The 144,179-nt window shown below is 44.3% G+C and overlaps 4 protein-coding genes across 7 annotated transcripts in view; 1 reads left to right on the top strand and 3 right to left on the bottom strand.

The window, feature by feature from the left end:
• LOC110539212 (toll-like receptor 13) overlaps positions 1-4,769 on the bottom strand; it is a 5,522-nt gene extending 753 nt beyond the window's left edge. Inside the window, exons 1-4 of the mRNA XM_021626146.3 lie at positions 2,514-4,769; positions 1,837-2,067; positions 1,247-1,605; positions 951-1,140 (exon numbers count right to left, since the gene is read on the bottom strand). Coding sequence (XP_021481821.3) covers positions 951-1,140; positions 1,247-1,605; positions 1,837-2,067; positions 2,514-2,650 — 917 coding nt within the window. The 5' untranslated portion in view covers positions 2,651-4,769. The remainder of the gene's footprint in view (positions 1-950; positions 1,141-1,246; positions 1,606-1,836; positions 2,068-2,513) is intronic.
• Positions 2,822-4,723, bottom strand: LOC110539182 (uncharacterized). The gene has a single exon (XM_021626143.3). It carries the CDS (start codon positions 4,721-4,723, stop codon positions 2,822-2,824), a length of 1,902 nt encoding a protein of 633 aa, XP_021481818.3.
• Positions 4,770-29,486: 24,717 nt separating the features above from the next.
• LOC110539162 (nucleotide-binding oligomerization domain-containing protein 1) lies at positions 29,487-37,386 on the top strand. Of its 4 annotated transcripts, XR_005036025.2 has the most exons (13): positions 29,487-30,329; positions 30,463-30,690; positions 31,084-31,258; positions 31,452-33,273; positions 33,450-33,533; positions 33,651-33,734; positions 33,822-33,905; positions 33,982-34,065; positions 35,257-35,337; positions 36,018-36,101; positions 36,217-36,300; positions 36,450-36,533; positions 36,725-37,386. XR_005036025.2 is itself a non-coding variant. In XM_021626126.3 (12 exons), exons 2-12 carry the CDS (start codon positions 30,484-30,486, stop codon positions 36,795-36,797), a joined length of 2,865 nt encoding a protein of 954 aa, XP_021481801.3. In that variant the 5' UTR covers positions 29,487-30,329; positions 30,463-30,483; the 3' UTR covers positions 36,798-37,386. The 4 variants fall into 4 exon arrangements, 2 of the variants coding, with proteins under 2 accessions (XP_021481801.3, XP_036799531.2); XR_016485370.1 differs by lacking the exon at positions 33,651-33,734; XM_021626126.3 differs by lacking the exon at positions 35,257-35,337.
• A 3,808-nt stretch (positions 37,387-41,194) lies between these two features.
• Positions 41,195-142,111, bottom strand: LOC110539173 (E3 ubiquitin-protein ligase znrf2). The gene is made up of 5 exons (XM_021626136.3): positions 141,009-142,111; positions 71,896-71,991; positions 46,705-46,810; positions 45,068-45,150; positions 41,195-44,813 (listed from the first exon to the last, which is right to left on the bottom strand). Exons 1-4 carry the CDS (start codon positions 141,418-141,420, stop codon positions 45,093-45,095), a joined length of 672 nt encoding a protein of 223 aa, XP_021481811.3. The 5' UTR covers positions 141,421-142,111; the 3' UTR covers positions 41,195-44,813; positions 45,068-45,092.
• Between the last annotated feature and the right edge of the window lie 2,068 nt (positions 142,112-144,179).

Raw genomic sequence — 144,179 nt, 5'->3', positions numbered from 1 at the left:
AGGCATTACACAACACTTGAAATACAGCATACACTAAAGTCATAATGAAGATACTGTATATAAGTAAAATATAATTTAGAAGACAAGCCTTTCAAGTCAAATTCCTCAACACCTGAGGTCACAAAAAAATATACCGTGCATTTGGAAAGTATTCAGAGCACTTCATTATTCCCACATTTCGCTACGTTACAGCATGATACCGCCACCACCATGCTTCACTGTAGTGATGGTGCCAGGTTTCCTCTAGAAATTACGCTTGGCATTCAGGCCAAAGAGGTCAATATTGGTTTCAGCAGACCAGATAATCTTGTTTCTCATTGTCTGAGAGTCCTTTTGGTGCCCTATGGCAAAGTCCAAGCTGGCTGTCATGTGCCTTTTATTGAGGAGTGGCTTCCGTCTGGCCACTCTACCATAAAGGACTGATTGGTGGAGTGCTGCAGAGATGGTTGTCCTTCTGGAAGGTTCTCCCATCTCCACAGAGGAACTCTGGAGCTCTGTCACCTCTCTGACCAAGGCCCCGATTGCTCAGTTTGGCCAGGCGGCTAGCTCTGGGAAGAGTCTTGGTGGTTCCCAACTTCTTCCATTTTAGAATGATGGAGGCCGCTGTTATTAGGGAGCTTCAATGCTGCAGAATTTGTTGGTACCCTTCCGCAGATCTGTGCTCAATTTTGAGTCTCTTAGCAAAGGGTCTGAATACTTATGTAAATAAGGTATTTCTGTAGTTTTTTAGCTATATACATTTGCAAAAATGTCTAAAAACCTGTTTTCGCTTTATGGGGTATTGTGCGTAAATTGATATTTAATACATTTTAGAATAAGGCTGTAACGTAACAAAATGTGGAGTGGTCTGATTGCTTTCTGAATGCACTATGTTTTTGCAAGGATGTTTCCTAGTTCAATAAATGATAGAATGTGGTTCACAGAACCCCCTCTCCACATGCTGTACGTACCTGGTCTTGACCAGCCTGGCCAGGCGGTGGTGGGCAGACAGCTGGCGAGGAGGGATGTCCTCCAGGAAGACCAAGATAAGGATGTCCCTTTGCTCCACCAGCAGACGGAGGGTGGCCAGCCGCAGCTCCAGGGAGCACCAGTTACTGCGCAGGTAGTTACGACTCACCACACACACGGTGTAGCGGCTGCCTGGAACCAGACCAATAAGAAGGATCAATAGATGGTGATGCCATTGGCTTGGTATTTTTAACCGGTGAGTCTGTATATAGTAATTCTAGTAGTCCAGGATGCCTACCGTAGAGGCTGTCTGTGATGTTGTCCACAATGTCCTTCCCCAACTGGAAGTCCCTGCTGTGCAGACATAGACGCAGGAAGGGAGGCCCCCTCTGCTCCAGGCCCGGAAGCAGCTGCTCCACCACCCAGCGCTCGTCTCTCCCACTGTACGACACAAAGGCATCATAGCAGTAGCGCCCCCTGAGGTTGGGCCTCCGTACAGCCTCTTCCAGCCAGCAGCGGATGATGTGGCAGAAGGCCAGTAGGTATTCCCGAGCCAGCTGATGGAGCATGACCACCAGCATGAAGAGGAGCAGGCCCAGCGAGGTGCAGAGGAACAGGACAAAGCCCACGTCCAGGGAACAGTTGGCTGCTGAGTACCTGAGATGGACGGTGCAATGACGGAAACAAAGTCATCCACTGACGCTTAGATGACTCATATTATGGACACTATCAATAGAGAAAGCATTCGAAACAGGTCGTGGCTGCACATCCAGGCCTAGATGGCAAGTTCAAATGCTAAACGGCCATGGTGGTGTTCTATGTGTGTGTTGCCTCTATGGTTGTACAATAAATGGATGCTCTTCATTATCAGTATATCTTTCTTCTTACCTGGCAAAGTTCTGGATTCCATTCTCGTTTTTACATGTCACGTCTGCTTCCCCAGGGTGATAAAATACGACCTGGACATGTGGCTGTCTTTCAGCCCAGGCGAGCAGCCAGGTGTTGTCACAGCTGCAGTCCAAGCGAAAATTGTAGAGTAACAGGTACCTCAGGTTGGTCAGCGGCTCTGTGAAGCTCTCCATCACACTGAACTCCTCTGGGATGTGGACTGACATCTGTCTGAGGAGAAGGCAGAAAACAGTTCACTCTAAGGGCCCAAATGGAGGCTAGCTTGTAGATGCTGCTAGCCAATCAAACACAGAATAATTTGTAGTTGTAGCTTGTAGTGCCATAGTCTTGTCTAGTGGTGGCAAATCCAGACCACACATGGTCCCTTGTGGCATCCCACTGGGCAAAAACTGGTTGAATCGAAGTTGTATCCAATGTTGGAAAACTGATTGGATTTGCAAAAAGTCATCAACGTGAGGGCATTTCCTATTTTCACCCAACTATTAACTTCAATCCAATGACATGGTGACATATGTTGTTGACTTCATGTTCAATTCACGGTTAGTTGACAACAACGAAATGTAATTCAAAACGAGACGTTGAACTGACATCTGTGCTCAGTGGGATGGGTTCAAACCCCGCCTGCCTTCATATGGGTGGGTGTTTCTATTATCTACCTGAGGGAATGCAGGTCTCTGCTCATCTCCTCCTCCAGACTGAGGATCCTGCAGGTGACCAGGTTCAGGGTCTCCAGCTTGGTGAGGTTGTGGAACATAGTGGCCAGCCCTGGCTGCCGGTAGAGTTCCACTCCCATTAGCGTCAGATACCTACAGTTGGATTATAATCAGTTACCTTGTAAATGCACTTTTGAAATAATCTGTCATACTTCTTTTTATTCTTTAGACCACTACTGCTCTTAAACCCCATTCATACTTTTAAAAAAGCAGGCAGGCCAGACTTGGATGGTTTGCATACAGTACAGCTTTTAATCTAATTTATAGTATACTTTTGAAACTATACAGCTGTTTGTCCTCACTCTACCGTTAAGTAAATGGATAAATAGATACCTCATCTCCACAAGTGTGTTCAGGTCAGTCATGTCCACAAATTCAGCTGACAGCACAGAATTGAAGCCAAAGTACTGTAGGGAGGTGAAGTATCTTGCGGCAAAATGAGACCCACACAGGAGACGTTCTGTTATGGCTGTGAGGCTGACGACAGACTGGAAAAACGGTCTCCAGCAGTCCTGGAAGAATACAGTTGTGGCACTGAGCTGAAGGGAAATCCCTGGTTTTGGGGTGCTGTTGCTGCCGATGATGATGTTGAGGGTGTACCACATGGAAGAAATGTTCATGTGCATTAACCCTTGAGGGAACACACCAAATATGTGTGTCAGATTCACATTCACGCTACTCTCCAACTCACTAGGCAAAGGTTGAAAGTCCCCTAAACATATGTGCTTCAGCAAAGTGAGGTGGATGAAGGCAAATGCTTCAATCGTTTCTAGTGGGTTTTGTTCCAGAATTAGGGTTTCCAAGACATGCAAGCCAAAGAAACTGTTCTCTGTTATCTGAGAGATCTTGTTATTCCGTAGGTCTAAGAACCTCAATTTAGCTAGTTCCTTAAATGTAAAGTCTGCAACAGTGGTAATCTGATTTCCTGACAAAATCAGCTGTTTCAGATTCTTCAAGCAACCAAACTGCTCTGAGGTGATGTTTGTGATTTGAAAGCTTAACAGGCGCAGTTTTTTCAGCCACAGAACAGGACCCTTTTGAATGTCACAAAGCATACTGATTTCAACTTCTCTCGAGTGCATAAGGAAAACACCCAAATCAACGAGATTCTTCAAATCATGGATCAAACTCAAGTTAATTGCATCATGATCATGTTCATAATAATTTAAATTAATCTTCTTTATCCCCTGGCAGTTTCTCACAGCAGATGTGGTGTTCCAGAATTGATCATTTCTTACATTAATTTCTGTGATTGAGAGTTTGAATACGGTTTCACAAACTGACTCAAAGGAAATGCATTTGTTGTAAAAATCAAATGCCTGCAGTCTTTTGATGCCAGACTGCAGAAGCTGTGTCTGTGGCTCATCAACCATAGGCACAGAGAGCTCTGTGATGTTTTCAAAGCATTTGAATGCACCTTTATCTAAGTGATGAGCGTTAGGGAATGAAAATCGCACCTCTTGAAGACGATAGAAATGAGGAAGCTCAAGAACAGCTCCTTTGGTGTCAGAGCAGTTTGGGGGTCTCAAAGTGACTATCTCCTCTGACTTAAATGTCAGGCTTGTTATTGACTGTGACATATTAACTATCCTGCATAGCAAATCAGATAGCTCCTGTGCACAACATCTGTTGACTGTGAGTTTCTTCAATAGGGGGATCCCTCCAAATACGTCCAGTGCCATCACAGAAAGCATGCAATCGTCAATGGAAAGTTCCTCCAGATTAGTCAGGTCCCTGAAAGTGTTGGATAGAAGCGATGCATTGTTACACTGTATCATCCCCTTACAGTTCAGAGAGAGTGTCTTTACACTGGACAGTCCCTTGAAGGTGCCATGGAGAATCGTGGGTAGAAAGCCCTCTAGGTGAAGTCTCTCAAGAGCATAGAACCGAGAGAGAGCGCCAGATTGCATTACGTATCCACTCCTGATCTCGAGACAGAGGGTCTGGTAGTTTGATGGAACAACAGAGAGGTTGACTTTGAGGTCATATATATCCCAGCAACTGGCAGTGAAGCCGATCATGCTTGGGCAGTTAGCGTGAATGTACATCCAGTAATTCACTTTCTCATAGAGGATACATTTGTTACTCAGCCAACCCCAGGAACCAAAGATCCAAAATACAAATAGTCCCAACTGAACACAGACCAGGCTCATCTTTCTTGTGAAGTACCTCAGAGACACTGGTCAGTTGGAATGACTTGATGCTTGTGCTGCAGTTTGAGTATATATACCTATCTGTGCAATCTTTTTTTGGTCTGTTTTCTTACTGGCTTTGACAGAAAGAGAAAGGCTGCTGTACACAGATAAGGTTGTTGTTGCTCACCTCTTTCTAACTTCCCTTCCCACAAAATATATATAAGAGAACTGGTGGAGTGCATGGTTTGTATCTTTAAAATTAGATGATCAAATATAGCACTGATTGCAGAAGAAACATGTAATGCATACACAAAATATATTTCACAAATGACCTAAAACAAATATTGTATCGGTGGAATATAACTTTAGAATCCTTTTGGAAGTGAAACGTGTAGTATTGGTAAATATTGTAGTTATTGAACATGAACCTAATCTCCTAATCTTACTTCTTAACTTTAGTCTTAAAGCTACAATTCTACAACACTGAATGCTTCTATTGAGAAAGGATTCACAGGGGGCTGTTGCTACGGATGTAAATATTAGCCCAACAACAGTGCAAAAAAGTCTGGTTTCAACAGTGGTGGAAAAAGTACCCAATTGCCATACTTGAGTAAAAGTAAATATACCTTAATAGAAAATGACTCAAATAAAAGTGGAACGAGTGTTTCAAACACATCAAACACGTGTTTGACTACTTTCTGTTTCGTTTATGGCAGTAATCTGCTGAAGGTAAAACTGCAGTTGAATAATCCATTCTCAGTTTTTGTTACAACGGGCAGTTTGAAGGTAGGTTTCAGTGCGTATGTTTTGTTGTGAAGATGTTGAGAAGTTGGCACCAAGCATAGTAGGTTGGCATCGGAGTTTTCATTTGCCATAATACGTGTGCAAGCTATTAATTATGCTGTTAGCAATGCTTTAACAAATAATTGTGATTGGGCTACGTACATGTGATTTATGAAGTCTTTGTGCTTTGTAATATTCTACTTGACAGGATCATGTGATTTAAATTTGGATACTGGAAGAAAGAGTTCAACAACACCAACTCTTGGCATGGAATTTGTTGCTACTATATAAGAGTCCAAGGGATATGTGGTCTGGAAGATGGACAAGGACAACCTCATCAGTTTAGACAAGTGGGTGGCTCATTTACAGTGTTATAGGCCTATCACTATGGGGTGCGGTTTGTGAAGTTGAACAGCCATGAATAGGAATTGTTGCAAAAATGAAGTTCTAGGACCTATAGTGGGATATTCCAAATGTACATATTTGTCCTGAAGGCTGGAATAAGCCTGATAAGCCTAAGACCCTGGTTATCCTAGTTCTCTTCCCTCAAGCAGGTCCTAGTAAAATTCTGCTTCCAGTGGAAAGAGTGATACAACTGATTGAACGTACAGTATGTCGGTATGTCAAACTATAGTTTTGGCAAGTTGGTTAGGACATCTACTTTCTGCATGACACAAGTAATTTTTCCAACAATTGTTTACAGACTGATTATTTTACTTATAATTCACTGTATCACTATTCCAATGGGTAAGAAGTGTACATACACTAAGTTGACTGTGCCTTTAAACAGATTGGAAAATTCCAGAAAATGATGTCATGGCTTTAGAAGCTTCTGATAGGCTAATTGACATAATTTGAGTCAAATGGAGGTGTACCAGTGGATGTATTTCAAGGCCTACCTCCAAACGCAGTGCCTCTTTGCTTGACATCATGGGAAAATCTAAAGAAATCAGCCAAGACCTCAGAAAAACAATTGTAGACCTCCACAAGTCTGGTTCATCCTTGGGAGCAATTTCCAAACGCCTGAAGGTACCACGTTCATCTGTACAAACAATAGTACGCAAGTATAAACACCATGGGACCACACAGCTGTCATACTGCTCAGGAAGGAGAAGCATTCTGTCTCCTAGAGATGAACGAACATTGGTGCAAAAATGGACAATGACCCCAAGCATACTTTCAAAGCTGTGACAAAATGGCTTAAGGACAAGAAAGTCAAGGTATTGGAGTGGCCATCACAAAGTCCTGACCTCAATTCTCATAGAATATTTGTGGGCAGAACTGAAAAAGCGTGTGCGAGCAAGGAGGCCTACGAACCTGACTCAGTTACACTAGCGCTGTCAGGAGGAATGGGCCAAAATTCACCCAATTTATTGTGGGAAGCTTGTGGAGGCTGCCTGACAAGTTTGACCCAAGTTAAACAATTTAAAGGCAATACACTCAATTAGTATTTGGTAGCATGTAAACTGCTGACCCACTGGGAGTGTGATGAAAGAAATAAAAGCTGAAATAAATCATTCTCTCTAGCTTTATTCTGACATTTCACATTCTTAAAATAAAGTGGTGTCAGGAATTAAAATTAAAATGTCAGGAATTGTGAAAAACTTAGTTTAAATGTATTTGGCTATGTAAACGTCTGACTTCAACTGTATATAACATTCTGGATTGTTTTACAGACTGTAGAGAATGGCATGAATTTGTAACTTCAATCAACAATCAATCTAACTGCCCTTAACTGTGTGTTCTCCAGGCAGGAAGGAGTGGGAATAGGATTCTACAGTCCACTAGATGTACCATTAACACAGACGAGGGAGAGGTCCTCTGTCGACCCTACCAGATGAACAACTTCACAGTTCACCAGACCTCACCTCCATACAAACAGGTACGCTATATGTCTGTCTTTTGCAATAAAGCATCTTAATCATACACAAATAAGGATAGTTTTGATAGCTAGTTTGAAGGATGCCTCCATTGGCCATATCCAAATGCATGAACAATGACTACAGGTGTAAAAAGTGTTATTTAACAGCAACATGTCAAAACCCAATACAGAAGTACAGACTTATGCAAATACTCATGGGTCTTGTGTCATTAACAAAAAACAACGTACTTTGTCCTACAGGTTGTTTTTGTCTTGGAGCAAAACAAAACTGGCTTACCTCTGGATTATATTAAGAAGCTGGAGGCAGTGGAAACCAACGGCTACAGCGGTCCGTCCATTTTAGATGACATCACCGCGTTGAAACCTGCTGAGAAAGGAAAAAGCTTGTAGATGGTACCAGAGGAAAGAAGATGAAAGAGAAATCACTTAATGTAACAACTTTAGAGGGAAGTTGACATAAGACTCCGTTGTCTATGTTCAGTTGTCCCTGTTGTACTCTTGTGCAACATAATCAGCATAAGTAAAAATGCATTAGAGTGAATTTTTAAAACGAAGTGGCACACTGGTTTCTATTCCCCAATGTTCTGTGAAAAATGTGAGCCTGTCATTTTATATGTGATACCAAATAAAGGAAAAATGAATGACAATGTCTGGCATAGCATTTTGTTTCACCAAAGTTTCTCTATTTTGCTTGGGAAGCGTGAGACAGTCACTCACACACACACACATACTTGATTGATTGGGTATTATGTCAGGGCCGGTTCCAGACATACAGTGCATTCAGAAAGTATTCAGACCCCTTGACTTTTCCCTAATTTTATTAAGTTACAATCTTATTCTGAAATTGATTAAATTGTTTTTTTCTCCCTCAATCTACACAACAGTACCCCATAATGACAAAGCAAAAAAGGGGTTAGAATTTTTTGCAAATGTAAAAAATAAAATGAAATGTCACATTTACATAAGTATTCAGACCATTTACTCAGTACTTGGTTGAAACACCTTTTGGTTCTTCCCATTTTTCTCTGCAGCTCTTCTCAAGCGGTCAGGTTGGATGGGGAGTGTCGCTGCACAGCTATTTGTCAGCTATGTTCAACCGGCTTCAAGTCTCGGCTCTGGCTGGGCCACTCAAGGACATTCAGAGACTTGACCCGAAGCCACCCCTGCGTTGTCTTGGCTGTGTGCTTAGGGTTGTTGTCTTGTTGGAAGGAGAACCTTAGCCCCAGTCTGAGGTCCTGAGCGCACTGGAACAGTTTTTCATTAAGAAACTCTGTACTTTGCTCAGTTCATCTTTCCTCAATCCTGACTAGTCTCTCTGGCGCTGAAAAACATCCCCACAGCATGATGCAGCACCATGCTTCACCATAGGGATGGTGCCAGGTTTCCTCCAGACATGACACTTGGCATTAAAGCCAAAAGTTCAATCTTTGTTTCATCAGAGCAGAGAATTTTGTTTCTGGTCTGAGAGTCTTTTAGATGCCTTTTGACAAACTCCAATGTGGGCTGTCATGTGCCTTTTACTGAGGAGTAGTTCTGTCTTGCCACTCTACCATAAAGGCCTGATTGGTGGAGTGCTGCAGAGATGGTTGTCCTTCTGGAAGGTTATCCCATCTCAACAGAGGAACTCTGGAGCTCTGTCAGAGTGACCAGAGGGTTCTTGGTAACCTCCCTGACCAAGGCTTTTCCCCGATTTCTCAGTTTGGCCAGGCTGGCAGCTCTAGGAAGAGTCTTGGTGGTTGCAATCATCTTCCATTTAAGAATGGGGGACACTGTTTTTTTTTTGGGGGGGGGGGGGGATCTTAATTGCTGCAGAATTTTGTCTCAGAGCTCTACGGACAATTCCTTCAACTTCATGGCTTGTTTTTTGCTCTGACATTGACTGTCAACTGTGGGACCTCATATAGACAGGTGTGTGCCTTTCCAAATTATGTCCAATCAATTTAATTTACCACAGGTGGAATCCAATCGAGTTGCAGAAATATCTCATGGATGTTCAATGGAAACAGAATGCACTCGAGCTCAATTTTGAGTCTCATAGCAAAGGGTCTGTATACTTTTGTAAAAACGTATTTCCTGTTCTTGGGCGTGACTTTCAGATCTCCTTTTATCTATACAAGAACATAGGAGCAAGCTGGTTTGCAACACAGAAGAACAGGAGATTATAATAGAACAGTTTCAAACGGTTTCACAAGGTTAGTCACACACTCAGTTATGTGGACACACACAAAAAACATTTCCCATTACTATTGGTACAGTAGTTAGTCTAGCCAGCCATCTAAACGTGCAGTATTCATGGATGAATATGCCCCAGCTCTGCAAGCATTATGTCAAAATACGTTTGTTTTTCATCATATATGGAGTTTTGCTTAGCAGCTATCTTCATTTACTCCCGTTAGGGCCGGTATGTACTTCCAAAAAAAGATCTAAATAAAAATGTACAATTAACCCCAAAGCTTCATATTTAGCCTTCAGAAAGTATTCACACCCCTTGACTTTTTCTACATTTTGTGTTACAGCCTGAATTAAAAATGATTACATTTAGATTTTTTGGGGGCCACTCGCCTAGCTACACACAATACCTGATGACAAAGTGGAATTATGTTCTATTTTTATGTTCTAGAATTATGTTCTATTTTTTACTCATTTATAAAAAATGTAAAGCTGAAATGTCTGGAGTGAATAGATATAGTGCATTCGGAAAGTATTCAAATCCCTTCCCCCACATTTTGTTACATTACAGCCTTATTCTAAAATGGTTAACAATGACATTTTTTCCTCATTAATCTACACACAATACCCCATAATGACAAAGTGAAAACAGGTTTATTACAGGCTCACCCTTATTACATTAAAAAACAGATACGTTATTTATGTATGTTTTCAGACCCTTTGCTATGAGACTCCAAATTGAGTTCTGGTGTATCCTGTTTCCAGTGATCATCCTTGAGATGTTTCTACAACTTGATTGGAGTCCACCTGGGGTAAATTCAATTGATTGGACATGATTTGGAATGAACTCAACTGTTTATATAAGGTCCCACAGTTGACAGTGCATGTCAGAGCAAAAACCAAGGCATGAAGTCGAATGAATTGTCCATAGAGTTCAGAGAAAAGATTGTATCGAGGCACAGATCTGGGGAAGGGTACCAAAAAATGTCTGCAGCATTGAAGATCTCCAAGAATTCTTTGGCATGAATGTCTGGAGGAAACCTGGCACCATCCATATGGTGAAGCATGGTGGTGGCAGTATCATGCTGTGGGGATGTTTTTCAGCGGCAGGGACTGGGAGACTAGCCAGGATTGAGGGAAAGACGAACGGAGCAAAGTACAGGGAGATCCTTGATGAAAACCTGCTCCAGAGCGCTCAGAACTGATGCGAAGGTTCACCTTCCAACAGGACAACGGCCCTAAGCACACAGCCAAGACAATGCAGGAGTGGCTTCAGGACAAGTCTCTGAATGTCATTGAGTGGCTCAGCCAGAGCCCGATCAAACATCTCTGGAGAGACATAAAAATAGCTGTGCAGCTACTCTTCCCATCCAACCTGACAGAACTTGAAAGGATGTGCAGACAATAATGGGAGAAACTCCCCAAATACAGGTGTGCCGAGTTTATAGCGTCATACCCAAGAAGACTCAAGGCTGTAATCGCTGCCAAAGGTGTTTCAACTAAGTACTAAGTAAAGGGTCTGAATGTAATATTTCACTTTTTAAAAATGTATACATTTTGTGGTAAACCGTGTGTTGTTGGGTTGAGCGTGCAGAAATTGACACGGAGACAGGGAGATTTTAGTCCGCAAAAACAACTTTACTATGACAGAAAACAAACATAGTAAAGAAAATCACTTAAGTTTGGCTCGGTCCTTCTTCTCTACTTTTGCTCGGTGTTGGTCTCTCCCTGTTCTCTCTCGCAATGTGCCACAGTGCTCCTTTTATTTGGCTTCCACGGCTGGTTGGCACTTTCCCTTAATTACCTCCACTTGGAGCTGTCAGTGTCGAGGTGCCCAGCTCCCGTATTTCCAGCAGAGGGAGCCAACGTCGCCTCACGTACCTCCCCTCTACCATCCCCCGGAGTAGATCTCCTGGGATACCACAAGTTGAAAAGACATCAAAAAATAAATTTTTGCTTTGTCATTATGGGGTATTGTGTGTAGATTGATGAGGGCATTTTTTTAATTAATCAATTTTAGAATAAGGCTGTAACGTAACAAAATGAGGGAAAAGTCAAGGGTCCTGAATACTTTACAAATGTACAAATGTAAATCCCTTTGTTAAGGCAAGCCTAAATAAGTTCAGGAGTAAAAATTTGGTCAACAAGTCACATAAATTGCATGGACTGACGCTATGTGCAATAATAGTGTTTAACATGATTTTTGAATGACAACCTCATCTTTATACCCCACATAGATAATTGTAAGGTCCCTCAGTCAAGCAGTGATTTTCGAACAGATTCAACCACAAAGACCAGGTAGGTTTTTCAATGCCTGGCAAAGAAGGGCACCTATTGGTAGATTGGTTTAAAAAAGCATACCTTGAGTATCCCTTTGAGCATGGTTACATTATGAATTACACTTTGGATAGTGTATCAATACACCCATTCACTACAAAGATACAGGCGTCCTTCCTAACTCAGTTGACGGAGAGGAAGGAAACTGCTCAGGGATTTCACCATGAGGCCAATGGTGACTTTAAAACAGTTGCAGAGTTTACTGGCTATGATAGGAGGAAATTGAGGATAGATCAACAATGTTGCAGTTACTCCACAATACTAACCTAAATGATAGTAAAAAGGAGGAAGCCTGTACAGAACAAAAAATATTTCAAAACACACATCATGTTTTGCAACAAGGCACTAAAGTGATACTGCAAAAAATGTGGCAAAGCCTTTAACTTTTTGTCCTGAATACAAAATGTTTGGTTAGGGCAAATACAATACATTACTGAGTACCACTTTCCATATTTTCAAGAATAGTGGTGGCTGCATCATGTTATGGGTGTGCTTGTAATCGTTAAGGACTGGGGATTTTTCAGGACACAAAAAGTAATGTAATTGAGCTAAGCACAGGCAAAATTCTAGAGGAAAAAGCTGGGTGAAGCAGGTTTCAGACACTGGGAGATGAATTCACATTTCAACAGGGCAATAACCTAAAACACAAGGTTAAATCTACACTGGAGTTGCTTAACAAGAAGACAGTGAATGTTCCTGAGTGGTTGAGTTACGGTTTTGACTTAAGTCTATTTGAAAATCTAGCTTGAAGAATTTTGAAAAGAGTAAATGTTGGACAATTCCGGTGTGGAATGATCTTAGAAACTTACCCAGAAAGACAACAGCTTAACCGATGCCAAAGGTTCTTCTACAAAAACTTGACTAGGGGGTGTGAATACTTATGTAAATTAAATATTTTATTTTCAATAAATTTGCAAAAAATGGAGAAAAAAAACACATCTTCACTTTGTCGTTATGGGGTATTGTGTGTATATGGGTGTATCCCGACTCAGGATATGACCCATATGCAGACACGCGAGGCGGATAGTACAGTTCTCAGATGATTTATTAGAAGCACAGGGCAGGCAAAGGGCAGGTCGAGGTCAGGCAGAGGTTCGTGATCAGGTCAAGGTCAGGCAGGTACAGGACGGCAGGCAGGCTCGGGGTCAGGGCAGGACAGAAAACAGAACTCTAGCAACAGGAAGGCGGGTAAGACCTGACAAGGCGAACTGGCAACAGACAAACAGAGAACACAGGTATAAATATAGGGGATAATGGGAAGATGGGCAACACCTGGAGGGGGGTGGAGACAAGCACAAAGACAGGTGAAACAGATCAGGGTGAGAAAAAAAAAGTTATCCATTTTGAATTCAGGCTGTAACACAACAAAATGTGAAATAATTCAAGGGGTATGAAGGCACCATACATCACATATTAATGCCACAGGTCGGAAGTCTACAACAGCTCAATACAATGGAGGTGCCGAAGAGGATTTCCTTTTCGGTTGCTTGTAAATATTTATTTAGATATTTTTAGGAAATACATACTGTCCGTAATTGTAGTAAAGGGAGATAGTTGCTCAGCGAAACTCCATATTTAGTGAGTAACAAAAGTATTTTGATATTATAAATGCTTGCAGACCTGGCGAATGGGAGTTTGAATCAGAGCTTCCTGGGAGTTAGGGAGGTCTCTAACGCACAGATATTGGGGCAGGCCGAATACCGACCGGAATGCAGAGCCTGTGCCAAGGCCTGAACTCCAGGGTGCCCACATTAATTTGGTTAATTCTCTCTCAGATATCATTAAGTCGTTATAAAATGTGTAGAATTGCAGGAAATGAGCTTTAAAAATTAATTTTAAAGGGGTCCACACAGAATATGCTGACTGTGCCAACAGTGTAGCGCAATGTAGCAATGTTGTTTTTCGTCACAAAAGGGGAGGCTCCTTGTAGTGAGCTTCGACATTCAACATACTTCCGTGCCACATAAAATTGTAATCATCCCTTCATGTCACGTTCGTCATAACAATGAGACCAAGGTGCAGTGTGAGATGAATACATTCGTCTTTTATTAAAACGAAGAACACTAAAACAAACTAACAAAAACTAACGTGACGCTATAAACACGAGTGCTGACATGCAACTACACATAGACAATAACCCACAAAACCAAAATGGAAAATGGCAACCTAAATAGGATCCCCAATCAGAGACAACGATAAACAGCTGCCTCTCATTGGGAACCAATTCAGGCCACCATAGACCTACATATACCTAGACATACTAAAACCCCATAGATATACAAAAAACCCTAGACAGGCCAAAAACACCTAGACAATACAAAAACTAAACCAACCACCCTTGTCACACCCTGACCTAACCAGAATAATAAAGAAAACAAAGATAACTAAGGTCAGGGCGTGACACTTCCGTAGCAATGGAGGTAGTGTTGTCTAGGCAATGAAGCTTGCTTGGTTCCTTGGTCTTATGCATAGGCTATTCATAGGCTATGCTTCAACATAGCCTATTTTGCATTGATAAGCAAATATATTCTCAGTGACTGTTCAAACAATAAACCTGTAACGATTCTCTTGTTGTGAAGTTGAGGCGGACCAAAACGCAGCGTGGTGGTTGTTCATTGTAATTTAATGAAGACACTATACATGAACAAACTAACGAAAACAAGAAACGTGAGAACTCAAAACAGCCTATCTGGTGAATACTACACAAAGACAGGAACAATCACCCACAAACACACAGTGAAACCCAGGCTACCTAAATATGGTTCCCAATCAGAGACAATGACGAACACCTGCCTCTGATTGAGAACCATATCAGGCCGAACATAGAACTAGACAAACTAGACATGAAACATAGAATGCCCACTCAGATCACACCCTGACCAACCACAACATAGAAATATACAAAGTAAACTATGGTCAGGGTGTGACAAAACCAAACAATATTGTAGCCTTATTTGAATTCCCCCCAAAATGTATTTTGATTAGAAATAATAACTACTGATTCCAGGCTACTGGTAAAAACTACTGATATGTGCTTTTTTCTCCCTAACCAAAACATGATGTTCTATTTTTAGGTGATATTGGAATGAACACACAAGCAGCATTTCAAACTGGGATAATGTTTTAGGTTACACTGGCAAACATAAGAACATTTGCAGGGCATATTTTGTCATTATAAATCAAATGATCTCACATGGAGATATGGGAAGCTAAAAAGGCTGGCAAGCTTTCTATGTTTTTAGCCAGGTTAAAGCCAGCTAGCCAGGCCGCCAGCTAACTACAACTGGCAATGGAAGGCAACTTTCTATGTTTTTAGCCAGGTTAAAGCCAGCTAGCCAGCTAACTACAACTGGCAATGGAAGGCAACTTTTTATGTTTTCACAAAATGAAAATACAAAAACAAAATACTTTTCTATTGCCCCCTTCTGAATGGGAGGGGAACCGGCGAGGATATCATTTTACCAAAAGGAGTTGACTACTCCAAAAATCCCACACCGCCCACGTGCACGCAAGCACGTAGGTCAATGGAGTGGAGCTTGTAGCAACCTTAAAACATACATTTCTCTCCACAGTGAGAGCGGGCCCCTAAAAATGTTTGCCGTCGGCTCGGGGTCCCCCAACCAAATCTCGCTTAGGGCCCGCCTTTTCCTCTCTTCAGAAAATTGTTTGAGACAGGAATAGATCACTTCTCTAACAGTCGAAGAGAAACATTTGGTTAATATCCCTTTGTACACTATTTTAAAAGTTGAATAACCAATAGGAGATTGTTTTAATGGAGAGCTGTGATTCTCAAGTTTTTCCACAGCTGTTTAGAAAGTGCCCATAAGAACAATGTTGTGTTTTCGGCATCATTAAAGTGAAGACTTATTTTATCAAATCAATTCTCTGTAATTATCAAATCAAATCAAATTTTATTTGTCACATACACATGGTTAGCAGATGTTAATGCGAGTGTAGCGAAATGCTTGTGCTTCTAGTTCCGACAATGCAGTAATAACCAACAAGTAATCTAACTAACAATTCCAAAACTACTGTCTTATACACAGTGTAAGGGGATAAAGAATATGTACATAAAGATATACCATTATTATTACGTGATTAAACTAATCATGTAAATGTAATTAACTAGGAAGTCGGGGCACCAAAGAAAATCTCAAGATTAGAAAGTTATACTTTTCCTAATATAACCTTTCAGATATTTTAATATCTGATCAATTAGTCTTCTAATTAATGAATTATTCTTTACCTCACGTTAGTCTCATTCCAAACGTCGTAAATTGTGGGTTATCTGCACGAACCCAGTCTTTGCTATGGATCATCCATACATCAATTGTCTTAATAATTTATTTACTAACTAACTAAATAATCACAGAAGTGTATAACAAACAAACAAACAGCAAGTATGGTTACAAGGAAATGATAGGGGATGTGCCCTAGTGGGCTAAACCGGTATGGCGGCTTGGTAGACAAAGGGACTGAGAAGGCCGCGAAAGACAAAAGACACTACACAGTTGATAATTATAATAATTGAAATGCTAATCCTTTGCACATGAATGCTCACTCATTCGTTTCGGCGGGTGTCGGTCTTCACATTCAATGGTACATAATTCCTAGCTGCAGACTAGTAATTTGTATCGAAGATTTGCTCTTATTCTGTAGGTATCAATAGTCTCAGAGTTTAACCACATGGTATGGTTAAGAATTCAACAACCATAACAACATTAGCTTATAGAGATTCGAGGTACACATGGTCTCTACTCAAACCTTAGCCCTCTCGGCAATCGAGGTACACTTGGTCTAAAGTGGGCTTCTCTAGGTGGGGGTTTTATTCGGAACAGCAGAAAGGCTGTCCCCTGACGCCAGATCAATGTCTGTGCTCATGGAGCGGGCCAATGACTTAGTTCAATTTAAAGGGAATTGGATTCTCTTTCATTAAACAGTTTAAAATCACATTACATAATTTCACAAATAGCTTCATCTTTACTCATTCATTTTATACAATAATTAGATGAAAATCTCATAACGGAGACTCTTCTATAAACAGAGTTATGGTAATGTGGCTGTATTGTCTCTCAATGAGGTCACAAACTTCAAACAAAATGGACCGGTCGTAGCTGGATTCTCCACCGACCGGTTACACATTCTCCAAAACATGGATATTGTTCAGTTTTCAAGTTCCTTTGTTCTACTGTGAACCTTTCTCTCTCCATACTGCATGAGGGAGAGAGTCTCCTCCAGGAATTTAAATCAAATCAAATTTTATTTGTCACATACACATGGTTAGCAGATGTTAATGCGAGTGTAGCGAAATGCTTGTGCTTCTAGTTCCGACAATGCAGTAATAACCAACAAGTAATCTAACTAACAATTCCAAAACTACTGTCTTGTACACAGTGTAAGGGGATAAAGAATATGTACATAAGGATATATGAATGAGTGATGGTACAGAGCAGCATAGGCAAGATACAGTAGATGGTATCGAGTACAGTATATACATATGAGATGAGTATGTAAACAAAGTGGCATAGTTACGACCTGATATAACAGAGCATGGGTGTAGGGGGAAGAGAGAGGTGGTGAGAGAGAGAGAGTTGGTGCTTGCTATATTCAAAGAGGGCCACGTCATGACAACAATGTTATCAACGCGTTTTTGAAAGTAGGATAAATGTCCCAGCCCATATTATACTGTATGTGATACTGTACATTACACATTCACATGTCTTTTATCCTTTTGTTGGATCCATATTTCTCTCCTAATTGATGATTCTCTGTAATTTGCTACAGGAGATAAATATGCACACAGGAGACAATTGTAAAATCTCCTCTCATTCATAATTTATCCAATTGAAACAAAACCACTCCGCTACTGAATTCCCCCTACACTCTTCCAGGAAAGGCTGAATTACAGCTGCATGCATATTATGGGTTCCAGTGCCGATAATCCAGAGTAGGAGCAAAGGTATAGGACGGCAGGCAGGCTCAGGGTCAGGGACAGGCACAGTAGTCAGGTAGACAGGAACAGGGTCGGGACAGGCAAGTGTCAAAAACCAGGAGGACGAGAAAAAGAGAGGTAAGCTTGCCAAACAAGACGAACTGGCACAGACAGACAGAAAAAACAGGTATAAATACCCAGGAGATAAGTGGGGAAGATGGGTGACACCTGGGGGGGTGGAGACAAGCACATGGACGGGTGAAACATATCAGTATGACCTGGCGTTCCACCTGGGCGGACACCTGGTTGACTGGGGTGACGGCGGCGAAAGTCGGCGATGAGGGCCGGGTCCAAATTATCTTTATCGGGAACCCAGCACCTCTCCTCCGGGCCATAACCCTCCCAGTCAACCAGGTACTGGAAACACCTGCCCCATCGTCGAACCCTCAGGAGGCGTTTAACCGTGTACGCGGCACTATAGTGGCGTGCCAGCACCTCAGGCTTGACCTTCTTAAATACCGGGCGGTGCTGTGGAAGCGAAGTAGCCCGGGCCTTACTGAACCCCTTCCGGAGGTCCTGGTACTCTGTGGAGCTGGCGGAGAGGTCCGGGGCAAATTCCAAGACCCCAGGAAGACTTCCCTGGGCAGGCAGAACTGACTTCAGGCAATGAGTGTGGCAGGAAGGTCTCCAGCCCATGATGGCACCAGTAGCCCAGTCAATGGAGGGATTGTGTCGCTGGAGCCAAGAGAATCGCAATAACACGGAACCTGCAGAGACTCAAACAGCAGGAATTGGATAGTCTCGCTGTGGTTCCCCGACACTCGTAGGTTGACAGGAGTGTTCTGGTGGGTGACCTGGCCTATAGAGCGCCCGTCCAGCGCTCTAACACCCATGGGAATGGAGAGGGGTTGACTGGGTATTCCCAGCTCGGACGCCAGGGTAACGTCCATGAGACTCACATTGGCCCCTGAGTCGATGAGTACCTGGAGAGACTTGGACTGGTCACCCCACAGCAGGGTGGAATGGAGAGGGTGGCGAGTAAGGGGAGAATAACAATTATATTTATGTAACTACAGACAATACCCCATAATGATAAAGCAAAAACAGGTTTTTAGAAAATGTACTCAGTACTTTGTTGAAACACCTTTGGCAGCGAACACAGCCTCGAGTCTTCTTGGGTATGACGTACCAAGCTTGGCACACCTGTATTTGGGGAGATTCTCCCATTCTACTCTGCAGATCCTTTCAAGCTCTGTCAGGTTGGATGGGGAGCGTCACTGCACAGCTATTTTCAGGTCTCTCCAGAGATATTAGATCGGGTTCAAGTCCGGGCTCTGGCTGGGCCACTCAAGGACATTCAGAGACTTGTCCCAAAGCCCCTCCTGCGTTGTCTTGGCTGTGTGCTTAGGTTCGTTGTCCTGTTGGATTGTGAACATTCGCCCCAGTCTGAGGTCCTGAGCGCTCTGGAGCAGGTTTTCATCAAGGATCTCTCTGTACTTTGCTCTGTTTATCTTTCCCTTGATCCTGAATAGTCTCAGAGTCCCTGCTGCTGAAAAACATCCCCACAGCATGATGCTGCCACTAACATGCTTCACTGTAGGGATGGTGCAAGGTTTCCTCCAGACATGACGCTTGGCATTTGGGCCAAAGAGTTCAATCTTGCTTTCATCAGACCAGAGAATCTTGTTTCCCATGGTCTGAGAGTCCTTTAGGTGCCTTTTGGCAAACTCCAAATGAGCTGTCATGTGCCTTTTTACTGGGGAGTGGCTTCTGTCTGGCCACTCCAACATAAAGGTTGTCCTTCTGGAAGGTTCTCTCATCTCCACAGAGGAAATCTGGAGCTCTGTCAATATGACCATCGGGTTCTTGGTCACCTCCCTGACCAAGGCCCTTCTACCCTGATTGCTCAGTTTGCCCAGGCAGCCAGGTCTAGGAAGAGTCATGGTGGTTCCAAACTTCTTCCATTTAAGAATGATGGAGGTTACTGGGTTCTTGGGGACCTTCAACGCTGCAGAAATGCTTTGGTACCCTTCCCCAGATCTTTGTCTCGACACAATCCTGTCTCGGAGCTCTACGGACAATTCCTTCAACACCATGGCTTGGTTTTTGCTCTGACATGCACTGACAACTGTAGGACCTTATATAGACAGGTGTGTGCCTTTCCAAATCATGTCCAGACAATTGAATTTACCACAGGTGGACTCCAATCAAGTTGTAGAAACATCTCACGGAATATCAGGATGCACCTGAGCTCAATTTCGAGTCTCATAGCAAAGGGTCTGAATACTTATGTAAATCACTTTGTCACCATGCAGTATTGTGTGTAGCTTGATGAGATGGAAAAGATATTTAAATGTTTTTGAATAAGGCTGTAATGTAACAAAATGTGGAAAAAGGGAAGGGGTCTAAATACTTTATGAATGCACTGTAGGCTAGGTGCATGTGCACTTGATAGGTGCAAGTTTCCACTAAATTCTCAGCTGCATCTGATTAAGTAATAAATGTAACAAGGTTGTAGTCTCTTGTGGACAGATGCGCTGGGCGACCAAGATTACAAAGGTTGGAGGCTCAATAAACTCGAATGACCTTACTGTGAATATGAACTCTTCAAAATCTACACTCAATAATACTGCTTATACTTGCCCCCCAACAGTGTACCATCTGGGTTAACTTGGTTACAAGTTGGTTGGTTACAAGTTTACAATAACAGCTTGGACATATGTCAGCCTCACTGACTAAGGTCTGCCATACGGGTTGCCATCCCAGATTCTAATCAAATAAATATTTTGTGAGAAAATAAACACACTAATACACCACAGACTACATATCTGTAATATCTGGGTAAGTACAAGGTTGTCACTAGTTCTGTCATGTATTGTCATGTTGTGTCCTGTTCCTGTTCTTTCTCTTCACCCTGTCTCCCTCTGCTGGTCGTATTAGGTTACCTTTTCTTCCCCTCTTTCCCCCAGCTGTTCCTTGTCTTCTCTAACTACCTCGTTCACCCCTTTTCCCACCTGTTCCCTTTTTCCCTCTGATTAGGTCCCTATATCTCTCTCTGTTTCTGCTTCTGTCTTTGTCGGATTCTCGTTTGTGTTACTCATGCCTGAACCAGACTATCGTCGTGTTTGCTGCAACCTTGTCCTGTCCTGTCGGAATCTGCCTGTTCAGCTAACCTTGTCCTGTCCTGTCGGAATCTGCCTGTCCATCTGAGCCTACGTGTGTTTCGTCATTAAAGAAACTCTGTTTTGTTAATTCGCTTTTGGGTCCTCATTCACGCACCTGACAGAAGAATCCGACCAAGAATGGACCCAGCGACTTCGGATCCTCTCCACTCAGCCGTCGAGATCCAGGGAGCGATGCTAGGCAGACACGAGCAGGAATTGTCTGCTGCTCGACATGCCGTTGAGACCCTGGCCACCCAAGTCTCCAACCTCACAGAACAGGTTCACCATCTCCGCCTCGATCCACCGGCCACTTCCAGGGCTTTCGAATCTCCGGAGCCCAGAATCAATAACCCGCCGTGTTACTCTGGGGAGCCCACTGAATGCCGCTCGTTCCTCACCCAGTGTGATATTGTGTTTTCTCTCCAGCCCAACACTTACTCCAGGAGCACTGCTCGTATCGCCTACGTCATATCTCTCCTTACTGGACGGGCTCGTGAGTGGGGCACGGCAATCTGGGAGGCAAGGGCTGAGTGTACTAACCAGTATCAGGACTTTAAGGAGGAGATGATACGGGTTTTTGATCGATCTGTTTTTGGGGAGGAGGCTTCCAGGGTCCTGTCTTCCCTATGTCAAGGTAATCGATCCATAACAGACTACTCTATTGAGTTTCGAACTCTTGCTGCCTCCAGTGACTGGAACGAGCCGGCATTGCTCGCTCGTTTTCTGGAGGGTCTCCGCGCAGAGGTAAAGGATGAGATTCTCTCCCGGGAGGTTCCTTCCAGCGTGGATTCCTTGATTGAACTCGCTATTCGCATTGAGCGACGGGTTGATCTTCGTCACCGAGCTCGTGGAAAGGAGCTTGCGTTCTCCGTTGCCCCCCTCTCCGCATCACTACCATCTTCCTCTGCCGGCTCGGGTGCTGAGCCTATGCAGCTGGGAGGTATCCGCATCTCGACTAAAGAGAGGGAACGGAGAATCACCAACCGCCTCTGTCTCTATTGCGGTTCCGCTGGTCATTTTGCCACTTCATGTCCAGTAAAAGCCAGAGCTCATCAGTAAGCGGAGGGCTACTGGTGAGCGCTACTACTCCTGTCTCTCCTTCAAGATCCTGCACTACCTTGTCGGTCCATCTACGCTGGACCGGTTCGTCAGCTTCCTGCAGTGCCTTGATAGACTCTGGGGCGGAGGGCTGTTTTATGGACGAGACCTGGGCTCGGGAACATGACATTCCTCTCAGACAGTTAAGGGAGCCCACGGCCTTGTTCGCCTTGGATGGTAGTCCTCTCCCCAGGATTCAGCGTGAGACGCTACCTTTAACCCTCACTGTCTCTGGTAATCATAGCGAAACCATTTATTTTTAAATTTTTCGTTCACCTTTTACACCTGTTGTTTTGGGCCATCCCTGGCTAGTTTGTCATAATCCTTCTATTAATTGGTCTAGTAATTCTATCCTCTCCTGGAACGTCTCTTGTCATGTGAAATGTTTAATGTCTGCTGTCCCTCCTGTTTCCTCTGTCTCTTCTTCACAGGAGGAGCCTGGTGATTTGACAGGGGTGCCGGAGGAATATCACGATCTGCGCACGGTGTTCAGTCGGTCCAGGGCCACCTCTCTTCCTCCACACCGGTCGTATGATTGTAGTATTGATCTCCTTCCGGGAACCACTCCCCCCCGGGGTAGACTATACTCTCTGTCGGCTCCCGAACGTAAGGCTCTCGAAGATTATTTGTCTGTAGCTCTTGCCGCCGGTACCATAGTCCCCTCCTCCTCTCCCGCCGGAGCGGGGTTTTTTTTTGTTAAGAAGAAGGACGGGTCCCTGCGCCCCTGCATAGATTATCGAGGGCTGAATGACATAACAGTGAAGAATCGTTATCCGCTTCCTCTTATGTCTTCAGCCTTCGAGATCCTGCAGGGAGCCAGGTTTTTCACTAAGTTGGACCTTCGTAACGCTTACCATCTCGTGCGCATCAGGGAGGGGGACGAGTGGAAGACGGCGTTTAACACTCCGTTAGGGCACTTTGAATACCGGGTTCTTCCTTTCGGCCTCGCTAACGCTCCAGCTGTCTTTCAGGCATTAGTCAATGATGTCCTGAGAGACATGCTGAACATCTTTGTTTTCGTTTACCTTGACGATATCCTGATTTTTTCACCGTCACTCCAGATTCATGTTCAGCACGTTCGACGTGTCCTCCAGCGCCTTTTAGAGAATTGTCTTTTTGTGAAGGCTGAGAAGTGCACTTTTCATGCCTCCTCCGTCACATTTCTCGGTTCTGTTATTTCCGCTGAAGGCATTAAGATGGATCCCGCTAAGGTCCAAGCTGTCATTGATTGGCCCGTCCCTAAGTCACGCGTCGAGCTGCAGCGCTTTCTCGGCTTCGCGAACTTCTATCGTCGTTTCATCCGTAATTTCGGTCAGGTGGCAGCTCCTCTCACAGCCCTTACTTCTGTCAAGACGTGCTTTAAGTGGTCCGTTTCCGCCCAGGGAGCTTTTGATCTCCTCAAGAATCGTTTTACATCCGCACCTATCCTTGTTACACCTGACGTCTCTAGACAGTTCGTTGTCGAGGTTGACGCGTCAGAGGTGGGCGTGGGAGCCATTCTTTCTCAGCGCTCCCTCTCTGACGACCAGGTCCATCCTTGCGCGTATTTTTCTCATCGCCTGTCGCCGTCGGAACGTAACTATGATGTGGGAAACCGCGAACTGCTCGCCATCCGCTTAGCCCTAGGCGAATGGCGACAGTGGTTGGAGGGGGCGACCGTTCCTTTTGTCGTTTGGACTGACCATAGGAACCTTGAGTACATCCGTTCTGCCAAACGACTTAATGCGCGTCAGGCGCGCTGGGCGCTGTTTTTCGCTCGTTTCGAGTTCGTGATTTCTTATCGTCCGGGCTCTAAGAACACCAAGCCTGATGCTTTATCTCGTCTCTTCAGTTCTTCAGTAGCCTCCACTGACCCTGAGGGGATTCTCCCTGAGGGGCGTGTTGTCGGGTTGACTGTCTGGGGAATTGAGAGGCAGGTAAAGCAAGCACTCACTCACACTCCGTCGCCGCGCGCTTGTCCTAGGAACCTTCTTTTCGTTCCCGTTCCTACTCGTCTGGCCGTTCTTCAGTGGGCTCACTCTGCCAAGTTAGCCGGCCACCCTGGCGTTCGGGGTACGCTTGCTTCCATTCGCCAGCGTTTTTGGTGGCCCACCCGGGAGCATGACACGCGTCGTTTCGTGGCTGCTTGTTCGGTCTGCGCGCAGACTAAGTCCGGTAACTCCCCTCCTGCCGGCCGTCTCAGGCCGCTTCCCATTCCCTCTCGACCGTGGTCTCACATCGCCTTAGATTTTGTCACCGGACTGCCTTCGTCAGCGGGGAAGACTGTTATTCTTACGGTTGTCGATAGGTTCTCTAAGGCGGCTCATTTTATTCCCCTTGCTAAGCTTCCTTCTGCTAAAGAGACGGCACAAATCATCATCGAGAATGTTTTCAGAATTCATGGCCTTCCGTCAGACGTCGTTTCGGACAGAGGTCCGCAATTCACGTCTCAATTTTGGAGGGAGTTTTGCCGTTTGATTGGGGCTTCCGTCAGTCTCTCTTCCGGCTTTCACCCCCAGTCTAACGGTCAAGCAGAACGGGCCAATCAGACTATTGGTCGCATCTTACGCAGTCTTTCTTTTCGCAACCCTGCGTCTCGGTCAGAACAGCTCCCCTGGGCAGAATACGCCCACAACTCGCTTCCTTCGTCTGCGACCGGGCTATCTCCTTTTCAGAGTAGCCTCGGGTACCAGCCTCCGCTGTTCTCATCTCAGTTCGCCGAGTCCAGCGTCCCCTCCGCTCAGGCTTTTGTCCAACGTTGCGAGCGCACCTGGAAGAGGGTCAGGTCTGCACTTTGCCGTTATAGGGCGCAGACTGTGAGAGCTGCTAATAAGCGTAGAACTAAGAGTCCTAGATATTGTCGCGGTCAGAGTGTTTGGCTCTCCACTCAGAACCTTCCCCTTAAGACAGCTTCTCGCAAGTTGACCCCGCGGTTCATTGGTCCGTTCCGTATTTCTCAGATCATTAATCCTGTCGCAGTGCGACTTCTTCTTCCGCGATATCTTCGTCGCGTCCACCCGGTCTTCCATGTCTCCTGTGTTAAGCCCGTTCTTCGCGCCCCCGCTCGTCTTCCCCCCCCCCCCCCCATCCTTGTCGAGGGCGCACCTATCTACAGGGTCCGTAAGATTTTGGACATGCGTCCTCAGGGCCGTGGTCACCAGTACCTAGTGGATTGGGAGGGGTACGGTCCTGAGGAGAGGAGTTGGGTTCCCTCTCGGGACGTGCTGGACCGTTCGCTGATCGATGATTTCCTCCGTTGCCGCCAGGTTTCCTCCTCGAGTGCGCCAGGAGGCGCTCGGTGAGTGGGGGGGTACTGTCATGTATTGTCATGTTGTGTCCTGTTCCTGTTCTTTCTCTTCACCCTGTCTCCCTCTGCTGGTCGTATTAGGTTACCTTTTCTTCCCCTCTTTCCCCCAGCTGTTCCTTGTCTTCTCTAACTACCTCGTTCACCCCTTTTCCCACCTGTTCCCTTTTTCCCTCTGATTAGGTCCCTATATCTCTCTCTGTTTCTGCTTCTGTCTTTGTCGGATTCTCGTTTGTGTTACTCATGCCTGAACCAGACTATCGTCGTGTTTGCTGCAACCTTGTCCTGTCCTGTCGGAATCTGCCTGTTCAGCTAACCTTGTCCTGTCCTGTCGGAATCTGCCTGTCCATCTGAGCCTACGTGTGTTTCGTCATTAAAGAAACTCTGTTTTGTTAATTCGCTTTTGGGTCCTCATTCACGCACCTGACAAGTTCTTTCACGGGATTTCTCTATTTAAAGTGAAGTGTAACTTTATAGTTACCTATGAGCAATTTCTATATAATGACTTATTACTCATTACCAAGTGAAAATACCTATGAACAAAAGATGAGCTTCTACTTTAGTGGACTTTATTGCAACATGTAAAATGACATTACAATAATAATAATTTTTATTGTTAGATTAATAATTTGATTAAACAAAGATATAGGCCTACTCAATAACATAAAAATAACTATTCTAGTGGTGACTCAAATCTGTAGCCTATAGTATGGTGAGTAGCCTAGACATCTAGCTAATTTAGCCTAGATAGCTAGCTGTGCGGTACTGGAATGCATGAAAAACATGTCTTTATAATAAAGCATTGCATGAATTAGCATAGCTTTTGCTACTGGCATAGAGCAGTAGAGTAGAGGTGATTGCAAAAGTTGCAAACATGGGGGGGAAAGTTTATAGCTCCGGGAAAATGTTGGCCTTTTATAATGGCATTTCATGCAATTCTGCTTCATTTTAGATGACTGAAGACTTGAGCAGATTTTTTTTTAACATCACAAATGATCGGAATGATAGCCTACTTTGACACTGACAAGCTGAGAATCTGAGATCAATAAAAACGACCCTGTTGAATCCATCAATAACCTAGGCGTGTGGAGACACCCATATTATACAATATGAGGAGGAAATTATAGTCCTAAAAAAGTTTTCCCGTTTCACTGACTCACCCAATGATGCACAGCTCACTCACCCGTGATTGCTGATGCCCTTGTGTAAAACAAAACTGCTGAAATACTGCGAAAGGCCTGTTTTGGCTGCATGTTCACTGACAGATTTGCCACACGTCCCCAACTGTAGGCGTGCCTTGTGATTTGGCTACACAGAATCCACAGCTAGGATATTTTTTCTAATCTATTGATCCTCTGTGTCTAAATTATAGGGCTACTCCTGATGAAGTCTTCTGAATTATTTAATTTCTCTCTGAACAGAGAGCAGCCATTCTATAACTTTGGCAAATGTATTTAAATTATCATGGGTGCTGTGGCACCCCCAGCACCCTTCCCGTGGCTATTATTCTGTAAGGAAATAAATTAAGTGCAATGCTGGAGAGATCAGAGTTGCAAGCTCATGTCTATCAGAGCAGAGAGAGGGAGAGAAAGTGAATGTCATTCTAGTTCTGTGAGAGATCCAGGCACACTTCTCTCTCTCTTACCACAGCAATGGCCACGCGTTCGTCTATAGGTGTTTGTATTTATTAGCTGCTGCCTGGGGTCCAGCAAAATATAGGCAGTTTCTACCATTTTAAAAACATTACAATATATTCACAGATTTCACGACACACTGTGTGCCCCCAGGCCCCTACTCCACCACTACCACATATCTACAGTACAAAATCCATGTGTACGTGTGTGCATTTTTCAGTTTTTGATTTGTTAAAAAAGTTTGAAATATCCAATAAATGTCATTCCACTTCATGATTGTGTCCCACTTGTTGTTGATTCTTCACAAAAAAATACAGTTTTATATCTTTATGTTTGAAGCCTGAAATGTGGCAAAAGGTTGCAAAGTTCAAGGGGGCCGAATACTTTCGCAAGGCACTGTACATAGACACACTGGCTTCACTCAAAGCCTTAACAGCTGCCCCGTGGAATTCCTGATTCTACATGGATTGTGTTCGAGAGGCTTCCATTAAAGAACACCCTCTGTGTTCTGTTAGACAGGTAACTCTTTATCCACAATATAGCAGAGGGTGTAAAGCCATAACATATATGTTTTTTTTCCAGCAGCAGACTATGATCAATAATGTCAAAAGACACACTGAAGTCTAACAAAATGTCCTTCCCTATAAGCATGCTGAAAGTTTGTTGTCAATTTGTTTACTGTAAAATAGCATATCTGGTCAAACATGTTTTTTTCCAAAAGTTTACTCAGAGTTGGTAACAGGCTGATTGGTGGGCTATTTGAGCCAGTAAAGGACCTATTCTTAGGTAGCGGAATGACTTTTTCTTCCCGTCAAGCCTGAGAGTTCCTCTGTCCAGAGTCTGTGTTCTTTTGCCGATCTTATACTTTTCCAGTCTGAGATATGGCTTTTTCTTTGCAACTCTGCCTAGAAGACCAGCATACTGGAGTCACCTCTTCACTGTTGACATTGAGACTGGTGTTTTGCGGGTAGTATTTAATGAAGCTGCCAGTTGAGGACTTGTGAGGCGTCTGTTTCTAAAACTAGACACTCTAATGTACTTGTCCTCATGCTCAGTTGTGCACCGGGGCCTCCCACTCGTCTTTCTATTCTGGTTAGGGCCAGTTTGCGCTGTTCTGTGAAGGGAGTAGTACACAGAGTTGTACGAGATCTTCAGTTTCTTGGCAATTTCTCGCATGGAATAGCCTTTATTTCTCAGAACAAGAATAGTCTGACGAGTTTCAGAAGAAAGGTCTTTGTTTCTGGCCATTTTGAGCCTGTAATCGAACCCACAAATGCTGATGCTCCAACTAGTCTAAAGAAGGCCAGTTTTCAGCTGTGCTAACATAATTGAAAAAGGGTTTTCTAATGATCAATTAGCCTTTTAAAATGATAAACTTGGTGATCCAAAGCTTTTTACTATCATTCTTTATGTCATTTATTTTTGTTTCAAAGTGTAGTTTCTTCTTCTTTTTATTCAGTTTAGTCACATGATTTCTCAATTTGCAATACGTTTGCCAGTCTGTTGTGCAGCCAGACTTATTTGTCATTCCATTTCTCTTATCCCTCTCAACCATACAAGTTTTCAATTCCTCATCAATCCACGGGGATTTAACAGTTTTTACAGTCATTTTCTTAATAGTTGCATGCTTATTTGTAACTGGAATAAGCAATTTCATGAATGTGTCAAGTGCAGTGTCTGTCATTACACACCACGGACCAACAAATATTCTTTACATCAACAACATAGGACTCACTACAAAACGTATGGTATGACCTCTTATACACTATATTAGGCCCAGCCTTTGGAACTTTGGTTTTCCTAGATATGGCTACTATATTGTGATCACTACATCAGATGGATCTGGATACTGCTTTCAAGCAAATGACTGCAGCATTTGTAAACATGTGATCAATACATGTTGATGATTTGATTATTGTGCTGCTTGTAACTACCCTGGTAGGTTGACTGATAGTCTGAACCAGGTTAAAGTTTGAAGCTTTTTCTTGAGTTGGCAGCTTGATGAAAGTCAGTCAATATTTAAATCACCCAGAAAACATACCTCTCTCTTGATATCACATACATTATCCAGCATTTCACACATGTTATCCAGATACTGACTGTTAGCACTTGGTGGTCTATAGCAGCTTCCCACCAGAATGGGCTTTAGGTGAGGCAGATGACCCTGTTTTCAAATCACTTAAAACAGTATTTAACATGAGATCCTCTCTAATATTTATAGGAATGTGGTTCTGAATATAAACAGCAACACCTCCAACATTGGCATTTGTCTCTTTTCTGTAATGTTATAACCTTGTATTGCTATCACTGTATCAAGGTATTATCTAAATCAATTTCAGAGATAGTCAGAATATAAATTTCATCTGTTACTAGCAAACGATTGATTTCGTGAACTCTGTGTCATTATGGTAGGGATTAACTGAGCTGAGTTTGGGTCATTAATAAATCATTGTCTCAACGCAGCCTTATAATGCTGTGAAAGGATCCAGGAACTCAAATGATTTGGGTGGATCCCATCCTCCTTATAAAACGTCTGGGACCTCACACAATACATTTGTATTAGTTGTATGTAATTAAAACAGTGGACAAGACAATCATTTGTAGGCTATGGGCTACTCATGTTAAATTGGCAACAGTAATTCAACACGATGGATCGGATGCTTGAGTAAAAAGAGGATTACACGCAAAACACATTTAGTCTCCGTAGCAAGTTGACATACATTTGCTACGATGGGTTTGTGTCACATCACACAGGTAGCTAAATCGTATTTTTTATTTGGTTACGAGTGAGTAAGTTTACATGCACAGTAATAATTTCACATTAAACTGACTATGACACTATTAAGCAATAGTCATGTAAACACCTTACTGGTTATTTTAATCGGGGAAAGTTAAAATCGAAGTAAGCATACGCTGATTAAAACACCTGGTTTTCTAAGCAATCTTTCTAATTATTAGGACATGTTTGGGAAAGCCTGATTTACCGTGGAGCAATTACAAGTTGCGAAAACCCTATATTAAAAATAAGCAGATAATAGCATGCCAAAAGCGCGGTCGCAGTCGGAGGCGAAATTACGCGCATCCAAGGCTGTTTTTGGTTTCACTTCCTCAAAGAACCAGTACTGTGTTCAGTGTTTTTTTTCTCCTGACATTGTTTGAGACAGGACTAGATTCCTTTTCTAACAGTCCTGGAGAAACGTTTTGTTATTATCATGTCATGCGCTATTTAATGGTTTAATAACCAAGACTGGAATTTGTTTTTGGGAGAGCTGTGGTTCCCGAGTTTTTCCGCCGCGGACTAGGACAGCGCGGCTAAGAACAATGTTATCAAAGGTTCTGACGGTATGTATAGCCAGCCCATATACGTATACTGTACGCGACAGCCTACTATAGATTCCTATAATGTATTTTATCCGTACTGTTGGATCCTTTTCTCCTAACTGGTTATCTGACTCGAATTCCTTACATTTTCCAGTAAATACAGGCAGCTGAAGCCATGTATATTATGGACTCCAGTGCCGAGGAAGCCCGTGCTGGACTAACGGGCCATGTGTCCACTGTCCAAATGCTCACCTTGCACCGTGAGCTACTGGTTTCCCAGGTGAAGAGCACGCAGTGCATTATGGATAACCTCCTACAAAGTGGTTTTCTGTGTATCGAGGATGCAGAAATCATCCAGCGCGCAGCCACCAAGACAGACCAGGTAATTTACCATAGGAGGGTTTCAGAGAGGAGACATGTCCATTTGGACCACACACATTAAATGACAAAGTACCCATCACAAAGACATGCTCTTGCATTCACTAATAGCCTACTAGGCCCAAACTAAAATTGACTAATCGATTTTAAGAGGAGAAAATATAAAGACAAGACTTGATTTTGCAATACATTTGGTATGTTGCCAGTATCTTATCTGTGAAAAATCCTGTTTGGCCACATTAATCAAAATGTGGGAAGTAATATTAATCACTGGTAAGTAAATATGATTGCCATTGTGCAGGTGCGTAAAATAGGGAAACTGTTAGCTGCCAAATTATTTGTAAATATTGAATCACTGTAAAGTAAATATGATTTACTTATGATTGACATTGCGCAGGTGCGTAAAATCCTGGAATTGGTCCAAAGGAAAGGGGTGCAGGCATGTGAATACTTCCTATATATTCTCTACAAAGTTTATGATGCATACATAGACCTCCAACCATGGCTTAAAGAGATCAACTACCAGCCACCAGACTTCGTACGGGACATACCAGTGAAGAACACGGACCCTAGTAAGTATGTCAGTAAACTGTATGGTGCAGCACTTCATATGTGTTATTGAAATTTTACTTAACAATAAAAAATACAGTGCATTGACAATGTAAGCTATTAGAGAATCACGAGGGCAACTACTGTACATTTTGGCTGAATATCAGTGGTTGAGAATCAGACTGCAGTGTATTCTCCCTACCCCCCTCTTCTCAGTTAGTAGGTACTGTGAGAAGCTGAGGCACGAGCTGGGCCGAGACACACGCTTCATTGCCTCCTACGCCCAGCAAGAGGAAACCCTGTTGGAGGAGCTCTATACAGACACCCTGATGGAGCTCCTGAATGACCGCAATGAGAGCCTGGGCCACCTAGAGGGTCTGGAGCAGCTCTTGGGAGAGCAGGGTGTCTTTAACTCACAGGCAGAGACGGTGCTCGTCACGGGAGACGCTGGGGTGGGCAAGTCCATCCTCCTCCAGAAGCTCCAGAGGCTGTGGTCCAAGAGGGAACTGGAACAGACAGACGCCGTGTTCTTCTTCAAGTTCCGCTGTAGGATGTTCAGCACATTCAAGGAGACAGACGAGATCTCACTGAAGGACCTGCTTTTCAAATACAACTGCTACCCCGACCAGGATGCGGATAATGAGGTGTTCAGCTACATCCTCCGCTTCCCTGAAAAGGTTCTCTTTACGTTTGACGGCTATGATGAGATCCAGGCTGATCTGGACCTGGTGAATGTGCCTGAGGTGGTTTCTCCAGAGGAGAGGACTCACCCCCTTCTGGTGCTCATTAATCTGCTCTGTGGGAAGCTGCTCAATGGTTCCCGGAAGGTCCTGACGGCTCGGACAGGCACCGACGTCCAGAGCAGGGTGATCCGGAAGAGGGTGGCGCTGCGTGGGTTCTCTCCGGCCCACCTTCAGACCTACACCAACCTGCACTTCAAGGAGCAGGAGCACCGGAACCTGGTCTCAGTCCAGCTGGATGCCAGCCCCCACCTCTGTGGCCTCTGCTCCATCCCCCTCTTCTGCTGGATCGTCTTCAGGAGCTTTAAACACCTGCACTCAGTCTACGACGACTTTGAGTTGCCAGAGGCTTGCGTGACCCTCACTAACATATTCCTTCTGCTGTCTGAAGTCTTCTTCAGCCGGGGGGCCGCTCCCCCACCTGTCCTCCTGAAGAGAAACACCAGGTGCCCCGCTGATACCTTCAGGGCAGGACTGAGGCCACTCACTGCCTTCTCCAAGCTGGCTCTGCTGGGCATGGAGAGAGGAGGCTTTGTGTTCGACCAGGAGGAGGTGGCCTCCTGTGGCCTGACTGACGATGACCTTAAGGTGGGTTTCCTCCGACCGGTCAGCTGCTACGATGCATGTGAAAACCCTTCCACCTTTGAGTTCCTTCACCTCACCCTGCAGTCCTTCTTGGCTGCATTCTCCCTGGTTCTGGATGAACAGGCCAGCGTAGGAAACATCCTCAAGTTCTTCACCGAGTGCAGCAGGAGGGGCAATACTTCTTGTTTATCGTGTGTCGTCCACTGCATCAGTGGCTCCTCCAAACCCAGGGGAAAGGATCCGTTCAAGACCAACGAGCATCTCCAATACGCCAACCTCTTCCTGTGTGGACTGCTGTCTAAGGCCAATGCCAGCTTGCTGGAGCACATGGTTCCTGCAGCGCTACTGAAGAGGAAGCGGGCGGTCCTCAAGTCCTACCTGTCCACCAGCGTGAGGTCCCACCTCCGCGGTTTGCCACTCTACAGCACAGAGCAGGAGGGCAGCAAGGTGCATGTCCTGCCCAACTTCCTGTGGATGCTGCGCTGCATCTTCGAGACAGGAAGTAAAGAGGTGGCACAGCTGACTGCGAAGGGAATCACAGCTGACTACATCAAGCTGGGCTACTGTAATGTGTTCTCTGGCGACTGCAGTGCCCTCAACTTTGTGCTGCAGCACCGGCGGAAGAGGCTAGGGTTGGACATGGACAACAACAACATCAGTGACTATGGGGTCAAGCAGCTCAGGCCTTCATTCAGTAAGATGACCGTGGTGAGGTGAGGAATTCGAATACATGCAGATGGAAACAGTTTGTATTTTATGCCACTGTTTACATGAAAGGTACACTTGTTTACAAATAACATTGACAAATAATTTCTTACTGCTATAGAAAATACTAGTATAACTAACTATAAAGTATAACTTTTCAGCTAAATTCGTTTTTCCATTTCAGATTGTGTGTCAATCAGATCTCAGACAGCAGCGTTGAGGTACTGGCTGAGGAGCTTATCAAACACAGAGTGGTGGAGGTTCTGGGGTGAGTCAGTGTCTATCGGGTTCAAATTGCCTGTCGAACTTTAGTAATGTATTGTGCTGTATGACGAACTTCATATGACGTGACTGTGACTGTATTTCTGTTGTCTTGATTTGCCAGACTTTACAATAATCACATTACGGACATTGGAGCCAAGCTAATCGCTCATATCATTGAGGAATGTCCTAAGTTAAGAGTCGTCAAGTATGTAAATTAATATTTCCAATCAATTATATAATGACTTGTATATAAATTAAAATGTTTATTTTTGGCACTTTGATTTGTTCAAAGGCTTGGCAGCAACAAGTTCACCAGTATGGGTGGCAAGTATCTGGCCAGCGCCATTCAGAAGAGCACATCTATCTTTGACGTGGGGTAAGTGCACTAATATAATTATTTTATTTAACATTTTGGATCAGAGTGCATGGGATGGATTGTTCCTGTTTTTCAGAATGTGGGGGAACAGCATTGGTGATGAAGGAGCAAGAGCATTTGCAGAGGCCCTGAGGAATCACCCAAGTCTTACCAACCTCAGGTGAGATGGATGGCAAGAAATGTCATCGTTATCACTTCTCTGAATAAGTACAATTGAAGTCAGAAGTTTACATAAACCTCAGACAAATACATTTAAGGTTTTTCACAATTCCTGACAGTTAATCTGAGTAAAAATTCTCTGTTTTAGGTCAGTTGGGACAAATACTTTATTTTAAGAATGTGAAATGTCAGAATAATAGAAGAGAGTGATTTATTTCATCTTTTATTTCTTTTATCACATTCCCAGTGGGTCAGAAGTTTACATACACTCAATTAGTATTTGGTAGCATTGCCTTTAAACTGTTTAACTTGGGATAAAACGTTTCAGGTAGCCTTCCACAAGCTTCCCACAATAAGTTGGGTAAATTTTGGCCCATTCCTCCTGACAGAGCTGGTGTAACTGAGTCAGGTTTGTAGGTCTCCTTGCTCGCACACGCTTTTCCAGTTCTGCCCACAAATGATCTATGGGATTGAGGTCAGGACTTTGTGATGGCCACTCCAGTACCTTGACTTTGTTGTCCTTAAGCCATTTTGCCACAACTTTGGAAGTATGCTTGGGGTCATTGTCCATTTGGAAGACCCATTTGCGATCAAGCTTTAACTTCCTGACTGATGTCTTGAGATGTTGCTTCAATATATCCACATAATTGTCCTACCTCACGATGCCATCTATATTGTGAAGTGCACCAGTCCCTCCTGCAGCAAAGCACCCACACAACATGATGCTGCCACCCCCATGCTTCAAGGTTAGGATGGTGTTCTTCGGTGGTGAGGCTAGCAAGCCTCCCCCTTTTTCCTCCAAACATAACAATGGTCATTATGGCCAAAGAGTTGAATTTTTGTTTCAACAGACCAGAGGACATTTCTCCAAAAAGTACGATATTTGTCCCCATGTGCAGTTGCAAACTGTAGTCTGTCTTTTTAAGGCGGTTTTGGAACAGTGGCTTCTTCCTTGCTGAGCTGCCTTTCAGGTTATGTCAATATCGGACTTGTTTTACTGTGAATATAGATACTTTTGTACCTATTTCTTCCAGCATCTTCACAAGGTCCTTTGCTGTTGTTCTGGGATTAATGTGCACTTTTCGCACCAAAGTACTTTCATCTCTAGGAGACAGAACATGTCTCCTCCCTGAGCGGTATGATGGCTGCGTGGTCCCATGGTGTTTATACTCACATACTATTGTTTGTACAGATGAACGTGGTACCTTCAGGCGTTTGGAAATTGCTCCCAAGGATGAACCAGACATGTGGAGGTCTACAATTTATTTCTGAGGTATTGGCTGATTCCTTTTGATTTTCCAATGATGTCAAGCAAAGAGGCACTGAGTTTGAAGGTAGGCCTTGAAATACATCCACAGGTACACCTCCAATTGACTCAAATGATGTCAATTAGCCTGTCAGAAGTTTCTAAAGCCATGACATCAATCTCTGGAATTTTCCAAGCTGTTTAATGGCACAGTCAACTTAGTGTATGTAAACTTCTGACACACTGTAATTGTGATACAGTGAAATAATCTGTCTGTAAACAATTGTTGGAAATATTACTTGTGTCATGCACAAAGTAGATGTCCTAACCGACTTGCCAAAACTATAGTTTGTTAACAAGAACTTTGTGGAGTGGTTGAAAAACAAGTTTTAATGACTCCAACAAAAGTGTATGTAAACTTCCCACTTCAACTGTATGTGACACTGATTGTGTCATGTCTTTTTCAGTTCTCCCACAACTGTGGTTGAGGTCAGAAATAAGGAAGTATAACCCATTGGTGTATCATTTTCCTAACGCACATTCAGCTACAGTATGGGTTACTGAACTCCCTAACTCACAAACACTGAAACTACAGTATCTATTTTACAGTATCACTCTGCCTCATAGTAATATCATTACCTAAAGTAATACAGTATACTTATGTGTTACTAATAGTAATTATATTTCTATGCTCTTCTCTCCCTTAGCCTCTCAGCCAATGGCATCACTTCAGAAGGTGGGAGGAGCTTGGCCGAAGCACTGAAAGGCAACACAATGCTCAGAATCTTCTGGTAGGACAATCTTATTCATACATCAAATTTCTGTGACAGTATGTGTCTCTGTATATTTAATGTGCATTTGTGCTTTGGAGTTAACACAGTTTAAATGTGTGTTGTGGGGTTCTAGGTTGGTGCAAAACGAGTTGTCAGATGATGTAGCACCAGACCTGGCAGAACTGATCAGATCCAACACAGGTCTCTCTCACCTCTGGTAAGGCAGGCCCCAGTCTCAACACACTCCCAACAACCAATAATACAGTTTAGCTTCAGAATTAACCAGAAAGTGAACAAAAGTTATTTCTGAATGTTAAATAAATTTAGCTGGTTAACCTAGTTATCCCTTTGTGCCACTCTGCGCAGGTTAATCAATAATCAGCTGACAGTGGGTGGAATCAGACAGCTGTCAGAGGCTCTCTCCCACAACACATCACTCAAAGAGATCAGGTGAGTGTACGCAATGTCGCTCACTTATGAGCATTTTTTTTGTATCACGTTAATAATAGTATTTGATATATTCCTTAGATACATTTTTATTTCAAAACATCTTTCACCATTTGCACTTTGTAATGGCTGTGGTTCTTTGATTGCATTGCTGGTTCCTGATTATCATGTGCTCTGTCATCACTCACCCACAGTTTGAAAGGAAACTGTCTTTCTGAAGAGGAAGAGAAGCTGTTTGAGGCGGAGGGAAGGCTACGCTTCCACTGAGGAGACATAACTGAGCAGACAGAACTGAGCTGGAGAGTGTGTAGATTGGTCACGTCTGTTACCGAAACTTAGTTCTTTGTGTGTTTTCTTGCATACTACATTTTGTAAATATTTGAACATCCTGCATTAGCTAGTTTATTCTGGCATATGAGTAAAAGTCTTGACCCATAAAAATACTTCCTACAGTCATATTTGTCCATAATGAATCTCTTTGTATTTAGGGATTTGAAACCAGAGGTGGTGTTCTCAGAGAGGAAGTCTTCAATGTAACTTTTTTACTAGCTCGACTTTAGTTTGAAACAAATCAACTTATAAAGGGCAAACTGTTCCTTGTTTAAGCACTTTCAGTTACCCATGGAACATCTTATCATTATGCAAAGCAAATCCATTGTTTAAATCCAGCTTCCACCCCCAAGCAATAAGACTGCTGAAACAATTAATCAAATGGTCACCGGAATATTACATTGACCCCCCCCCCTCTTCTTGAACTGCACTGTTGGTTAAGGGCTTGTAAGTAAGAATTTCATGGTAAGGTCTACACTTGTTGTATTCGGTGCATGTGACAAATAAAGTTTGATTTGATTTGAAACTGCTTTTGTTGACCAAAGGAAATACTTTACTGATGCTGAATTGCAGTATTGAATTTCTCCTGCACCACAACAACAGAGCACTCTGTAAATAAACTGAATTTGATGTGGCGCCTGCAATTAACTGGAGGTTAGGCCACTGCTCTCAAACCTCCCTTATCATCAACCCTCACCCCTCTGATTTCTCTGCCTCATTCCCTTATTCTTGTATACTGGCCAGCACTGTATCTCTATGACACATAACAGACAGTCAGTCATGTTATGGTCAGTTTGTGGTCATGGTGACTAATGAATATAGGTTAGCAGGCGATGATAGGAACAAACAAATAGAGGAAGACAGGACATTACACAACTTCCATATACACTACAGGTCAAACGTTTTAGAACATCTACTCATTCAAGGGTTTTGTCAATTGTACCGCAGATATGGAACCTAAATCACAGAGGATAGATGTGATGGCAGCTGCAGAGAAGTACCTGGGTACCCCTCCCATTTAAAAAAAAATATATATACAGTACCAGTCAAAGGTTTGGACACACCTACTCATTCAAGGGTTTTTCTTAATTTTGTAAATATTTTTCTACATTGCATATTAATAGTGAAGACATCAAAACGATGAAATAACAGATATGGAATCATGTAGTAACCCAAAAAGTGTTAAACAAATCAAAATATATTTTATATTTGAGATTCTTCAAATAGCCACCCTTTTCCTTCAATAACAGCTTTGCACACTCTTGGCATTCTCTCAACCAGTTTCATGAGGTAGTCACCTAGAATGCATTTCAATTAACAGGTGTGCCTTCAGTTAATTTGTGGAATGTATTTCCTTCTTAATGCATTTGAGCCAATCAGGGGGGGGGAGGGGGTGTATACCGAAGATAGCCCTATTTGGTAAAAGACCAAGTCCACATTACGTCAAGAACAGCTCAAATAAGCAAAGAGAAATGATAGTCCATCATTACTTTAAGACATGAATGTCAGTCAATACAGAAAATGTAATTAACTTTACAGTTCAATCAAATACAGTGGCAAAAACCATCAAGCACTATGATGAAACTGACTCTCATGAGGACCGCCACAGGAAATGAAGATCCAGAGTTACCTCTGCTGAGGATAAGTTCATTAGCGTTATCAGCCTCAGAAATTGCAGCCCAAATAAATGCTTCACAGAGTTCAAGTAACAGACACATCACAACATCAACTGTTCAGAGGAGACTGTGTGAATCAGGCCTTCATGGTTGAATTGCTGCAAAGAAATCACTACTATAGGACACCAATAAGAAGAGACTTGCTTGGGCCAAAAAACACAAGCAATGGACATTAGACCAGTGGAAATGTTCCTTTGGTCTGATGAGTCAAAATTTGAGATTTTTGGTTCCAACCACCGTGTCTTTGTGGGATGCTGTTTGGGTGAACTGATGATCTCCGCATGTGTATTTCCCACTGTAAAGCATGGAGGAGGAGGTGCTATGGTGTGGGGGTGCTTTGCTGGTGACACTGTCTGTGATTTCTTTAGAATTCAAGGCCCATTTAACCAGCATGGCTACCACAGCATTCTGCAGCGATACGCCATCCCATCTGGTTTTGGCTTAGTGGGACTATCATTTGTTTTTCAACAGAACAATGACCCAACAGGCTGTGTAAGGGCTATTTTACCAAGAAGAAGAGGGATGGAGTGCTGCATCAGATGACCTGGCCTCCACAATCACCCGACCTCACCCAAATTGAGGTGGTTTGGGATGAGTCCAACCGCGGTGTGAAGGAAAAGCAGCCAACACATGCTCAGCATATGTGGGAACTCCTTCAAAACGGTTGGAAAAGTATTCAGGTGAAGCTGGTTGAGAGAATGCCAAGAGTGGGAAAAGCTGTCATCAAGGCAAATGGTGGCTATTTGAAGAATCTCAAAATATAACATACAGTGCCTTGCGAAAGTATTCGGCCCCCTTGAACTTTGCAACCTTTTGCCACATTTCAGGCTTCAAACATAAAGATATAAAACTGTATTTTTTTGTGAAGAATCAACAACAAGTGGGACACAATCATGAAGTGGAACGACATTTATTGGATATTTCAAACTTTTTTAACAAATCAAAAACTGAAAAATTGGGCGTGCAAAATTATTCAGCCCCTTTACTTTCAGTGCAGCAAACTCTCTCCAGAAGTTCAGTGAGGATCTCTGAATGATCCAATGTTGACCTAAATGACTAATGATGATAAATACAATCCACCTGTGTGTAATCAAGTCTCCGTATAAACGCACCTGCACTGTGATAGTCTCAGAGGTCCGTTAAAAGCGCAGAGAGCATCATGAAGAACAAGGAACACACCAGGCAGGTCCGAGATACTGTTGTGAAGAAGTTTAAAGCCGGATTTGGATACAAAAAGATTTCCCAAGCTTTAAACATCCCAAGGAGCACTTTGCAAGCGATAATATTGAAATGGAAGGAGTATCAGACCACTGCAAATCTACCAAGACCTGGCCGTCCCTCTAAACTTTCAGCTCATACAAGGAGAAGACTGATCAGAGATGCAGCCAAGAGGCCCATGATCACTCTGGATGAACTGCAGAGATCTACAGCTGAGGTGGGAGACTCTGTCCATAGGACAACAATCAGTCGTATATTGCACAAATCTGTCCTTTATGGAAGAGTGGCAAGAAGAAAGCCATTTCTTAAAGATATCCATAAAAAGTGTCGTTTAAAGTTTGCCACAAGCCACCTGGGAGACACACCAAACATGTGGAAGAAGGTGCTCTGGTCAGATGAAACCAAAATTGAACTTTTTGGCAACAATGCAAAACGTTATGTTTGGCGTAAAAGCAACACAGCTCATCACACTGAACACACCATCACCACTGTCAAACATGGTGGTGGCAGCATCATGGTTTGGGCCTGCTTTTCTTCAGCAGGGACAGGGAAGATGGTTAAAATTGATGGGAAGATGGATGGAGCCAAATACAGGACCATTCTGGAAGAAAACCTGATGGAGTCCGCAAAAGACCTGAGACTGGGACGGAGATTTGTCTTCCAACAAGACAATGATCCAAAACATAAAGCAAAATCTACAATGGAATGGTTCAAAAATAAACATATCCAGGTGTTAGAATGGCCAAGTCAAAGTCCAGACCTGAATCCAATCGAGAATCTGTGGAAAGAATTAAAAACTGCTGTTCACAAATGCTCTCCATCCAACCTCACTGAGCTCGAGCTGTTTTGCAAGGAGGAATGGGAAAAAATGTCAGTCTCTCGATGTGCAAAACTGATAGAGACATACCCCAAGCGACTTACAGCTGTAATCGCAGCAAAAGGTGGCGCTACAAAGTATTAACTTAAGGGGGCTGAATAATTTTGCACGCCCAATTTTTCAGTTTTTGATTTGTTAAAAAAGTTTGAAATATCCAATAAATGTCGTTCCACTTCATGATTGTGTCCCACTTGTTGTTGATTCTTCACAAAAAAATAAAGTTTTATATCTTTATGTTTGAAGCCTGAAATGTGGCAAAAGGTCGCAAAGTTCAAGGGGGCCGAATACTTTCGCAAGGCACTGTATATTTAGATTTGTTTAACACTTTTTTGGTAACTACATGATTCCATATGTGTTATTTTTTAGTTTTGATGTCTTCACTATTATTATACAATGTAGAACATAGTAAAATAAAGAAAAAGCCTTGAATGAGTCGGTGTTCTAAAACTTTTGACCGGTAGTGTAACTTTTTCAATGACTGTTGAGAAAGCTTCTGCCATAATGCATTGAAAGTGAAACACTACCAAGACACACTGTAATTCACACTAGTACAACTAAAAGAATGTACTCCAAAAGTTTTGCTCTTTTAATTTCATATTCTGTACACATTTTTACATAAATGGAATGTTATAACATACTGTATGTCTAAATAGTTTCTAAAATAACATTTCTAGGTATGTACTGTCGGCCTGTCTCTGAAGTACCTTGGGAGGTATAACCCAAATAAAAATAGTTTCCTTCACCTCTCAACTATTACATGAATGCCCTACTACACCTCCACCTTCATTCAAGCAAGCTCATCCCCAACTAATAATCATCTACAGTATGTTCGCTGTCATGGTATATTATAGTATCATGAACGGAACATCAAGTATAGCTACCTGATGACATGTGTGTTCTCTAACGCATCTCGCATTCATATATGTTGACAGTTTTAAACACTGCATCCTCACAAGTCCATCCATACGGAGCTTTTCAACACGTAGATTTGGATAGACATCGATCCGATTGGATCGATATGGGCTCAAATTGGCAACTGTAGCATAAGCAGCAAAACCAAAACATTTACACAAAATGACCATATAAGCCCCTTCCTTTACCACTGGCCTGACATCCAAACTGAATTCTCTACAGTAAAAACATAACGAAATCAGTTTAGGTGCTAGGCTGCCTCCCCACTCGCCCCCCAAAGAAACCCAAACATCCAAAAGACTAACAAAACTGAAATGGGGGTCAAATGTGATTTAAACTGATTCTAGCTACAGTAGATCATAGAAGGCTGTTCTGGTAGGCTAGCTAGGGAGGATCCTCGTGCTACACACATACCCATGACAATAAGGGCATATTGTACACATACAGTAGTATGCTTCAACAATCGTGAGTCATTCGACAACATTTAAAAATCACATTGCTTACAGTACAGTAGCCATGGGACAAACCATGCGGTGAGACCAAACATTCTAGTTTCAGACCAGACATTATAGTTTCTCCTTCACTGATGTGCAATGAGGAGAAACTCCCATCTGGATTTAGATCAAACTTTATTAGCTATAGTACATGATGACAAATGGGGAAACAGTCCATTTGGGTGGGGGCTTTTTATTGTCCAATTCCAAAGAGCTTTATGCCTCGCTGTACTGTATAAAGTGTTAGCAGCACGTCTTAGAGGCATGACGATGGCCCTTTTGGAGAAACCAGTTAATATGGTGTAACTGACCCAGTAGCCATGGTAACACTATCTTTAGTATATCCATACCATAATACCCAGATCTCCTATAAATGCTCTTTATTAACTTGTCTGACTGGTCGTTACTAGTTTGAATTGGGCAACCAATATAAATACTATTGATCTTATTCCTAGATCTGTCATAATAATATACTATAATCTAAAATCTCTAAACTGTGGAGATTGAAAAACCTCCACAATGATTGTGAAAAGCATAGCCATTTAAAAGCCTTTTGTCTAATTCATTGAATTTGTCTATCAGTTTCTTACTCTGCCCTTATTCGCAGCCCAATGGTGAAGATGGAGGTCTAGTATACTGGTATACTAATTAGCAGCGCATCCTGGGAAAGCTCTCACAACATTAAAGAGAACAACGTCAAGGCCTTGTTTAAATATTACAACCCAGGGTTGCTGGAAGCTGAAATGTATTAGATAAGATAGATAAGAAATGTGTAAAACACACTCAAACACACTGAGAAAGTGGATCCAACATTCTAATGATACCTTTTTTGAATATATCAGTCTTCCCCTTATTCTGATTGGCTTTGGCATGGAGCTCCACCAATCGCCTACTTCCTGCCCCGCCATCTCACCTCTACTGTGATAGGCTGATTGGTAGATGATTATGATTGGGTAAAACGTGTGCAATCTCAGGCAGCTATTTGAAACAGCACTGAAATGGACAAACATGAATAGAAGTCATAGTTATTCATGTCATTCTCTTTGCATTAAGGCCCAACTTAGTTTCACTATAACTCATACATACATACACAGATATGCAATTACACCATTATGTCAAATCTGCACACTTAAAATAATTTGCATAATAATAACTGATAAGTCTCATGATGATAAATAAAGATTAAAAGTAAAAGTGAGTGAGTGAGAGAAGAGGATGGGTGTGTGAACCCTGTAGAAGGCTAGAGTATATACACCACATAATGTCAACGGGCCCCTGGGGGAGGGGGATATCTGTTCTGGGGTCAGCACATTGTAGCCTGGATCCCAACTGAATTGATCCTCTTCACAATTGCCAAACTGAAGATGCACAGTAAACCAATTGTGAAACATAGTAATTCAGTTGGGATCCAGGCTAAGCACAGAGGGCCTCATGTCCCAGACAGACAGCTATTGCTGCTACAAAAACTAAGATTAACGTTCTCACTTCAGAGAAGTGCCTGCTGGGAGTTGTAGTTGCTACTAGCTGAGCCACGCACTTCTGGTAGCACAGTCCAGTTCACGTCTTGTTGCTACCACAGAGGCATTGAGGGGTTGTGAGTTAGATAGCTAGTCAAGGGAAAGGAGAGAGTGAGAAAGAGAGAGAGGGACAGCATATTGCAGGGCACTTCTAATTTCAGTGTGGCTAGCAGCCAGGGCCAGCTCCAGTCATGTCCCAGTGGAGTAAAGGGTAGAGATAAGCAGAGTTTCACATTCAGCTGAGTCGAGCTCTTTGCTGGGTCTCTCTCTGTCTGTCGTCATCCAGTCAACACACAGGGGGAAGGGCTAGGGAGGGAGGATATAGTATAGACTCATACCTGACTTCCCACCCTCTGTCCCCAACCCACCAATCGCACTGTTCTGTTCTGTTGTCTTGACTCTGCCCTGGTAGGCCATTAGGATCTGAAGGTGAAGGCACTGGTAGACACAGTTGGTGAGGAGGGGGAAAGAGGGGGATGAGGACTGACTTCCCCTTGCCCCTTCTCCCCTCAGCTTGCTCCCCGAAATGTCCAGGTGTACAATCACTCAGACCAAACAGATGGGAGGAGACCTGGATCTACTGTCCAATAACACAGGAGGAGGGAATTCCAAGTCACAGCAGCCCTGGAGCTCAGCCAATCAAAGCAGCTCAATCACTGGGGCATGGCCAATGGGATGGAATGCAAAACGTCTGTGGGTGGCATATACAGCCGTTTCATTGATGCGGCAGAGAGTGAGAGGGCGTGTTGAGAGCAACAGTTTTTCCTGATTGGATAGTTGTGCAACAGAGGTGTTTTGTCTTCCCCTCAACATCAGGTTGGCAGATAAGCATGTATGTCTGTCTGTCGGTCTGTCTGTCTGTCTTTGAGGACAAAGCAGAGGTTGGTTGTGTTTGTGAGTGTGTATTTGTGAGTTTGTGTGTCTGTGTCTGTCTGGTCTTGTCTCGGAGCCGATTGCGTGTGTGTGGAGATAAATAGATAGATCAGCATTAAATGTAGTTTCCCTGAAGATTGCTTTTAATGAGTTTTGGCACACTGCGGTTCTTGACTGGTTTGAGTTGAGGTGTGTTGAGGGCTGAGGTACTGGAGGTGATGGGGATAGAAGGGTAGGGTCAGGGTGAGGTGTCAGTTCTGTACTGGCCACAGAGTCACAGTGTGTCTGTCCAGTACTCTCATTGGCAACGTGGAAGGGGAGGGGATTCACATTAAGGAATTTTGTTATTGGAGCAGATCACTCTTCTTAACGAGGAAGTAAGAAACCTGCAGAGATGAAAAACATCAGAAATCTGAATATACTGAGGGCTAACACGTGATGCTGAAACAAAACAATACAAAGAAAGAACTCGACTGAACTAAAAGGTATAATACTGTACCATATTTTTCCTGTTTTGTGTCAATACAATAGAACATTTGTTTGGGAAACTCTACGGTGGAAATGTTTCCCACAGAATATTAAAGTGACTTATCACAGTAACGCATTAATATCAACAACACTCAGTAAATGTGGATTTTACCTGTGGAGAAAAGTAGCGAGGCCCTTTAGTCTGAGGGATGTTCTGGACACGATCTGTTCACCTCAAACCACTCATCAATACAGCTGACAGAGAGAACAGGAGACACAGTCAGGAAGAACATAGCACATACTACATACAGTGCATTCGGAAATTATTCAGACCCCTTGACTTTTCCCGCATTTTGTTACGTTACAGCCTTATTATAAAATGGATGAAATAAATGTTTTCTTCATCAATCTACACACAAAGCAGAAACAGGTTTTTATATATTTTTTCAAATTTATAAAAAATAAAAACAGAAATGCCTTATTTACATAAGTATTCCGACCCTTCTCTATGAGACTCAAAAAGGTCTGCAGCATCAAAGGTCCCCAAGAACACAGTGGCTTCCATCATTCTTAAATGGAAGAAGTTAGCTGGCCGCCCGGCCAAACTGAGCAATCGGGGGAGAAGGGCCTTGTTCAGGGAGGTGACCAAGAACCCGATGGTCATTCTGACAGAGCTCCAGAGTGGAGATGGGAGACACTTCTAGAAGGACAACCATCTCTGCAGCACCACCAATCAGGCCTTTATGGTAGAGTGGCCAGACGGAAGCCACTCCTCAGTAAAAGGCACATGACAGCCCACTTGGAGTTTGCCATAAGGCATCTAAAGGACTCTCAGACCACAGAAAAACAAGATTCTCTGGTCTGATGAAACCAAGGATGAACTCTTTGGCCTGAATGCCAAGCATCACGTCTGGAGGAAACCTGGCACCACTCCTATGGGGAAGCATGGTGGTGGATGCGTCATGCTGTGGGAATGTTTTTCAGCGACAGGGCCTGGGAGACTAGTCAGGATTGAGGGAAAGATGAGCGAAGCAAAGAACAGAGAGACCCTTGATGATAACCTGCTCCAGAGCGCTCAGGACCTCAGACTGGGGCAAAGGTTCACCTTCCAAGAGGACAATGACCCTAAGCACACAGCCAAGACAACGCAGGAGTGGCTTCGGGACAAGTCTCTGAATGTCCTTGAGTTTCTCAGCCAGAGCCCGGACTTGAACCCAATCATACATCTCTGGAGAGACCTGAAAATAGCTGTGCAGTGAAGCTCCCCATCCAACCTGACAGAGCTTGAGAGGATCTGCAGAGTAGAATGGGAGAAACTCCACAAATACAGGTGTGCCGAGCTTGTAGCGTCATACCCAAGAAGACTCGAGGACGTAATCACTGCCAAAGGTGCTTCAACACCTGTAAATGTGATATTTCAGTTTTATCACTTTAATAAATTGGCAAAAAAATAAATAATCTAAAAAGCTGTTTATGCTTTGTCATTAACGGGTATTGCTGGTAGATTGATGAGGGAAAAAACTATTTAATCCATTTTAGAATAAGGCTGTAACGTAAAAAAACTGTGGAAAAAGCCAAGGGTCTGAATACTTTCCGAATGCACTGTATATAGAACAAAAGAAGGAATGGGGGAGGGAGACAGAGCGAGAGAGCAGGAATGATGATGCATTCACATACCGGTTGAGGAAAACAGGAGAGATCCCTCGTCATAGGTTGTACAGAAACATGTAGTGATATAGAGAGGGGGAGAGAAAGAGAGAGGTATACAGAAAGAAGGGGCGAGAGAGGGATAGAGAGAGGGGAACTTACCCTTTGTGGTATATGCAGAGACAGGGCAGGCGAGCAATGGTGTCCCCCTGTACCAGCTCCTCAAGACAGATTGCACATTCCCCTGCATCCTTACTCAGGACGTCCTCTGGAGGGAGAGAGAGAGTGAGTGAGTGAGTGAGTGAGTGAGTGAGTGAGTGAGTGAGTGAGTGAGAGCCAGACTGCCCATTTAATCAACAAGGCCAAAACCAGCTGTACCTCCACAGCCTTGTCAAAGCCTGCAAACAGCCCTAGTCACAGCCTGCAAAGAACCACAGGGCTGGAGCGTGGCTGGAGAGAGAGAGAAAGATAGAGAGAACACCTATGAGGATCAAAACACACACACCAAAATGATACCGCCATTATTGGCTAAGAATGATTTCATTTACACTTCAATTCCTGAAGGGGGAGCTCTATATCCATGGTTAAACCCTAGTGGTCCATATGGACCAAACTGGCATTGGGAGCAGGCTCTAATGCAGTGGGACATGTGATGTCATGATGAGAGGAGGGGGAGGTGGAGAGGTGCATTTGGTCTTTCCTCCTTACAAACAACAACACACAGTTTAAAGCAAGTGCTGTTCTGCATCAAGCTCTCAATAGTGTGGAATTGATAGGAGGAATCCCACTACTACAGTGTTCTGTTATCGCTCCAAATCAAATCAAATTGTATTGGTCACATACACATGGTTAGCAGATGTTAATGCGAGTGTAGCGAAATGCTGACAACACAGCATTTCTCTGTCATAGGATCCCTCCTGAGGTCTCAGAACGGCATTACAACCATCTATTCTCTATATTAATCTATTTACCATGTCAGACTCACACAAGTGTTTGCATACCTGTTCCATTGTGTCTGCCTGGGTTAATAATTTGCATAACTCAACCACTATCTTTATTTCAACAGTTGGTTCTGTGGTTGTATATGTCATGTTATCTACAGCCCTCAGACCAAATCCTGCTTCAATAATTGATTATTTACTCATACTGGAAGCAAGTGAGAATGAAAACTGCTCTCATGCACTGCTCTCTCTCTCTCATTTGTTGGATATTTTTATCTGATGTGTTATAGAAACACATGTTACTGGCTCAGCTGACAGCTACAGGAAACACAGATTGGGGGCAAGGGACTCAGAAAAAGGACACACACACATGTACATGCACACACACACACCAGAGGGTTATGGCTTCATTAAAACACCAGGCTACTGTTCCTGTAAAAACTGACCAACACACTCAGTGTGTGTTAAACAGAGAGCAGGACAGCAGGCATAGAGAGCGAGAGAGAGAAAGAGAAAGAGAGAGAGAGAGAGAGAGAGAGAGAGAGAGAGAGAGAGAGAGAGAGAGAGAGGGGGAGGCAGAGAGAGAGAGAGAGGGAGAGAGAGAGAGGGAGAGGGAGAGAGAGGGAGGGAGATGGAGGTGGCTATGTTTATTGTTGTAACACTTTACATAGCCATAATATGACATTTGAAATGTCTCTATTCCTCTTTTGTGACTGTCATGTTTACAGTACATTTTGATTGTGTATGTTACCTTTGTTAATTATCTATTTAACTTGTTTGGCAATGTAAACATATGTTTCCTATGCCAATAAAGCCCTTTGAGTTGAAATGAGAGAGAAAGAGAGGGAGAGAGAGAGAGAGACAGGGAGAGAGGGAGCGAGAGAGCGAGAGAGAGCGAGAGAGTGGGAGAGAGAGATCATTCCTCTATAAATAATCTACTACCACTTGAGTTTTGATGTTGGTGACCTTGCACGTACACGCACACACGTACACAAATACATTACGTACACACACGTACACACACCCACACCCAAACCCACACATTGCAGGAGGTGTCTTCAGCTGGAATATGATGCAATTTCAAGAAAATTGTTATTATTATTTAATTAGAGTTCAATATTATTTAATTATAGTCCAATTCAAAAGCTTTAAGAACTATGTATTGGAGATATCGGACCCCTTCTATCCCACAGTGTTAGTTTCCTTGTTAAATGGTCAATTCTTCCTTTATTCCAGACAGTTAGAGAAGAACAAGAGTCTTCACACACAGAGATGCGTACAAAGCTATCCCTCGCCCTCCATTTGGCAAATCTGACCATAATTCTATCCTCCTGATTCCTGCTTACAATCAAAAATAAAAGCAGGAAGCACCAGTGACTCGGCCAATAAAAAAGTGATCAGATGAAGCAGATGATAAACTACAGGACTGTTTTGCTACAGACTGTAATATGTTTCGGAATTCTTCCGAATGCATTGAGGAGTACACCACATCAGTCACTGGTTTAATCAATAAGTGCATTGATGATGTCATCCCCACAGTGACTGTGCGTACATACTCTAAACAGAAGCCATGGATTACAGGCAACATCCGCACTGAGCTAAAGGCTAGAGCTGCCACTTTCAAGGAGCGGGACTCTAACCCGGAAGCTTATGAGAAATACCGTTATGCCCTCCAACGAACCATCAATCAGGCAAAGTGTCAATACAGGACCAAGATCGAATCGTACTACACTGGCTTCACCGTTCGTCAGATGTGGCAGGGCTTGCAAAGTATTACAGACTACACAGCGGAGAGCTGCCCAGTGACACATGCCTACCAGACGAACTAAACTACTTCTTCTATGCTCGCTTTGAGGCAAGTAATTCTGAAACATGCATGAGAGCATCAGCTGTTTCGGACGACTGTGTGATCCCACTCTCCACAGCCCATGTGAGTAAGAACTTAAACAGGTCAACATTCACAAGGCCGCAGGGCCAGACGGATTACCAGGACATGTACTGCAAGCATGCGCTGACCAACTGGCAAGTGTCTTCACTGACAATTTCAACCTCTCCCTGTCTGAGTCTGTAATACCAACATGTTTCAAGCAGACCACCATAGTCCCTGTGCCAAAGAACACTAAGGTAACCTGCCTAAATGACTACCGACCTATAGCACTCACGTCTGTAGCCATGAAGTGCTTTGAAAGGCTGGTCATGGCTCACGTTAACACCATCATCCCAGAAATCCTAGACCCACTCCAATTTGCATATCGCCCCAACAGATCCACCGATGATGCAATCTCTAGTGCCCTCAAAGCTCATCACTAAGCTAAGGACCCAGGGATTAAAGACCTCCCTCTGCAACTGGATCCTGGACTTCCTGACGGGTCCCTCCCAGGAGGTAAGGGTAGGTAACACATCCGCCACGCTGATCCTCAAAACTGGGGCCCCTCAGGGGTGTGTGCTCTGTCCCCTCCTGTACTCCCTGTTCAACCATTACTGCATGGCCAAGCACGACTCCAACACCATCATTAAGTTTGCAGACGACACAACAATGATCACCGACAATGATGAGACTAAAGGTCGAACGATTAATCAGAATGGCCGATTAATCAGGGCCGATTTCAAGTTTTCATAACAATTGGAAATTGGTATTTTTGGACACCGATTTGGCCGATCAATTAAAAAAAAAAAGTACACCTTTATTTAACCTTTATTTAACTAGGCAAGTCAGTTAAGAACGCATTCTTATTTTCAATGACGGCCTAGGAACGGTGGGTTAACTGCCTTGTTCAGGGGCAGAATGACAGATTTTTACCTTGTCAGCTCTGGGATTCAATCTTTCAACCTTTCAGTTAACTAGTCCAATGCTCTAACCACCTGCTTTACATTGCACTCCACGAGGAGCCTGCCTGTTACGCGAATGCAGTAAGAAGCCAAGGTAAGTTGCTAGCTCATTAAACTTATCTTATAAAAAACAATCAATCAATTATAATCACTAGTTATAACTACACATGGTTGATGATATTACTAGTTTATCTAGCGTGTCCTGCGTTGCATATAATCGATGCGGTGCGTATTCGCGAAAAAGGACTGTCGTTGCTCCAACGTGTACCTAAACATAAACATCAATGCCTTTCTTAAAATCAATTCACAAGTATATATTTTTAAACCTGTGTATTTAGTTAATATTGCCTGCTAACATGACTCGTTGCGAACTGTAAAGACTATTTCTTCCTAACAAAGACAGCCAACTTCGCCAAACGGGGGATGATTTAACAAAAGCGCATATGCGAAAAAAGCACAATCGTTGCACGAATGTACCTAACCGTAAACATCAATGCCTTTCTTAAAATCAATACACAGAAGTATATATTTTTAAACCTGCATATTTAGCTAAAAGAAATCCAGGTTGGCAGCCAATATTAACCAGGTGAAATTGTGTCACTTCTCTTGCGTTCATTGCACACAGAGTCAGGGTATATGCAACAGTTTGGGCTGCCTAATTTGCCAGAATTGAATGTAATTATGACATAACATTGAAGGTTGTGCAATGAAACAGGAATATTTAGACTTATCGATGCCACCCGTTAGAACGGTTCCGTATTTCACTGAAAGAATAAACGTCTTGTTTCGAGATGATAGTTTCCAGGGTGCGAGCTAATAGCGTTTCAATCGGTGATGTCACTCGCTCTGAGACTTGGAGTAGTTGTTCCCCTTGCTCTGCATGGGTAACGATGCTTCGAGGGTGGCTGTTGTCGTTGTGTTCCTGGTTCGAGCCCAGATAGGGGCGAGGAGAGGGATGGAAGCTATAGTGTTACACTGGCAATACTAAAGTGCCTATAAGAACATCCAATAGTCAAAGGTATATGAAATACAAATGGTATAGAGAGAAATAGTCCTATAATTCCTATAATAACTACAACCTAAAACTTCTTACCTGGGAATATTGAAGACTCATGTTAAAAGGAACCACCAGCTTTCATATCTTCTCATGTTCTGAGCAAGGAACTTAAACGTTTTTATACATGGCACATACTGCACTTTTACTTTCTTCTCCAACACTTTGTTTTTGCATTATTTAAACCAAATTGAACATGTTTCATTATTTATTTGAGGCTAAATTAATTTTATTGATGTATTATATTAAGTTAAAATAAGTGTTCATTCAGTATTGTTGTCATTATTACAAATATATATATATTTAAATCGTCCGATTAATCGGTATTGGCTTTTTTGGTCCTCCAATAATCGGTATTGGTATCTCATTGAAAAATCATAATTGGTCGACCTATAGATGAGACAGCCTATAGGGAGGAGGTCAGAGACCTGACCGTGTGGTGCAAGGACAACAACCTCTCCCTCAATGTGATCAAGACAAAGGAGATGATTGTGGACTACAGGAAAAGGAGGAACGAGCACACCCCCATTCTCACCGACGGGGCTGTAGTGGAGCAGATTGAGAACTTCAAGTTCCTTGGCGTCCACATCACCAACAAACTAACATGGTCCAAGCACACCAAGACAGTCATGAAGAGGGCACCACAACACCTATTCCCCTTCAAGAGACTGAAAAGATTTGGCATGGGTCCTCAGATCCTCAAAAGGTTCTACAGCTGCACCATCGAGAGCACCCTGATGGGTTGCATCACTGCCTGGTATGGCAACTGCTCGGCCTCTGACCGCAAGGCACTACAGAGGGTAGTGCGTACAGCCCAGTACATCATCGGGCCAAGCTTCCTGCCATCCAGGACCTCTAAATCAGGCCCTCTGCCACCGAACGGCAAGCTGTACCGGAGCACCAAGTTTAGGTGCAAGAGGCTTCTAAACAACTTCTACCCCCAGGCCATAAGACTCCTGAACATCTAATCAAATGGCTACCCAGACTATTTGCATTGCCCCCTCCCTCTTTTATGCTGCTGCTACTCTCTGTTATTATGCATGCATAGTCACTTTAATAGCTCAACCTACATGTACAGTTTACCTCAATTTTCAGTTTACCTCAAAACACATTAACTCTGTACCGGTACTCCCTGTACCCTGTTACTTTTATTTTTTATTTTTGGGGGGTATTTCTCTTAAAACTGCATTGTTGGTTAAGAGCTTGTAAGTAAGCATTTCACTGTTGTATTTGGCACATGTGACAAAAACATTTGATTTGATTGGCACACCATCAATACTAAGAATATATGAGAGAGAGAGAGAGAAAGGGAGAGGGAGAAGGGGAGAGAGAGAGAGAGAGGGAGGGAGAGAGGGAGAGAGGGAAAAGGAGAGGGAGAAGAGGAGTGAGAGAGAGAGGAGCAGGAGATTTAGAAAGACAGAGAGTGGAGGACAAAGGAGACATGACAAACATCAAATATTAGGAGGGTGGAAAAATTATGATGACAAACAGCATGGCGGAGCGAGGGAGCAAGAGAGAGCGATAGAACGAGGCATGATGACATCAGCACTTTATATTTATTATCTCTTGGAGACAATTAATGTATAAGCATTACCAGGGGAACGGCAGGTACCTGATAGACAGTGTTTGGATGTGTGTGGGTATATATGAGAGAGAGAGAGAGAGAGAGAGAGAGAGAGAGAGAGAGAGAGAGAGAGAGAGAGAGAGAGAGAGAGAGAGAGAGAGAGAGAGAGAGAGAGAGAGAGAGAGAGAGAGAGAGAGAGAGAGAGAGAGAGAGAGAGAGAGAGAGAGAGAGAGAGAGAGAGAGAGAGAGAGAGAGAGAGAGAGAGAGAGAGAGAGAGAGAGAGAGAGAGAGAGAGAGAGAGAGAGAGAGAGAGAGAGAGAGAGAGAGAGAGAGAGAGAGAGAGAGAGAGAGAGAGAGAGAGAGAGAGAGAGAGAGAGAGAGAGAGAGAGAGAGAGAGAGAGAGAGAGAGAGAGAGAGAGAGAGAGAGAGAGGCAGAGAGAGTCAGAGAGAGTATATGTGCATGCAAGAGTAAGTGCAGTGCAGTATGTACAGTATAAACCCAAAATAGTGCTCACTCCACAGTAAACGGGCCCTTGTCAAAAGTAGTGCACTAAAGAGAGAATAGGGTGTAATGTAACCAGAAGCTACAGTTCTTCATTATCTGAATAGGGTGTGATCCAACCAGAAGCTACAGTACTTCATGATCTGAATAGGGTGTGATCCAACCAGAAGCTACAGCACTTCATGATCTGAATAGGGTGTGATCCAACCAGAAGCTACAGTACTTCATGATCTGAATAGGGTGTGATCCAACCAGAAGCTACAGTTCTTCATGATCTGAATAGGGTATGATCCAACCAGAAGCTACAGTTCTTCATGATCTGAATAGGGTGTGATCCAAGCAAAAGCTACAGTTCTTCATGATCTGAATAGGGTCTGATCCAACCAGAAGCTACAGTACTTCATGATCTGAATAGGGTGTGATCCAACCAGAAGCTACAGCACTTCATGATCTGAATAGGGTGTGATCCAAGCAAAAGCTACAGTTCTTCATGATCTGAATAGGGTGTGATCCAACCAGAAGCTACAGTTCTTCATGATCTGAATAGGGTGTGATCCAACCAGAAGCTACAGTTCTTCATGATCTGAATAGGGTGTGATCCAAGCAAAAGCTACAGTTCTTCATGATCTGAATAGGGTCTGATCCAACCAGAAGATACAGTTCTTCATGATCTGAATAGGGTGTGATCCAACCAGAAGCTACAGCACTTCATGATCTGAATAGGGTGTGATCCAACCAGATGCTACAGTTCTTCATGATCTGAATAGGGTGTGATCCAACCAGAAGCTACAGTTCTTCATGATCTGAATAGGGTGTGATCCAACCAGAAGCTACAGTACTTCATGATCTGAATAGGGTGTGATCCAACCAGAAGCTACAGTACTTCATGATCTGAATAGGCTGTGATCCAACCAGAAGCTACAGTTCTTCATGATCTGAATAGGGTGTGATCCAACCAGAAGCTACAGCACTTCATTATCTGAATAGGGTGTGATCCAACCAGAAGCTACAGCACTTCATGATCTGAATAGGGTGTGATCCAACCAGAAGCTACAGTTCTTCATGATCTGAATAGGGTGTGATCCAACCAGAAGCTACAGATCTTCATGATCTGAATAGGGTGTGATCCAAGCAAAAGCTACAGATCTTCATGATCTGAATAGGGTGTGATCCAAGCAAAAGCTACAGTTCTTCATGATCTGAATAGGGTGTGATCCAGCCAGAAGCTACATATCTTCATGATCTGAATAGGGTGTGATCCAACCAGAAGCTACAGTTCTTCATGATCTTAGTCTATGCCGCTCTGACATTGCTCATCCATATATTTACATATTCTTAATTTCATTCTTTTACTTAGATTTGTGTGTATTGGGTATATGTTGTGAAACTGTTAGATATCACTTGTTAGATATTACTGCACTGTCGGAGCTAGAAACGCAAGCATTTTGCTAAACCCGCAATAACATCTGGTATACACGTGTATGTGCCCAATAAAATATTGATATGATTGATCTCTTATTTAACAATACAGTGTTCTCTCTGATCTGATTCTGAGGTGATCAAATTGTTTTCATTTCACTATAGTTAGAGTTACAGGGACATTGATATGAGAGCATGTGAGGTGGCATTGGCTCTTAAATGGAGTTGAACTTAAATCCATAGCTGACCGTTAGTGACTGTCAGTGTGTGTGTGCTTTATCTGTGCCATCAGGCATGACAAGAGCTGAGTGTGATGTAACCTTTAAGCCTGCTGGAGCTGCTAACAGTTGGGTTCTAGACTCTATCCAATAGGAGATCAGTGACAGGGCAGCTGCTGTGGTGTGTATGTGTTCAGCTTAGCCTGGACTCTGTTTCCACTGCTACAGGAATAGACCTGGGCTGCATGTGTGTGTGTGTGTGTGTGTGTGTGTGTGTGTGTGTGTGTGTGTGTGTGTGTGTGTACGTGCACGGTAAACAGAGCTAAGCAGCAGTGTTTCTGGTGTACATGACATTGGAGTGGTGGGTATGTGTTGGGCTGCAGGCAGCAGGCTGCTCAGAGCTGAGACTGGGATGGTCAGTGCTTTAGACTGGATTTATGACATCCTCTCAGTGACCTTGACAGATAGAGGGAGGGACAACACCATGTACCACACACACACACATAACTGCACATACACATTGTGTGTACAGTTAACTGTCAAAATAATGGAAACACGTGAGTAAATGAGGGATACAACGTATATTGAAAGCAGGTGCTTCCACACAGGTGTGGTTCCTGAGTTAATTAACATCCCATCATGCTTTGGGTCATGTATAAAATGCTAGGCAGGCCATTATTTTGGCAGTTATTTGTATATCATATATGCAGTAACAGTATATAGCATGGCTGTGTCCCAATCCAAAGGCAGCTGCCTGCAACCTATTGGCTGGTTGGTAGCATTTTTGCCAGAAGGTAACTGAAAAGGAATTTGAGACGGGATTCGAAGGCAGCATCGAGCGAGATAACGCATAACGTTTATTTATATTGTATCCACTGTAGTAGCGTGAACAGTACAAAGCCCTTTGAGATCCTCAAAAAGTTCTACAGCTGCACCATTGAGAGCATCTTGACTGGCTGCATCACCGCTTGGTATAGTAACTGCTTGGCATCTGAGCGCAAGGAGGAGTGCGTACGGCCCAGTACATCACAGGGGCCGAGCTCCCTGCCTTCCAGGACCACTATACAAGGCGGTGTCAGAGAAAGGCCCTAAAAACTGTCAAAGACACCAGCCACCCAAGTCATAGACTGTTCTCTCTGCTAACGCACGGCAAGCAGTACCGGAGCACCAAGTCTGGAACCACCAGGACCCTGAACAGCTTATATCCCCAAGCCATATATAGTTAGCTAAATCGTTAACCAATAGCTACCCGGACTATCTGATTGACCATTTTTGCAGTATCTCCTTTGACTCATCACATACGTGTTGCTGTTTCAGTTTATTATCCATCCTGTTGCCTAGTCACTTTATCCCTACCTATATGTACACATCTACCTCATTTACATTTCACCCCTGCACATCCACTCTGTACTGGTCAGCCAGGTCACCCGTGATTCAAGTCGGTATTCAACGTCCATCCATGTCTGAGGACGTTGGGAGATGACATGGAAACCGGCCACTAGGGGCAACAGTGAGGCTGTTACTTTCAATTAGGTTGAGGTTTTGCTAGGGCGTTGTGGACGGGGATGGCGGATAGGTGTAAGCATCTGCCTATGGTTCCAAAAGTTAACCCTCACCTTACCCCTTCAGAGTTAATGCCTAACCTTAAGAATTCAGAGTTAATGCCTAACCTTAAGAATTCAGAGTTAATGCCTAACCTTAAGAATTCAGAGTTAATGCCTAACCTTAAGAATTCAGAGTTAATGCCTAACCTTAAGAATTCAGAGTTAATGCCTAACCTTAAGATTTCAGAGTTAATGCCTAACCTTAAGAATTCAGAGTTAATGCCTAACCTTAAGAATTCAGAGTTAATGCCTAACCTTAAGAATTCAGAGTTAATGCCTAACCTTAAGATTTCAGAGTTAATGCCTAACCTTAAGAATTCAGAGTTAATGCCTAACCTTAAGAATTCAGAGTTAATGCCTAACCTTAAGATTTCAGAGTTAATGCCTAACCTTAAGAATTCAGAGTTAATGCCTAACCTTAAGATTTCAGAGTTAATGCCTAACCTTAAGATTTCAGAGTTAATGCCTAACCTTAAGAATTCAGAGTTAATGCCTAACCTTAAGATTTCAGAGTTAATGCCTAACCTTAAGAATTCAGAGTTAATGCCTAACCTTAAGAATTCAGAGTTAATGCCTAACCTTAAGATTTCAGAGTTAATGCCTAAACTTAAACTTGGAATGATACAGAGAAGTAACCAAACACTTAAAAATGTGACATTTGGAACATCTTTGAAATTTGACATCTGAGAAACATGGATGAATGTCTAACTCTGACGTGAGACTGTGACAATACGTTGGTACTGGTACCCCGTGTATACAGCCACGTTATCGTTACTCATTGTGCATTTATTCCTTGTGTTATTATTTTTCTATTATTTCTTATTTTCTCTCTGCATTGAAGGGAAGGGCCAGGAACTAAGCATTTCACTGTTAGTCTCACCTGTTGTTTACAAAGCATGTGACAAATAAAATTTGATTTGAAACAGACTAGCCAGTGCAGGATCAGGGAGTGATCAGACCAAAGCACCAGCAGGGTATCAGACAATATCTCAACATGACCTCTGACACTTTCCACTCCGACCCAACCCAGGTCAAGACCTCCCCTGCTCCCTCGTCTGGTTCCCTCAATAAAGGAAGGTGGGAGGGGGGAGTGTGCAGGGTAAGCCCTCTTTCCTCCACCTGTTTCCTACTCTATCTGTCCTTCTCCCTTTTATGATAACAGAGTGCCTCTCTCTCTCTCACACACACACACACACACACACACACACACACACACACACACACACACACACACACACACACACACACACACACACACACACACACACACACTATTCTAGGCCATTCTAGTTTTACAGGCTATACTTGTTTGCTTAAACAAAGAGGAGACATTGTGGCAATGTCATGTGTTTAAATTCAATTGATGGCAATGGGGATGGTATGAGAGGATGGGGAGGAGGAGGGACGAGGTAGAGGTTGGGGGAGGGGGGGTGATGGGGGAAGGAGAAGGTGGGGGAGGAGGAGGAGGTGGGGAGGAGGATGATGGGGGAGAGAGGAGGTGGGGAGGAGGAGGATGGGGAGGGAGGAGGAAGCGAGGAGGCTTTTAGAGACTGTCCTTGAGGTGCACAAAGCAAACAGCTCAGAAGCACATGGACATGCTGATTAAACACCTTCAGGATGTAGTGTGTGTGTGTATTTACGAGTGAGTGTGTTTGGTGTAAGGGGTGTGTGAGTGTGTGTGTGAGAGAGCGAGAGAGAGATAGAGTTTGTACACATGTGTGTACATGCATGTGTGAGTGTGTGCTAAAAGTAAAAGATTACAGCTTCTAACCTCTGTTAGTGTGTGCTGTCTGGACTGAGCTCAGCTAGTCATAGTCTCAGGACACACAGACAGGGACAGTTAGGGACCCAGAGAACAGGCTTGATCAACATTAAACTACACAGGCCTCATAAAGACATCATTAGCTTCTCCCTCAACACAGTCCATTGGACACTCATTTCAATCACCTCATTAGACACGCACGCACACACACACATGCACGCACACACACACCCTCGTTAACATGCGCAGCTGATTCACCATCTTTGAGTCTAATGACAGGTCAGAGGCCTGCGTCGTGATGGAGGACCATGTTACTGTGGTAATGGGGTCGGTGACGTTAGCGTGTGTCATGGGTCGTCTATATACCAGACAGACACAGAACGGATGATTAGCAAAACAATCTCTGGAAAAACTGTCTCTCTAGCTAGAAATGGGAGGAAGGAAACGTGACAGTAAGTGTCCGCCCCAAATGGCAGCCTATTCCCTTACTTTTGACCAGGGCCCATTTGGGACTAGGCCTAATTTAAATCATGAGCGCTGACCAAGAGAAGGAATGGCATATTAATACAGTGTATTATTAACCTGAATGCCCTCTAATGTAGCCGACAGATGAACACCACCAAGATAAAAATCATCATCAATAGTGTTCAGAATGTATTCTACTTCTCTCAAAAACATGATTTAGACCAACGTGACTGTATTAGGCTAGATAACGAATCCTATCTAGTATAATACATTCCCTGTCTGCTTTCTCTGTCCAGTTCATACACAACAGAGCACTAAACCATGGCTAAAGATTAATTTAGACGATACCACAGGATCAATGTTGAGCCTCCTCTCATTCTTAACAGTGAACACAACACACCACTGAGCCCTGAGTCTGATTCAACAGCACAGATCCTGGGTAACTCTAAAGACACAAGGACTCCTTTTAGACCTGGAGGGCCACGCATACACACACACACTGAAGTCCTCTCTGTGTGGCACGGGCTGGGCAGGAAGCCCCTATAGGCTAATTACAGAAGGACAGGGAGATAAAGCCATGATGATTAGTCAGTGTGGACAGGTATCGATTAGTCCCTGCTTTTCGGGCTGTTCTGTGGTGTTTTTGCTGAAAAGGAAGTTGGCAGTAAGTTGGAATGTGGAGAGTCCCAGCAGAGAACCTTGCTCTGACACTGAGCCAAGAGGAGCAGCTTTAACATGCAGGGCAGCAGGCAGGCAGGCAGGCAGGCAGGCAGGCAGGCAGGCAGGCAGGCAGGCAGGCAGGCAGGCAGGCAGGCATACCCAGAGAGGGAAAAGAGAGGAGAGAGAGAGAGAACGAGAGGGGGGGTGGAGAGAGAGAAACAGAGAAAGAGCCAGACTGACCATTTAATCAACCAGGCCAAAACCAGCTGCACTCTCCCCTCCACAGCCTTGTCAAAGCCTGCAAACAGCCCTAGTCACAGCCTGTAAACAGCCCTAGTCACAGTCTGTAAACAGCACTAGTCACAGCCTGCAAACAGCCCTAGTCACAGCCTGTAAACAACCCCAGTCACAGCCTGCAAACAGCCCTAGTCACAGCCTGCAAACAGCCCTAGTCACAGCCTGTAAACAGCCCTAGTCACAGTCTGTAAACAGCCCTAGTCACAGCCTGTAAACAGCCCTAGTCACAGCCTGTAAACAGCCCTAGTCACAGCCTGTAAACAGCCCTAGTCACAGTCTGTAAACAGCCCTAGTCACAGTCTGTAAACAGCCCTAGTCACAGCCTGTAAACAGCCCTAGTCACAGTCTGTAAACAGCCCTAGTCACAGCCTGTAAACAGCCCTAGTCACAGCCTGTAAACAGTCCTAGTCACAGCCTGTAAACAGCCCTAGTCACAGTCTGTAAACAGCCCTAGTCACAGTCTGTAAACAGCCCTAGTCACAGCCTGCAAACAGCCCTAGTCACAGTCTGTAAACAGCCCTAGTCACAGCCTGTAAACAGCCCTAGTCACTGCCTGTAAACAGCCCTAGTCACAGTCTGTAAACAGCCCTAGTCATAGTCTGTAAACAGCCCTAGTCACAGTCTGAAAACAGCCCTACTCACAGCCTGCATAGAACCACAGGGCTGGAGTGTGGAGTGTGGAGTGTGCAGTGTGGAGTGTGTAGTGTGTAGTGTGGAGTGTGGAGGCTGGAGTGTGGAGTGTGGAGTGTGTAGTGTGGAGGTGGGAGTGTGGAGTGTGGAGGCTGGAGTGTGGAGTGTGGAGGCTGGAGTGTGGAGTGTGTAGTGTGGAGTGTGGAGGTGGTAGTGTGGAGGCTGGAGTGTGGAGTGTGGAGTGTGTAGTGTGGATGCTGGAGTGTGGAGGCTGGAGTGTGGTGGTGGGATTGTGGAGTGTGGAGTGTGGAGTGTGGAGTGTGTAGTGTGGAGTGTGTAGTGTGGAGTGTGGAGTGTGGAGTGTGGAGTGTGTAGTGTGGAGTGTGGAGTGCGGAGGCTGGAGTGTGGAGGCTGGAGTGTGGAGTGTGGAATGTGTAGTGTGGAGTGTGGAGTGTGGAGGCTGGAGTGTGGAGGCTGGAGTGTGGAGGCTGGAGTGTGGAGTGTGGAGTGTGGAGTGTGGAGTGTGGAGGCTGGAGTGTGGAGGCTGGAGTGTGTAGTGTGGAGTGTGGAGTGTGGAGTGTGGAGGCTGGAGTGTGGAGGCTGTAGTGTGGAGGCTGTAGTGTGGAGTGTGGAGTGTGGAGGCTGGAGTGTGGAGGCTGGAGTGTGGAGGCTGGAGTGTGGAGTGTGGAGTGTGGAGGCTGGAGTGTGGAGGCTGGAGTGTGGAGGCTGGAGTGTGGAGTGTGGAGGCTGGAGTGTGGAGGCTGGAGTGTGGAGGCTGGAGTGTGGAGGCTGGAGTGTGGAGGCTGGAGACAGCCCTCTCCTGGTGGTGGTCAGAGAGTCTGTTGCTCTGACAGATAGAAATAGATAGGCCACATGTTCTACGGTTTGTTCCATGTTAGAATAGGGTTTCACCGTTTGATTTATGGTAATATTGTACCATGATTGACACCTCACAACACTCCTGTTTTTCTCTGTTATTCTTGGCTGGGACATGGTGGAAAAACAAAGTTACTAAAGGATGTGAGAACCTGTGTTTTGATCTTTGCTGATGTGTGTGCATTTCCATGACGATAGAAATCCCCTGCTGAGAAGGCGTCTAGCAGTTCTGTGCTCACTAGTTTCCCTGTCCTAGCACTGTCTCCCAGTACACTACTACAGTACACTTACACTCTATTCCCTAATATACTAATACTAGCTAAGCTACACCTGCCTTTCCCTCTTAGGTAGACACCCACACGACATGTCCCCCTGCCCCCCTAATAAAAGCCCAGACATTCTCCCCAGACAGACAGACAGTCACAACACCAGTCTCCAGCACTAACAGCAGTACTGCAGTGTTCTCAGAGTTCATCACCAACACCCCTCTGTAACAGTACATCTGACAGGCTACTGTACTGTGTGTCTCTGTGTGAGTGTGTTTTGTGCACAGACAAGGAGGGGGCTGGACAGTAGATGCAATATCTGGAGTGTCCAGTTTGAGTGCCTGGACTGTGGAGGGAGAGTCCCCTCCCTCACTCTCATTGGTTGCTCAGTCCTACTGCTACTTCCTGTTTCCTGGTCCAATCAGAGTGTCTCAGGAACAGGACAGTGTAGGTAGGTATTCCCTAGTGAGATGGTGTCATGTGACAGGGATGTAGAGTGGTCCATAGGATGTCCTGCTACAGCCCTGCAGCTCTGAGCAAACCTCTCCCCTAGCACGTCTCTCCTACTAAGTGTGTGTGTGTGTGTGTGTGTGTGTGTGTGTGTGTGTGTGTGAACAGAATGCAGATAGGTCCCCTCTGTCTGCAGTAAAGTGGGGGGCATACAGTATGAACAGCATCACATTGTGTATGTATGAACCTGAGGGAAGGAGAGAGAGAGAGAGAGAGAGAGAGAGAGAGAGAAGAGAGAGAGAAACGAGGGAGAGAGAGAGTAGAGCGAGGGAGAGAGAGAGTACAGCGAGGGAGAGAGAGAGTACAGCGAGGGAGAGAGAGTACAGCGAGGGAGAGAGAGAGTACAGCGAGGGAGAGAGAGTACAGCGAGAGAGCGAGAGAGAAGGAGAGAGAGAGAGGAGAGAGAGAGAGCGAGAGAGGAGAGAGAGAGAGCGAGAGAGAAGGAGAGAGAGAGAGCGAGAGAGAAGGAGAGAGCAAGAGAGAAGGAGAGAGAGAGAGAAGGAGAGAGAGAGCGAGAGAGAAGGAGAGAGAGAGAGCGAGAGAGAAGGAGAGAGAGAGAGCGAGAGAGAAGGAGTACAGCGAGGGAGAGAGAGAGAGAGAGGGAGACAGAGTGAAGGAGATAGAGAAAGAGAGAGAAAGAGAGAGAGAGGGGGGGGGTAAGTGAGAGAGGTAATGGGATTCGCTTGGGGGGTAGAGCCAGGTGTGAAAAATAAGCTTCCTCTTTCTCCCTCTCTTTCTCTCTCCTGTCCCGTACTGCAGAAAAATAGAAGAGGTAGAAACACAGAGCTGGCTGTCAGAGTGGTGCTGAGAGAGGAGAGAAGAGAAGAGGAGAGGACAGGAGAGGTAGAAACACAGAGCAGGCTGTCAGAGTGGTGCTGAGAGAGGAGAGGAGAGAAGAGGAGAGGACAGGAGAGGTAGAAACACAGAGCAGGCTGTCAGAGTGGTGCTGAGAGAGGAGAGGAGAGGACAGGACAGGAGAGGTAGAAACACAGAGCAGGCTGTCAGAGTGGTGCTGAGAGAGGAGAGTAGAGAAGAGGAGAGGTAAACCCACAGAGCAGGCTGTCAGAGTGGTGCTGAGAGAGGAGAGTAGAGAAGAGGCGAGGTAGAAACACAGAGCTGGCTGTCAGAGTGGTGCTGAGAGAGGAGAGGAGAGGAGAGGACAGGAGAGGTAGAAACACAGAGCAGGCTGTCAGAGTGGTGCTGAGAGAGGAGAGGAGAGAAGAGGAGAGGACAGGAGAGGTAGAAACACAGAGCAGGCTGTCAGAGTGGTGCTGAGAGAGGAGAGGAGGAGAGGAGAGGTAAACCCACAGAGCAGGCTGTCAGAGTGGTGCTGAGAGAGGAGAGGATAGGAGAGAAGAGAGGAGGAGAGGACAGGTAGAAACACAGAGCTGGCTGTCAGAGTGGTGCTGAGAGAGGAGACGAGAGAAGAGGAGAGGTAAACCCACAGAGCAGGCTGTCAGAGTGGTGCTGAGAGAGGAGAGGAGAGAAGAGGAGAGGTAGAAACACAGAGCTGGCTGTCAGAGTGGTGCTGAGAGAGGAGAGGAGAGGACAGGTAGAAACAAAGAGCTGGCTGTCAGAGTGGTGCTGAGAGAGGAGAGAAGAGAGGAGGAGAGGACAGGTAGAAACACAGAGCTGGCTGTCAGAGTGGTGCTGAGAGAGGAGAGGAGAGAAGTGGAGAGGTAGAAACACAGAACTGGCTGTCAGAGTGGTGCTGAGAGAGGAGAGGAGAGAAGAGGAGAGGTAGAAACAGAGCTGGCTGTCAGAGTGGTGCTGAGAGAGGAGAGGAGAGAAGAGAGGAGGAGAGAACAGGTAGAAACACAGAGCTGGCTGTCAGAGTGGAGCTGAGAGAGGAGAGAGGAGGAAAGAAGAGAAGAGGAAAGGAGAGGAGTGGAGAGGAGAGGTAGAAACACAGAGCTGGCTGTCAGAGTGGTGCTGAGAGAGGAGAGGAGAGGATAGAAGAGGAGGAGAGGAGAGGTAGAAACACAGAGCTGGCTGTCAGAGTGGTGCTGAGAGCGGAGAGGAGAGGAGAGGAGAGGAGAGGAGAGAAGAGAAGAGAAGAGAAGAGAAGAGAAGAGAAGAGAAGAGAAGAGAAGGGAAGAGAAGGGAAGAGAAGAGGATAGGAGAGGACAGGTAGAAACACAGAGCTGGCTGTCAGAGTGGTGTTGAGAGAGGAGAGGAGGAGAGAGGAGGAGAGGAGAGGTAGAAACACAGTGCTGGCTGTCAGAGTGGTGCTGAGAGAGGAGAGGAGAGGAGAAAAGAGAAGAGAAGAGAAGAGGATAGGAGAGGAGAGGACAGGTAGAAACACAGAGCTCGCTGTCAGAGTGGTGCTGAGAGAGGAGAGGAGAGGAGAGGAGAGGAGAGGTTGAAACACAGAGCTGGCTGTCAGAGTGGTGCTGAGAGATGGGAGGAGAGGAGAGAAGAGAAGAGAAGAGAAGAGAAGAGGATAGGAGAGGACAGGTAGAAACACAGAGCTGGCTGTCAGAATGGTGCTGAGAGAGGAGAGGAGAGAGGAGGAGAGGACAGGTAGAAACACAGAGCTGGCTGTCAGAGTGGTGCTGAGAGAGGAGAGGAGAGAAGAGGAGAGAGGAGGAGAGGACAGGTAGAAACACAGAGCTGGCTGTCAGAGTGGTGCTGAGAGAGGAGAGGAGAGAAAAGGAGAGGAGGAGAGGAGAGGTAGAAACACACAGCTGGCTGTCAGAGTGGTGCTGAGAGAGGAGAGGAGAGGAGAGAACTAGGAGGAGAGGAGAGGAGAGGAGAGGAGAGAAGAGAAGAGAAGAGAAGAGAAGAGAAGAGAAGAGAAGAGAAGAGAAGAGAAGAGAAGAGAAGAGAAGAGAAGAGAAGAGAAGAGAAGAGGATAGGATAGGAGAGGAGAGGAGAGGAGAGGAGAGGACAGGTAGAAACACAGAGCTGGCTGTCAGAGTGGTGCTGAGAGAGGAGAGGAGAGGAGAGGAGAGGACAGGACAGGACAGGACAGGAGATGAGAGGAGAGGAGAGGAGAGGAGAGGAGAGGAGAGGAGAGGAGAGGAGAGGAGAGGAAGAAACACACAGCTGGCTGTCAGAGTGGTGCTGAGAGAGGAGAGGATAGGAGAGGTAGAAACACAGAGCTGGCTGTCAGAGTGGTGCTGAGAGAGGAGAGTAGGGAGGAGAGGAGAAGGCTCAGTGATAATCTCTCCTGTCTACCTCCATTACACTCCTCCTCACATGACTGATGAGCCAGACCAGACCTGCACAAAGGGAACACTAACAATCATCTCTCTCTCTCTCTGTGTGTCTCTCTCTCTCTCTGTGTCTCTCTCTCTCTCTGTGTCTATCTCTCTGTGTGTCTCTCTCTCTCTGTGTCTCTCTCTCTCTGTGTCTCTCTCTCTCTGTGTCTCTCTCTCTCTCTCTCTCTCTCTCTCTCCCTGTGTGTGTCTCTCTCTCTTTCTACATATTCAGACACAGAAACATACACACTCTTTACTAAGAGTATAGTGTATATCTGTCTCTCACCCTCCTTCTGCATCTCCCTCTCAATTTTCATTTTCTCTCTCCCTCACTCCCCCTCTATCCCTGTCTCTCTCATACTCTCCCTCACTCCCCCTCTATCCCTCTCTCTCCTGAAACAGAGATTAGCTAGAGAGGAGTGGAGAGTGCAGAAAGCCTGGAGGACAGCATAGGACACAGTGCTCAGGAAGATAATGACTGGCTGAAAAGAGGCTGTCTACAGGGGTGCCAGGACAGGCCAGGACAGGGGGAGAAACCTATTCAGAGAAGGATGAGAGGGGGGAGTAAAGAGAGTGAAAGTCATGACTCACCACTCATACCCCAGCCAGTCTTCTCTAAGGTCTATTAGCCCAGTAAAATGGCCTCCATTACTGGAGAATGTGACACATCTCTGATGACCAGCAGGTTTTGTTTAAACGCTGTTGGGCTGTTTAAAACCTGGGGATTATCTTTAAACAGCAGCACTTGTCCTCTCTGTCAATTGGGTGTGTTTAAAAAGCCCTTCTTCAGGCTGAGGGAGACGAAACAAGCGGTTTAAAGTCCACATGACTGATACATCTGTCTGGGGCTTGACTCATACTTGGTCTCTTGTAATATAGATAGGCAGGGGAGAGATTGTGTCACAGACAGCACATAAACACAACCACAATATCAGGAGTGAAGCACACACACACATACCCAAACACACAAAACGGGCTACCACCCCTTAATTCACCCTAATTCACCCCCCCCCCCCCACTGTTTGATGAAGGATGCCTTTCCCTCCGTCTTGTTGATGAATGAGAAACCAGGTCTACTGACCTTCAGCCATCATCAGCCCAATGCTGTTCCATCACAGTAGACACAGAGAAACTGCTGCTGCTACTCTTACCCACTCCTGAGCCAAGATGAATGCCTGTTTGACTAGGCTTTTACAGCAAGTCACTGTGGACTGAAGCTCCATTATCCAATAATATAACAGTTATAGAAGTGTCCAGAATTTGACCTCTGCTGAAAAAAATAATATTGGCCATATGAGCTGCCAGAGGCATGTGAGAGGACTGCTCAGAGAAGAGAAACAGACACATATTATTGCATCAGAAGTCACTATGTCTCAGTGTTGAATGCACACTGGGCTATGTTGTTGATGTTGAGGAAGTCATGGAGTATACAAGAGCTAACAATACATTTGTGTGATTATTATTAATCTTATCAGTAAACTTCCTGTGCCGGCAGAGATGGCTGCCTTGCTTCGTGTTCCTAGGAAACTATGCAGTATTTTGTTTTTTTACGTGTTATTTATTACATTGGTACCCCAAGTCATCTTAGGTTTTATTACATAAAGTCGGGAAGAACTACTGGATATAAGAGCAACGTCAACTCACCATCATTACGACCAGGAATACGACTTTCCTGAAGCGGATCCTGTGTTTTTCCCACCACCCAGGACAATGGATCGGATCCCAGCCGGCGAACCAATACAACGGCGCCGTAAAAGGGGCAGACGAAGCGGTCTTCTGGTCAGGCTCCGGAGACAGGCACATCGCACATCGCTCCCTAGCATACTACTCGCCAATGTCCAGTCTCTTGAGAACAAGTTTGATGAAATCCGAGCAAGGGTAGCATTCCAGAGGGACATCAGAGACTGTAACGTTCTTTGCTTCACGGAAACATGGCTCACTCGAGACACACTATCGGAGTCGGTGCAGCCAGCTGGTTTCTTCACGCATCGCGCCAACAGAAACAAGCATCGTTTTGGTAAGAATAGGGGCGGGGGCGGGGGGGGGGGTATGCCTTATGATTAACGAGACGTGGTGTGATCATAACAACATACAGGAACTCAAGTCCTTCTGTTTCCCTGACTTGATTCCTCACAATCAAATGTTGACCGCATTATCTACCAAGATAATTATTTTCGATTATAATCACAGCCGCATATATTCCCCCCCAATTCCACACTTCAAGATTGCTTTGATCACGTGGATTGGGATATGTTCCGCATTGTGACAAACAACAACATTGACAAATACGCTGATTCGGTGAGCGAGTTTATTAGCAAGTGCATTGTACACACAGCAACTATTAAAACATTCCCCAACCAGAAACCGTGAATTGATGGCAGCATTCGTGCGAAACTGAAAGCGCGAACCACTGCTTTTAACCAGGGAAAGGCAGCCAGTGACCGAGTTTGGCTTGGTGGTGGGAACAACACTCTCACCATAGTCAGTGTGACACGATACGATGAAGGGCCATTCAGATGTGAGGTCATCAACGGAATCAGCAACGGCACCAGCCAGCCCATTGGCCTCAATGTTAGATGTGAGTATCAGAGTATGCAGTATACTGTACATTAATCATACACAACAGACATGGATTGTACCTTGTCATTGAGAGCCAGCCTTCCATGCAATGATGTAACATGCCTATTTTCATCCCAAACCATTCCTCTGTGTACACATGATCCAGATCATTATTTGGAGAGATCATTAGTAGACTGTGTTTAGTAGAGCAGGACAGAAACATATTCTAGGTAATGTTTACCCAACACTTCATTGTTATTCGTTCCTCCCATAGATGGCCCAAGTAACCTCACCATGATGGTAGTTCCTGAGATGACCAGAGGACATACAGCCTACAAGACGGGCTCCCGGAAACATGACCGAATACAAACAGTGTAGCTATTCCCTCCGCAAGGCAATCAAACAAGCTAAGCGTCAGTATAGAGACAAAGTAGAGTCGCAATTCAACGGCTCAGACACACGAGGTATGTGGCAGGGTCTACAGTCAATCACGGATTACAAAAAGAAAACCAGCCCCGTTGTGGACTAGGATGTCTTGCTCCCGGACAGACTAAAGACCTTTGAGGACAATACAGTGCCACTGACACGGCCCGCTACCAAAACCTGTGGACTCTCATTCACTGTAGCCAACGTGAGTAAAACATTTAAACGTGTTAACCCTCGCAAGGCTGCAGGCCCAGACGGCATCCCAAGCCGCGTCTTCAGAGCATGCGCAGACCAACTGGCTGGTGTGTTTATGGACATATTCAATCAATCCTTATCCCAGTCTGCTGTTCCCACATGCTTCAAGAGGGCCACACTTGTTCCTGTTCCCAAGAAAGCTAAGGTAACTGAGCTAAACGACTACCGCCCCGTAGCACTCACTTCCGTCATCATGAAGTGCTTTGAGAGACTAGTCAAGGACCATTTCACCTCCACCCTACCTGACACCCTAGACCCACTCCAATTTGCTTACCGCCCCAATAGGTCCACAGATGACGCAATCTCAACCACACTGCACACTGCCCTAACCCATCTGGACAAGAAGAATACCTATGTGAGAATGATGTTCATTGACTACAGCTCAGCATTTAACACCATAGTACCCTCCAAACTTGTCATCAAGCTCCCTGGGTCTCGACCCCGCCCTGTGCAACTGGGTACTGGACTTCCTGACAGGCCGCCCCCAGGTGGTGAGGGAAGGTAACAACATCTCCTCCCCGCTGATCCTCAACACTGGGGCCCCACAAGGGTGCGTTCTGAGCCCTCCCCTGTACTCCCTGTTCACCCACCACGCACGCCTCCAACTCAATCATCAAGTTTGCAGACGACACTACAGTGGTAGGCTTGATTACCAACAACGACGATATGGCCTACAGGGAGGAAGTGAGGGCCCTCGAAGTGTGGTGTCAGGAAAATAACCTCACACTCAACGTCAACAAAACAAAGGAGATGATTGTGGACTTCAGGAAACAGCAGAGGGAGCACCCCCCTATCCACATCGACGGGACAGTAGTGGAGAGGGTAGAAAGTTTTAAGTTCCTCGGCGTACACATCATGGACAAACTGAATTGGTCCACCCACACAGACAGCAGCGCCTCTTCAACCTCAGGAGGCTGAAGAAATTTGGCTTGTCACCAAAAGCACTCACAAACTTCTACAGATGCACAATCGAGAGCATCCTGTCAGGCTGTATCATCGCCTGGTACGGCAACTGCTCCGCCCACAACCGTAAGGCTCTCCAGAGGGTAGTGATGTCTGCACAACGCATCACCGGGGGCAAACTACCTGCCCTCCAGGACACCTACACCACCCGATGTCACAGGAAGGCCATAAAGATCATCAAGGACAACAACCACCTGAGCCACTGCCTGTTCACCCCGCTATCATCCAGAAGGCGAGGTCAGTACAGGTGCATCAAAGCAGGGACCGAGAGACTGAAAAACAGCTTCTATCTCAAGGCCATCAGACTGTTAAACAGCCACCACTAACATTGAGTGGCTGCTGCCATACATGTAAAAAATGTATCACTAGCCACTTTAAACAATGCCACTTAATATAATGTTTATATACCCTACATTACTCATCTCATATGTATTTATATTGTACTCGATACCATCTACTGCATCTTGCCTATGCCGTTCTGTACCATCACTCTGTACCATATACACTTGTGTGTATAAGGTAGCTGTTGTGAAATTGTTAGGTTAGATTACTCGTTGGTTATTACTGCATTGTCGGAACTAGAAGCACAAGCATTTCTCTACACTTGCATTAACATCTGCTAACCATGTGTATGTGACAAATAAAATTTGATTTGAACTTCTTCCCAATGGCCCTCTATTCCCTATATAGTACACTACTTTTGCCCAGGGCAGATAGGGCTCTAGTCAAATGAGGTGCCATTTGGGATGCAGACAACATGAGGTAATTTGTTTTCTGACTAACTGAATCCTACATGCTGACTTAGCCCTTAGAAGGGGCCACTACAAACTCCTCATTAGGGCGTTAGGCAATGACTTCCAGAGCCTGGGACCATCGTAGGAAGTATTTAAACCTAGAGTTGGAGTGGAAAAGAGAGGCAGGGAGATACAAGTGGGGGAGGCTCTGCAGAAATGGCTCCTCAGCCCTGAGTGTGTGTTTGTGTGGGGTGTGTGTGTGTGTATGTGTGAGTGTGTGTGTGTATGTGTGAGTGTGTGTGCGTGCGTGTGTATGTGTGTGTGTGTGGTGTGTGTGTGTGGTGTGTGTGTGTGTGTTTGTGTGGTGTGTGTGTGTGTGTGTGGGGGGGGTGTGGTGTGTGGTGTGTGTGTGTGTGTGTGTGTGTGTGTGTGTGTGTGTGTGTGTGTGTGTGTGTGTGTGTGTGTGTGTGTGTGTTTGTGCGTGTGTGTTTGTGTGTGGAGGGGTGTGTGGTGTGTGGTGTGTGTGTGGTGTGTGCTACTCTGTGCTCCAGAAACACACAGTGAGCTTGAGGAAGCAAGAGGAAATTAGCCAGCCCTTTAAGACTGATATGATAGTTCTTAGATAAAACAAACACCACTGGACCTTTCTTAATATAAGATGGAGGGCTGAGCTCTGAGTGTGTGTGTGTGTTTGTTGAACTCTGCTTCTTCTCAACCAGGAATGTAAACAGGGCTAAAAGTAAGCTAGGGGGCTCCAACTTTCCCCTCTCACTGCTGTATCCTAGTTTACATCTCCCCTGCAGAGATTACAGTATCAAATACATTACATGTTTTCACTGTCCACTTAAGACTTGCGACCTGCTCAGTTTGTTTATGAAGACATGGCCCATAAATCAATTGGACCAGTCGTCAGAAAGAGATTAAGAAACCAGGGAGAGATGCAATTGATTAGGAACCTTAGATTACAATTATTTATGGACTAGATCACTCATAACCATAGTAATATGACTTGTTCTTCCACTGAGCCCCTACCCAGCCTGTTATGATGTACTTGGCATCATAGTAATTCCACTATATGTTAATATACACTGACAATGACTGAAAACGTGCAAAGACTGATTAAGGCATTAAAGCGGCAACACAATGGGAGGCAAATTAAAGTGAGAGAGAGAGAGAAAGAGAGACAGAGAGAGAGAGTTTGTGTTTGAATCGAACTGCAGAGAGAGGAGAGCTATTTTGATCAATTTAGGCAGACAGTATTGGACAGATCAGGAAGTCCAGCGACAGTGACAGTCCCCTCTGTAACAGATCTGCCATAAAACACGCTGTCTTGCCATTATGATTACACAGACACAGAGCTAACACCTGCCGTGACACTAGTCACATTAGTCATTGAGGGGGAGGAGGGGAGTCGTTCCAACTGCCAAACATCAGGCAGCTCATTCAGACACTGTCTGACAGCAACCATGTTGCAATAAATTAGCTTGTCAATTAACTCACAGACAGCCACGGCAACGTCTTGTCTGGCCACACACACTAAGCCCTTCCCCTTCACAAGCACCCGTTCAGCAAAGGAGACCAGTCTAGGGGTAGGGGAGTAAAGTAAGCAGTCTTACCGTTATAAGTCACTCTGGGTTTGGTCAAGCACATGACGATGTGTAGATCCATCTCATCCGTGGAGACAAACTTGGAGCAGACAGGGCACATGAAGCCTGCATGGAGGGAGAAGGGAGGAGGAAAGGAAGACCAAGTGGTAAATATGAGAAATCTAATTCTGTAAAGGGAAATCATTAAGTACCTATGCTGTTACCATAACACAGCATCACCCACCCACACTCCTCCGCCCAGCCATCACGACATTCTCTCTCTGACATTACAAACTGAATTCTCCCTATTACATTCTCCTGCAATTACATTCTATGAGTCACACTCAATAATCTCCCTGTGATATTAACAGCAAAGATGATAAAATGAGGTGATATTTAACACTGATTGCAAAGCTTGTCTTGACATTATCACTATGATGCAGCAGATTGCAGAGACGCCCTTTAAACTGAGATTATTAATGATTGTGTTTGGTAGCTCTGCACTAAACAGTTAACACTTCTTATGGCTGGGGGGCAGTATTGAGTAGCTTGGATGAATAAGGTGCCCAGAGTAAACTGGCTACTACTCATTGAAACAAGCAAGATTTCTGGCTCTCACAGACCTTCTTCTTTAAGAGGCTCCTCTGTCCTCCACTCGTTACCTGTATTAATGGCACCTGTTTGAACTTGTTATCAGTATAAAAGACACCTGTCCACAACCTCAAACAGTCACACTCCAAACTCCACTATGGCCAAGACCAAAGAGCTGCCAAAGGACACCAGAAACAAAATTGTAGACCTGCACCAGGCTGGGAAGACTGAGTCTGCAATAGGTAAGCAGCGTGTGTGTATGTGTGTGTGTGTGTATGAGTGTGTGTGTGTGTGTATGAGTGTGTGTATGTGTGTGTGTATGTGTGAGAGAAGGTATGTGTGAGAGAAGGTATGTGTGTGAGTGTGTATGCATGAGTGTGTGTGTGTGTGTATGTATGAGTGTGTGGATTGTATGTGAGTGAGTGTGTGTGTATGTGTTACGTTCCCCAGTTTATGTGTTGTAGTTTGTGTATTTGCATGTGTTTTATTTCAGGAAATGGCTTCCTGAAATCCCTCAAGCAGCTGATTGGTCGACTCCAGGGCTAATTGGAGAGCTGACCCCGCCCCCTCGTCAAGACACAGCTGTCTCCAGTTACACATTCATTCAGAAGCTATGTAAAAGCCAGTGTTCTGTTCAGGAGGGAGAGATTTGAGGTAGGGATTACTGAGAGAGATTTGCTTGGAGGTCATTACAGAGAGATTTTGATAGAGGTTGATTTTTGCTGGGAGTTCATTGCTGAGAGTTGGTATGTTTTGTGAGTTTGTTGCTCAGGTAGAGCTTAGTTGATGTCCTTTGTTTGTTTGAAATTGTTTAATATTCTGTTTAATTTGTTCCCAGGGGGGAAGGGGAAGGCACCTTGGGAGTGCTTAGGCAAGAGGCCCGCGGGCATACATGTACCCATAGTATATTCACTGTCTAGGCACACTAGGTAAGACCTGGGCGGACCACCCCCTGTATTTTGGTTAGGGCACCAGGTGGTGCTAAATTAGGTAAGTAGTGGGTAGGCAGGTAAGATAGGAGAGGGGGCTTTGAGATTTACTTTCTTTGCTTTGGTTCAGTCCAGCCCCTTTTCCCCATATTACCGTGTAAAGGAATAAAGTCCTTGTAAACGGTACCACATTCTGTCTGTTGTCATACTTACTCGCGCCTACAGTCCATACCTCTTTCACTTCACAGAGAGTTTAGTTGTAGCAGGGTGTTGCGTTCCCTCTTCATAGAGGCGTGCGTAACATAATGGGGGCTCATCCGGGATATTTCCATTAAACCCACCGGACCCTGCTGCTCTGAGCTCTCTGTGGTTAGTGATTGAGGTGTGATGGTAGGTTGTGAGTTTGGATGACTTGTTTAGTTAGTGTGTTCAGGAGACTGCATTGTATAAGATGGCTGCATCAGTTTTTTGAAGTGCCCTCTATTGATTGTTTGGGTAGGTTTCGTAAAGTAGACTTTATAGCTATAGCTGACCATTATGGATTTTTTGTCCCTGAGAAAGCCCTAAAGGCTGAGCTTTTGTTGCTAGTCAGGGAGGGTTTAGTGAGAGAACGGATTCTCTCATTGCAAGGAGAGGAGACGGGTAGACCTTCCGATGCCAAGTCGGAGGACAGGGCGGAGGAAGGGGTTCCTCGTACCCCCTTTACATTGGGGTCCGATTCGATCCTTTATCTTCTGCTTCGGGTCGTTCAGATGGAACTGCTAGGCTGAAGGTGAGGCTGGCTCGGTTAGAAATGGAGCAAAAAGATAGAGACAGATGAATTTTGAACTTGAAATTAGGAGAATAGAAGCTGACAAGGAGGTGAGGATCCGACAACTGGAGCTAGACGCTCGCTCCAGTGCGACTCCACAAGCTGCTCATCAAACCCACTTCGATGTGAGTAAAAACATAGCTTTAGTCCCTCCATTCCGAGAGTCGGAAGTGGATTCTTATTTCTCTGCGTTTGAGCGTGTGGCCGCTGCGCTGCATTGGCCACTCAAGGTTTGGCCGCTCCTGTTACAATGTAAATTGTCTGGGAAAGCCCAGGAAGTAGTAGCTGCGCTCTCCCTGGAAGACAGTTTACACTACGATACAGTTAAAACTACCGTGTTGTGGGCTTATGAGTTGGTGCCTGAAGCTTATAGACAGCGCTTCAGGAACCACAAAAAAACATCTCACCGTACATTTGTTGAATTTGTTAGGGACAAAGAGTCTCTGTTTAGTCGCTGGTGTTCAGCCAGCAAAGCTAACACCTTTGCTGATATTAAGGAGTTGATGCTGTTGGAGGACTTTAAAGGCAACCTCCCAGATAGAATTGTAGTTCATTTAAATGAACAGAAAGTGGTGACATTGGCCCAAGCAGCAGTGTTGGCAGATGAGTACGCTTTGACACACAAGACTGTCTTTGGTGCACCACGTTTTGAAGGCCGGACGATTACGTCATCAGTTCCTCGTTCAGGTCGCTTTTCCTCTGACAACCCTAAGCCTTTTCATGAAATCCGTGAATGTTTTTACTGTCACCAAAAGGGTCACGTGATTGCGGATTGCCAAGTTTTGAAAAATAAACCGAAACAGTCCCTGTCACCGTCCCCAAAAATGAAAAGTTTGGGTTTAGTCAAGTCTTTGGCTCGTCCATTGGATCGAGTTGTTGATTCAGCATTTGAGAAACCGGATCCTGTCTATGCTCCGTTTATCTCTGCCGGTTGTGTTTCCTTAACAGGAGAACAAGCTGATCAAAAGCCTATCCAAATCCTACGAGACACTGGGGCGGCGCAGTCAGTAATCATTACTGATGCTTTACCCTGGTCTCCTGAAACGTATTGTGGCTCACATGTCATATTACAGGGGATAGAGACAAAAACCGTACCTGTACCTTTACACTGGGTCCACTTAGTGTCAGACTTGGTATCAGGACGTTTCCGTGTTGGTGTAGTATCTACACTGCCAGTAAAAGGAGTCACATTGCTACTAGGGAATGATATTGCTGGTGGTAATGTCATTCCTGTGTTAGAGGTAGTAGACAATCCAGAAATCAGAACTACAGATGAGAAATTGGTTCAAGCATTTCCACATGTTTTTCCTGCTTGTGTGTTAACGAGGGCACAATCTCGCAAGCTAGGAGATGTGGTGGATTTGGCTAGTTCCATTTTTGAGAATGTTGAGGTAGAAGACAATGCACCGAGTATGCCTTCTGCAATGCCGACAGTTTTTACCCCCGTAAAAACTAAGGCAGGGGAAAATGAAATTGTGCCCCAATTACATGACATTCTTTTGTCTGTCACCCCTGAGAAGGTGATTGAATGTCAAAAAGAAGACACCAGTTTTCGCAAGTGTTTTGCTTCGGTAATTTCCATTGAGGAAGCTAAAACTAGAGAGACCGCCTACTTTATGGAAGCAGGAGTTTTGATGCGTAAATGGGCATCTCATGACACCATTAATGACTGGAGTGAAGTGTGTCAAGTGGTTGTTCCTACACCGTTCCGACAGCAGGTGCTGTCACTCGCCCATGACCAGGCGTGGTCTGGACACTTGGGGATCACAAAGACTTATAACCGGGTCCTTCATCATTTCTTCTGGCCAGGTTTGAAGTCTGACGTGGTCCAATTTTGTAAAACATGTCACATATGTCAACTCACTGGGAAAGTGAATCAAACAGTTCCACGAGCGCCACTCTGCCTGACTCCTGTGGTGGGGGAACCGTTTGAAAGATTGATAATTGATTGTGTAGGTCCATTGCTGAAAACCAGGTCAGGTAACCAGTTCCTACTAACAATAATGCGCAGTGCTACTCGATACCCAGAGGCTATTCCTCTCCGTACTATAACGGCTAAGACTGTGGTGAAGGCACTAGTGAAGTTCTTCTCTACGTTTGGACTCCCTAAAGTAATCCAAACTGATCAGGGATCCAACATGTCTAAACTGTTTTCAAATGTGTTAAAGACATTGTGTATTTCCCATCAGGTCTCTAGTCCGTATCATCCAGAGAGTCAAGGGGCTCTAGAACGCTGGCATCAGACGCTGAAGGCAATGCTACGCAAGTATTGTATGGATACCAGTACTGATTGGGATGAGGGGGTGCCCTTTGTCCTATTTGCTATAAGGGAAACGATACAAGAGTCCTTAGGGTTCAGCCCTGCTGACCTTGTGTTTGGACACACCCCACTGGGTCCGCTTAAAGTTTTGAAGGAGCATATCTTATCTCCTACACCCAGTACGGACTATCGTCGCGTAAATGCAGTGACAAAGTCTGATTATTTTCCTCTACCTCGCTTAGATGACTGTATAGATAGCTTATGTGAAGGGCTCGGCGAATGTGGTTGCTGACGCTCTATCACGGGTTTACTAACCGGGGAAGCGATGGCTTTTGTTATTACAAAACTAGGTTTACAATTTTTGTGGTGGGCGTGTTACGTTCCCCAGTTTATGTGTTGTAGTTTGTGTATTTGCATGTGTTTTATTTTAGGAAATGGCTTCCTGAAATCCCTCAAGCAGCTGATTGGTCGACTCCAGGGCTAATTGGAGAGCTGACCCCGCCCCCTCGTCAAGACGCAGCTGTCTCCAGTTACACATTCATTCAGAAGCTATGTAAAAGCCAGTGTTCTGTTCAGGAGGGAGAGATTTTGGAGGTAGGGATTACTGAGAGAGATTTGCTTGGAGGTCATTACAGAGAGATTTTGATAGAGGTTGATTTTTGCTGGGAGTTCATTGCTGAGAGTTGGTATGTTTTGTGAGTTTGTTGCTCAGGTAGAGCTTAGTTGATGTCCTTTGTTTGTTTGAAATTGTTTAATATTCTGTTTAATTTGTTCCCAGGGGGGAAGGGGAAGGCACCTTGGGAGTGCTTAGGCAAGAGGCCCGCGGGCATACATGTACCCGTAGTATATTCACTGTCTAGGCACACTAGGTAAGACCTGGGCGGACCACCCCCTGTATTTTGGTTAGGGCACCAGGTGGTGCTAAATTAGGTAAGTAGTGGGTAGGCAGGTAAGATAGGAGAGGGGGCTTTGAGATTTACTTTCTTTGCTTTGGTTCAGTCCAGCCCCTTTTCCCCATATTACCGTGTAAAGGAATAAAGTCCTTGTAAACGGTACCACATTCTGTCTGTTGTCATTCTTACTCGCGCCTACAGTCCATACCTCTTTCACTTCACAGAGAGTTTAGTTGTAGCAGGGTGTTGCGTTCCCTCTTCATAGAGGCGTGCGTAACAGTGTGTATGCGTGAGTGAGTGTGTGTATGTATGTATGTGAGTGAGTGTGTAGTTGTGTGTGTGTGTGTGTGTGTGTGTGTGTGTATATGTACGTGTGAGTGTATGTATATATCTATGTAAATGCGTGTGTGTGTTTGTATGTGAGTGAGTGTGTGAGTGTATGTGTGTATGTATTTATATGTGTGTATGTATGTGAGTGAGTGTATGTATGTACAGTGCCTTGCGAAAGTATTCGGCCCCCTTGAACTTTGCAACCTTTTGCCACATTTCAGGCTTCAAACATAAAGATATAAAACTGTATTTTTTTGTGAAGAATCAACAAGTGGGACACAATCATGAAGTGGAACGACATTTATTGGATATTTCAAACTTTTTTAACAAATCAAAAACTGAAAAATTGGGCGTGCAAAATTATTCAGCCCCTTTACTTTCAGTGCAGCAAACTCTCTCCAGAAGTTCAGTGAGGATCTCTGAATGATCCAATGTTGACCTAAATGACTAATGATGAGAAATACAATCCACCTGTGTGTAATCAAGTCTCCGTATAAATGCACCTGCACTGTGATAGTCTCAGAGGTCCGTTAAAAGCGCAGAGAGCGTCATGAAGAACAAGGAACACACCAGGCAGGTCCGAGATACTGTTGTGAAGAAGTTTAAAGCCGGATTTGGATACAAAAATATTTCCCAAGCTTAAAACATCCCAAGGAGCACTGTTCAAGCGATAATATTGAAATGGAAGGAGTATCAGACCACTGCAAATCTACCAAGACCTGGACGTCCCTCTAAACTTTCAGCTCATACAAGGAGAAGACTGATCAGAGATGCAGCCAAGAGGCCCATGATCACTCTGGATGAACTGCAGAGATCTACAGCTGAGGTGGGAGACTCTGTCCATAGGACAACAATCAGTCGTATATTGCACAAATCTGTCCTTTATGGAAGAGTGGCAAGAAGAAAGCCATTTCTTAAAGATATCCATAAAAAGTGTCGTTTAAAGTTTGCCACAAGCCACCTGGGAGACACACCAAACATGTGGAAGAAGGTGCTCTGGTCAGATGAAACCAAAATTGAACTTTTTGGCAACAATGCAAAACGTTACGTTTGGCGTAAAAGCAACACAGCTGAACACACCATCCCCACTGTCAAACATGGTGGCAGCATCATGGTTTGGGCCTGCTTTTCTTCAGCAGGGACAGGGAAGATGGTTAAAATTGATGGGAAGATGGATGGAGCCAAATACAGGACCATTCTGGAAGAAAACCTGATGGAGTCTGCAAAAGACCTGAGACTGGGACGGAGATTTGTCTTCCAACTAGACAATGATACAAAACATAAAGCAAAATCTACAATGGAATGGTTCAAAAATAAACATATCCAGGTGTTAGAATGGCCAAGTCAAAGTCCAGACCTGAATCCAATCGAGAATCTGAAAAAATGTCAGTCTCTCGATGTGCAAAACTGATAGACATACCCCAAGCGACTTACAGCTGTAATCGCAGCAGCAAAAGGTGGCGCTACAAAGTATTAACTTAAGGGGGCTAAATAATTTTGCACGCCCAATTTTTCAGTTTTTGATTTGTTAAAAAAGTTTGAAATATCCAATAAATGTCGTTCCACATCATGATTGTGTCCCACTTGTTGTTGATTCTTCACAAAAAAATACAGTTTTATATCTTTATGTTTGAAGCTTGAAATGTGGCAAAAGGTCGCAAAGTTCAAGGGGGCCGAATACTTTCGCAAGGCACTGTATGTGTGTTTGTATGTGTGTTTGTGAGTGAGTGTATCTATGTAAATGTGTGTATGTATGTATCTGAGTTTGTGTATGTGAGTGAGTGTGTATGTATATGTGTATATGTATTGATGTGTGTGTGTGTGTGTATGTGTGTATGTATATGTGTGTGTGTGTGTGTGTGTGTGATATATGAGTCATCCTGATGTGTGCATGCAAACAGACCCATAGACACATTAACCAGGTTTCCATCTTACCATTTCATGGAGAAGAATTACCTGACGCATTAAAACGACAGTCATGTCGGTACAATTTCATACATCTCGAAAGACCATTTGTTTCTTCCACAAGGTGGGATCTTGTGTCGGTAAAATGAATTCGGCGAGAAATGGCATTGGAGACGCCTTTATCCACAAATATTGATATAATAACCGTCATATTGAAATAAACTCGGAATCGCGGCATGATATGCGCCCACCGTCACAACGTGAAAAAGCATTTCAAGTTCATAAGCAGATGAAATAAGTTATGATGAACTTCACATGGTGGTTAAGTGCATGGTGATCATGCACATTTCCAATCGGCTAAATATGGGCTATTATTTGAATGCTGTTGACATAATGAACGGTGCTTGGCTGCCAATTATCAAATAAAATGATCTCGCTCTTATCAATATCTAATCATCTAATCGTCCACTATCAGCCAAGTCTTGTCTAGACAGAGAGCCTGAAGAAAAACTAGATTGTGCATGCTTGTGTGACAAAACCATCTGTAGTTGAGATTGTGATTGAAACCCACGTAACGTATGTCTTTTAATTGGTACATGGGAACTTTACTGCACTTCGTCATCACGCAGCCTTTTGTTCACAACAAGTCGGATTGATGGAAAAACCTCTGGTGGGAAAATGCACATGTTGTTTTTACGCAGATTTGAGAATATTCGCATGACAATCTGTCTCCAATTGGATGGAACCCCAGCTATGGACACACACACCAGGATGACAGATGTATTACGAGGATGCACTTTCCAGGAAATGAGTCTGGAAATACTCAGTCACAACACACACCCCTGTAGGCCTCTTCAATAGCTTCACCGGTGCAATCCCACTTCCGACACCAATGTGTATGTGTGTGTGTGTGCGTCCGGGTATTTTCAGAATAATTTCCTGAAAAATGCCTCTTCATAATATGACTCATCCTGGTGTGTGTGTGTGTGTACAAACAGTCACCAGTGTGTGTGTGTGTGTAGATATTGGCTGTACTAAATGCTAATCCCTTTCTGTTGGGAGGGTATTGGAGAGGAGTGTCCCACTTCCAGGAGGGACTAGAGGAGATAAGAGGTGAGAAAGTCAAAGCTGACCTACTACACAACTCCCTCAGCATAAGCCTCAACAGATCCATTCAAATTGGGAAAGCAATCCTCCTCTGACTAACTGAGGGGGTTAACCATCTCTCCTTCGCTCACCTCCCCTTCCCTCCATTTAGACACCATGACACCCTGCTGCTCTGGCACAGCAGACGAGGCAGACTATGACAGGGAGAAGGGCAGCTGTAACCGTCTCTGTGTCTGCCCAGTGCTCACTATAGCGCAAACAGAGTAGGGAGGTGTAGCTAGCATGGTATGTCTGCCAACTAGGCCTATAGGGCAGAATGGAGCACAGTGGCACAGAGGGACTGTATGGCCTGTCTGGCCAGCTGTAGGGACTAAAGGTCAGGTCCAGCCAGTCTGGACTCTGGATGCACTGAGTCAATACAGATCATCTAAAGGTGATGCAGAACGTCACATACTACGTGTTTAGTTTGTCTGTATGACTGTTCACCTGACATCTCCAGCCTTCACAAGAGAAGCTATCTGTCTGTCTGACCACATGCAGTGTAATACAAACCCAACACGGCTGCTTGCTTGGTGTTAAAGGTAACACTCCTATCTAATGACTGTCCTTTGTGTAAGTGTGTGTGTGTGTGTGTATTTGTGTGTGTGTGTGTGTGTTTGTGTGTGTGTGTGTGTGTGCCAGCGTGGGTGTGTGTGTGTGGGTGTGTGTGTGTGTGTGTGTGTGTGTGTGTGTGTGTGTGTGTGTGTGTGTATGTGTGTCCTCTCTGTGTCTCTGGGTTATTTACTGTAAACCATGGCCACAGGAGGGGAGCAGCTGCATATTAACCAATGACCACATCAACACAGAGCAGGCCAGGGCTAGATCCAGGACCAACTGCCAGAGAACAGCAACTCAAACGTCTTACACCAACACACACAGAGCCCAGTACTCCTTCAGGCAACAACCTACATCAAGCCTAACTCAACTATGCAGGGGGTACAGCTAGATGTACAGATCTGAAGATAATCCACTGGCATGAAATGTATAGGCCTACAAGCCAGCTACCACGCATTAGACAGTAACTGTCAAAAAGCCTGCTGTCTGGCAAGGGGAATAATGAGCTCAATTGTACTGGTAATCATGTTCATCTTGTTTCAACATCTGTTTCTATGTCTGTGTGAGAGAGAGAGAGCGAGCGAGAGAGAGAGAGAGAGAGAGAAGAGCGAGAGAGAGAGAGAAAAGAGCGAGAGAGAGAGAGAGAAGAGCGAGAGAGTGAGAGAGAGAGAGAAGAGAGTGAGAGAGTGTGAGAGAGAGAGAGAGAGTGAGAGCGAGAAACAAGAGAGAAGAGAGAGAGAGAGAGAAGAGAGAGAGAAGAGAGAGAGAAGAGAGAGAGGAGAGAGAGAAGAGAGAGAAGAGAGAGCGAGAGAGAGAAACGAGAGAGAAGAGAGAGAAGAGAGAGAGAGAAACGAGAGAGAGAGAATTACGTGGCCACGCGTGACTCCGACACCATCATTAAGTTCGCCGGCGACACAACGATGGTATGCCTGACCACTGATGACGTTGAGACAGCCTATAGGAAAGAGGTCAGAGACCTGGCTGTGTGGTGCCAGGACAACAAGCTCTCCCTCAACGTCAGCAAAACAAAGGAGATGATCGTGGATTACAGGAAACAGAGGGCTGAGCACGCCCCAAATCACATCGACGGGGCTGTAGTGGAGCGGGTCGAGAACTTCAAGTTCCTCTATGTCAACATCACTAAGGATTTATCATGATCTACACACCAACACAGTCAGAGAGAGAAGAGCGCGAGAGAGAGAGAGAAAGAGAGAGAGAAGAGAGTGAAAGAGAGAAGAGTAGAGAGAGCGAGAGAGAGAGAAAGAGAGAGAAGAGAGAGTGAGAGAGAGAAAGAGGGAGAGAGAGAAACGAGAGAGAGAAGAGCGCGAGAGAGAGAGAGAGAGAAAGAGAGAGAGAAGAGAGAGAGAGCGAGAGAGAGAAACGAGAGAGAGAAGAGCGCGAGAGAGAGAGAGAGAGAAAGAGAGAGAGAAGAGAGTGAGAAAGAGAGAAGAGTAGAGAGAGCGAGAGAGAGAGAGAGAAAGAGAGAAGAGATAGTGAGAGAGAGAAATAGGGAGAGAGAAGAGCGCGAGAGAGAGAGAGAGAAAGAGAGAGAGAAGAGTGAGAAAGAGAGAGAAGAGAGAGGGAGAGAGACAGAGAGAGAAGAGTGAGAGGGAGAGAGAGAGAGAGAGAGAGAGAGAGAGAGAGAGAGAGAGAGAGAGAGAGAGAGAGAGCGAGAGGGAGGGAGAGAGAGCAAGAGTGAGATAGAGAGAGCGAGAGGGAGAGAGAGCAAGAGAGAAAGAGAAAGAGAGAAGAGAGAGAGAAAGCAAGAGAGAGAGAAGTGAGATCAGACTATTTGTAGAATTCTCTCCTCTCCTTGCAGGGAAAAGTTGCACAACATAACATAGCCTTGGCAGCTAGTCTACATCTTTTCTCTGGGTTATTATTCCATTTCAGGGCTCTGATCTTGTGTCATGTATATAAAAAACATACATTCTCTGATCACGGTGTTGTTTAATTAACTGGAATTAAATTCAATTATAAGTGAATGTTGAGAGAGAGGGACATTTAATTGAAGGATTGACTATGGAGGGATGGAGGAGAGCTGAAGTGGAACCTTTATCTTGATAAACAGACGAGAGTTAGTGACATCATCAGAGCAATAACATGAGGTGACAGTTTGACAGTCAGTGGGTTTTCAAGACACCCAAAGTCACGGTACATAGTCAAGATAATCAACATGATAATAAAGTCATGAAATCATGGCAGGCTATAAAAGACAGAGGTGGTATTTCTTATTATTTATTTATTTATTTCACCTTTATTTAACCAGGTAGGCTAGTTGAGAACAAGTTCTCATTTACAACTGCGACCTGGCCAAGATAAAGCGTAGCAATTCGACACATTCAACAACACAGAGTTACACATGGAATAAACAAACATACAGTCAATAATACAGTAGAACAAAAGAAAACAAAAAGTCTAAATACAGTGAGTGCAAATGAGGTAAGATAAGGAAATAAATAGGCCATGGTGGTGAAGTAATTACAATATAGCAATTAAACACTGGAATGGTAGATCGGCAGAAGATGAATGTTCAGGTAGAGATACTGGGGTGCAAAGGAGCAAAATAAATAAATAAATACCAGTATGGGGATGAGGTAGGTCGATAGATGGGCTGTTTACAGATGGGCTATGTACAGGTGCAGTGATCTGTAAACTGCTCTGACAGCTGGTGCTTGAAGCTAGTGAGGGAGATGTGAGTCTCCAGCTTCAGAGATTTTTGCAATTCGTTCTAGTCATGGGCAGCAGAGAACTGGAAGGAAAGACGACCAAAGGAGGAATTGGCTTTGGGGGTGACCAGTGAGATATACCTGCTGGAGCGCGTGATACGAGTGGGTGCTGCTATGGTGACCAGTGAGCTGAGATAAGGCGGGGCTTTACCTAGCAGAGACTTGTAGATAACCTGTAGCCAGTGGGTTTGGCGGTGAGTATGAAGCGAGGGCCAACCAACGAGAGCGTACAGGTCGCAATGGTGGGTAGTGTATGGGGCTTTCGTGACAAAACGGATGGCACTGTGATAGACTGCATCCAGTTTGTTGAGTAGAGTGTTGGAGGCTATTTTACAGATGACATCACCGAAGTCGAAGATCGGTAGGATGGTCAGTTTTACGAGGGTATGTTTGGCAGCATGAGTGAAGGTATGCATGACCTTAACGGTGATGACGTTCACACGTCAGCCTGATAGAGCCCATACAGAACGGTAATGAGGAAGACCCCCCTGTCCCCTCTTTTACACACATGCTTAGTCGAGGTTACTAAAACATTGATCTCAATATCATATTTGGGAAAATACAAGCAAAGGAACAGAACAGAAAACAAAAGGTGGAAATTAAAAAACATCCCCAAGCCAATGTTCTCCCAGTCAGTCAGTCCCATGGGAGGAGGAGAGAGGAGGAGGAGGAGGAGGAGGAGGAGAGGTTTGCTCAGTGGAGAGGCCAGCTTCCATTAGCAACAGCCAGATAAGGAGAGAAGGAGATGATGAGGAGTAGAAGAGTAGAGGAGTAGAGGAGATGGGAAGTTGAGGAGGAGATAGGGAGTAGAGGAGTAGAGGAGGAGATGGGGAGTAGAGGATGTGAGGAGGAGATGGGGAGTAGAGGAGGAGAGGAGTAGAGGAGATGGGGAGGAGAGGAGGAGATGGGGAGTAGAGGAGTAGAGGAGATGGGGAGTGGATGAGGAGATAGGGAGTAGAGGATTAGAGGAGGAGAGGAGATGGGGAGTAGAAGAGGAGAGGAGTAGAGGAGATGGGGAGTAGAGGAGGAGATGAGAGGAGATGGGGAGTAGAGGAGGAGATGAGAGGAGATGGGGAGTAGAGGAGGAGAGGAGGAGAGGAGAGGAGGAGATGGAGAGGAGAGGAGGATATGAGAGGAGGAGATAGGGAGGAGAGGAGTAGATGAGAGGAGGAGGTGGGGAGTAGAGGAGGAGATAGGGAGTAGAGGAGGAGAGGAGGAGATGGGGAGTAGAGGAGGAGAGGAGGAGAGGAGGAGATGGGAAGAGGAGGAGAGGGGAGATGGGGAGTAGAGGAGGAGAGGAGAGAAGGAGATGGAGAGGAGAGGAGGATATGAGAGGAGGAGATAGGGAGGAGAGGAGTAGATGAGAGGAGGAGGTGGGGAGTAGAGGAGGAGATGGGGAGAAGAGGAGGAGATACGAGGAGGAGATGGGGAGTAGAGGAGGAGAAAAGAGGAGGAGATGGGGAGAAGAGGAGGAGATAAGAGGAGGAGATGCGGAGTAGAGGAGGAGATGAGGAGTAGAGGAGGAGATGAGAGGAGGAGATGGGGAGTAGAGGAGGAGATGGGGAGTAGAGGGGGAGAGGAGGAGATGGGGAGTAGAGAAGGATATGAGGGGAGGAGGGGGGTGGAGGAGATGGGGAGTAGAGGAGGAGAGGGGTGGAGTAGAGGGGGAGATGGGAGTAGAGGAGGAGAGGAAAGGATGATATAGGGAGTAGAGGAGATGGGGAGTAGAGGAGGAGATAGGGAGTAGAGGAGTAGAGGGGGCGATGGGGAGTAGAGGAGGAGAGGAGGAGATGGGGAGTAGAGGAGTAGAGGAGGAGAGGAGGAGAGGGGTAGAGGAGATGGGGAATAGAGGAGGAGATGGGGAGTAGAGGAGTAGAGGAGATGGGGAGTAGAGGAGGAGATGGGGAGTAGAGGAGAAGATGAGGAGGAGGAGATGGGGAGTAGAGGAGGAGAGGGGGAGATAGGGAGGAGAGGAGTAGATGAGAGGAGGAGAGGAGGAGTAGAGGAGGAGAGGGGTAGAGGAGATGGGGAGTAGAGGAGTAGAGGAGGAGAGGGGTAGAGGAGGAGAGGAGTAGAGGAGGAGAGGAGGAGAGGGGTAGAGGAGATGAGGAGTAGAGGAGGAGAGGGGTAGAGGAGATGAGGAGTAGAGGAGGAGAGGGGTAGAGGAGATGAGGAGTAGAGGAGGAGATGGGGAGTAAAGGAGTAGAGGAGTAGAGGAGATGGGGAGTAGAGGAGGAGATGGGGAGTAAAGGAGTTGAGGAGTAGAGGAGATGGGGAGTAGAGGAGGAGATGGGGTAGAGGAGATGGGGAGTAGAGGAGTAGAGGAGATGGGGAGTAGAGGAGGAGATGGGGTAGAGGAGATGGGGAGGAGAGGGGTAGAAGAGGAGAGGAGTAGAGGAGGAAGTAGTTAAAGAGCAGCAGTAAAATAACAATAGCAAGACCATATACAGTGCCTTTCAAAAGTATTCAACCCCCTTGGAATTTTTCCTGTCTTGTTGCATTACAACCTGTAATTTAGATGTATTTTTATTTGGATTTTATGTAATGGACACACACAAAAATAGTCCAAATTGGTGAAGTGAAAATAAAAAAATAACTTGTTTACATTTTTTAAATCATAATAAAAACGGTAAAGTGCATATGTATTCACCCCCTTTGTTATGAATCCCCCAAATAAGATCTGGTGCAACCAATTACCTTCAGAAGTCACAGAATTAGTCAAATAAAGTCCACCTGTATGCAATCTAAATGTCACATGATCTGTCACATGATCTCAGTATATATACACCTGTTCTGAAAGGCCCCAGAGTCTGTAACACCACTAAGCATGGGGCATCATGAAGACCAAGGAGTTCTCCAAACAGGTCAGGGACAAAGTTGTGTAGAAGTACAGATCAGGGTTGGGTTACAAAAAGATATCGGAAACTTTGAACATCCCATGGAGCACCATTAAATCCATTATTTAAAAATGGAAAGAAGATGGCACCACAACAAAGCTGCCAAGAGAGGGCCGCCCACCAAAACTCACAGACCAGGCAAGGAGGGCATTAATCAGAGAGGCAACAAAGAGAGCAAAGATAACCCTGAAGGAGCTGCAAAGCTCCACAGTGGAGATTGGAGTATCTGTTTATAGGACCACTTTAAGCCGTACACTCCACAGAGCTGGGCTTTACGGAAGAGTGGCCAGAAAAAGACATTGCTTAAAGAAACAAAAATAAGCCAACACGTTTGGGGTTCGCCAAAAGGCATGTGGGAGACTCCCCAAACATATGGAAGAAGGTACTCTGGTCAGATGAGATTAAAATTGTGCTTTTTGGCCATCAAGGAAAGCACTATGTCTGGCGCAAACCCAACACCTCTCATCACCCCGAGAACCCAAGCAGGGTGGTGGCAGCATCATGCTGTGGGGATGTTAGTCATCAGCAGGGACTGGGAAACTGGTGAGAATTGAAGGAATGATGGATGACGCTAAATAGAGGGAAATTATTGAGGGATACCTGTTTCAGTCTTCCAGAGATTTGAGACTAACGGGGGTTCACCTTCCAGCAGGACAATGACCCTAAGCATACTGCTAAAGCAACACTTGAGTGGTTTAAGGGGAAACATTTAAATGTCTTGGAATGGCCTAGTCAAAGCCCAGACCTCAATCCAATTGAGAATCTGTGGTATGACTTAAAGATTGCTGTACACCAGTGGAACCCATCCAACTGGAAGGAGCTGGAGCAGTTTTGCCTTAATTAAAGAATGGGCAAAAATCCCAGTGGCTAGATGTGTCAAGCTTATAGAGCACATAGAGCATATCCCAAGAGAGCTGTAATTGCTGCAAAAGGTGTCTCTACAAAGTATTGACTTTGGGGGGAGAATAGTTATGCATGCTCTAGTTTTCTGTGTTCTTATCTTATTTCTTGTTTGTTTCACAATAAAAAAGATGTTGCATCTTCAAAGTGCTAGGTATGTTGTGTAAATCAAATGACACAACCCCCCCCCCAAAAAAATATATATTTTAATTCCAGGTTGTAAGGCAACAAAATAGGAAAAATGCCAAGAGGGTGAATACTTTCGCAAGCCAGTACAGAGTCAATGTGCAGGGTCACCAGTTAGTTGAGTGGGGAGTAGAGGAGTAGATGAGAGGAGGAGATTCGGAGTAGAGGAGTAGTGGAGATGGGGAGTAGAGGACGAGGTGAGAGGAGGAGATGGGGAGTAGAGGAGGAGATGGGGAGTAGTGGAGGAGATAGGGATGAGATGAGGAGATGGGGAGTAGAGTAGAGGAGGAGATGAGGAGGAGATGTAGATGAGAGGAGAGGAGGAGATAGGGATGAGAGGAGGAGATAGGGATGGGAGGGATGAGAGGAGATGAGAAGAGGAGGAGATGAGAGAAGGAGATGGAGATGAGAGGAGGAGATGGGGATGAGAGGAGGAGATGGGGATGAGAGGAGGAGATGGGGATGAGAGGAGGAGATGGGGATGAGAGGAGGAGATGGGGATAAGAGGAGGAGATGAGAGGAGGAGATGGAGATGAGAAGAGGAGATGAGAGAAGGAGATGAAGATGAGAGGAGGAGATGGAGATGAGAAGAGGATGAGAGAAGGAGATGAGAGGAGATGGAGATGAGAAGAGGAGATGAGAGGAGGAGATGAAGATGAGAGGAGGAGATGAGAGGAGGAGATGAAGATGAGAGGAGGAGATGAGAGGAGGAGATGGAGATGGAGAGTAGCGAAGGAGATGGTCTATCCTTGTAGGCTGTGTAGCAATGTCACATAGATCATTGTATTAAATTTCCGTCTTAAAAAAAAAAGGCAGATTTTTTTCTAAAAAATGAATACTCTCCCAAGTAAACAAATACTAATGTCCATTCAGATATTCAAATATTCAAAGATTTGGTACTGCAGCAACAAATAGCATTAGCTACATCATGTTCTGTTCAAATTTGGAACACCTTCCTTATCTCAGGATCTCCTATAAGCCAAACCAAAGGCCTGCGTCAGCATCTATCCCATCTAGCCCCCAGCCTCGATCTTATTAAATCCCATTTATGTATTACATTATCATTTTATGGATCGGCAGGCTAGCACTAAATGGGATGGTGCGTTGGGCCTGGCCTGAGCACATCCTTCCCCTCTCACAGCCGTGCAGCGTTATTGTCACTATTTCAATCATTTATTTGATTTCCTTTTTTTCTTAGTTTTCTCTTTAACTCTGCATTATTGGAAAAGGAACCATGACTAAGCATTTCATTGTTAGTCTACATCTCTTGTTTACGAAGTGTGACAAATAAAATTGGATTCGATTTGACTTGTGTGATTTGTGTGTCACCAGGACCACCCAGCTACACACTCACACGCACCCCCCCCCCCCCCCTCACACACACACACACACACACACACACACACACACACACACACAGGAGTGGAGCAGGTGTGGAGAAGAGCTCCAGTCCTCCAGGGCCCCAGTCAGGCTTTTCCATCCTTGTCTGTTGACTATGGTGTGAAGGGACAATCACTACATCTAGCTCCTAAATGGTATGACATTTGTTGTAACACACATCTCAGAAAAAGGAGAACCCCCTTTCTCATGGGCTGTTACAGTCTTAAAATAAAATGCGAATAGAATTGTCTATGGTAAACAACAGCTAGTCATGAGCACCAAAACAATCCTGTCAAAATGTCTCCATCCTTGTGATGTAGGTAGTACCCATAATCACTCACCAGACTAACACGCTGGACAGGACAGCCAAGCAGAGACAACCAACCTGACTATGACAACAAAGATGACGCAACACACAGTCAGTCATTTAACCATCAGATTATCGCATGAAGAGACTAGGTTTTGTTCTTTTATTTTTCAACAAAAACCTTCAAACGACAGGATTTTATCATGATACTGAACAGGGACAATGTCGTCCTATTCGTACAATACGATGGGGATTATATTCAAACCCTCAAGCCTCAGCAAATAAATAGTGACAATGGCCTAAAATATGAACTTTTCCATATTTATGACCGGCAGCCTAAAAAGCCTTCTAAAAGCCAGTGCTGCCATGCAGCTTGGAGTCTGCCATCAAGGAGCTGTTCTCCACTCCCCAGTCCCCTGTCCTGCACTCTCTCTGCCATCAAGGAGCTGTTCTCCACTCCCCAGTCCCCTGTCCTGCACTCTCTCTGCCATCAAGGAGCTGTTCTCCACTCCCCAGTCCCCTGTCCTGCACTCTCTCTTCCATCAAGGAGCTGTTCTCCATTCCCCAGTCCCCTGTCCTGCACTCTCTCTGCCATCAAGGAGCTGTTCTCCACTCCCCAGTCCCCTGTCCTGCACTCTCTCTTCCATCAAGGAGCTGTTCTCCACTCCCCAGTCCCCTGTCCTGCACTCTCTCTGCCATCAAGGAGGTGTTCTCCACTCCCCAGTCCCCTGTCCTGCACTCTCTCTGCCATCAAGGAGCTGTTCTCCACTCCCCAGTCCCCTGTCCTGCACTCTCTCTGCCATCAAGGAGCTGTTCTCCACTCCCCAGTCCCCTGTCCTGTACTCTCTCTTCCATCAAGGAGCTGTTCTCCACTCCCCAGTCCCCTGTCCTGCACTCTCTCTGCCATCAAGGAGCTGTTCTCCACTCCCCAGTCCCCTGTCCTGCACTCTCTCTGCCATCAAGGAGCTGTTCTCCACTCCCCAGTCCTGCACTCTCTCAGCCATCAAGGAGCTGTTCTCCACTCCCCAGTCCCCTGTCCTGCACTCTCTCTTCCATCAAGGAGCTGTTCTCCACTCCCCAGTCCCCTGTCCTGCACTCTCTCTGCCATCAAGGAGCTGTTCTCCACTCCCCAGTCCCCTGTCCTGCACTCTCTCTGCCATCAAGGAGCTGTTCTCCACTCCCCAGTCCCCTGTCCTGCACTCTCTCTGCCATCAAGGAGCTGTTCTCCACTCCCCAGTCCCCTGTCCTGCACTCTCTCTGCCATCAAGGAGCTGTTCTCCACTCCCCAGTCCCCAGTCCTGCACTCTCTCTGCCATCAAGGAGCTGTTCTCCACTCCCCAGTCCCCAGTCCTGCACTCTCTCTGCCATCAAGGAGCTGTTCTCCACTCCCCAGTCCCCTGTCCTGCACTCTCTCTGCCATCAAGGAGCTGTTCTCCACTCCCCAGTCCCCTGTCCTGCACTCTCTCTGTCACATCAATGATTGATTCTGAGGGCTGGAGCCCCAGGAGAGAGCTGAGGGAAGAAGCATCTCTGCCTGGCTATGAAGGGAGGGATCTGGGCTGAGCAGAGCTAGTGTCCCTGGTCCCTGGAACCTCCATGGTGCTGCTGGTGATGATAATGTCACCGTAGCTTTAGCTTGATAAGCTCTGTGGTACATAAAGTTCCTCTGGCTGGGTAGACCGGCTGACTGGTTGGGACATTATTACACAGACAAACATGAATGTTGTATGATTACTGTTAAAAGCATGAGTATAGACTGAGATAGAGGGAGAGAGAAAGAGAGGGAGAGAGAGAGAGAGCGAGAGAGAGAGAGAGAGAAAGAGGGAGAGAGAGAGGGAGTGGGAGAGAGCGATAGAGAGAGAGAGAGAGAAAGAGGGAGAGAGAGCGAGAGCGAGAGAGAGCGAGAGAGAGGGAGAGGGAGAGAGCAAGATAGTGAGTGAAATAGAAAGCAAAATAGAGAGAAATAGATTGAAAGAGAGTATACACTGAGTATACTAAACATTAGGAACACCTTCCTAATAATGAGTTGATGCAAATGCTGAAAATTATTATTAGTTAAAGTTGAATTGAACAGTCTAAAACAATCCGAATGGAGAAAGACCTATTGAAATCACTTAGAATGTTTGTGTTGTCTCTAGGGTCACACTACACATAAAGAAAGTTTAGAGATTTTACTATTCAAAAACATGAAATAGCATCAAACCGTCCTTATTTGTATACCGTGAGTTTATATGTTGGCCATATCGCCCAGTGCATGTTGACTCCAATGCTTCCCACAGTTGTGTAAAGTTGGCTCTATGTCCTTTGGGTGGTGGACCATTCTTGATACACACAGGAAACTGTTGAATGTGAAAAACCCAGCAGCGTTGTAGTTTTTGACACAAACCAGTGTGCCTGTCACCTGCTAGCATTCCCCGTTCAAAGGCACTTCAATATTTAGTCTTTCCCATTCACCCTCTGAATGGCACACCTACACAATCCATGTCTCAATTGTCTCAAGGCTTAAAAATCCTTCTTTAACCTGTCTCCTCCCCTTCATCTACACTGGTTGAAGTGACATCAATGTTTAGTATAGTCAGTGTAGAGCGTGAATATAGGGGCCAGGTTAACCGTGCCAGCGGGCCTGACTGCTACATCACAGTGAGGAGGTAAGGCACTGGGCTGTCACCACACACAAAGTTTTAACTACTCTAATTACAGAGAAAGACGTGATATCCATAAATATTCCAGTGAACCACTGTCTAATTAAGCAATAAGGCCCGAGGGGGTGTTTTATATGGCAAATATACCACAGCTAAGGGCTGTTTTTATGCACGACACAACGCAGAGTGCCTGGACACAGCCCTTAGCCATGGTATATTTGCCATATATCACAACCCACTGAGGTGCCTTGTTGCTATTATAAACTGGATACCAACGTAATTATAGCAGTAAAAATAAACGCCTTGTCATACCCGTGGTATACTGTCTGATATACTCACGGCTGTCAGCATTCAGGGCTCAAACCACCCAGTTTATAATCTTCTGTTTGAGGCACAACCCTATTTTAGGGCCCCCTCAGGGCATTTTTATTAGAGAGGTGAAGTGATGACACTCTTTGGATGAGCTCTCTGAGAGGAAGAGGGAGGAGAGAGGAGGGGTGAGGAGACGAGGAGAGAGGAGGAGAGCAGAGCAGAGAGATGATAAGAGAGGAGAGATGAGGAAAGAGGGGAGGGTAATATTAGAGAGACACTATCACCAGCCACCCATCTGCCAGACAGCCTCACTCTCCCCATGTGTCACAGTCTGACATGTCAGGGACTATAATTAAAATCAGAGAACAAGGACAACACTGATGGCACATCAGACAGGCTCTCTATTTACAGAAATATAGTATGGGAGGGAGAGATGGTATTAGTGAGGGAGGGAGGGAGGGAGGGAGGGAGGGAGGGAGGGAGGGAGGGAGGGAGGGAGGGAGGGAGGGAGGGAGGGAGGGAGGGAGGGAAAAGAGAAAAAGAAAGCCTGTAATTTCCTCTGTTTTTGCTAAAAGGAGGGAGGAAATTGATTGTGTCTGGGGGGCCTGGCTGGGTTTGGATCTGGAAAGACAGAAACAATCAGCTCTAGGGAGCAGACAGACAGAACAGACAGAGTATCATGACAAGAAGAGAAAATAGAAAGAGAGATGATAGAAGCTATACCGCCCACTGCAGCCACTGCACCATGCCCTGTTCTCTCTCATCAGCTCACATGCCCTGTTCTCTCTCATCAGCTCACATGCCCTGTTGACTGTCATTGACAGTAAAGCAGTGTAGGCCACAGAGGGCGCATGAGGGAGTGAGGGACTGGGAGGATACACACATTACCATATTATCCCTATTACCCGTATTAATACATGCGGGGTGGGGTTAAGGACCTGAAACTACAGCCTCAAACATTCTCATTTTGCATAGCACTTAGGATAACGTTTCTATGACTCTGGAACTGACCTGGTCTTAACATTAAGCATTCTGTTGTTGGACCGGGCTAAGCTTATGTATGGGTGTCCACTGTGACTGTCACATACAGACCCACACAGGGAGAGGAGGGGGAGACGGGGAGTAGATCTAGGTCAATGGGACGATTAAGGGTCATCCTATTGAGTGAAACCCTGAGCCAGAGAGAAAGAGAGACAGATAGAAATAGAGAGGAAGATAGAGACAGATAGAGGGAGAGAGACAGAGAGAGACAGAGAGAGACAGAGAGAGACAGAGGGAGAGAGATAGATAGAGGGAGAGAGACAGATAGAGGGAGAGAGACAGAGAGGGAGAGAGACAGAGAGGGAGAGAGACAGATAGAGGGAGAGAGACAGATATAGGGAGAGAGACAGAGAGAGAGAGGAAGAGAGAGACAGAGAGAGACAGATAGAGGGAGAGAGACAGAGAGAGAGGAAGAGAGAGACAGATAGAGACAGATAGAGGGAGAGAGACAGAGAGAGAGAGGAAGAGAGAGACAGAGAGAGATGAAGAGGGAGAAAGACAGAGAGAGAGACAGATAGAGAGAGAGACAGATAGAAAGAGAGACAGACAGATAGAGAGAGCGAGAAAGAGAGACAGACAGAGAGGTAGAGGGAGAGAGAGACAGAGAGAGACAGATAGAGGGAGAGAGAGAGAGAGAAATAGAGAACGATAGAGGGAGAGAGAAAGAGAGATAGAGGGAGAGAGAGAGAAAGTGAGACAGATAGAGGGAGAGAGAGAGAAGGAGAGACAGATATAGAGAGACAGAGAGACAGATATAGAGAAAGAGAGACAGAGAGAGAGAGAGAGAGAGACAGAGAGAGAGAGAGAGAGAGAGAGCAGAGCAGAGGTCACGATCAGATGAGCTCCTGCATTTTTCAGCATTTTCTTAAAAAAAGATAGATTAGGAGTTAGATAAACTTGGATTTTTTGTGAGGAACACATACTGGATTCTACCCTCTACAACATAACCCCCACTTCAAATCAAAACTTAAAACCTGCAACCTGATTTTGGACGGAATTACGGAATCACCTGGAAGGTTCACAACTACCAAGGATTATTACTCTATACAGCAAATTCTCTGGAAAACAACAGAAACCTGAAAACACCATCCAACCTAGAACTGAGTGAGTAATGTTTAGTCTGAAACTATATTTTATTTCCAAAAGCCAAGAAGAAAAATACACAACATTACTTTAAGGACTGAATTCTAACATAATAATAATTTCAGCAACCTTATCTTCCACACAAACCATCCCCTGGCATGGCACAGTGCTATATTAGCACACTACCCCTTTGTTAAGAGAGGGGGAGTTAACGAGGGGTGGAAACTCAGAATTGTTGACCACGGGCCTCCCGGGTGGCGCAGTGGTTAAGGGCGCTGTACTGCAGCGCCAGCTGTGCCATCAGAGTCCCTGGGTTCGCGCCCAGGCTTTGTCGTAACCGGCCGCGACCGGGAGGTCCGTGGGGCGACGCACAATTGGCCTAGCGTCACCCGGGTTAGGGAGGGCTTGGTCAGTAGGGGTGTCCTTGTCTCATCGCGCACCAGCAACTCCTGTGGCGGGCTGGGCGCAGTGCAGTGTGCACTAACCAAGTGCGTGGCTGGCTTCCGGGTTGGATGCGTGCTGTGTTAAGAAGCTTGGTTGGGTTGTGTATTGGAGGACGCATGACTTTCAACCTTTGTCTCTCCCGAGCCCGTACGGGAGTTGTAGCGATGAGACAAGATAGTAGCTACTACAAAAATTGGATAACACGAAATTGGGGAGAAAAAGGGGTAATTTTTTTTTTACAAGAACAACAACAAAAAAGAAGACTTGACCACGAGGACTCTGAGTCCTAATATAAACCTCTATAAATCCGGAACACTAATGGTACAGGGTAACCCCAAACAGTTTCAGCTGGACTTGCACCAAATTAAAGAATCAGCCCAGCAGGAGAAGCTCTCCCTTGATAAAGATACCCCCACCCTGAACGTGTCAGACCTCTTCATTATATAACCCCACAGATGAGCAACCCCCAGCGGACAGTCAACCTCCCAGCACAGATTACTACTCCCTCATTGAAATGAAGGATAAATTCACCCAGCTGGAGGTAAGGCAGGTGGAGCTGGAACAGCAGGTGATTACACTCCAGTCAGCACAGACCCAGACAACAGTGTAGCACAACAACACCCCCTTAACCAGACCCGGAGAGCTGGAGCTGGACAGAGACATATCTGCACTCTGGACAGTGGTGAGACAACAGGAGAAAGAGGAGCAGAACAGAGGACTAGAGGAGAGGATCAGACTGCTGGTGGAGGAGAGGTTGAGGGGAATGGAGGAGAGGATGAGGGGGATGGCGTGTGACAGAGAACAACCCACTAGAGAGGTGGCCACCCCCACAGAGAAGCCAGCAGAACAGCCCACCTCAGCACCCGACAAAAGTCTCGACACCACAGCAGAACAGTCCACACCAGACCCTGACCATAGAGTCGACATCACAGCAGAACAGACAAATTAAGAACCCCAAGCCCAGCGGCTCTCACCCCCTCTGAGCACCTCCCCTGTCAGCCCCTGTTAGCCCTTCTGACAACCCCCCCCCCCCCCCCACACCCACTGAGGACAAACACAAGACACAGATTGTACTCCTTATGGACTCAAATGGGAAATATATAGAAGAAAAAAAACTTTTTCCCAAACACAGTGTGTCTAAATTCAATTCTGGTGTCCAAACACCCAGCGCGCCCTAGACCTTCTGTCTGAGGACCAACTAGGTTCACCTAGCCACATAATAATACACACAGGCACAAATGACCTGAGAGCACAGCAGAAAAGGGTGGCCACAGCACTGAACGGAGTGATTGAAAAGGCTTCTTCTACTTTCCCCAACGCACAAGTGGTTATCTCCACCCTGCTACCATGAAAATACTTTCACCCTGCCTTTCACCCCGTGACTGTGCCTCAAAACCAAATGTTTTCCTGGCCCACCACTCCACCCTGGACTTGAACAGCCTCTATGACCAGGTCCACCTCTACAAGGCAGCTGTGCCCACCTTTGCCCGGACTCTAAAGGACATCGCTCTCAAACGTATGCCCAACACTTCACACAGGAGCAACAGATCAATAGACACCCCACCCAGACCAGCGAGACACTCTCCCAGACCTGCGGGACCCCCCCCCTGGACCTACACATAGAGGACCCACGCCAAGAGGACTTACATCCAGACCACAGCACCCCCAGACACATCCACACCCCCACCCCAACCAATAAACACCCCCCACGTCAACCATGCCCACACCCCATTTAGGCCCCCTCAGATCAGACCTATGCCACTCCTGCCCACCCCATGCACCCCACCCCTGCAAAGAGGGCCTCAACATGAAAATCACACATACGCCCAGGTAGTGAGCGGGCAAACAGGCCCAACCCCCACTCTTACACACGCCCAAGCCAATGGCATGTACCAGATGCTCAGCAGGCTCTGGTCACACTTACTGGCCTGAGGCCATACCACGACCAATAACATTGGACACTTTATGGAACAAAAAGCCTTCACTATATCATCCTGGAATATCCAAGGCCTGAGGTCATCCGTCTTTGGCCTAAAGAGCAGGAACCCGGACTTCACCAAAGAAATCAGTAATACAGACATTGTCATCCTGCAAGAAACATGGTATAGAGGAGACGGACCCACTGGTTGCCCTCTAGGTTACAGAGAGCTGGTAGTCCCATCCACCAAACTACCAGGTGTGAAACAGGGAAGGGACCTAACTTACTCCATTAAATTAATCAAAACAGGAACATTTTACATTTGGCTAGAAATTCAAAAGGAAATTATCTTAACAGAGAATGTCCTCCTGTGTGCTACCTATATCCCCACACTAGAATCCCCATACTTTAATGAAGACAGTTTCTCCATCCTGGAGGGGGAAATCAATCATTTCCAGGCCCAAGGACATGTACTAGTCTGTGGCGACCTAAATGCCAGAACCGGACAAGAACCTGACACCCTCAGCACACAGGGGGACAAACACCTGCCAGCAGGTGACAGTATTCCCTCCCACATATGCCCCCCTAGGCACAACTATGACAACATAACAAACAAAAACGGGTCACAACTCCTGCAGCTCTGTCGCACGCTGGGTATGTACATAGTCAATGGTAAGCTTCGAGGGGACTCCTATGGTAGGTACACCTATAGCTCATCTCTTGGCAGTAGTACTGTAGACTACTGTAGACTACTACTATCACTGACCTCAACCCAGAGTCTCTCAGAGCGTTCACAGTTAGCCTACTGACACCCCTATCAGACCACAGCAAAATCACAGTCTACTTGAACAGAGCAATACCCAATACCCAATAATAATCACGAGGCATCAAAGCCAAAGGAACTGAGTAACATTAAGAAATGCTATAGATGGAAGGAATGCAGTTTGGAAACCTACCAAAAACAATTAGGCAACAACAAATTCAATCACTTCCAGGACAAAATAAAAACCCTCCAACCCAAAAAGGCTTGTGGTGTTGATGGTATCCTTAATGAAATGATCAAATATACAGACAACAAATTCCAATTGGCTATACTAAAACTCTTTAACATCATCCTTAGCTCTGGCATCTTCCCCGCTATTTGGAACCAAGGACTGATCACCCAAATCCACAAAAGTGGAGACAAATTTGACCCCAATAACTACCGTGGAATATGCGTCAACAGTAACCTTGGGAAAATCCTCTGCATTATTATTAACAGCAGACTCGTACATTTCCTCAATGAAAACAATGTACTGAGCAAATGTCAAATTGGCTTTTTACCAAATTACCGTACAACAGACCATGTATTCACCCTGCACACCCTAATTGACAACCAAACAAACCAAAACAAAGCCAAAGTCTTCTCATGCTTTGTTGATTTCAAAAAAGCCTTTGACTCAATTTGGCATGAGGGTCCGCTATACAAATTGATGGAAAGTGGTGTTGAGGGTAAAACATACGACATTATAAAATCCATGTACACAAACAACAAGCGTGCGGTTAAAATTGGCAAAAAACAACACATTTCTTCACACAGGGTCGTGGGGTGAGACAGGGATGCAGCTTAAGCCCCACCCTCTTCAACATATATATCAAAGAATTGGCGCGGGCCTAGAAAAGTCAGGTAACTTCCACAAAGCTGTGAACGATCTGAGAGACAAGGCAAGAAGGGCATTCTATGCCATCAAAAGGAACATAAATTTCAACATACCAATTAGGATCTGGCTAAAAATACTTGAATCAGTCATAGAGCCCATTGCCCTTTACGGTAGTGATGTCTGGTGTCCGCTCACCAACCAAGACTTCACAAAATGGGACAAACACCAAATTGAGACTCTGCATACAGAATTCTGCAAAAATATCCTCCGTGTACAACGTAAAACACCAAATAATGCATGCAGAGCAAAATTAGGCCGATACCCAGTAATTATCAAAACCAGAAAAGAGCTGTTAAATTCTACAACCACCTAAAAGGAAGCAATTCCCAAACCTTCCATAACAAAGCCATCACCTACAGAGAGATGAACCTGGAGAAGAGTCCCCTAAGCAAGCTGGTCCTGGGGCTCTGTTCACAAACACAAACACACCCCACAGAGCCCCAGGACAGCAGCACAATTAGACCCAACCAAATCATGAGAAAACAAAAAGATAATTACTTGACACATTGGAAAGAATTAACAAAAAAAAGAGCAAACTAGAATGCTATTTGGCCCTAAACAGGGAGTACACAGTGGCAGAATACCTGTCCACTGTGATTGACCCAAACTTAAGGAAAGCTTTGACTATGTACAGTGAGCATAGCCTTGCTATTGAGAAAGGCCGCCGTAGACAGACCTGGCTCTCAAGAAAAGACAGGCTATGTGCACACTGCCCACAAAATGAGGTGGAAACTGAGCTGCACTTCCTAACCTCCTGTCCAACGTATGACCATATTAGAGATACATATTTCCCTCAGATTACACAGATCCACAAAGAATTCGAAAACAAATCCAATTTTGATAAACTCCCATATCTACTGGGGGAAATTCCACAGTGTGCCATCACAGCAGCAAGATTTGTGACCTGTTACCACAAGAAAAGAGCAACCAGTGAAGAACAAACACCATTGTAAATACAACATTTGTAATGTCTTTATTGTTTTGAAATTTCTATATGTGTAATGTTTACTGTTAATTTTTATTGTTTATTTCACTTTTGTATATTATCTACCTCACTTGCTTTGGCAATGTTAACACATGTTTCCCATGCCAATAAAGCCCCTTGAATTGAATTGAATTGAATTGAATTGAGAGACAGATAGAGAGGTAGAGGGAGAGAGACAGAGACAGAGAAAGACAGATAGAAATGGGGAAATGTGCTCATCTGTGGGGACACAAATGCGCGCACAGGAACACTACCTGATCTAACGAGCACACGAGGGGACAGCTTTATTACAGGCCATAGTGTCTCTAACTGTCTTAATCTCCCCCATAGAAACAACAGTGACAGCACCGTCAACAAAAACGGGAGGGATCTTTTGCATCTCTGTAGAAGCCCGGGTCTGTACTTTGTTAACCTGTTAGAGCTCTAGGGGCGCTATTTCATTTTTGGATAAAAAACGTTCCCGTTTTAAGCGCGATATTTTGTCACGAAAAGATGCTCGACTATGCATATTCAGTTTTGGAAAGAAAACACTCTGAAGTTTCAGAATCTGCAAAGATTTTGTCTGTAAGTGCCCCAGAACTCATTCTACAGGCGAAACCAAGATGATGCATCACCCAGGAATTAGCAGAATTTCTGAAGCTCTGTTTTCCATTCTCTCCTTATATGGCTGTGATTGCGCAACGAATGAGCCTACACTTTCTGTCGTTCGCCCAAGGTCTTAGCAGCATTGTGACGTATTTGTAGGCATATCATTGGAAGATTGACCATAAGAGACTACATTTTCCAAGTGTCCGCCTGGTGTCCTGCGTCGAATTCGGTGCGCAATTGCCAGCTGCTTCCACTTTACCATTTGATTCAGGGGAGAAAGCATGTGTCCAAGAACGATGTATCAATGAAGAGATATGTGAAAAACACCTTGATGATTGATTCTAAACAACGTTTGCCATGTTTTCAGTCGATATTATGGAGTTAATTTGGAAAAAAGTTTGCGTTTTGAGGACTGAATTTATGGATTTTTTTTGGTAGCCAAATGTGATGTATAAAACGGAGCTATTTCTAATACACAAGGAATCTTTTTGGAAAAACTGAGCATCTGCTATCTAACTGAGAGTATCCTCATTGAAAACATCAGAAGTTCTTCAAAGGTAAATGATTTTATTTGAAGGCTTTTATGTTTTTGTTAATGTTGCGTGCTGGATGCTAACGCTAATGCTAACGCTAAATGCTAACGCGAAATGCTAACTCTAGCTAGCTACTTTTACACAAATGATTGTTTTCCTATGGTTGAGAAGCATATTTTGAAAATCTGAGATGACAGTGTTGTTTACAAAAGGCTAAGCTTGAGAGATGGCATATTTATTTCATTTCATTTGCGATTTTCATAAATAGTTAACGTTGTGTTATGCTAATGAGCTTGCTGATAGATTTACACAATCCTGGATACAGGGTTTTTTTCATAGCTAAACGTGACGCAGAAAACGGAGCGATTTGTCCTAAACAATGAATCTTTCATGAAAAACTGAACATTTGCTATCTGAGAGTCTCCTCATTGAAAACATCTGAAGTTCTTCAAAGGTAAATGATTTTTTTGAATGCTTTTCTGTTTTTTTGTGTAAATGTTGCCAGCTGAATGCTAATGCTAAATGCTACGTTAGCCATCAATACTGTTACACAAATGCTTGTTTTGCAATGGTTGAGAAGCATATTTTGAAAATCTGAGATGACAGTGTTGTTAACAAAAGGCTAAGCTTGAGAGCTAGCATATTTATTTCATTTCATTTGCGATTTTCATGAATAGTTAACGTTGCGTTATGGTAATGAGCTTGAGTCTGTATTCACGATCCCGGATCCGGGATGGGGAGATCAGAAAGGTTAATGGTAGGTTACGGGGAGATTCACCTACTGCCACAGTACAGTAGACTATATGATCACAGACATTGACCCTTTCTCTCTCAGCTCATTCACTGTCAAGCCACTAACACCTCTGTCTGATCACAGCCAAATTACGTTGTTCCTCAAAAGAACAGACATGGAAACAACCACACATTCACAGCCCAGTAAGCTGTACAACATCAGACATTCATACAGATGGGCCCAAAACAACACAGAAGAATACCAGAAAGCAACCTGTAACCAAAATAACCAAACACTCTTAGATAACTTTCTGGATACCACATTCACTCACAGTAAAGAAGGCATCAATCTGGCAGTAAAAAACATCAACTATATATTCAGGCAAACGGCAAAAGAAGCACAATTGAAATTGATAAAAAAACTAAACAAAAAAGACCATAGATGACAACTGGTTTGATGCAGATTGTAAAATTATAAGGAATAAACTTAGAACACTATCCAAGCAAAAGCACAGAGTCCCATATAATGGTGAATTACGCCTTCATTACTGTGAGACTTTAAAACTCTATAAACGTACACTCAGAACCAAAAAAGCACAGTACAACAGCAAGCAGCTGACACTAATTGAGGAGTCCATAAACACACACAACTTCTGGCAAAATTGGAAAAAACTTTTAAAAAATCTAAACAAGAGCAATTAGCGATACAAAATGGTGACATATGGACAACCCATTTTAAAACACTCAAATTGACACAAATACAGAACAACGCCAAGTTCATGAGAAGTTGAATGGATTAGAAAAAGCTATAAAGGACAGTCAAAATCCACTGGACTCCCCAATTACTGACCAGGAGCTCTATAAGAAACTTCAGGCTCTCAAATTTAAAAAGGCATGCGGACCTGATGGCATCCTAAATGAGATGCTCAAACTCACTAGTGCAAAATTTCAATTGGCTATATTAAAACTGTTTAATTTGATCCTGAGTGTAGGTTATTTCCCTGACATCTGGAATCAAGGACTCATAACCCCAATCTTTAAGAACGGAGACAAATTTGACCCTAACAATTACAGGGGCATTTGTGTGAACAGTAACCTGGGGAAGGTTTTCTGTAGTATTATAAATGTAAGAGTTCTTAACTTCCTTAATAAGCACAATGTCTTGAGTAAAAGCCAAATTGGATTTATACCAAAACATCGCACAACTGATCATATTTACACCCTACACACCCTGATAGATAAACATGTCCACCAAAATAATACAAAAATATACGCTTGCTTTATCGACTTCCAAAAAGCATTTGATTCTATTTGGCATACAGGACTGTTCTACAAAGTTATTGAAAGTGGTGTAGGGGGTAAAATATATGACATAATTAAATCAATGTATACTGGCAATACATGCAGCATTAAAATTGGTAAGAAAATAACAAAATTCTTTAACCAGGGGCGGGGCCTTCGCCAGGGTTGCAATCTGAGCCCTGCACTCTTCAATATTTACATATTGGCCACTATTCTAGAAAAATCCTCAGCCCCTGGTGTTAGTCTCCACAATTCATAAGTTAAATGCCTACTCTTCGCAGATGTCCTATGCCTGCTGTCACCCACAGCACATGGCCTACAGCAGAGCCTGGACCTGGGGCCTGGCAGTAAACCCTCAAAATATTAAAATAATGATTTTTCCAGAGAAGATCCAGATCTCAGGGAATTAGACCAAAGTTCTCAATTTGTACAAAATATATAGAGTACTGTACATACTACAATTACTTAGGTTTAAAAATAAGCTCAACTGGACACCTTATTCAGGCAGTGAATGAGTTGAGAGAGAAAGCACGCAGGGCATTCTACGCCATTAAAAAGCTAATTCAAATTGAAATACCTATTCATATTTAGCAAAAACGAATTGAATATGTCATTGTACCACTCCTTAGTTGCCCTGGCTGTGTGTTTCGGGTAGTTGTCATGCTGGAAGACCCAGCCACGACCCATCTTCAATGCTCTTACTGAGGGAAGGAGATTGCTGGCCAAGATCTCGCAATACATGGCCCCATCCATCCTCCCCTCAATACGGTGCAGTCGTCCTGTCCCCTTTGCAGAAAAGCAACCCCAAAGAATGATGTGTCCACCTCCATGATTCACGGTTGGGATGGTGTTCTTGGGGTTGTACTCATCCATCTTCTTCCTCCAAACACGGCGAGTGGAGTTTAGACCAAAAAGCTCTATTTTTGTCTCATCAGACCACATGACCTTCTCCCATTCCTCCTCTGGATCATCCAGATGGTCATTGGCAAACTTCAGACGGGCCTGGACATGCGCTGGCTTAAGCAGGGGGACCTTGCGTGCGCTGCAGGATTTTAATCGATGACGTCGTAGTGTGTTACTAATGGTTTTCTTTGGGACTGTGGTCCCAGCTCTCTTCAGGTCATTGACCAGGTCCTGCCGTGTAGTTCTGGGCTGATCCCTCACCTTCCTCATGATCATTGATACCCCACGAGGTGAGATCTTGCATGGAGCCCCAGACCGAGGGCGATTGACCGTCATCTTGAACTTCTTCCATTTTCTAATAATTGCGGCAACAGTTGTTGCCTTCTCACCAGGCTGCTTGCCTATTGTCCTGTAGCCCATCCCAGCCTTGTGCAGGTCTACAATTTTATCCCTGATGTCCCTACACAGCTCTCTGGTCTTGGCCATTGTGGAGAGGTTGGAGTCTGTTTGATTGAGTGTGGACAGGTGTCTTTTATACAGGTAACGAGTTCAAACAGGTGCAGTTAATACAGGTAATGAGTGGAGAACAGGAGGGCTTCTTAAAGAAAAACTAACAGGTCTGCGAGAGCCGGAATTCTTACTGGTTGGTAGGTGATCAAATACTTATGTCATGCAATAAAATGCTAATTAATTACTTAGAAATCATACAATGTGATTTTCTGGATTTTTGTTTTAGATTCCGTCTCTCACAGTTGAAGTGTACCTATGATACAAATTACAGACCTCCACATGCTTTCTAAGTAGGAAAACCTGCAAAATCGGTAGTGTATCAAATACTTGTTCTCCCCACTGTATATTGCTTATTGGGAAACACAAACACAAGCACAAAGCAAAATGCAGTGCTATCTGGCCCTAAATCGACAGTACACCGTGGCTAAATATTTGACCATGGTTACTGATCAAAACCTTAGAAAAACCTTGACAAAGTACAGGCTCAGTGAGCACAGCCTTGACATTGAGAAGGGTAGACACAGGAAAACCTGGCTCCCTGTAGAGGAAAGGCTGTGCAACCACTGCACAACAGCAGAACCTGAGACAGAGCTGCATTTCCTGACAAAATGTCAAAAATATAAAACAATTAGAGAGTGTCATTTTCCCAAATTTGAAACCCTTTTTCAAGGTTTCAAAGACCTCTCTGATGAGAGTAGGCTACCCGTCCTGTTGGAGGAGGACGCAGAGAGCTGTGGGTTGGCAGCGCACTACATTGCTGCCTGACATAAGATGAGGGACAGTGTCTGACAGACCAATCAACCTGCACATGTACTTTACTGTATGCTTATTGTTATTGTTCAATGTATGGTGATTTCGACACTTGGTTATTGTTGTTACTGTTGTCCCATTGACAATTTTGATTTTCATTTATTTTTTATATTGTAAATATCCAAAGTAAGCTTTGGCAATATGTACATTGTTACGTCATGCCAATAAAGCGAATTGAATTGAAAATTGATAGAGAGAGAGAGACAGATACAGGGAGAGAGACAGATAGAGAGAGAGAGAGAGAGAGCGAGACAGAGAGAAAAAGAGACAGAGAGAGAGTTAGAAGGAGAGAGACAGATAGAGAGAGACAGATAGAGAGTCAGAGAGAAAGAGATAGAGAGACAGAGAGAGACAGATAGAGAGACAGAGAGAGACAGATAGAGAGAGAGGGAAAGAGAGACAGATAGAGGAGAGAGAGAGAAAGAGAGAGATAGAGAGAGAGGTAGAGGGAGAGAAAGAGAGAGCGAAAGAGAGGGAGAGAGAGAGAGAGACAGAGAGAGAGAGAGAGAGAGAGAGAGAGAGAGGTAGAGGTAGAGAGACAGAGAGGGAGAGAGAGAAAGAGAGACAGGGAGAGAAAGGTAGAGGGAGAGAGAGACAGATAGAGGGAGAGAGAGAGAAAGAGAAACAGATAGAGAGAGAAAGATAGAGATAGAGAGAGAGGTAGAGGGAGAGAGAGACAGAGAGAGAGAAAGAGAGAGCGAAAGATAGAGGGAGAGAGAGAAGGATATTATCTTTTGTATATTATCTACCTCACTTGCTTTGGCAATGTTAACACGTTTCCCATGCCAATAAATCCCCTTGAATTGAATTTAAATTTAATTGAGAAGGAGAGAAAGATAAAGGGAGAGAGAGAGAGAAAGAGAGAGAGGTAGAGGGAGAGAGACAGACAGAGGAAGCGAGAGAGAATGAGAGACAGAGAGGGAGAGAGAGTAAGAGAGAGGGAGAAATAGGGGTCCTTGCACCATCAAACAAGGGGACCAGGAGGAGGGTCAAAAAAGAGAAGAAGAAGAAAGAAGAAGGGAAAGGAGGGGAGAGTGCGGAAGAGTTGAGTATAAATAAACCAGCTTTCAGTCACTGGAGGAAAGTAGAAGTAGGGTACTTCCTGACGAGTTGACAAGTGAAGGTGATGATGATACTGGAAGGTTGAGGAGATGGGGAGTCCTTCCTCTCCGTCTGTTCACATCTCAATACCACACACACACACACAGACGGACGCACAAACACACACACACGAGAGCAAGCCCCTTGGAGCAGATAGCAGAGGGCTATGAAGAGAAATGTTGTGTTCAGGACAGGCAGTGTCAGCCCTAGGCCCTGGAGTGTTTGCATAGGCAGCTAACCTATCTATCATCAGCAGGCTTTCTTCTCTCTGTTAATCATCATCTGCCTGTCTGCCATCCCACCTCAACCAGCAGATGGTCAACACAGAAAAAACAAAAGAGATGAAAAATTGTCGAAGCAACAAAACAAAGCGAAGGTAGAAAACAAAGCCACAGACCCTGGCAGGCCGGCACTGCAACTAAAGAACTGTGCTGTCTCTGTGTGTTGTCACAATAAGGAGTGTGTTTTTAGAGCTCTGCTCCCGGCTGTTAATGACCCACACTCACAGTAAACCGTCCCGGTGAGTTCCATCCTACATGGCAACCGTATCCATGGTGTCCATACCGCTGCTCATTAGTCCTGCAGGCCTGAGCTTATCGGTAACACTCAGTAACACAGGGCTCACAAAGACACCTCTAGGCTATACTGCACTGTACTGCACAGGGCTCACAGAGACACTGCTAGGCTATACTGCACTGTACTGCACAGGGCTCACAGAGACACTGCTAGGTTATACTGCACTGTACTGAACGGGGCTCACAGAGACACTGCTAGGCTATACTGCACGATACTGCACAGGGCTCACACAGACACTGCTAGGCTATACTGCACTGTACTGCACAGGGCTCACAGAGACACTGCTAGGCTATACTGCACTGTACTACACAGGGCTCACAGAGACACTGCTAGGCTATACTGCACTGCTAGGCTATACTGCACTGTACACGACACACATCCACTGTACTATCTATATCTGTGCTGGTATGAGGTTATCTGAAGGCTGTCTACTCTGCTGGACAGACCAGGGCAGACAGTTCATTGATTTTGTGATCTGCTATGCAGTGTATTGAACAGGGGTTTCCCCCAGTAGACATTAGTCTTGCTTTCTCCCTGTCAGCTCACATATAACTGCCGTCAACTACTGACCTAGTGGGGCAGTCTTACACAATGACCCTGACACTATGAGACAGGAAGGTGACCTCTCTCTCCCTCAGTCTGTCTCTCCCTCCCTTTCTCTCCCCTCTCGCTCTCCCTCTCCATCTCAAGCCAAAAAACGTAAAGATATGCTGAGGATTTGTGTGTCACTGAACCAATAAAGCCTCTGGCCTCCATGACCCTTGCTCTGTGTGGAGGGGTCAGTGGAGAGAAATACAAAGAGAGAGAAAGAGAGGAGAGAGAAGAGGAGAGACACTTGTGCCACACAAACACACACTACACCTGCTCCATCCAGATGGGAGGACTGAGCAGGCAGCAGAGAGAGAGAGAGATTAGGCAGGCAGGAAAGCAGGTCAGCCGGCAGGAGCATACAGGAGAACCAAGACGCACGTATCTATCCATCCATCCCTCGCTCCCTCTCTAACACATCCCTACATCCACACAGGATCCCTCCACACAGGATTAACTTATCAAGGTGGCTTTCTACTAAACTGGTTAGAAGGGACTGAGACATAGCTGCGGCAGGTAGCCTAGTGGTTCGGGCGTTGGGCCAGTAACCGAAAGGTTGCTAGATCAAATCCCCGAGCTGACACAGGTAAAAATCTGTCGTTCTCCCCCTGAACGACTGGAACAAGTTCCGGGATTCTTCCGATGGCATTGAGAAGTACACCACATCAGTCACTGGTTAGATCAATAAGTGCATCGAGGACGTCGTCCCCACAGTGACTGTACGTACATACCCCAACCAGAAGCCATGGATTACAGGCAACATTTGAACTGAGCAAAGGGTAGAGCTGCCGCATTCAAGGTGGGGGACTCTAACCTGGAAGATTACAAGGTATCTTGCAATGCCCTGCGATGAACCATCAAACAGGCAAAGCGTCAATACAGGACTAAGATTGAATCATACTACACCGGCTCCGATGCTCGTCTTATGTGGCAGGGCTTGCAAACTATTACAGACTACAAAGGGAAGCACAGCCGCGAGCTGCCCAGTGACACGAGCCTACCAGACGAGCTTAATCACTTCTATGCTCGCTACGAGGCGAGCAACACTGAGGCATGCATGAGAGCATCAGCTGTTCAGGACGACTGTGTGATCACGCTCTCCGTAACCGACGTGAGTAAGACCTTTAAACAGGTCAACAACATACACAAGGCTGCGGGGCCAGACGGATTACCAGGACGTGTGCTCCGGGCATGTGCTGACCAACTGGCAGGTGTCTTCACTTACATTTTCAACATGTCTGTAATACCAACATGTTTCAAGCAGACCACCATAGTCCCTGTGCCCAAGAACACAAAGGCAACCTGCCTAAATGACTTACAGACCCGTAGCACTCACATCCGTACAAAGGAAGTGCTTTGAAAGGTTGGTAATGGCTCACATCAACACCATTATCCCAGAAACCCTAGAACCACTCCAAATTGCATACCGCCCAAACAGATCCACAGATGATGCAATCTCTATTGCACTCCACACTGCCCTTTCCCACCTGGATAAAATGAACACTTACGTGAGAATGCTATTCATTGACTACAGCTCAGCGTTCAACACCATAGTACCCACAAAGCTCATCACTAAGCTAAGGATCCTGGGACTAAACACCTCCCTCTGCAACTGGATCCTGGACTTCTTAACAGGTCGCCCCCAGGTGGTGAGCGTAGATAGCAACACATCTGCCATGCTGATCGTCAACACTGGAGCTCCCCAGGGGTGCGTGCTCAGTCCCCTCCTGTACTCCCTGTTCACCCACGGCTGCATGGCCAGGCATGACTCCAACACCATCATTAAGTTTGCAGATGACACAACAGTGGTAGGCCTGATCACCGACAACGACGAGACAGCCTATAGGGAGGAAGTCAAAAGGTTCTACAGCTGCAACATCGAGAGCATCCTGCTGACTGGTTGCATCACTGCCTGGTACGGTAATTGCTTGGCCTCTGACCACAAGGCACTACAGAGGGTAGTGCATACGGCCAGTACATCACTGGGGCTAAGCTGCCTGCCATCCAGGACCTCTACACCAGGCGGTGTCAGAGGAAGGCCCTAAAAATTGTCAAAGACCCCAGCCACCCCAGTCATAGACTGTTCTCTCTACTACCGCATGGCAAGAGGTACCGGAGTGCCAAGTCTAGGACAAAAAGGCTTCTCAACAGTTTTTACCCTCCAAGCCATGACTCCTGAACAGGTAATCAAATGGCTACCCGGACTATTTGCATTGTGTGCCCCCCCCAACCCCTCTTTTTACGCTGCTGCTACTCTCTGTCTATCCTATATGCATAGTCACTTTAACTATACATTCATGTACATACTACCTCATTTGGCCCGACCAACCAGTGCTCCCACACATTGGCTAACCGGGCTATCTGCATTGTGTCCCACCCCCCACTCTCCAACCCCTCTTTTACGCTACTGCTACTCTCTGTTCATCATATATGCATAGTCACTTTAACCATATCTACATGTACATACATGTGGCGGCAGGGTAGCCTAGTGGTTAGAGCGTTGGACTAGTAACCAAAAAGCTTTCATGTTCAAATCCCTGAGCTGACAAGGTACAAATCTGTCGTTCTGCCCCTGAACAGGCAGTTAACCCACTGTTCCTAGGCTGTCATTGAAAATAAGAATTTGTTCTTAACTGACTTGCCTAGTTAAATAAAGGTAACATTTAAAAAAACATACTTCCTCAATCAGCATGACTAACTGGTGTCTGTATGTAGCCTCGCTACTTTTATAGCCTGTCTTTTTACTGTTGTTTTATTTCTTTACTTACCTATTGTTCACTATTACATTTTTTGCACTATTGGTTAGAGCCTGTAAGTAAGTATTTCACTGTAAGGTTTACACCTGTTGTATTCAACGCACATGACAAATAAACTTTGATTTGATTTGAGCAAGGCAGTTAACCCACTATTCCTAGGCTGTCATTGTAAATAAGACTTTGTTCCTTAGCTGACTTGCCTAGTTAGATAAAGGTTAAATAAAAATAGCTACAGCCACAGCCCAGTTAGCCTAGCTCCCCATATCTACAGCCACAGCCCAGTTAGCCTTGCTCCCCATATCTACAGCCACAGCGCAGTTAGCCTAGCTCCCCATACCTATAGCTACAGCCCAGATAGCCTAGCTCCCCACATCTATAGCTACATAGCTACAACCCAGTTAGCCTAGCTCCCCATATCTATAGCTACAGCCCAGATAGCCTAGCTCCCCATATCTACAGCCACAGCCTAGTTAGCCTAGCTCCCCATATCTATACCTACAGCCCAGTTAGCCTAGCTCCCCATATCTATAGCTATAGCCCAGTTGGCCTAGTTCCACATACTGTAGGTGTTGTGGAGTCTGAACCTCTCAGTGACTAGGCTCAATTTTGCTCAGCTCATTTCTGCCACTATGCTTATCTTTGTCTCTGGAGGACACACTGTGTTGTGTGAGTGTGTGCAGTACAGTCCTTCCTCATGCAGCTTACACGGTGGAAAAATGTGTGACTGTGTTGTTCCACACAGAGGGAAAATGTGTGACGGTGTTGTTCCACACTGTGGAAAAATGTGTGACTGTGTTGTTGGCCCACACTGGAGCTCTCCTGGCTGACCTCTTTGGCTCCCAGACAAGGTGAGCTCAAAGCTGGCTTTAGGTAGTCTGAACAAACCCACAGCAACCCCCCTCTACAAAAACACCAAGGCTCCGTGTCAAATGGCAATCTATTCCCTTTATAGTGCACTACTATTGACCAGGGCCCATAGGTCTCTAATCAAAAGTAGTGCACTATGAAGAGAATAGGGTGCCATTTGGAATTCCCCCAAGCCTTAATACAGAGGACACAGCAGCAGCAGTAAAACTACACAACATTATCACCAGCCTGGCCAGAGTCAACTCACTTTTTTATTCTATAGGCCAAACTAATCTCTCTCGGACAGATTATGTAAACATGTCCAAATTATGCAAGATTTTGGCTCTAGGTTAACCCGAGATGAATTCCAAACAGACTTGGGTCAAACGCCTAAAACACTTTTGCAAACTCTGAGGTAAATAATTGAAAGTATTTCTGACTTGTATTTGACCCGGTACTGTATGCCACAACCACCGCAAACATATTCCTATATTTCAGATTTTTTATTACAATGACTCAGTGTCACTGCTACTACATAAACAGTTACATGCTGCTAGGATACTGTAATACAATGCAAGGTCTGTCTTTACCTCTATCTCTATCAACGTCATAGCACTGTACATTTTAATCACACTGCTGCCCGCTCTGCAATCAGTGTGTGCATGACGTGTGTCTGTTGAATGCTAGTCTATCAGGGGTGGCAGGTAGCCTAGTGGTTAGAGCCTTGGGCCAGTAACCGAAATGCTGTGAACACACATAATCACTTGCATGTTACCATGGCCACCCTACAGGGTTCTCCACCAGCACAAAGGGTTAGTGGTAACCACACAGACATTTTCATCTTCAGGCTCAAAGTGATGTTGAACAGCCATTTCACACCATTTAAAGCTGCAGCTAGGTTTGAGTCAGAGTTGATTGAGGCTAAAACCTAGATTTATCTGCAGCACAGCCTCGTCAAAATCCAATTTAATTACCCAGGACGTACAGCAGAAATCTATTGTGTGAAAATCTATGGAGTGTTAACTCTGAAAGGTGGGATTTCAGACAGTATCACATGTGAGAATATCCTACTGAACATACATGAGAGCGAGGACTGAGCTCATTGTATGGGAGTGACACAGCAATATCATTACCGTAATGGACAGAATAAATCTGCATATGAGAGTGTGAAATTCCAGTGTAAGCCTACACTGCCCTACTTCTACCCAGAGCCATATGTACACTGGTCAACGGGAGTGCACTATAAAGGGTGGCATTTGGGCGCAGACAAAGACTAAAGAGGTCAAGGTACACCTGGAGTTCATGAATCAGTCATCAATTGACCCCTAGAGCCATGAGTGAAGAGATTCAAATGGCCATCTGTGACATGGAATGGTAATAATGACATTGGTACGAACTGACTACAGTACCTAAAGAGAAGCTTTGGCTTAAGTCTTCACTGATTAGGAATCTTCTTAAGGGAAAGGGGAAACCTAGTCAGCTGCACAACTGAATGTCTTCAACTGAAATGTGTCTTCAGCATTTAACCCTCTGAATCAGAGCGGTGCGGAGGGCTGTCCTAATCCACGTCATCGGCACCTGGGGAGCAGTTGTTGTTTGGGGTTAACTACCTTGCTCAAGGGCAGAACGGCAGATTTTTCCACCTTGCCGACAAGGGGATTCGAACCAGCGAACTTTCGGTTACTGGCCCAATGCTCTTAATAATGCTCAGTCTGTTTAAAAAAAAATCTCCTCTGTACTATCATTAGCATGTGATCGATTCTAATCAGTGAAGTAATTAAGAGTATCCAGCAGATTTAATAAAGCGTGAGACATGTGGAGGTGTGTGTGAGAGAGAAAGAGAGAGTGTGCATGTGTGTGCTAGCGTGCAAGAAAGCAAATGAAGGGAGCTGGAACAGTGAGATCTGTATGTGCCTCGACATGTCTTCTGTAAATGAAGAGACAAACAGTCATCAGCATCATGCAGGGCATAAAGTCTGGTCTGTCTCTGCCTCAACTATCTTAGTTGACAAGCTGAATCAGGTGTGCTAGCTTAGGATATGGCTGAGCGAAATGGCCAAAATATCATATCACGGCATTTAAACTGTATGACGGTATTTGACAGTATTTTATGTTTTTAAATAATACAAGTTCTACATTTGCTTTATGAGTAGTGAGTGATCCTAGGGTGGTTAACACACACATTCTATGGGATTTCAATGGGTCTTTCTCCATTCTGATTGTTTAATACTGTTAAATTAATCTTCAACCCCCCCCAAACTCCACTCATTTGAGATAATGTCCACACTGCTACGTAGGGCTACACGATATGGGCAAACAATCTAGGCCTTATTTTTAACCAAATGTTGCAATTGCGATTTGACTTGCGAGAGCAACACTTGGGTGAACTGTTGGAATCACGGAAATAGAACAACTTTTCTAATTCTATAGTTAGAATATATAACTGGGCACTTTGAATACAGTGTTGTTGGACGTGACAATGAATGAAAATGCCAGAGAGGAGTTATTGTGACAGGGTAGGAACCAGAGTGTTGATAAGTGTTTCCTAGGGGACCCTATAATCTTTGGCTACATTGAATGTTTTCTCTAATCCACTTCATGCAGCTAACATATTCATGCTTCTAGTATTCCTCTTTGATTTAGAAGATACTGTTGCACACACAATATGCTGATTTAGGTCTACACCATCACTGGTATTAACAGGCTGTATAGCTAATTATGTTTGCTCTGACTCAGTACATTTATTAGCTAGCTAGCCAGCTAACTAGCGATTAGCATTAGCGGCTAAAATTATTTAGGCCCAACTTGCTAAGAAAAGACAAACTAGCTGTTTGCAGATGTAAGAAACACAAACATATAATGTAATTATAGAACACTAGTGTATTTATATTAAGAAGCAAAGTGAAAACAGCATCGTTGCCATCAACATTGTTGCATGTGCTACATTGACCATGCAGACTGAACACAAGTGTCTCGTAGTCAAGGCAGAACTCCTTGAATGTGCTCCTTGAGTGATGGGGGCGGGGCTAGGTCTGTGTGGAAAGCGGCATGGGGAGAGAGAGAGACACACAGCGTATCACATTTAACAAAACAAACATTCAAATACCACAATAGAAGGTCAAGTAAAAACCCAAACTGGTCCGTGCATCAATACCGGTATCTCGTAAAATATTCCCTAGCTCAGCAATAGTTAAAATACATGTAATGGCTGTGGGTCCCTGAGGAGAGGTTTGAAAACTCTTGGCCTACACCACCTACTTCTTGACAGATTCATCATCATCTCCTGTAGGCGTTTTTTAAAAGATTTACCTCACAACTCTGTTAAGGATAATGACACAGAGAATGAATAGTGTCTGATTAAAAAATATATAGACTAATTAGCAGCCACTGATTTTGTATATTTAACTCAGTATAAAGAGAGAGAGATAGAGAGATAGAGAGAGAGAGAGAGAGCAAAAGAGAGAGAATCCCTGAAAACACAAGACCTGATTACCCTGGGAGTGACACACAATATATGGATCGATAGCTTCAAACAGGGAATCTAGACTCAGGCTTATAAACAAAAGGAGAAAACTGTCAAACCACACCTAGTGTAATAACCCAGTGTAATAAGAGCCTCATTCCTAACATAACACAGATAATCATGTGCCTTTGTAACTTTTTAATAGGATCATAAATTGCCAACCCAGGCAGCAGTTAAGGACATGTTCTGCTACAGTGGCTTGTAAAAAAATATTACAGTTTTCCCAGGCATTCCAGTGGTACTATACTGCAGACCGCCAGTCACCTTCAATACAAGGGAAAACAGCATTTTTACATGAAATTCGTTACCCTGGTTCGGTTTCCTGGAGCATTTTTGAGAATTCTAGAAATACATTTTGCTTTCACAAGACCTGAAAATAACCGTTTCATGGTAGGATTAGCAAGACACACATTTTACATGATGTTAGCGAGCTTACAATGGGCCAAAAAGTTCCATGCGACTCCTGCTGCCGTGTCACAATAACTGGTACCGATATTCACACAGGTCCAGGATTCATTTCATCCAGGGTTTGTTTGCATTTCATACATGCTTTATAGCGCGGATCAGGGTACCAAACGCTGCAGGATCCGGATCATAAGGGGATATGACAGCGTCCTCAGTGTAGAGTAGCACACGTAAAGCAGGTGTGTTTTAACTACTAGGACATAACGTACTCAGCATACAGTAGAGAACAGCCTAAACCAGGCCATGGCATCTTAGCACTACCAGGATAAAGGGAACAGCTGGAACACATGTAAACCAAACCATATTGTAGCATCATGTGTGTCATTCAGCAACTGTTTCTTTGACCCAGATGGAAAACTTACTGGATGTATTGTCTAACTCAGATCCAGTCAATTCAAACAGCGCAGTACATGAGTAAGGAACAAAAGAAAACCCAGCACACGTGTAGTATTTTCTGTTAAGGCCTAGAGTAGCTTAGGTGGTTGGCAGCAGTACAGCATTACACAATGGTAATATGGCAGAACAGTCATTTCTAGTCACATTCAGTGTCCTTGGTTAACATGCAGCCCTACAGGAGATATGAAAACAGAACAGTCATTTCTAGTCACATTCAGTGTCCTTGGTTAACATGCAGCCCTACAGGAGATATGAAAACAGAACAGTCATTTCTAGTCACATTCAGTGTCCTTGGTTAACATGCAGCCCTACAGGAGATATGAAAACAGAACAGTCATTTCTAGTCACATTCAGTGTCCTTGGTTAACATGCAGCCCTACAGGAGATATGAAAACAGAACAGTCATTTCTAGTCACATTCAGTGTCCTTGGTTAACATGCAGGCCTACAGGAGATATGAAAACAGAACAGTCATTTCTAGTCACATTCAGTGTCCTTGGTTAACATGCAGGTCTACAGGAGATATGAAAACAGAACAGTCATTTCTAGTCACATTCAGTGTCCTCGGTTAACATGCAGCCCTACAGGAGATATGAAAACAGAACAGTCAAAGGAGACAAAACAACTTAACTGAGAACAGCTACGGTGTTAGTATTGTACAAGCAACACATGTTGTGAATGACAAAAACAGCAACACTGTACATGTCGTGGAGAAATGTACAGATTTACAGCCCTGCGTCTTGTGTTGGAGATGGGCTTCTCAAACCCCTGACCCTGTGGGGAATGACTTTTTCCAGGAGGGATGGAGGGAAGAAGGAGGGAGGAGTGAGGTGAAGAGACGGTACACTACATAGCTGAGTGGATGAATGACATGGAAATTCTTTGATTAATCTACCTCAACACAAAATAAATAATCATCCTCAAAAAAGAAGGGTTGGGGTGAGTGAGAAAGACGGGGTGCGGGGAGAGGGAGAATAAGAGGGAGAGAAAGTACGCAATATGTACATTGTTACATCATGCCAAGAAAGCAAATTTAATTTAATTGAAAATTGAGAGAGGGGGGAGACAGAGAGAGACAGAGAAACAGGGAGGGGCAGAGAGAGAGAGAGAATGAGAAACAGAGAAACAGGGAGGGACAGAGAGAGAATGAGAGAGAGAGACAGAGACAGAGAAACAGGGAGGGACATAGAGAGAGAGAGAATGAGAGAGAGACAAGGGCCAAGGTCTAGCACTTCTGTCTGGGTAAATGATTTCCCCTGCCACACACAATATGTTGATATTGTTTCAATACTCGTGCGGCATTTTGGCTTTCAAATGGTTAGAGAAGCAGAGTTAGTGGAGCGCAGCATGTTGAGGCACTGGAAGTGGGATGTGGTGATGCTATGGCAGGGTGGTCTGCTCGTGATTGCCCACCATTTTTTCTCCAACTCTGCGTCCCAAATGGCACTCTATTCCCTATATACTGTAGTTCACTATTTTGAACAGGAGTAAAGACAAATTGACACCAGCGAGTGGCGAGGGTAGCAAGCGGCGAGGAAGAGGACTGGTATAGTTTCAGCAGACAGTCAGCAGCGCAGCAGTAGCAGTATATCTCTACAGTTGTCCCCTGTAGGAGGGCTCAGCATGGGAACAGTGTCTGGGCTTTGGGCCCAGCTAGATAGTAAAGTTACCTTCACCATGCTGCAGAATGTTATTACTACGTAGAGACACATAAGCAACTTCCTCAGAAGCATACAAACACACATTTTGTGCCTTTCTCTAATATGAGTTTTGAGTGTACATTGAGTTGACCCCAGTATCTCTCATGGGGAATATGTCGTCCGGAGTTGGCTGTATTCCCGCCAGTCTACTACTACAGACTACTTTGAGTTGGTGTTTGTGAAGGCAACATGCATGAACATGATATGCAGTGTCTCAGGGACGTGAGTGACATCAGCCATCCTATGGTGCTAGACTGGAGGATCTTCATGTGACTTCAGCTTAATAACTAACTCCATTTGTTGTGGAATCATGAATACCTTACATTCTGTCGTGCTCTGACTGGGCTCGGTATCACAGACTACCTTACCTGCCTGCACGTCCAGACATGTCTGTCTATGTGTTTGTGTGTGTTTGTGTGTGTGCCTGTGTATGTGTGTGTGTCAAGCGGACGAGGCGGTGGTGTAGTTCATCACACGATAAAGAGGAAGATTGACTACTGATTCCTGAATGGATGGTCTGGTGTGTCTACGTGGACTTCATACAACAGCAGGCACACAGACAGGGCATCAGTACACAGAGTCCCGGAAACATGAGAGGGACATACTAATCGACTGCATGGACATACAGTGCCTTGCGAAAGTATTCGGCCCCCTTGAACTTTGCGACCTTTTGCCACATTTCAGGCTTCAAACATAAAGATATAAAACTGTATTTTTTTGTGAAGAATCAACAACAAGTGGGACACAATCATGAAGTGGAACGACATTTATTGGATATTTCAAACTTTTTTAACAAATCAAAAACTGAAAAATTGGGCGTGCAAAATTATTCAGCCCCCTTAAGTTAATAATACTTTGTAGCGCCGCCTTTTGCTGCGATTACAGCTGTAATTCGCTTGGGGTATGTCTCTATCAGTTTTGCACATCGAGAGACTGAAATTTTTTCCCATTCCTCCTTGCAAAACAGTTCGAGCTCAGTGAGGTTGGATGGAGAGCATTTGTGAACAGCAGTTTTCAGTTCTTTCCACAGATTCTCGATTGGATTCAGGTCTGGACTTTGACTTGGCCATTCTAACACCTGGATATGTTTATTTTTGAACCATTCCATTGTAGATTTTGCTTTATGTTTTGGATCATTGTCTTGTTGGAAGACGAATCTCCGTCCCAGTCTCAGGTCTTTTGCAGACTCCATCAGGTTTTCTTCCAGAATGGTCCTGTATTTGGCTCCATCCATCTTCCCATCAATTTGAACCATCTTCCTTGTCCCTGCTGAAGAAAAGCAGGCCCAAACCATGATGCTGCCACCACCATGTTTGACAGTGGGGATGGTGTGTTCAGCTGTGTTGCTTTTACGCCAAACATAACATTTTGCATTGTTGCCAAGTTCAATTTTGGTTTCATCTGACCAGAGCACCTTCTTCCACATGTTTGGTGTGTCTCCCAGGTGGCTTGTGGCAAACTTTAAACTACACTTTTTATGGATATCTTTAAGAAATGGCTTTCTTCTTGCCACTCTTCCATAAAGACCAGATTTGTGCAATATACGACTGATTGTTGTCCTATGGACAGAGTCTCCCACCTCAGCTGTAGATCTCTGCAGTTCATCCAGAGTGATCATGGGCCTCTTGGCTGCATCTCTGATCAGTCTTCTCCTTGTATGAGCTGAAAGTTTAGAGGGACGGCCAGGTCTTGGTAGATTTGTAGTGGTCTGATAGGCCCTCATCTGGGCAAGTTGAAATGGTCGCTCCAATGGCTCAGTGTTACAACACGGTAATAAATGGCCAAACATATCAACAACACAGCAGCCACCGAAACAGCCATAGTCCTTGTAATTTTCCAGAGTGAAAAAACACAGACCCCAACAAACAGAGACACATCACTATTACACAAGACAAGTATCCAGCCCTGAATATAACACACTGCACACAAACACCAGACCACACTACACACAAACACCAGAACACACTACACACAAACACCAGACCACACTAGACACAAACACACTACACACAAACACACTACACACAAACACCAGACCACACTAGACACAAACACACTACACACAAACAACAGAACACACTACGACGGGCAGCAGACCGGAACCTCCTACGACGGGCAGCAGACCGGAACCTCCTACGATGGGCAGCAGACCGGAACCTCCTACGACGGGCAGCAGACCGGAACCTCCTACGACGGGCCGCAGACCGGAACCTCCTACGACGGGCAGCAGACCGGAACCTCCTACGACGGGCCGCAGACCGGAACCTCCTACGACGGGCCGCAGACCGGAACCTACCATGACAGGTCACAGTGCGGAACCTACCACGACGGGTCACAGTCCCGAACCTACCACGACGGGTCCCAGTCCCGAACCTACCACGACGGGTCCCAGTCCGGATCCGCCAGAGTCTCCCTTCAGTCCAGAGGCGTCCTCTAGTCCGGGGTCGGCGTTGAGGGTTCCCGCTGCAGTGATATTACGTAAGTGGGCCGAGTCAGAAGTGGAGCGGGGACCACGTCCCTCACCAGAACCGCCACCTCGGAGTTATGCCCACCCAGACCCTCCCATATAGGCTTCGGTGTGCTGCCGGGAGGGGGTACTGTCACGCCCTGACCTTAGTTTGCTTTGTTTTCTTTATTATTTTGGTTAGGTCAGGGTGTGACAAGTATTATATGTGTTTTTGTACTGTATGTTTATGGGGTTGTTTACTATCTAGGTGTTTTGTATGTCTATGGTTGCCTAGATTGGTTCTCAATCAGATGCAGCTGTTTATCGTTGTCTCTGATTGGGAACCATATTTAGGCAGCCATATTCCTTGGGTAATTCGTAGGTTATTGTCTATGTCTAGTTGCCTGTGTCTGCACTAGTATTATATAGCGTCATGTTTGGTTTGTTGTTTTTGTATAGTTTGTTAAGTGTTCTTTGTCTTCATTTAAAAGTATGTATTCATCTTACGCTGCGCCTTGGTCTCCTCCATACCATGAACGTGACACTCACAGGGGAAGAGGGGGAGGAACTGTCTTACTCTTACAGGGGAAGAGGAGGAGGAACTGTCTTACTCTCACAGGGGAAGAAGAACAAGAGAGAAGAGAAACAACAGGGAAAATACAGATGTAATTCTCCTGTAACAGCGGAGCGGAGGAGAACTATGTTTTCTGCTTTTTGGTCAACCACCACTATTTCCCAACATAAATGTCAAAGGTCCCACTTCCTCTTCAGTGTAACTGTGTATGTTATTGGGCAGGAGGACAGATCATATCCTAAATGTTACTAACAAACCTAGTCTACCCCACGACAGACAAAAGTCAGGATCTGAACAGCATACTCGAGGCAGTAGGCCTTATACACTAGTACCCTCAGGAGAGTGCAGCGCAGTGTAGTAATAATCAGGTCAAGAACTGGAGACCCAGATTAAGATCCACCCCCTTTCATAGTAAAAGTCAAACTGATCATCAGTTAAATGCTGGGTCTTATATATCAGGGAATTCTGTGTGATGAAGAAATAAAATCCTGCTTGGGCTATTAGATGGTTAGTCAACATTTACCGAGTGACTGAGTAGAGCACAGACAGGCCATTTGAAAGCAAATGTGTGGAACCATTAGAATATGGTTCACTTCGCCGCATGTTGTGGCCGTTTCACCGCAGTGACTTGTCGAAAGCACTTAGATTTCATCCTTGATGCAAATTCTCTACAAAATTAAGACTGTCAGCAACAGTTTGAGCGGCTTAACAATGGGAGGAAACTGCTTAGCTGCCGATATAAGAAGCGGAACTGCTTAGTATGAGAATAATACTCCTACAATGCATATCTAACTGAGAGACCGTGTGGCTTTCTCTACTGGAATGTGGCTAAGATGGTGTTAGGAATTTTATGAATAATGACTAAACAATATCCCCATTTTAAATAGAACTGTAACTAAGTAACCTTATACTCTGTTTTATTATATCTGATTAACAACATGAATTCATAAGTGAGGGATTGTGGAGCCTGAAACAGGGGGTACTTAACCTGTTAGATCTCTAGGGGCGCTATTTCATTTTTGGATAAAAAACGTTCCCGTTTTAAGCGCGATATTTTGTCACGAAAAGATGCTCGAATATTCTTGACAGTTTTGGAAAGAAAACACTCTGAAGTTTCAGAATCTGCAAAGATTTTGTCTGTAAGTGCCCCAGAACTCATTCTACAGTCGAAACCAAGATGATGCATCAACCAGGAAATTAGCAGAATTTCTGAAGCTCTGTTTTCCATTGTCTCCTTATATGGCTGTGATTGCGCAAGGAATGAGCCTACACTTTCTGTCGTTCGCCCAAGGTCTTAGCAGCATTGTGACGTATTTGTAGGCATATCATTGGAAGATTGACCATAAGAGACTACATTTTCCAACTGTCCGCCTGGTGTCCTGCGTGGAATTTGGTGCGCAATTGCCAGCTGCTTGTACTTTTCCATTTGATATAGGGGAGAAACCATGTGTCCAAGAACGATATATCAATGAAGAGATATGTGAAAAACACCTTGATGATTGATTCTAAACAACGTTTGCCATGTTTTCAGTCGATATTATGGAGTTAATTTGGAAAAAAGTTCGCGTTTTGAGGACTGAATTTTCGTTTTTTTTTGGTAGCCAAATGTGATGTATAAAACGGAGCTATTTCTAATACACAAAGAATCTTTTTGGAAAAACTGAGCATCTGCTATCTAACTGAGAGTATCCTCATTGAAAACATCAGAAGTTCTTCAAAGGTAAATTATTTTATTTGAAGGCTTTTATGTTTTTGTTGAAATGTTGCGTGCTGGATGCTAACGCTAATGCTAACGCTAAATGCTACGCTAGCTAGCTACTTTTACACAAATTATTGTTTTCCTATGGTTGAGAAGCATATTTTGAAAATCTGAGATGACAGTGTTGTTTACAAAAGGCTAAGCTTGCGAGATGGCATATTTATTTAATTTCATTTGCGATTTTCATGAATAGTTAACGTTGCGTTATGGTAATGAGCTTGAGGCTGTAGTCACGATACCGGATCCGGGTTTGGGAGATCAGAGAGGTTAAATAAAATAAATACCATTCCAGCCATGTTGGAGAAGATTGGAAGTGTTTTTTTTTAAGTAAGCAGAAAGGGTCATTAACCTATGGTTGAACCGACTCAACTTAGCTCTGAGATGTTTAGATAAGGCAGTGTGTGTTTCCTTAGGTTTTCCATTAGTTGGAACTGTCTGCTGAATGGTGATGGATGAAAACTTCAGAAGGTTTATCTCAAATGAACTTTTAAACTGTTGGGAGTAATAATATTTTATTACCTATGAAGTAATATTTTGTATATAAACTGTTGTTCGTGGTTACATGGCAGCGCGCTCCGAAAATAAATACTATCTATTATTGATAAGACTGGTCTCTGTCTATTTTATGCAAATAAGAATCTTACAAATTCTCATAAAATAGACTAAGTGAATTCAATTAATGAAAACATATTGGAATAATGAAATTACAGTAACAATTGGTCCTTAGAGCGGAAGACCTGCCTCTGTCATCCAAAGGTAGTAGCCGAAAACCGTGCACGGGTGGGTCTAGTCCCGTTATTTAAAGACCTGGCCTCTGAATTGAGGTTAAAGAACAGGCCGGTCGGTATTTGTTGTCTAAGCTTGACAGAGAAGGTGACGGAATCAAACCGGCATTGCTTTTCCCAGTCTACAGGATGACGGTAAATAGTCTTTATTCTCGAATTTGGGAGGAATGATGTAAGTTATCTTTGATTTGATGTTCTAAAAATGTTTAGAATTGATAAATAATAGGAGCTTCGCTATTCCAAACAGATGTATTGGGTTACCTGTATGACCATTATACAAGGATTGTGTGTGACAGGTCTGAAATTACCTGTGGTAAGGTGCACTACTGTAAAAAAAAAAATACAACTTAACCTTTTGTGACTAGGGGGCAGTATTTTCATTTTTGGAAAAATAACATTCCCGTAGTAAACGGGATATTTTGTCAGGACAAGATGCTAGAATATGCATATAATTGACAGCTTAGGATAGAAAACATATTCTCTGTGAGTATAACAGAACTGATGTTGCAGGCGAAAGCCTGAGAAAAATCCAATCAGGAAGGGACTCTTATTTAGAAAGCTCTGCGTTCCTATGCGTCCCTATTGAGCAGTGAATGAGATATCAACCAGATTCCTTTGTCTATGGCTTCCCTAATGTGTCTAGTGTCACAATACATAGTTTCAGTCTTTTATTTTGAAAAATGAGTCTGAACGTCAACATTGCGTCAGTGGTCAGCTGAAGTCTCTCAGAGTGTTTGGTGAGTAAAGGACAAATGCGACCATTGTTTCTCTCTATCCTACTAAGAAGCCACCAGTCCCGGTTGATATATTATCGAATAGATATTTGAAAAACACCTTGAGGATTGATTATAAACAACGTTTGCCATGTTTCTGTCGATATTATGGAGCTAATTTTGAATATTTTTCTAAAATCTACCATAACCAGTAACCAAATAAACAAACCAAGAATCAACCACCAGAATACATTATCACAATGTTTTACGATTCAAACGTTCACATCTCCCTTTCTTACAGCCAAATATAGCCCAATGAACGCCACAAATCAATGATGCCCACCTAGCGACTCTGTTGCTAGTTTTAGCATATTTTCTGACTACCCTAAAAATGTATTTGGACATTCTGAAAAGTGACGCAAAACAATAATGCATGCATTTTCCTTCTAAATGACACAAACAATTTTCTCTGTCACCCTCAGTCACAATCTAATTGTCGTGGCGACAAAAGTGCATTGTGAGTGATGTCATTAACAGGCGCTGAGTCCATGCCCAGGCCATAGCGACAGGTTTGATAAACCAAACCTAATTTATCACATCTGTTGGATCTTGAATAGAACTTACAACATCAATCAACATCTCTCAATCAAAATTGTACTGTCAGAAGTACAGAAAAGAGTGTACCTGAACAACGGTCAAACCAATTTGAGTAACGTTATTGTTTATCCAACGTAATGACGCAGTTTTACGTTATTCCACACCAAATCTACCTGCCTCTAACAACTTACTCTGAAAATTAGTAGCCTACACAGCAACTAACTATCTTCCTTACTTTCAGCATTTTAATTACAACTCCATTCCCAATACCTTACTCAAACAGATAATTTAGTGAACAGACATCGTCTTACCTCAAAATTCGCTCCGTCCTTATTTTAAGTTGAATGAATTAGTCTTTCAATTTGAACCAAACAAACTATTTAAAACGTTCAGTTTATATCTTATACAAACACTAGCAACTATAACTTTCTAGGCAAAACATACAAATAGTTTAAATACAATCAAAAAACTCACATTTCAGTTAGTGCATTGGCTGAGAATCAAACCCAGGACTCCAGCTTGGAAGGCAGCTACACTCACCACTGAACCACCAATGCTATGTAAATCACCAAGATTCTCCCCCTCAGTTAAATTACAATCTCGGTGGTGACGTTTGCGGGGAGTGTTACACTCCCGGGCGAAATGTCCAGTTTTGTTACAATTAAAACATTTATATTTTTCTTTTGACTGCCTGTCCGTGTTGTTCATGGTGGACAGCATATCTTTTTTTTAGTTACTCATGATAAGGGGTATTTTGATCACCCCCGGGGGCTGCTTCCGGCGTACCACTGTTAGCATTGAATACATATTTTAAACGTTCTAGGTACTGACTGACTGTCTCACTTTCTCCCTGTCTGTATTCAGTTACCTTAGAGAAGTTGGCGTGTCGGTGGTAATGTTCCGTTAGGTTAGCACATAATTCTATAATTTTTGCTCTGAATGGCTCCCCAGGTCCCGCGCTCCACTGTCATGATCACCCTCCCCCGCCTGGGGATTGGGTAATTCCATTAGGGGATTCAGATCCTCTCTTTCTACACTGTCACAATCTAAGTGTATATATTTCTATGATCTATGTATGTGCTGTTTACTGTTACCTAGTTACATTCTATGTGTATGTATATCTATGATCTATGTATGTGCTGTTTACCGTTACCTAGTTACAATCTATGTGTATGTATATCTATGATCTATGTATGTGCTGTTTACCGTTACCTAGTTACAATCTATGTGTATGGATTTATACAATTCTCTTCCCTGGAAACGTATCTCTAGCGTTGCTATCGACTGGACATTAGATCTCACTTCCACATCTATCAGTTATTACCCAGGGGACATACATCCCTGGTTAAACTCGGGTTGCATTTATCCAAATCTCACTTCGCTATTTTAAGTTTCCCTCCCACTCTTTTGGATATTATTTATTTCAGTATTGAATAGGTTCAGTTACTCCGTTCGCCTAGGATTACCCTGCCTTCTCACCAAGCCTAATTTATCCTCACCTGTTTTAGTATATCTATCCGCTGCTTTTCATAGTCAGACTACTTCCCATATACAGGTAGACTACTTAGGTTAAAACTTTATTTAGGTATGTCTTTTGAATTAATGGCTATACTATTTGTACAAAACAACCGTCCTATCTAACAAAACTTACTATATCCCACCCTTAATAAACCTTCGGCTTGCAAAACCAGGATTTATTAACTCATGTTATTGTCAGATAAAATACTTTGGACCCCTGAAGGAAAGAGCGTATTAGTATAGGAAGGATTTGATTTGGTTAGCATTTGTTTTGGCTTTGTTTGACTATTAGAAGTTTTTTTATTTAAATAGTATTACATTTAACAGGGATATACAGTGGGGCCAAAAATTATTTAGTCAGCCACCAATTGTGCAAGTTCTCCCACTTAAAAAGATGAGAGAGGCCTGTAATTTTCATCATAGGTACACTTCAACTATGACAGACAAAATGAGAAAAAAAATTCCAGAAAATCACATTGTATGATTTTTTATGAATTTATTTGCAAATGATGGTGGAAAATAAGTATTTGGTCAATAACAAAAGTTTATCTCAATACTTTGTTATATACCCTTTGTTGGCAATGACAGAGGTCAAACGTTTTCTGTAAGTCTTCACAAGGTTTTCACACACTGTGGCTGATATTTTGGCCCATTCCTCCATGCAGATCTTCTCTAGAGCAGTGATGTTTTGGGGCTGTTGCTGGGCAACACGGACTTTCAACTCCCTCCAAAGATTTTCTATGGGGTTGAGATCTGGAGACTGGCTAGGCCACTCCAGGACCTTGAAATGCTTCTTATGAAGCCACTCCTTCGTTGCCCGGGCGGTGTGTTTGGGATCATTGTCATGCTGAAAAACCCAGCCACGTTTCATCTTCAACGCCCTTGCTGATGGAAGGAGGTTTTCACTCAAAATCTCACGATACATGGCCCCATTCATTCTTTCCTTTACACGGATCAGTCGTCCTGGTCCCTTTGCAGAAAAACAGTACCAAAGCATGATGTTTCCACCCCCATGCTTCACAGTAGGTATGGTGTTCTTTGGATGCAACTCAGCATTCTTTGTCCTCCAAACACGACGAGTTGAGTTTTTACCAAAAAGTTATATTTTGGTTTCATCTGACCATATGACATTCTCCCAATCTTCTTCTGGATCATCCAAATGCTCTCTAGCAAACTTCAGACGGGCCTGGACATGTACTGGCTTAAGCAGGGGGACACATCTGGCACTGCAGGATTTCAGTCCCTGGCGGCGTAGTGTGTTACTGATGGTAGGCTTTGTTACTTTGGTCCCAGCTCTCTGCAGGTCAATTCACTAGGTCCCCCCGTGTGGTTCTGGGATTTTTGCTCACCGTTCTTGTGATCATTTTGACCCCACGGGGTGAGATCTTGCGTGGAGCACCAGATCGAGGGAGATTATCAGTGGTCTTGTATGTCTTCCATTTCCTAATAATTGCTGCCACAGTTGATTTCTTAAAACCAAGCTGCTTACCTATTACAGATTCAGTCTTCCCAGCCTGGTGCAGGTCTACAATTTAGTTTCTGGTGTCCTCTGACAGCTCTTTGGTCTTGGCCATAGTGGAGTTTGGAGTGTGACTGTTTGAGGTTGTGGACAGGTGTCTTTTATACTGATAACAAGTTCAAACAGGTGCCATTAATACAGGTAACGAGTGGAGGACAGAGGAGCCTCTTAAAGAAGGTCTGTGAGAGCCAGAAATCTTGCTTGTTTGTAGGTGACCAAATACTTATTTTCCACCATAATTTGCAAATAAATTCATTAAAAATCCTACAATGTGATTTTCTGGATTTTTTTTCTAATTTTTCTCAAGTGTACCTATGATGAAAATTACAGGCCTCTCTCATCTTTTTAAGTGGGAGAACTTGCACAATTGGTGGCTGACTAAATACCTTTTTGCTTGAATTCAACCATTATTGTGTTCAAATACACATTTAGATTTGTGAACAGCCACCCAGAACAACCACAATCCGTAAGGCGCAAATAGCTAAATGAGAGAGCAGCAGTGTGATTCACATCAATGCGCTATGTAGATATCAATAATAAGTGATATCCATATGCTGTAGACTACAACACTGCTGTCATCTTTACCTCCAAGTGTTTATTCAAGTTGGATAATCTTTGGATGCCGACAGCAGTCGCACCATTGGAAGACATAGTTTGGACTGGGGCCTAAAAAAGCCTATTCCTGCTCTTTTCCAAAGATCCATCAAACACATTTGTGTGGTCAGACTCGCTCACGTTGAGTAAATTTAAACTTGCGCCTTTTTTCAATGCTGATTTGAATGTCATTGAGAAAACAGAGAAGTGTCAAATGTTTTTTGGGACTGTCCCAGTCTCAGCCTGAATGGCTGAAGGCAGCAAACAATGCAACAGACCATCTGTGATTTACAACCTGACAACCTAATATTTGTTGGAGTACCAAGAAATGTATTGGTGAATTATCTATACTGAACAAAAATATAAACGCAACATGCAACAATTTAAAATGTTTTACTGTTACAGTTCATAAAAGGAAATCAGTCATTTGAAATGAATTCATTAGGTCCTAATCTATGGATTTACCATGACTGGGAATACAGATAAAAGGATCTGTTGGTCACAGATACAGTCGTTTCCAAATGTTTTGAGAATGACACAAATATACATTTTCACAAAGTTTGCTGCGTCAGTGTCTTTAGATATTTTTGTCAGATGTTACTATGGAATACTGAAGTATAATTACAAGCATTTCATTGGTGTCAAAGGCTTTTATTGACAATTACATGAAGTTGATGCAAAGAGTCAATATTTGCAGTGTTGACCCTTCATTTTCAAGACCTCTGCAATCCGCCCTGGCATGCTGTCAATTAACCTCTGGGCCACATCCTGACTGATGGCAGCCCATTCTTGCATAATCAATACTTGGAGTTTGTCAGAATTTGTGGGTTTTTGTTTGTCCACCCGCTTCTTGAGGATTGACCACAAGTTCTCAATGGGATTAAGGTCTGGGGAGTTTCCTGGCCATGGACCCAAAATATTGTTGTTTTGTTCCCCGAGCTACTTAGTTATCACTTCTGCCTTATGGCAAGCTGCTCCATCATGCTGGAAAAGGCATTGTTCGTCACCAAACTGCTCCTGGGTGGTTGGGAGAAGTTGCTCTCGGAGGATGTGATGGTACCATTCTTTATACATGGCTGTGTTCTTAGGCAAAATTGTGAGTGAGACCAGTCCCTTGGCTGAGAAGTAACCCCAAACATGAATGGTCTGAGGATGCTTTACTGTTGGCATGACACAGGGCAATCTTACTGGCAGAAATATCCTTGCCTGTGAAGCCCTTTTTGTGCAAAGCAATGATAACGGCACATCTTTCCTTGCAGGTAACCATGGTTGACAAAGGAAGAACAATGATTCCAAGCACCCTCCTTTTGAAGCTTCCAGTCTGTTATTCGAACTCAATCAGCATGACAGAGTGATCTCCAGCCTTGTCCTCATCAACACTCACACCTGTGTTAACGAGAGAATCACTGACATGATGTCAGCTGGTCCTTTTGTGGCAGGGATGAAATGCAGTGGAAATGTTTTTGAGGGATTCAGTTCATTTGCATGGCACAGAGGGACTTGTAATTCATCTGATCACTCTTCATAACATTCTAGAGTATGTGCAAATTGTCATCATACAAACTGAGGCAGCAGACTTTGTGAAATTTAATATTTGTGTCATTCTCAAAACATTTGGCCACAACTGTACATAAAAAAAAGGTAGGAGCGTGGATCAGAAAACCAGACAGTATCTGGTATGACCACCATTTGTCTCATGCAGCATGACACCTTTCCTCGCATAGAGTTGATCAGACTGTTGATTGTGGCCTGTGGAATGTTGTCCCACTCCTATTGAATGGCTGTGCGAAAGTTGCTGGATATTGACGGGAACTGGAATATGCTGTCGTGCACACCCATCCAGAGCACTCCAAACATGCTCAATGGGTGACATGTCTGGTGAGTATGCAGACCATGGAATAACTGGGACCTTTTCAGTTTGCAGAAATTGTGTACAGATCCTTACTGAAACATTAGGAGATGACCACGGATGAATAGCACAACAATGGGCCTGAGGATCTCATCATGGTATCTCTGTGCATTCAAATCGCCATCGATAAAATGCAATTGTGGTTGTTGTCCATAGTTTATGCCTGCCCATATCATAAACCCACCGTCACCATGGGGCCCTCTGTTTACAACGTTGACATCAGCAAACCACTCGCCCACAACGCCATACGGGCGCCAACCACTGCGGTTATGAGGCCAGTTAGACGTTCTATTAAATTCTTTAAAAAAACATTGGAGCCAGCTTATGGTAGAAAAATTGACATTAAATTCTCTGGCAACAGCTCTGGTGGACATTCCTGCAGTCAGCATGCCAATTGTCCCATCTGCCCCATCTGTGGCATTGTGTTGTGTGACAAAACTGCACATTTTAGAGTGGCCTTTTATTGTCCGCAGCACAAAGTTTAACAATCATGCTGTTTAATCAGCGACTTGATATGCCACACATGTCAGGTGGATGGATTATCTTGGCAAAGGAGAAATGCTCACTAAAAGGGATGTAAACAAATTTGTTCACAAAATTTGAGAGAAATAAGCTTTTTTTTATGGAATTGTATTTATTTATTTTCAGCTCATAAAACATGGGACCAACACTTTACATGTTATATTTTTAGTCACTGTATTTTAGCCAGGCATTGAACTGCATCCATCTATTCTGCCAACAATGCCTTACTCTACATCATGGAATTTTGATTTGAATATAACCTATTTTAAAACCTGTTTTTGTAGCATAAACTGGGAATTTGATATTTTTTTCTGATATTATGATTGTCTGTTTGTTTCATATCTGCAAAGCAGTTAAAAAGCTGTCAGTTCCACTAACAACCATGACAATGACCTGCTTCAGACCATTGTTCTCTATGTGCTGTCCTTTACTGTAGCCCAGTCAGCTGTACCATATGCTCTGTCCTGCTACACTAGTCTCATCTCATCTTCCTTCACTGTAAATGACAATAACAGTTATGGTCAATATAAAACCTGCGCTAGGGTTAGTGTTTTGTATTTATTATGGATCCCCATTAGATTCTTCCAAAGCAGCAGCTACTCTTCCTGGGGTCGAGCAAAATTAAGGCAGTTTATACAATTTAAAAAACATTACAATACATTCACAGATTTCACAACACACTGTGTGCCCTCAGGCCCCTACTCCACCACTACCACATATCTACAGTACTAAATGAATGTGTGCATATATATATATATATTATATATATATATATTATATATATGGACCCAAAACACACACACTCATATATATATATATATATATATATATATAGTGTGTGTGTGTGTGTGTTTATATATATATAGTGTGTGTGTGTGTGTGTGTGTGTGTGTGTGTGTGTGTGTGTGTGTGTGTGTGTGTGTGTGTGCGTCAATAAGGAAGGTAGGGAAATGACAATAACAGTCATGGTCAATATAATACCCGGACTAGGGTTATTGTTTTGAGTAAGGTAGGGAAAGAGAAAATACTTGGGCTAGGGTTATTGTTTTGCGTAAGGTAGGGAAAGAGATAATAATTGGGCTCGGGTTAGTGTTTTGAGGAAGGTAGGGAAAGAGATAATACTTGGGCTCGGGTTATTGTTTTGAGTAAGGTAGGGAAAGAGATAATACTTGGGCTAGGGTTAGTGTTTTGAGGAAGATAGGGAAAGAGATAATACTTGGACTAGGGTTAGTGTTTTGAGGAAGGTAGGGAAAGAGATAATACCCGGACTAGGTTTAGTGTTTTGAGTAAGGTAGGGAAAGAGATAATACTTGGGCTAGGGTTAGTGTTTTGAGTAAGGTAGGGAAAGAGATAATACTTGGGCTCGGGTTATTGTTTTGAGTAAGGTAGGGAAAGAGATAATACCCGGACTAGGTTTAGTGTTTTGAGGAAGGTAGGGAAAGAGATAATACTTGGGCTAGGGTTAGTATTTTGAGGAAGGTAGGAAAAGAGATAATACCCGGACTAGGGTTAGTGTTTTGAGGAAGGTAGGGAAAGAGATAATACCCGGACTAGGTTTAGTGTTTTGAGGAAGGTAGGGAAAGAGATAATACCCAGACTAGGTTTAGTGTTTTGAGGAAGGTAGGGAAAGAGATAATACCCGGACTAGGTTTAGTGTTTTGAGGAAGGTAGGGAAAGAGATAATACTTGGGCTAGGGTTAGTATTTTGAGGAAGGTAGGAAAAGAGATAATACCCAGACTAGGGTTAGTGTTGAGGAAGGTAGGGTAAGAGATAATACCCGGACTAGGTTTAGTGTTTTGAGGAAGGTAGGGAAAGATAGAATACCCGGACTAGGGTTAGTGTTTTGAGGAAGGTAAGGAAAGAGATAATACCCGTACTAGGGTTAGTGTTTTGAGGAAGGTAGGGAAAGAGATAATACCCAGACTAGGGTTAGTGTTGAGGAAGGTAGGGTAAGAGATAATACTTGGGCTAGGGTTAGTGTTTTGAGGAAGATAGGGAAAGAGATAATACTTGGACTAGGGTTAGTGTTTTGAGGAAGGTAGGGAAAGAGATAATACCCGGACTAGGTTTAGTGTTTTGAGGAAGGTAGGGTAAGAGATAATACTTGGGCTAGGGTTAGTGTTTTGAGGAAGGTAGGGAAAGAGATAATACCCGTACTAGGGGTAGTGTTTTGAGGAAGGTAGGGAAAGAGATAATACCTGGACTAGGGTTAGTGTTTTGAGGAAGGTAGGGAAAGAGATAATACTTGGGCTAGGGTTAGTGTTTTGAGGAAGGTAGGGAAAGAGAAGACATGTTAAGACATGTGGAGTCTCCACACAGAGCAGACCAGAGCAGAGTAGGGCCACAGCTAGAGCCCCGGCCTTACAGCGCATGTTTCACACCCAGCAAGCAGAAGTCAGATTTAGTACCAGCAAACAAGCCACAGACACAACAGTACCTCCCTCTCCCCACGCTTTCTCCTCCCTTTCCTCCTCTCCTGTCCTTTCTTCAAAGACACCACAGTACCCTTAGTCTCCTCCCTCCCACTCCAGACTGCTCCTGCTGCAAAACAAACCCATTGGCTAGCGGATTATCCTAATACTGCATGTCTAGTGGTGTGTGTACACACAATCGTTCACTGGGCGGAGGGCGGGAGTGTTCCGGTTGGTGCACCAGCACAATACCTGCTGACAGCCAACCTTAATAGCCCACAGAGCAAAGAGCAAACTGCAGACCACACACACACACACACTTCCTCCTACCTGCCACTCTTGTCCTGCTCTCTCTGTTCACAAGTGTGTGTGTTTGGGTTTGTGTGTGCATGTGTGAGTGTGTGAGTGCATTTCCATGTGTGTTGACTTATAGCCAGTTGAGTGAGCAGCAGGTGCTGCAGTTGTCAGTTAACCGACTCTCTGTGTGCACTACTCTGCTCCACTCTACAAAGACACACTGAAAAACTGGATCTCTACCTCCAGCCCTCCTCCCCTGCCAGCAGAGCAAGATGAGCCTCCACATCTAGTTCTCCAGAGACCACCAGACGCTCCTGTCATTAAGTGTGTCACTCGTAAAGACAAAACGGCATCTTTAAAGGTGGAATGACAGACCTTTAAAGGTGGAATGACAGACCGTTAAAGGTGGAATGACAGACCTTTAAAGGTGGAATGACAGACCTTTAAAGGTGGAATGACAGACCTTTAAAGGTGGAATGACAGATCTTTAAAGGTGGAATGACAGATCTTTAAAGGTGGAATGACAGATCTTTAAAGGTGGAATGACAGACCGTTAAAGGTGGAATGACAGACCTTTAAAGGTGGAATGACAGATCTTTAAAGGTGGAATGACAGACCGTTAAAGGTGGAATGCCAGTTTTACAGGTGCAGCCAGGACCATGTGAGTTAATGACAGGACAAATGAGACATGTTGCCACATTAACACACAGCCCTATCAATAGATGACACGGCTCAGATGGATGACTGTCAGGCCTGGGGCGGAGAGGGGAGACCAGCTGCTGGCTAACGGACAAACAGACAGACAGACAGATGGACAGGCAGACAGACAAGACAAAGGCAGGCAGGCAGGCAGACACAAACACATGGTGTCTAAACAGAACGGAAGCCTGCTTTCATCACAGAGAGGAAACTTAAAGAGGCAGGTTAATAATTAGGCAGAGCTTGTGCAGAGTCACATCCACAAACTAACAACCTGTTGTTGGGACACACTAACCAGCGACATGGCATAACGGAATGTCAATGTGTGTATGTGTGTGCGTGCGTGCATGTATGTGTGTGTGTGTGTGTGTGTGTGTGTGTGTGTGTGTGTGGTGAGGAATTTCCATCTTAATGACAGAGTGGGTTGTCTACAGGTGACTAAGGTGAGGCAGGGCTCCGTATAGATTAGCTGTCACAGTGGTCAATGATTGAACGAGACCCACCTATCTGAGAAAAGAAGGGCAAGGTAGCTCCCTATGTCCCATCATCATGTCATCTATCACTCCCCCATATCACCCATTCTGTACTCCATACCCAACAACCCATAGTGAATTCTGGGACATCCTGTTAGTATTTTACTCTATCCTCTCCTGATCACTTTCATCTTTCACTTTCATCATTCTATCTATCTCTCCCCTTCTCACACTCTCTCTCTCTCTCTTTCTCTCCCCCCCTCCCTCCCTCTCTCTCTCTCTTCCCCTCCCTCTCTCTCTCTTTCTATCTTCCCCTCCCTCTCTCTCTCTCTCTCCCTCTCTATATCCTTCTCTCTCTCCCTCTTCCCCACCCTCTCTCTCTCCCCTTCTCTCTCTCTTTCCCCCTCTCTCTTTCTCTCCCTCTCTTTCTCTTTACCACCCTCTCTCTCTACCCTTCTCTCCCTCTTCCCCACCCTCTCTCTCTCCCCTTCTCTCTCTCTCTCTTTCTCTCTTCCCCCCTCTCTCTTTCTCTCCCTCTCTTTCTCTTTACCACCCTCTCTCTCTACCCTTCTCTCTCTCTCTCTTCCCCTCCCTTCCCCTCTCTCTCTCTCTTCCCCTCCCTCTCCCTTTCTCTCTCCCCTCTCTTTCTTTCCCTCTCCCTCAACTGACTTTCACGTTGAGCTCTTGCCTCTACAAGTTGAGAGCAGAAGAATGTGCCAGTCTGAAGAGAATGAAGGAGAGCCATCACAAATTAATTAATGTCTGCAGCCAAGTGCACTGGGTATCAGTCAGGCAGTTAGGCAGGCATGAAATATCAAGTGCACGCTGTGCTGGAGAGGAGAGACGAGGGGTGAGAGGAGGAGTTAACGGAGAGAGAGAGGCCTCTCAAGCGGTTCTTATGCTAATATTGCTAGATTATGAGGATGGTAGTCCAATATGGGAATAACACAGGACAGTCATCAGGCAAAACAAGACAGTGACACTCTCTGAGTGAGTGAGTGAGTGAGTGAGTGAGTGTGTGTGTGTGTGTGTGTGTGAGTGAGTGAGTGTGTGTGTTTCACATGACTGCAGTAAGTTAGTTTTGAGAAAGGCATTACCCATGCTGCTGTACTTTGATCACTGTCACATGAGAATTTACAAGACAAAAATAATTCCAGAAGAGGTGAATCGTTATTCAGGGTCAGCTTGAATCCATCTGGGAAGCAGTATTTTCACTGCTGATTTGACATAAAAGTCATTGTAGTTTCACACACATTTATACACACAAACATAACAATGATTTGCCTCTTCAGGAATTGTTTTTGTCGTGTAAATTCTCATGTGACAGTGATCAAAGTACAACAGCATGGGTAATGCCTGTCTCACCAGTCACTCACTACAGTCATGTGAAACACGCACGCACACACACACACACACACAAACACTTTCTCTTGACCAATAATTCCTCTGTAATCCAACCATGCCGGTTATAGGAGACAAATGCTGATATATTCAGTCCATAATTATTATGTTCACTCCCATCGGCAGCTCAACCGCAATTGATTTTTCAATCTGTTTAGTGTTAGCTCTGCACTGCAGCCATTTCGTCAGATGTACTCCTCTCCTCCTCTCTCTCTCTCTCTCTCACACACTCCTTTATTTCACCTTTGGTCACCCTTATTCTTCTCATTTTGACTGCTCATGAATTTATTCATTTTATTACTCTGCCGTTTTTTATGTCATGCCCCCCTCCGCCCTTGACTTTGTCCTAAATAAGTCTATATAACACACTGCCTCCTGACAGTAGGGCCTGCTCCACTCAGTCCTTGACTTTGTCCTAAATAAGTCTATATAACACACTGCCTCCTGACAGTAGGGCCTGCTCCACTCAGTCCTTGACTTTGTCCTAAATAAGTCTATATAACACACTGCCTCCTGACAGTAGGGCCTGCCCCCCTCCGCCCTTGACTTTGTCCTAAATAAGTCTATATAACACACTGCCTCCTGACAGTAGGGCCTGCTCCGCTCAGTCCTTGACTTTGTCCTAAATAAGTCTATATAACACACTGCCTCCTGACAGTAGGGCCTGCCCCCCTCCGCCCTTGACTTTGTCCTAAATAAGTCTATATAACACACTGCCTCCTGACAGTAGGGCCTGCTCCACTCAGTCCTTGACTTTGTCCTAAATAAGTCTATATAACACACTGCCTCCTGACAGTAGGGCCTGCTCCACTCAGTCCTTGACTTTGTCCTAAATAAGTCTATATAACACACTGCCTCCTGACAGTAGGGCCTGCTCCACTCAGTCCTTGACTTTGTCCTAAATAAGTCTATATAACACACTGCTTCCTGACAGTAGGGCCTGCTCCACTCAGTCCTTGACTTTGTCCTAAATAAGTCTATATAACACACTGCCTCCTGACAGTATGGCCTGCTCCACTCAGTCCTTGACTTTGTCCTAAATAAGTCTATATAATACACTGCCTCCTGACAGTATGGCCTGCTCCACTCAGTCCTTGACTTTGTCCTAAATAAGTCTATATAATACACTGCCTCCTGACAGTATGGCCTGCTCCACTCAGTCCTTGACTTTGTCCTAAATAAGTCTATATAATACACTGCCTCCTGACAGTAGGGCCTGCTCCGCTCAGTCCTTGACTTTGTCCTAAATAAGTCTATATAACACACTGCCTCCTGACAGTATGGCCTGCTCCGCTCAGTCCTTGACTTTGTCCTAAATAAGTCTATATAACACACTGCCTCCTGACAGTAGGGCCTGCTCCGCTCAGTCCTTGACTTTGTCCTAAATAAGTCTATATAACACACTGCCTCCTGACAGTAGGGCCTGCTCCGCTCAGTCCTTGACTTTTTCCTAAATAAGTCTATATAACACACTGCCTCCTGACCGACAGTTGAAAGCACATTGTCCAGCTGATAATCACCAGGATAATTGCCTCGAACATAAACTATACCGAAACTAATTTCACACATATAACTGATTAAATTATTTCATTCAAGTATTATGGGGAGACAGAGGGAGAACGGGTGAGTTGATGAGTGAGGGGGAGCAAACAATGCATAATTATGTAATCACCAATTGTGACTGAAGAACAGAGGGGGCCATTCTATTGGTATTGATCCATTCTAAATATAATCTTCAGATGGTATGTACCCTACATCAGTCCACCGAATCAAAGAAGTCTTATCAGTCTACTCTAACCTACTTGGAGTAGGCTACTTACTGAGAGCGTGTGTAATTGTATATGCTGAACAGCTTTCAGTTTCTGGGAAAAAAACACATCGGCAGCAGGTGTTGAAGTGTCGAAGAATGTGGTGATGAGGCTTGTGGAACCTTGCGTTGGCAATGGGAGAAATGTCACCATGGACAATTTCTTCACTTCACTGTCATTGGCGAACAAGTTGCTTGCAAAGAAAACAAGTTGGCCAGCACCGTGAACATAGTGAGACGGGAGCTCCCTCCCTCAGTGCAAAATAAGGCACCTGCACAGCCATTGCACTCCATAACGACGGGACACAACGAGAGGAAACCGGAGACGATTACGTATTACAACCAAACAAAGGTATGTCAACGTGTGTCAAGCAAGTGAAAGGTACGGATATTGAGTCAACTGTTGACTCAAATATTGAGACAAGTGGATAACAGCTAAATGAAATCCAACTGATGCCATTGCGTGAAGACGCACAGAAGCACGTGCTGACTTATTTGGACTGCTGTCAAAATTCATTAGAATGCCATTATTGCGTTTGTGCTGCGTTTCACTATTTAGGGTACTGATGTTTTCATCATTTGACCGCGAGTCTTGACTGTGCGTCTTGGTAGTTGGGGTATTTGTATTTATTTTATCGTTATAAAAATAAACTTTTACCGTAATACAACACATAGGCGTTCTGTTTCATAGTTGTAACAATGGCAATCCATTAATACAATTTATTGAAAATTTGAACAAAATATATATTTTTTTTTTACATGTAGCCTGTAGTTACATAAAGTAATGAAAATGCTATTGTGCATTTATTCTAAAGTTACCCAAGGCATTCATAAACACAACTAAATGATTATATGTGCGATAGCATATATGAAATGTATTAATTGCACTGTTAGAATGTTGCAGTCGGAATGACTGCTCATTAGCTTGAAGGGGGGGGGGGGGGGGGTCTGTCGAGGCCCAAGGGTTCTCGTGTTAATCTGTCTTTTGTACTCCCCAGTGTTTCCTCAATCCTCATCTGTACATTTTTGTTCAGATCCATCGATCCATTCATTATTCAGATCCATTCATCATCCCTCTTTTCTTCCTACCTGTGTAAATAGGCCTCTCCTGGAGCAGCAGCGTCTATGTACAGTGCATTCGGAAAGTATTCAAACTCACTGACTTTTCCAGATTTTGTTACGTTACAGCCTTATTAAAAAACTGATTCAATATTTTTTTTCATCAATACCCCATAATGACAAAGTGAAAACAGGATTTTAGAAATTTTTGCAAATGCATTAAAAATAAATTAAAAAATACCTTAGTTACACAAGTATTCAGACCCTTTGCTATGAGACTCAAGATTAAGCTCAGGTGCATCCTGTTTCCATTGATCATCCTTGAGATGTTCCTACAACTTGATTGGAGTCCACCTGTGGTAAATTCAATTGATTGGACATGATTTAGAAAGGCACACACCAGTCTATATAAGGTCACACAGTTGACCGTGCATGTCAGAGCATGCACAGTCAAAACCAAGCCAAGAGTGAGTGAGTGAGTGAGTGAGTGAGTGAGTGAGTGAGTGAGTGAGTGAGTATGTATGTATGTATGTATGTATGTAAAACAATATCCCCCCTCAGCTCTCAGACACACAGGAGTCTAAATTCTAACTGTGTTTACATCTGAGTAGATCTGATGTGGTTGAGTCTCACCCTGACAGAACACGCCACGACCCGGGTGCAGGAAGAAGGTCGAGAGCAGAGAACAGGCTGGCCTCTCAACACAGAACCCAAGAGCTGCCGGGGAAATTCCATCTGAGCAACCAACGACTCAACCACTCAACGACATGGCTGCTCTATTTTCACCACAGGTGCTCCAGCTGTGTGAAGCCTGAAACTTACACCAGACATGATATCCAAGGCATATACTGTTAGAAAAGAATGTTGCAGTCTGTAGGCTATATTGTGTGAGAGTGAATAGCTGGCCTGTTGTGCATACTGTACGTGTAGTCTGAACTTTTACCAGACATGCTTCTTAAGACTATTAAGTGACATCAGAGATTCTGGAGGCTGGCGAGTCTATTCTATTGTGAGAGTAAACAGTGCAGCTGAGTTGAATACATCTGTGAAGTCTGAACCTGGTTGTTTCCTATGAAACGATAGCAGGGCTTCTGCGCGCTGTGCATGTTATGCGAGAGTGAACAGCGCAGCTGAGGTGAGTGGAGGTCAAATCTAATTTGGGTTTTAATTTAATTGCAGCTTGAGATCAGGGTGAGTGTATCAAAGAAGGCACAAGGGAGAGAGAAGCAGCATCTGAATGAGCAGGGCTGCAGAATGTGGAGAGAAATTCAATGGGTTGAGTTGATGATTGATGAATGGCTCAATCAGTTGGTGCTCGATTGTTTAGGTCTACATTCTAATGGGAGAATACATGCCTCCTTGACCTGCATGGTCCATCACTGGTCAATCACACGTTCCAAAGATGGCCATATAACCTTACAAACATCATGGTACTGGCAATCTACTCCTATAGTCCAAAAGTAGTGCACTATATAGGGAATAGGGTGGCTATCGAGATACATCCCGTGTTGGATTTGATTAATTACTTGAGGCATGTTAGATGAGGCATGTCGAAGCTTCCCTTTCTGAAAGTTAAAGTGGCAGTGGCAAGTGAACATTCACAGCCAAGATAATTGCTGAGCAAATACTCCCCAGACCCAGATAATCCATGTAAATTCTCCCTCCTTTTCTCGCTTGTTTTATGATGATAATTCCCCTCAGAGATGGGGAGAAAGCAGAGTGAAATGACTTCTCTCTAAATTAATCTATCTGTTTCTCTCTATTCAGCATGTCTGCATATTTAGCAGCTCACTGCAAAGTAACCACAATCTTTTGTGTGGTTTTCTGGACCTAATCTGTTAAATTCCTAGACCAAGCTAATCCTCAAACAGCATGTCGGGAAGAGAAAGGCAAACAAGCCCTGCGGATACTGAGTTGACAGTCTGATCTGGACAAGGCGGTCTCACCTTAGACTGGACACCGACAGTAGCCTCATTTATGAGGAGTGATTCTCATATCACTGACTAGCTTGCTCAATAACTACAGTAGTAGGCTATAACTGACTATTAACCAACTAGTATACCTTTGCTTCTTCAAGCAGATATCAATGTCACTCTGTTAGTTACATCAGGCCCAATGCTAATGGAATAGACTAGATGCAGATGCAGACTTTGTTATTGTGCGATATTACACAAGTCCTTGTAGCAACAGGCATGCCTTGTTGAGTGGACTTTGATCACTCAACACAGACAGTTTATAGCCGTGTAACCTGAATGTCTGTCTGCTGGCACTTGTGGTGAGATTTAGTGTAGCCGGTCTCCTCTACAACTATTATGTCATACTGAAGTGGACATGATGTGGGTTGTGGTTGCAGGGATCAGATGAATGCTCTCCATCGTTCCAAAAAAGGCTGTTTGGTATCACATTCACTGCTGATAATGAACACTCCTTACTGTGGTGTGCACTGTAAAAGTAAATGATGGTGATGAGGAGGAGGATGAAGATGGGGCAGATAAGGAGGAGGAAGAGGATGAGGCGGGGGTTATTGAATCGTAGCCTATCCATTCTGACTGTAAACTATGATCATCTAAAATGTTACAACACTATTGTTACACAGTTAAAACTACAAACATGTCATCAAGGTGCAAGTAGCTGTAAAACTGAGGTTAGGACACATTTGGTCCACACTGTTGAGTAACAGGTGTAAAACACATTTAGACAGAGTTCAGTGAATAAAACAGATTCAACACTACACAGACACACGTTGCTTGCTGCATGTTGCTACCTTATTGTCAGCCAGTCTCTTACCTCCAAAAAGGTGAGGCGAAAGGTGTGCTGGTAATGATCCAATCAACAACCGGGGACCCCCTAGCCCCCCGCTGGACCTGTTCCTCTCTGCCTCCTCCGGGGTGCTGCTGCCAGACTCCTGTGAGCTGTAGGCTCCCCTGCTGTTAGGGATGTTGATGCCTGACTGGGGTCTTGGCCCTGACCCTCCAGAACTGCCTCCCACGGACCTCGTCCTATGGCCAATGTGTTGACTGGAGGTCGCTGTGGTTCCCGAGGCCCCGTGAGCCGACTGGCCGTACACGTGATAGCTCATTGCCATCGCTGCAGTCCTACCGTTCCCATTGCTGGTAGTAGAGGTGCTCGAAGGTAGATCCGAGCCCGAGTAAGCCCTGGTCCGTCCGTTAGCGGCTGGGCTGCTCTGCTTAGCCCCCATGTCGGTCGCTGGTGCAAACACACGTCCACAAATTTACCCGGAATTACTAAAGGGCTCGTGCAGCACGGTGGCGGTCAGTGAGTGTGCCACATTTAAAACGCAAAGGGACACAAACACACGACCACCCAGTCCAGGGCAGTGTTTAAAATAAAAATACCAAAAGTGGAAATTATACGTCGTTACGACCCCAATGACAGGTTGAAAATGTCAATGAATAAAAGTAACTGACAGCGATGCAAAACAACGGGTTGGAAAGCTGTCCTTACGGTGCGCTAAAACAAACACGCTTGACATTACAACTTTGCGAATAGTTCATAACATGTCACGAACATAATCCAGAATAAGTAGTTGTAGCCATTTTGCAGTTATCGAATCTTTCCTCGTCCCGGTTGCTTGTTTTGGATTAATATGCTTTGACTGTTGTTTTCTGAATAATAACAGTCCGCCGCCATATGTCCTCTCTATCATACGAAAGTAAAGAGCCACGTTCCCCACGCTTCCTTGTTAGCCGACCGCAGGCAGTCACAGTGAAAGTATTATAATGTAGGAGGAAGTGATAGAGGGAAGGGGATGACAGAAACAGCAGAGCAGAAACGACAATAGCCGGGACGGGGCTACGTGCGCACAGCACTGAGCACTGACTTGGTTGCCGAGTGAGTCGAGTTTGGAGGCGGATCCTCTGTCCTTGTGCGTCAGGTTACGTCAGCACCAGCAGAGCACAAGCCAAGCGACATCAATAACAAAAGCAAGCCTCACTCAGGAGTGGCAAGTTTGGGCAATAGGATCAAGGACAGTGGGAAAGGACTGAGGATACTTTTAGTACCTGTTAAATTATACGCATTTGTTGCTGGAAACGAGACACAAATAGATCTAGGCAAACCTGCAAACTCAGTCATGGTTCATGTCCCTCTTATAAAACATAATAAACCATAGACTCTAGGAATAAACTGATAAACTACAGTTTCAAGAATCCATTCACATGCATAACATTCAATTATTTTTTGGTGACATTTATTGCATAGGCCTACAGCCATACTTATCTAGAATAGTAGGTCAGATGTAACCCAGTTAAGACATGACTGTCATGTAACCTACAAAGGGTTAATCCAGGATCAAAATAACCTATGATACAACATTTTGCATATCATTGTCTGGAACAAGTAAAACATTATACAATGTTTCAATTTGTTGATGATGTCACAATGATGATGTCACATATTTCTTGTTGATTCATATTTGGTTATGTTCAATTAAGTACACACACAGCCATTTAAAAAAAAAAAGATAATCAACATTATTGCAAACACATATTTTGAAAACTAAAATCCCAGTGGCTACATGCATAGAGAATGGTGCAATATATTTATTAAGCACATCGACAGATTTTTCACATAGTCGGCTCGGCGATTCAAACCAGCGAAACATATCAGTGTGCTCTTTCTCTCTCTGTCAGTATTCTCTCCATATTATCAGCAATAGCAGCGTTCAGATAGCAGTACAGTCAGTAATACATTTGAATAAAGAAGACAGAATTGGCATATTTAGGGCTAGGTGTCCCGTCAGCACAATTCAAATAAATAATTGTAAAAATTATGGATATTAAATATCTAGGTACATACATGTCTTATATCGGTTAAAAGCTTAAATTCTTGTTAATCTAACTGCATTGTCCGATTTACAATATGCTTTACAGTGAGAGCATGCCATGCGATTGAGGATGGCGCCCCACATCAACACATTTTTCAACCAGCACAGGCTTCATAAAATCACAAATAGCGATTAAATAATCACTTACTTTTTGAAAATCTTCCTCTGATTTGTAATCCAAAGGGTCCCAGCTACAACATACATGGTCGTTTTGTTAGATAAAATCCTTCTTTATATCCCCAAAAGTCTGTTTAGTTGGCGCCATCGATATGAGTTCAACATGCAGAGAAAGGAATCCAAAAAGCTACCTCTAGACATTGTTAAAACAAGTCAAACTACATTTATATTTATTCCTCAGGTACCCTCAAATGTAATTAAACTATAATATTTCATACGAAAAGTAGTGTGTTCAATAGAAAAGTTCAATTATCAAGTGCACATCCTCTTCGTCGTGCGCCCACAGATTGATTTCCAACTGTGATTCCCAGTACCAAAACTCAAAATTCTTCCTCATTTTGAAAGAAACAAGCCTGAAACATTGAACAAAGACTATTGACATCTAGTGGAATCCATAGGAATTGCAATCTGGGAGCTGGAATTGCATCAGACCCGTAGCTATCCATTGTAAGAGTATGGGATCTCAACAAAAAAATCAATTCTGGTTGGTTTTTCTTTGGATTTTCTCCTACCATATCAATTGTCTTATAGTCTCAAACATTATTTTAACATTGCTACAAATTTCAAAGTTTTTTCTATCCAATGGTAGCAATTATGTGCATATCCTGGCTTCTGGGCCTGGGTAACAGGCAGTTTACTTTGGGCACATTGACTCCGAAATCTTACATTTAGGCATTAACACCGAATGGTTAAGGTAAGGGATAAGGTTTAGGATAGGCTTAAAACAAATCTCAAAAACAACATTCTATGGCTTTCTTACGCCTATTGATCATCGCCGTCCACAACGCCATAGCAAAACCAAATCTAAACTCAGCAAAAAAAAGAAACATCCCTTTTTCAGGACCCTGTCTTTCAAAGATAGTTCATAAAAATCCAAATAACTTCACAGATCTTCATTGTAAAGAATTTACACACTGCTTCCCATGCTTGTTCAA

This window comes from Oncorhynchus mykiss, chromosome 2, assembly GCF_057628025.1.
Source record: "Oncorhynchus mykiss isolate SJ-2025 chromosome 2, ASM5762802v1, whole genome shotgun sequence".
Taxonomy (NCBI): Eukaryota; Metazoa; Chordata; class Actinopteri; order Salmoniformes; family Salmonidae; genus Oncorhynchus; species Oncorhynchus mykiss.
Note: the sequence above shows the minus strand (reverse complement) of the source record. Positions and strands in the feature narration are given on the sequence as shown.

Excerpts from the sequence above, each read along its gene's own strand:
- LOC110539182 (XM_021626143.3), bottom strand. The coding sequence starts at position 4,723 with ATGAGCCTGGTCTGTGTTCAGTTGGGACTATTTGTATTTTGGATCTTT.
- LOC110539162 (XM_021626126.3), top strand. The coding sequence starts at position 30,484 with ATGTATATTATGGACTCCAGTGCCGAGGAAGCCCGTGCTGGACTAACG. Across the intron at positions 31,259-31,451 it reads AGTGAAGAACACGGACCCTA|TTAGTAGGTACTGTGAGAAG; the intron begins GTAAGTATGTCA and ends CCCTCTTCTCAG. Across the intron at positions 36,102-36,216 it reads ACAATGCTCAGAATCTTCTG|GTTGGTGCAAAACGAGTTGT; the intron begins GTAGGACAATCT and ends GTGGGGTTCTAG.
- LOC110539173 (XM_021626136.3), bottom strand. The coding sequence starts at position 141,420 with ATGGGGGCTAAGCAGAGCAGCCCAGCCGCTAACGGACGGACCAGGGCT. Across the intron at positions 71,992-141,008 it reads TTCGCCTCACCTTTTTGGAG|GCTTCATGTGCCCTGTCTGC; the intron begins GTAAGAGACTGG and ends CCCTCCATGCAG. Across the intron at positions 45,151-46,704 it reads CTCTGCATATACCACAAAGG|CTGTATTGATGAGTGGTTTG; the intron begins GTAAGTTCCCCT and ends TCTCTCTGTCAG.